The sequence below is a fragment of the Natator depressus genome, chromosome 6, assembly GCF_965152275.1.
Source record: "Natator depressus isolate rNatDep1 chromosome 6, rNatDep2.hap1, whole genome shotgun sequence".
Taxonomy (NCBI): domain Eukaryota; kingdom Metazoa; phylum Chordata; order Testudines; family Cheloniidae; genus Natator; species Natator depressus.
The window spans coordinates 47,042,654-47,186,832 of record NC_134239.1 but is presented as its reverse complement, the minus strand read 5'-3'; the positions used below and the strand labels follow the sequence as shown (position 1 = coordinate 47,186,832).

The window sequence follows — 144,179 nt, the reverse complement described above, 5'->3', positions numbered from 1 at the left end:
TGGGGCCAAATCCTGAAAGACACTGAGCACTCATACCTAGTCCCAAAATCAATGGGAACTGTAGTATTGCTAAGAAATCACAATCCTGTGCTGATAGAGCTCTGCCAGTTCTTCACACTTAGGAAAATGAACATTCACCCTCCTTGTCTTTTTTTGCCCCTGACATTACAAAGGTTCATTGTGTGTGGAGGCTGGGGTGGATAAAGTAGAAAAATGTAGTAATTAAAGTTGGATTTTCAAATTGTAATATTGAGACAGATGACAGAAATCATCCTTTAATATCAGGATTGTGTTTCTTAGACTTTGACTGATCGTTTTCTGTGTTTATCACAACCCACAAACTTAACTTCTGCTTGATATGGAGAGCTGTGCTCAGTTTAGAACTGCACTGCCCTCTTGTGTGCTCAAAGGGAAACTTGAGTGCCAGAAAGAAAGAAAGAATCCTTGCTCTAAATCCTAAATAAGGACCCAAACATTTGTAATTTAGAGTTAGATTCTTAGGTCCTTAACTTCTAATTACATGATGAATATGTCAGCTGTAGCAGAATGAAATTATTCCTGTGCTAAACCAGTGATGTGGGGGCATAATCAAATTAGTTTAGTCTATTTGGGGCAAAGTCTGCACTCAGTTATGCCCATGCAACACAGGGGTAAGTGAGGGCAGAATTTGTCCATTCTGGACTATATACTGTTATCAGGTTACTTTAGAGAACTCCAGATGTGTCTTTTGTCAAAAGTAACTAACTCTTTTTTTCCAATTATGAAGCACTTGTGTAAAGAATTCTGAAACTTAGTGAGATTTATTTTTACAGAAAATGTAAAAATACTAACTACATACTGTGGAAAAAGATAACATGAAAAGCTTAAAAAAATTTAAAATCCTAAATATTTAACAAAATACTGCCGTAAAATTACAAAAGATTATGAGACTTCCTCCCCGGAGGCTGCTCAAGACAATCTGCCACCCTAGATAAAATGTCAGTGTGCCACCCCTCTCCCCATCCCTTAGAAAAGAGGTTCTCAAGTGGGGGGCACCCGCGAGGGGAGGCCTGTTGGATTTTCAAGGAGGATGCAGCAAGTCTTCTGATGGTTTGGTGGTTATGGCAGAAGTGAGGAAGAGCCAGTTGCAGCATCACTCCATCTAGGGGTGGTCAGGGTGTGGCAGCTGTCTGGGGACTCCCAGGTTGCTGTTCAAGATGCAGGACAGCACAGGAACAAGGGTTGCTCTAGCTATTGGCAAACTAGGGGGCGTGGTCAGGCCAACTTTCAATGAGTGGCATTGCAACCTGGTGCACAGATTGCAGTAGTGCTCAGGTTTGGCTCAGCCACCCCGCCTAGTTTGCCGATAGCTAGAGCAGCCCTTGTTCCTGTGCTGTCCTGCGTCTTGAACAGAGGCCTGGGAGTCCCCAGACAGCTGCCACATCCTGGCCTCCACCCAATGGCTATTGAAACCATGTAGGCTGAGAAACTACGAGGGTTATAGCCCCAGCGAACACACCAAACACGGGAGCTCTGCCTGGAAGATCCCTTGGCTCCACTGATTGGACCAACTATGCCATTTAAGCCAGGAGGAGAAACAGGAAATTTGTCTGAGCAACAAAGTGGTTTCCTGTTGCGGCTGCATTGGACCTTGCTTGTGCCTGCTTCCTGCACCCACCCTGTTTCTGGTTCCTGCTCTGCTCCTGGCTCCTGCCTTACCCCAGCCTTCACACCTATACCATTGTACTCCTGCTCCATGCTTGATCCTTGCCTCACTTCCAGGGTTTAGTGACCAGTCATGGCTCCAACACTTGCCTCTGACTCCAACTTGACCCTTGGCTCTGGCATTTGGCATCTCAGCTCAGCTTTGATTCCTGGTTCTGACTCTGGCTTGACCCCTGGCTCTGGTAACTGGCAATTGGCTCTGGTGCTGACCCTTGGCTCTGTTCCCCAACCTGGATGCCTGATTCACTCATTAGACCTGACTCCTGCTCTGATTAGTAGGTGAGACCGCCTACATCTTGGTCCTAACAGTTCCTTCCTATCTCAGTGATGGTTACTAGTATCTGCCATAATCATTTAATTTGGAATGCCGACAGGGCGAATGGTATTAACAAACAAAATAATTGGCCCATGCTCTAAGGTACTTCAGCCTAATTCAGACACACCCAATATGAATAGGAGGTGATGTAAGAATCTAGGACCTTGTTTACACTGGGGATTTGCCCCGTTACAGCATCAATGGCCAGCAGCTGATGTAGCTGCAGGATTGCAATCCTCTATTGCAGACAAAGTGCTATAAGCTGTGATTTGCACTAGTGCAATTTACCCTGGTTTCAATTAGGAATAAACTGCACCATTGCAAATCTTGGTTTATATTGGTTTTGCCTGTGTACACTATTGGTTTGCACCAGTCCAGCCACACAATTCTGTTCTGTCCTATACAGGTTCTTACACCACACTCATCACTGTAGATCTGAGTGACTTCCAGTAGTGCATTAAGCAACATAATTAACATTTGTCACATGTTTTGTTCTTTCGTCCTCTCCCCAGGGGCAGAATTGTGTGCAATAGAGATTTTGTTTTGGAATTTAAAATCTTGTTTTTTAATAACATCAGTATATACATAAACATCTTGCAGAGAGAAGGCAAGGTCAAAAAAGTGTGGTGAGGTTAGTTCCTGGGGGGCGGGATTCATTCTGCAGTCTTCGGCCGGCCCCTGAGAAAGCTCCACCCACTGTGCAAAGGAGCCTTACCCTTATCATCCTTGCTTTAAGGTCCATACAAGGATGTTTTGTGGATTCTGAATTTCAAGACCATAAATTTTAAGAATCTGCCTGATGACACTCTATCCTTCTTGAGCATTTTGAAAGTTCCTCATGTCATCCCACCCTCCCTGTAATCAGTAAGAGTTTTCATCATTTGGCATATATAAAAGCAAGGCAGAAGATTTCTACCACATAAAATGCATGTATTTAACATTTGCAATATAAAAAATTAATAATCCATATTTGAATAATAGGGGCATATGAGGAGGGTGTTTGGGAGTATAGCATGGACCTCAATTTTCATTTCATTTTAATGTGAAAAATATCCAAGAAGTTATATTATAACAATATTAACCAAATACTGCAGTGGATAGTGGGGGTACGTCTGGAGACAAAGCAATTTCCCCACATGTGTGCCTGAAGATGTGCTCATTTTACGTTTTCTATAAATGCTTCAGCTGTTGGTGTTAAGGAGCTGAACTTTGGTGTTGACATGGTAATTCTGCCACTTGTTGCTGCCCATGATTTCTGCCTTGCTTCAACATAGTGACACAATGTGATTGACTGTAGTATGCAGCCAGTTCAATGACATTGGGCACTGCTGCACTGATGTCACCCAGCAGAGAGAGGGAGTATCCAACTCACAGATTCTTCGACACAGTGTCTTTGTGAGACCAAAATAGGAAGCTACTGTATCACAGCCTGAGAGTGCATGGGCAGCTAACAGTCCTGAGGAAATGTTCTGGGGTTGCACTGTAGTAATATGGATGTCTGTTACAGCTCTCTTGCACTGGGGGTTCCATAATCACTAAAGATGTTAGGCCTGGTTCAAGGTATTGGTACAAGAGTAAAACAAATACCTCAATGTAATCTGATAATATTGGCATGCCCACCGGCTTCTCTTTTGTAACTATCACCATTTATCATACAAGGATGTTGTTGGCTTCATCATTTAGGGTGGCCATGCATTCTCTGCCAATCATCACCTTCCTGGTTTATTTCAATTGGGGTATTGTCTCTGCCTGTGCTTTAGTGAGTCATTGGTGAAACTGTCTTTAATGAATTCTATACAAGTGATGTCAATCAACTCTTTTGTTTTCAGTAACCGTCAGACAACTTTCTGTGGTGGTAGCTGTGTACTTGTACTCAATTGATATATTCTGCATGCTTCTGTAGCTCTACTAGATCTTGGGATTCTTTGTGATGAAGTTTTTTTACCTGTCAAAGACAAGGAATACCTCTCCTACTGCTCGCTTGAGTTCAGTGTAGACTCTGAAATTGGTCACAAAGTTCTTAATGATTCCACTTGCTGACCATTGTGTGACAGGTTGGATCACAGAAACCCCCTTGGGGTTGTCAACTGATGTGCCAAGACTACTTCTGCCCTTGCTTTCGCTGCCCCCCAGCTTGGGACTTCAGTGCCCTGCCTGTTTTGAGCCAGACCCACTAGCCTGCTGCAAACCCAGACCCAGCTCTGAACCACATCCCCTAACAGCTGTAGGCTTAATTGAAAGCAGCTTAAGAAGTGTTCCCATCTTTAACACTCAGATGCTCAACTCCCAATGGGGTCCAAACCCCAAATAAATCTGTTTTACCCTATATAAAGCTTCTACATGATAAACGCATAAATTGTTCACCCTCTATAACACTGATAGAGAGATGTGCACAGCTCCCCCCCCAGGTTATTAATACTCTAGGTTATTAATTAACCTAGAGTATTAATACATACTCTAGGTTAATTAATAAGTAAAAAGTGATGTTATTAAATAGGGTTTAAGTAGTTCCAAGTAATAGACAGAACAAAGTGAATTACCAAGCAAAATAAAATAGAACACGCAAGTCTATGTCTAATACAGTAAGAAAACTGAATACAGATAAAAACCTCATCCTCAGAGGAATTCCAGTAAGCTTCCTTTTACAGACTAGTCTCCTTCTAGTCTGGGTCCAGCAATCACTCACACCCCCTGTAGTTACTGTCCTTTGTTCCAGTTTCTTTCAAGTATCCTTGAGGGTGGAGAGGCTATCTCTTTAGCCAGCTGAAGACAAAATGGAGGGGTCTCCCAGGGGTTTAAATAGACTTTCTCTTGTGGGTGGATACCCCTCCCTCCCCCTGTGTAGAATTCCAGCTACAAGATAGAGTTTTGAAGTCACATGGGCAAGTCACATGTCCATGCATGACTCACAACTTACAGGTAGCAGCCATGGTTTGCATGCTACCTTGAACGTCCTCATGTAGACTTCCTATGTGGATTGGAGCCTTCCAAGATCCATTGTCCATTAAGTGCTTCTTAATTGGGCACTTAACTTGCAAATTCCTTTCTAAAGAAGCTGACTAAATGCCTTACTAAGGGTATTTAAAATCAAACAAGTATACAGCCAATATTCATAACTTCGAATACAACAATGACACATGCATACAAATAGGATGAATATATTCAGTAGATCATAACCTTTACATAGATATGTTACATGGCATATGTAGCATAAAACATATTCCAGTTATATCATATATACATTCATAAGCATATTTCCATAAAGCCTTATGGGGTGCACCGTCACACATTGTACTACCCAAAGAATTATGAAATCATCAATTGCTGTGCAGATGATTTCTCATGAAGTATGTCCAGTTGACACTTCAGTCTGCAGCTGCTTCTTTAGGTTAGAGTTAGCCTTTGCAGTCCTCATGTAACCAGAGTCAGTGAACATTGACTTTGGTACAGAAGTCAACTCATGTGACAATATATTCTTGAGGACAACCTCTTATGAACTTGCTTGTAGCCCTATCACTCTTGAATAGATAAGGTTAGTGTCAGATATCTTTGTTGGACAAACCTGTACATGCTTTTTGTCATTACCAGTGCCTCTGCTATCCTTGATATTGTATCATAGAACTCTGGACCAGCTATGTTCAAATTCTTGCATTTGATTAATTTCAGTTGTAAGTGTGTTGTCTACTTTGACTGACGGTGGTGCCACAAGACCACTGAAAATATTTATTATTGCCACTGGGTGCTTAGGTATCCATGCACAACTCTAGCTTCTTACTCATGGCTTCTCTGTCCCTCGTATCTTCAACAATCCTTGACTTCATTTCTTCTTTGTGGATCTCTTGTATTTATGTCTCAGTGGTGCCATCTATGTTCGCAATGTCTACCACCAGTCAGCTGCATATGTGGAGGCTAAGAGCCCATGTCTTGAGGGTCTTTGGTTTCAGGTTGATCCTAATGGTGCTGCCATGGCCATGGCCATACTTCATGAAGGTGGTTTCAATGTATGCGTCACTCCAAATGCCTTTCCATATTCCTGGAACAAGGGCCTCAAGAAAACAGCTGGCCATGTGTTTGATTTAAAATCTGTTAAGTTCTATAACTGTCCAATACTGGGAAATTAATTATTATGAGTGAATATGTAAGAATTTGTTAAGTAAGCATGCTCTGAGAGTACAAAAAGAATGTGCATTGTGTGTTGATTTGGGCACGTGGAGGGGACATATTAGCAAGGTATACTGCTAGTACAGACACACGTACCTCCTAGCTAATTATGTTCATACTAATTCTTTGTTATGGAAGTTTTCATTTAAAAAATAATTGAAATCCAATTAAAGTTGTTTCATCATCACCCAGCTTGTGAATCAGGAGAGGAGGTGGTAATAAGTGCTCAACATATTTCAAAATGCTTAACAGTGACAAGATGTCATCAAGCAGTATCTTTGAATTTAGGGTTTTGAAATTTAGAATTCACAAAAAAAAGTTTTATAGACACTGAAAAAGGTACTACCAAAAACTTGCATTTGGCTACCTGATTAAATGTTCCACTGTGCCAGAAGAGTTAAGTTGTAGATCATGGTCTTCATCCTGGAGCTTTAGGCAATATTTCAGATATCCTTGGCCCTAGCTATTGAGTGTCTTGAAGATACAGACTGAGACCTTGAAATTGGATTTGTTCATGGAAGCTTGTGTTCCTGAGGAATGCTACAGCATTCAGTACTAGCTGGAGTTTCCTATTAGTTGATGGCTTCATGTCTAGGTATATTGCATTGCTGTGGTGCAGCCAAGAGGTGGTGATGGTATGAATAACATAGGCCAGGTCATTGTTTGCCAGGATGGGATGGAGTCTCACTTTAATTACCTGTGTACTTTTGTTTAACTTAAAAGAGATAATGACTTAACAAAAACTGTTGCACATTTTGAATTGCTCACAGATTTAGGGCCAAATTCTTCTCTTGGGCCTTGTACAATTTTGCTGCCACTAGCATCATCTAACCCTGCTCTTAGAACATGATCTACCCAACATAGCGCTTAAAATGTTGGTAGCAATCAGCAGGCCATCTACACTAGGGTGGAGATGAACAAGTGCTAGCAACAGTAGGAGATTTTTGCAAAACATCCCAGATGTAAACAAAGCTTTACTTACAAAGAGCTGCATCTGTATAAATGAGAAGTACACCTTTAATGTTTCCATCAGTGGTTGTGGAGAAATATGAACCCACCCATATCATGTTTTAGCAATTAAAAAAACAAATCAGATTTATCAGGGGGAGTACAGCTACAAACTACCCCTTATTTAGCCTGAATTGTAAGGTTACAATCCATCCTTTACACTGTATGCTGCCTGGGGGTAGGTATCATGTATTGCTTTGCAGCTTGTTTGGCACCAAACATCCAGTTGATAACTAACAATTAATTTATAATAGTTATATTCATCCTGATGTTTAATGAACTCACCAGGCACTTAATAAAAGAGGGCCATAGTGTACAGGCCCTTTCCTTGTTCTTACCAAGCTTTGTATATGTAATTAGCCTTGACCAAATACAAGTAGAAACATTTTGGTGGATCAAAAAAAAGATGATCAATATAAAGGATACTGAGCCATGTCAGGGAAGGAAAAAAAGAATGTTGCTATAATTATTATTTAACATTGTATTAGAGTAGTGCCTAGAGCCCCCAGCCTGGTTATGGCCCCATTGTGCTCAGTGTTGTACAGACATGTAGCAAAAGACAGTCCCTGCCCCCAGCAGTTTTCAATCTAAAGATGTAACAAGTGGGTAAATAAACAAGCCTGTGGGAGTGGGAGGAGGAACAAGATAAGAATAATACAGGAAACTTTTTTCATAGACTTGTCTTGAACAATTTGTAATTTTGTAAAATACGAATAAAAGGTACATCTGCTCTGATGCAACTTAAGGTGTATTGTTTTATTTTGTAAGTTGCATGTAGTTGGTACATAAGAACATAAGAAGGACCTTTGGTCTGACCCAGTATGGTCAATCTAGCCCAGTATCCTATATTTGGACTGTGGCCAATGCCAGGTGCCCCAGAGGGAATGAACAGAACAGGTAATCATCAAGTGATCCTTTTGCTGTCGTTTATTCCCAACTTCTGGCAAACAGAGGCTAGGGACACCATCCCTGCACATCCTGGCTAATAGCCATTGATGGACCTATCCTCCATGAATTTATCTAGTTCTTTTTTTGAACCCTTCACAACATCCTCTGGCAAAGAGTTCCACAGGTTAACTGTGCATTGTGTGAAGAAATACTTCCTTTTGTTTGTTTTAAACCTGCTGCCTATTAATTTAATTTGGTGACCCATAGTTCTTGTGTTATAAGAAGGGAATAAATAACAATTCCTTATTCACTTTCTCCACACCAGTCATGATTTTATAGACCTCTATCAAATCCCCTCTTACTTGTCTCTTTTCCAAGATGAAAAGTCCCAGTCTTATTAATCTCTCCTCATACGGAAGCTGTTCCATACCCCCAATCATTTTAGTTGCCCTTTTCTGAACCTTTTCCAATTCCAATATATCTTTTTTGAGATGGGGCAACCACATCTGGACACAGTATTCAAGATGTGTGCGTACCATGGATTTATATAGAGGCAATATGATATTTTCTGTCTTATTATCTATCCCTTTCTTAATGATGCCCAGCATTCTGTTTGCTTTTTTTGACTGCCGCTGCACATTTAGTGGATGTTTTTAGAGAAATATCCAGAATGACTCCAAAATCTCTTTCTTCAGTGGTAACATCTAATTCAGACCCCATCATTTTATATGTATAGTTGGGGTTATGTTTTCCAATGTGCATTACTTCGCATTATCAACATTGACTTTCATCTGCCATTTTGTTGCCCAGTCACCCAGTTTTGAGAGATCCTTTCGTAGGTCTTCACAGTCTGCCTGGGACTTAACTATCTTCAGTTGGTAGAACGATGCAACCATAATTTCAACACAGTTCTGGTTACCAAATTTATGGCTTGCATAAGATCATTGTTACCTTTAACACACTCTCACTGGCTAAGTTTTACTTGTTTACTTCTTTAGTTTCTGTGGCAGAGTAAGTAGTGATTGCAATTCTTGGCTTGGTATTAAGCTTACCCAGATAATGATCAGTTATTTTCAGTGTATTATATTTAAAAAAAACAATTAAAATTCGCAAGCTTACAAGTCCTGGTGGGAGTAAGAATTGATTGTCAGTTAAAATTGATTTCTGCAAATCCTATTTATCCTAAACTACACCAGACTCCCTAACCCCCACACCCCACACAAATGGAGTGGATGACAATTTGATAGTGCTTGGTTGTATTCACAGAGCAGTGTTCATCAGTGATGCAGAATGTTACTTCACTGGAAGAGAAGAAACAAAGAAAAGCAGTCACAATGTGGTGTTCCATGGCAAAAATGGACCAGTCCTGCAAACCCACATTTGAGTTTATGTTTATAGGAACAGGGGCTACGTACTTTGCAATTCAGAGTAGGACAAAGTAGTTTAGAAAGATATTTAGTTTCTGGTTTTTAAGATGGTATTACAAATATTACAAACAACGAGGAGTACAACAATTAAAAGTAAAAATGATTTAAAATGTGTAGCTGTCCTTATTAAAAAAATTATGACAATAGATTCCAATCTTGCTTCCATAGTCGAAAAACCAACATAATACTATAAACTGTAGTGTTTTAGACCATTATGATAGAATGCTATTGAATTATTAAGGGTATTAGAGTGTGCTTAATTAAATAGAGACAATGTAGCTAAAACTTTTGACCCTCTTCATCCATGTGAAAATAAACTCTGCTGCAGAAATGTGCAATTGAGAAATGTGGCAAATACTGGAACAGTCCTGGGGGGATGGTATGAAAACTCCTAATTTACTGACATGCATTTCTGATCCTCTCTGATTCTAAGTACAATGGTATAGGTTTGATCCAAAGCCTGCTACTTTTAATTTACTTCAAAAACTTCTGAATCAGCCCCTGTAGGACCCAACTGTATGGGTCCACAAGCTGACAACAAATCAAGTGACATTGATTTAATCTACGTGTATTAATGCATACCTATACAAATAGGAAAGACTGCATAATAAATGTAGAAATATTATATTTCTGAATTCTAAAGAAGCTATCATTGATAGTGGAAGATAATATTACAAGTATATCTTCTGTCTTATCTATCAGATTTATTTGCTCATCTATCCTAAATATGTTGGGTCAGATCCTGTGTCCCACTAATGTGTTTTAATTTTGCCAGTGGCAGATCTAATAGCTGTCCTAATTGAGCTGGTCAGGGTTCCTTGGGTGTGGTCAAATTCACCACTGGTTTAAAGGTACAGTGACTGGTTCTACAGCAAGATTGTCCCAACCTCATTAACATAGGAGTGTTTGGGGAGTGAGAGATGCATTGTGGGTGTGGCTGGAGCATATCTGTGGAATGTGTGGTGAGAGTGATCAGTGTCTACTGAGTGAGAGTGCTCAGAGTTACCTGCTTCTACGAAGAACACAGCTTTGTAGGGAGTTGCTAACTCAGTTGATCTCTCTCTCTCTCTCATATTGCAAGTAAGCTGATGGTGATTTGGTGGACTTGTGGGGGGTTACTCTGGGAATTGCTCAGAGTGGGTTTGATGGAGGGGATGAGGTAAAGCAGATATGCATGCGCTGCTCAGCAGTGAGTGGTGCTGCCAGCACCGTAGTGATAGCAGCAACTCTGCTTCTGCAGCATCTGGAGGACTTTGAGGTGCCTATAGGGCAGCAGTTGTTACCAAATCTCACCTGTATCCTCCAAGCTCTCATGCAGCACAGGCTTGCTATAATATACATTTGTGAATGTGGCAGCTCTGTAAAATTGGGCCATATACAGCCATGGGAGGACTATTTATTAATTCTTAGAAATGGCCTTAAAGAAGGCCAGAAGGGACCATTATGATCATCCAGTCAGACCTTCAGCATAACAACCTCACCTCACCCAGTAATTTCTGCATCAAACCCATAACTTCTGTTTGAGTATAGCATGTCTTTTAGAAAGACGTCCAGTCTTGATCTAAGTACTTCAAATGATAGAGAATCTACCACATCCCTAGGTAAATTGTTCCTATGGTTAATTGGAAAAAGTGGGACAAATTTATTAGTGCAGTTGTATGACAGGGTTGCTTGTGATGGTAGGAGGCAGGGCTCAACAGCCCTGGGGATCACTTCAGGTTTATGTCTTGTGTTCCTAAAGCTCATGGTTCAGAGTTTCAGCAGGCCACTGGCAGAAGTCAGGAAGAGATTGTCCCATCTCCCCCAAGGTATTCTGGGAGAGTGTTTTTTTTAAATCCCCTTCCACAGCTGGAGATGGGGAAATTGGGTGGGGTGGGCCAGGGCTTTGTCTCTCAGTTGCTTGGCTGGCTGGTTATTGCTCACAGTCTCAGGGTCTAACTGATTGTCATATGTGGGGTCAGGAAAGAACTTTCCCCAGGTCAGTTGGCAGTGACCTTGTGGGGCAGGGTAGTTCACCTTCCTCTGCAGCATATGAATGTGGGTCACTTGCCAGGATTATCTGGATATTTTTTACTGAATCATTTCCCTGCTATTGCAGGGGCCTCAAGCACTGGGGCATCTCAAACCCTCCTATTTTCTGCCTGTGCCATATAACAATCTAGTCTCCTGTGGGCTCTAATACTTTGAACTTGTTTCGATTGTTGGGTTTCATGTGTAGCTGTTGGGTGGTGTTGGTGGCCTGTGATATACAAGAGGCCAGACTAGACTATCTAGTAGTTCCTTGTAATAGAGTATACAGACCCCACACTTGACAAGAGGGGGTTAAGGAGCTGCTCTGACAAGAGGGGGTTAAGGAGCTTATGCTCAAATAAATTGGTTAGTCTCTAAGGTGCCACAAGTACTCCTTTTCTTTTTGTTCTGAACCCAGTTGGCTTTGCCCAACCACACCTACAAAGTCTGCATTGGCTTGAGGAGGGACTTAAAAAGGGGAACAGAGTAGGGTCAGTGGAGGGCAGACAGTGGAGGTGAGTTGATCTACATGTTAAACTCCTGGGAAGGAGCCCTGTACGAGTTCTTGCTGCCTGAGGCCTGGCTGTATTGCTGTGACCAAGCCTACAAAGAAGGGGCCTGTGACTCTGAAGGTCAGAGACTTTATCTTTATGTTCAGTTCTTTACTTTACCCTGTGGGAAGAACGGGGGCTTGTAGGAAGTGATCCAGGGAGGCAGCCACATAGTACCTGAGGGTGCAGGACTTAGCTACCTACCACTGGGCTCTGCATCTGAGCTCAGTAGAGAGGGTGGGCCTGGACTCCCCTACCACTGCCTGAAGAGGGAAAACTATAAAAGCCTATCCCTCAGCAGGAAACCTAGTTTGATGGAAGGTCCTGAAGATACAGGAATCTGGACCATGAGACCCCAAACTAAGTGGGAAGCCCTGAATCTCTTATCTGATCCTGAAGACCTCCCTGTTCTTGGACTTTTTATATGTATGCTAAAAGGGGCGGACTTGAAACCATGACCAGGCTGGAGGTCTGAGGCATTGAACAGACAGACCACAAGTCTACAAAATCATCATCAACTTACTTGCAATATGAGAGAGATCAACTGAGTCAGCAACTCCCCACAAAGCTGCAGTCTAATGCTGTAATACAGGGCCCATGCCACCTCCCTGCTTTTACATCAAAGGATTGGGTTAGCCCTCTTAGCTACAGCATTGCACTGGGAATTCATGTTCAACTGGTTGTCTACCACGACCCCTAATTCCTTTTCATTGTCACTGCATTCCAGGATACATGTAGTCCCCTGTTTTGCTTTCCAATCCGTAAAAGGGGGGTAATGATATTTACCTCCTTTGTAAAGCTCTTTGAGATCTATCAATAAAAGGCAATATATAAAAACTAGGTATCAGCATTGTTTGTTCTTTGTAACTAGAGATCACCAGCCCCCGAAGTATTATATATAGTTCCAAGAGCCTACTCGTGCTGCCAGCCAGGATACCAGCAGCACATACCCCTGCCCCTCCACCAAGGCTTTGGTGCTCTGCACTCAGAGGGCATTCAAGTTATTTATTAGAGAGAGAGGTGCTATTTATGACTAGGGATAATTAGCTCTTTTATGTCATACCTATTACCTTTCCCAGCAGAATTCCAGAAATAACCCCTACACCCCCACCCTGTGGTGGATACTGAATAATAGGCAATCGGGATGGGATTTACTAGGGAGATATGAAACATGCCAAATTCTCAGTCACTTTCAAGGATAATTTCTTATTTTGGATTAAAGGTAAAGAAGTTATTTTCCAGCTCCCTGTTACAATGACGGGTTTCCTAGTGTATGTCAATGAGACATAACACTTCACTCTTCATTTAAAAAAAATCATTTATTCAAATTGTCACAGTTTGAGAACGGTCCTGAGAGACTGAAGACATGGTTCAATGAAAAAGTCCTTAAAACATTTAAACCTTTCTTTTCTACTATTAAACAAAAACACAGTAAATTTGATATAACAGAAAACAATCAGTCTGCTTCTTTACCACTAAACAAAAGGATGTTTAAAAAAATCCATTGTGACTCTTTTAAAGAACTGTATGATTTTTTTTTTCATATACAGAATGGCTGAGCTTGAGAACATACAAAACCTTCGTGAAAACTTCAAGAATCATAATAAATCTTGTTTTATCCTTGGTGCATCAGGAGCAACTGGCAAAGAGTTGTTAAAAGAAATTTTGAAACAGCAATTGTTTTCTAATGTCACCATCATAGGACGTAGAAAACTGACTTTTGAAGAAGTGGCATATCAAAATGTGGTAAGTCATATGACTGGCATATTTGGTGTCAGTTTTAACACTGCTTTATCTGTTAATGTTTTCATGTTATTTTGTATCCTTGTGTTTTAGAATCAACAGGTGGTAGACTTCGAAAAACTGAATGAATATTCTGCATCATTTCAAGGTCATGATGTTGGATTCTGTTGTCTTGGTACCACAAAAGCAAAGGGAGGAGCAGTAAGCAAAAAAACACAACGTTGCTTAGTTTTCACTTTGCAGAAGTATTGCACGAATCCCTTTGTTTCACTCCCTTCTTTCAATCCGCGCAGAAACAGTAGAACAGAACCGTGTTAGTCTGTATCTCACGAAAGCTTATGCTCTAATAAAATTGTTAGTCTCTAAGGTGCCACAAGTACTCCTTTTCTTTTTTTAGTAGAACAGCTAACACTCCTTCCCCCAACCCCAACATTTAGGAAAATTTGGATTTAGTTCTGATTCTAAGTTAAAGCTTTACCACCTGGGCCCATGTTTTTTTTCACTCTTGTGAGTGATATTTGTCTGGTAAGGTAGATTTTTTTTGTACGGAAAGTTCTGTCGGGCAGGGGTGGAATTAAATGTATAAAAGACATACAGAATGTGGAAAAGATTCCTTTGAAAGAATCCACTTTGGGGACCTTTTAAACATTATGCTTCAAGTGGATACTGTTAAGTTAACTGAGCCTAGATGCAGAGCTGAAATTTCAGCATGACAAAATCATCTATTTGAAACTTTACCTCTGTAATATTTCATTTGTAACTTGTGATGCAGAATTGTCCACAATATGCACAGCCTCTGCCAAAACTGATGACTTAGAGAGCAGGTTCTACACTAGGGTCTGATCTACACTGGGGGGGATCAATTTAAGTTATGCAACTTCAGCTACGTGAATAACGTAGCTGAAGTGGACGTACTTAGATCTACTTACTGCGGTATCTTCACTGCAGTAGGTGGACTGCTGACGCTCCCCCGTCAACTCTGTCTATGCTTGTCTCTCCGGTGGAGTAGCGGAGTCGATGGGAGAGCGCTCGGCGGTTGATTTATCGCGTCTTCACTAGACGCAATAAATCAACCCCTGCTGGATCAATTGCTCCAGAGGTAAGTGTAGACATTCCCTTAAATACATTTATTACACAACCAAGTAGGGGCATATATAGAATAGTCTAGACTTGCAAAATTCTACCTGCCTGTTTGTCTCAGGCAGGTAACCTTTACTTTGGTGGATAAGTAAACATTAGCTTTTTCCTTAGGCCTTGTCTATGCTGCCACTTTACAGCGCTGCAAATTTCTCACTCAGAAGTGTGAAAAAAACATCCCTCTGAGCCCTGCAAGTTTCAGGGCTGTAAAGTGCCAGTATAGACAGTGCAACAATGCGGGGAGCCGTGCTCCCAGCGCTGGTAGCTATTCCCCTCATGGAGATGGGTTTTTTTTATAGCGCTGGGAGAGCAGCACTTTAACGTTGCTAGTGAAGACATGCCCTTAGTCATCAACATCATTGTGGTAAGGTGAAGAAAGTAGATTTTATGGGTGGGCGAGGCTGAATTAGTCAATAGATAGCATGTTCATAATGCCACCCTGGCTCATCCTCTTCTGACTTCAAAGAAGAAATGTTCATGACCATTATACAAACAAATGGGCCATCAGAATGTACCAGGCTTTCCAATTGTTGAACATGGAGTATGTGATTCAGCAGTTAGTTAACTGTGTTGCCATTTATTATACTGTAACTAGAAGTTTGTTTTTTTGCTGTGGCTGTTTCATTCTGCCTGGCTGTAGACTCAACAAGAATGCACTATTGTATGGGGCAGGGAAGGCAAAAGAAAGGTGTAGGAACTTTACTATTACCATTTGGTTTTAAATGGAAGATTAGAAAGTAGAGGATCCAGTAGAAATCTTCATGGAGATCCTAAATCTATGGAGCTTATTGTGCCAAAGATTTGATCATATATAAAGTGTATGTTAAGTCTTTGAAAATTGATAGCCAGTTAAATGCAACATTAAAGACAACAGGCGTTTTTGGCTGTTGAGGTTTTGCTCTTAATTAAAATGCCACATGTTGGAGGTGGAGGGAGGAGAGGAGAAAACCCATCTGAATTTAGCAGCTTAGAAAAATGAATGTTTATAATCAGTTTGAGAACTCAGTGGATTTGTGAAATCATTTGGGATTAACAGGCTATTGATTGCTAATAAAACAATATTTAGCTTTGTCTGGGGAACAGCAGTGGAAAAAGGTGTGGGCACCTTGTCAAACAGGACCCATTGAGGAGAGATGATGGGTTAAGTGTGGGGGTCTGAGTGGCAGCGTGGGTGCCAGTTCTTCAAGGAGAACTTGTCAGTTGTTAGTAAGGCTTGTGAAAGGAAGGACGCCAGCGTCTGATGGCTGGGGTAGTATTGATGCAAGTTAGCTGACTAATCAGATTGAAAAAGTCCCATGGTATTTATGTCACTTTAATTTTCATCAAACAATTGGAGACGACAGCACTCTATTAAGGAGAGGTTGATCCAGAACTAAAGCTAAATAAATTAGGGTCTCAGTTTAATCAAATTATCCCTTTACTGGCCTTGGATTAACTGAGAGAGACAGCGTTGGTCTAGGGACTTTTGATTGGCTAATTTTTTTTAAGAAGCTGATACAAAGAATGAGAGATTTAAAGCAGACGGCTACTACTCGAAATACCCCAAACCCTTTCAAAGAAAAAGTTAGAATTAATATTTATCAGCAGCATTTGCAGTTTTATTGAGGGAAGCTTCTATTTTTTATTAGTTTTGTAAGGCAAAAATCTCCATTTAGTCTGAAGGGCTGAGGTTTTGTCACATTTACAAAACAAGACACTGAAAGCATACCCAGAAATCTAAGAAATATCCTAATGCTACTATGTAATGTTCTGAGGCAGTTTCTCTTTTCTCCTAACTGGTGAATGACTTGTAGATGCCTTGTTTATCTGCTTTTAAAATCTTCTAATTAAACAAAGATAACATTTAGGAATTTACTTAACCGTGGGTTAAATAACTTAAATATTTGGTTACTTTTTGTTTTTTATGTGCTTTTAAATTCTACATTGGGGACAGATACAGCCAACTTGTGTTTGCAGGAGTAGACCCTATGATGTTACTTCAGTAGGAATTTAGGGCACTCCGTATTTCTCAGGATGCACTCAGGATCTTTCAAGATTGGGCTGTTAATGAAGGAATCTGGCGTCTACAAAAGTGTGCTTTACCAAGATTCTGCTCAACTGCAGAAATAAGACAACCAACCTTTGAATTACTGATTTAAATAGGATTGGAAGGGAGCTCTTGAGTCATCAAATCCAGACCCCTGCTATTGCGGGCAACCTCTTGGTAATAAATTTATTAAGAGCGATCTTAAAACTACGTAGTTGCCCCCTCCCCTCCGCCCCTACACCTGTTGGGAGGATGTTCCAGAACCTCATTCTTCTAATGGTTAGAAACCATTTACCCATCCTTAGCTTAGTTAAGTATGAAATGCTTTTCTAAAATGAAGTACCATGGAATTTCCCTTCAGTCTTTGTTTGAAAAATGAAAGATATCTGGAAGAAAACGGAGAATCACTGGATTTTATCCCACTTATAGTTTTGCTTTCCCCCACCCCACACACTTTCCCTCTTCTGTGGATTCTTCTGACCTGGCTCTAATCCAAATAATTTTTTATCCTAGGATGGATTTGTTTGCGTTGATCAAGATTATGTTTGCATGTCAGCAGAGTCGGCAAAAGCTGGTGGTTGTAAACACTTCCTCTTGGTATCTAGCAATGGAGCTGATAAGCACAGTATTTTTTTTATTTTAAAAATCAAGGTTGGTCTAAATCTTATAATAATAATCTGGAGAAATTTCTGTACGGCTTAAGTGTGTAAAGTCAAAATTTCCCAGTGAATTGTTTAAGCAGTTATCCAAAAAGAGGGGGAGGTTAACCAGGAATAAAACTAAGCAAAGAAAAATTGGAGAAGATTCTTAGACAGTTCGAGTGATTTGAGAAATTTAAAACTAGATTGAAAAAAAAAACCACTAGAAAATTTACTATCAGAGATAATCCTGCACTGGCAGATGGATGGACTAGATAAAGGGCCAGATTTTCAAGGTATTTAGATGCCTAAAGTTGCGGATAGGTGCTTCTGAAAATCCCACTAGGGATGGGATTCACATAGGTATCTATGCACCTAACTCCCATTGATTTCAATGTCAGTTAGGTGCCTAAAAACCTTTGTAATCCACCCTAGGTGCCGAACCTGGTTAGGTGCCTAAATATCTTTGAACATTTGGCCCAAGTTCTTTTTCATTTCTAATTTCTATGATTTTTTACAATTCAACTACATTGTTGCTATCTAGGGCTTCTCAGGATTCAGTTCTGTCCTCTTATGTGAATAAAATTCCCACTGCCTTCCAGAAGAGTTACACCTGTGTAACAGAGGACAGAATTGGCCCAGTGGGGCCACGTTTTCAAGTGCTCAGCACCCACAGTTTGGATCAGATTTTTAAAATATCTCAGCTCCCATTTATGCACCTAAACAAAGTACACAGTGCCTACTAGCTCCCATTCTGACATTTATGGTCAGGTTTTCAAAAAGAAAGTCTGGCCCCAACAGTGGGTACTGAGCTCCCTTGAAAATCTGGCCCTATCTGTTTTATCTGAAGTTCAACCTGTTAACTCATGTAAAAACTACAACCTGCCTTGTCAGCACTCAGATTTTACCTTGAGTTAATTAATTCCAGTTAGCTAACTCAAGTTAAGAACTTTTTGTGTGTGTGAAGACAAGGTGTCATAAATATAAAGGGAAGGGTAAACCCCTTTAAAATCCCTCCTGGCCAGAGGAAATCTCCTCTCACCTGTAAAGGGTTAAGAAGCTAAAGGTAACCTCGCTGGCACCTGACCAAAATGACCAATGAGGAGACAAGATACTTTCAAAAGCTGGGAGGAGGGAGAGAAACAAAGGGTATGTGTGTCTGTCTATATTTTGTCTTTGCCGGGGATAGACCAGGAATGAAGCCTTAGAACTTTTAGTAAGTAATCTAGCTAGGTACGTGTTAGATTATGATTTCTTTAAATGGCTGAGAAAAGAATTGTGCTGAATAGAATAACTATTTCTGTCTGTGTATCTTTTTTGTAACTTAAGGTTTTTGCCTAGAGGGGTTCTCTATGTTTTGAATCTAATTACCCTGTAAGGTATCTACCATCCTGACTTTACAGGGGGGATTTTTTTTTATTTCTATTTACTTCTATTTCTATTAAAAGTCTTTTTGTAAGAAAACTGAATGCTTTTTCATTCTTCTCAGATCCAAGGGTTTGGGTCTGTGGTCACCTATGCAAATTGGTGAGGCTTTTTATCCAACATTTCCCTGGAAAGGGGGGGGTGCAAGTGTTGGGAGGATTGTTCATTGTTCTTAAGATCTAAGGGTCTGGGTCTGTAGTCACCTAGGCAAATTGGTGAGGCTTTTTACCAAACCTTGTCCAGGAAGTGGGGTGCAAGGTTTTGGGAAGTATTTTGGGGGGAAAGACGTGTCCAAACAGCTCTTCCCCAGTAACCAGTATTTGTTTGGTGGTGGTAGCGGCCAATCCAAGGACGAAAGGGTGGAATATTTTGTACCTTGGGGAAGTTTTGACCTAAGCTGGTAAAGATAAGCTTAGGAGGTTTTTCATGCAGGTCCCCACATCTGTACCCTAGAGTTCAGAGTGGGGGAGGAACCTTGACACAAGGCCTAAGATAAACACAGAAGATTAAATACTGGTCTTATTGACATCAATGGGAGAACTTCCGCTGACTTCAAAAGGGCCAGGATTTCAGAGAGGAGAGAGAGAGAGTCTTCATGCCTCTTGTTTTCCTGAGTGTCTTAATAACAATATATCTCCAGAGCAGCTCCTTCAATCAAAATATATTTTCACAGAATCATACATCTTACAAATGGAAAATCCTATAAGGTTACTTATTCATCCCCCTCACCAATGCTGGATTGTTCCCCAGCATGTTTACTAGTGGTTTGAGCTGACTTTGCTTTGCAGAGGTTCATTTTGGAACTAATTCCTACAGGTAAGTTACCACCGTATATGTTTTTTAATGCTACCACTTACAGCTACTTCAGTTTGAACTGAGTTGAAACTCAGTCGTGCGGTAGTGTAATGGTGCAAGTCCCCTGAGGTCATCCCAGTTCTTCCTAAATGCCTAGTATTTCTTAGGGGTTGCCTCATTCAATTGCTCCAGGATAGATATAGTTCTCTCAGATGTCCTCTCTCAGAAGAAGTCAGAAATCTGTCTTCACTTCCAAGTGTGCCTGAGTGCCTCAGTGATTTTGACCTCAAACAATCTACAGCCCTGTCTACACTGGGGATTTGTCCCAGTTACAGCCATTGAGGTAACTGCATTGGTGCAAACCTCTTGCGTAGGTCGGCAATGTTGCTATTTGCACCAGTGGTGCCAACCCCTGCTTGAAACTGAGGCCAGTTCCGCTGGCGCAACTAGGTGGGACCCAGTGCTCGTCACCAATGGCTGTAACTGGAGAAAACCCCCTGTGCAGACAAAGACTAAATACTTAAGTTTTAATCAAAAGCAAGAGAGAAAACCTTATTAAAGTGATGGGTCGACAGATCATATCTGGTCTTATACTCAGTAAGAGTTTAGCGAGGTGGGCATAATTATAACGAGCAACATCTTACATTTTTGAAAAATGCATCCTCTAGTGTTAATGTCCCCATACCTTCTGTCTCTCTTCCTGAGCAACCTGTCAGCAAGAAGCCTCTCTCCTCAGATAGTCTCTCCATCCTCACAGCCCTATTGTAATTTTCAGTTTCTTTGAGGTTTTTGCAAAAAGAAAAGGAGTACTTGTGGCACCTTAGAGACTAACCAATTTATTTGAGCATAAGCTTTCGTGAGCTACAGCTCACTTCATTGGATGCAGTGAGCTGTAGCTCACGAAAGCTTATGCTCAAATAAATTGGTTAGTCTCTAAGGTGCCACAAGTCCTCCTTTTCTTTTTGCGAATACAGACTAACACGGCTGCTACTCTGAAACTTGAGGTTTTTGTGCTTATCACATCACCCAGTCAAGAACCAGAGCAGAGCCACTTTCTGGGCTACCTAAGAAGTGTAGCTGCAGTAGGTGGCCTGACTGGCTTTGCCACCTGATCAGCTGGAAGGATCAGCTGACTGGCTCTTAAGCCCAGTGGCAGCTGCAATTCAGTGGCTGCTCCAAGCATCTGCCCACAACTGTGGTAGCTTCTGTTTGTTCCCAGACTTGCCTGACTTCAGCTCTGACCCTTGGCTCCAATTCCTGGCTACTGACTCCTGCTCTGACCATTGGGCCTGACCACCCATGTCCTGGTCAAATGCACCCACTCAAAGTGGTGTACCAAGTATTTCTGCACACTGGATATTACTGTCTATCTCATGTCCATTGAATTTTTTTTTCCAAAATCACTCACTTTGTTTTTCCCATGTGCTTTTAAAAGTTAGTTTGCCTAAAGGTGTATACAGATAATGATCGATGATTGTAATCAGGAGATGTTTTCTGTCCCTGAATGAATGTGCTAACCTTGAAAACAGGTTATTGTCTGCCTTACATCTGAGGTTACAGAGACAAGGCTCATAAAATTTTTATAATTTTTTCTATTCATTAAATTGATCCTATGTAAAATATGAATGATTGACGTATTAATTCCAATCTACCACATTCTTCTTCCAAAAGTTATAGAAATCCTACTCTCCCTTCTCACAAGTGTTAACAAAAAGGAAGATAATTTTGTTTGGTTTTTTTTATAACAACCATGGTTCATACCTGTACGGTACACGAGCGGGAGTCAAGAGATCTGGGTGTTACTCCGAGCTCTGCCATTGATTGATTACCTGTATTTCCTTGGCACATCAGTTAACCTCTCTGTTCTGCAGTCTGTAAAATGGGCATAGTTATAGTTGCTCATCTTTGTGAGGTACCTGGATCTCTGAATGAAAAATGCTATGTAACTGAGATCTTCAGAGACTGAAAACTGTCGATAGGTCCCTCCCCAAGCTTTCCCACAGAGGAGCTCAGGCATAAGAACATAGGAATTACCATACCTGATCTAACAAGTAATCCATCTAATACAGTATCTCATCTCCAGCACTAGCCAATACTAGATGCTTCAGAGGAAGATGAAGGAAATCCCTTAATAGACAATTATGGAGTAACTTGCCCAGTGGAGAAATTCTTACTAATTTAGGTCTATTAGTGGTTGGCTTATACCCTGAAGCATGAGAGCGTTTAAATTTTGTATACACTTTTATCCTGTATAACGTAGTTGTGGATGTTCTAATTTTTCATAGAAATGTCGAATCCTTTCTTGAATCTTACTAAATTATTACTTTTCAGTTGTATGTTGTAGCAATGAGCGCCACAGGTTAATTACGTGATTGCAATTTGATTACATTTATTTTGTGCAAACAGAACAGATTCCAAACAAGAAATATATATATACTTGCTGTTTTAAAAGGGCCAATTTCACAAAGCTGAAAGCAATTATAAGCCAAATCAGCTAAGAGAGAATTTAAACAGGAAAATTTGAATGATAATTGGGAACAGTATAAGAATATTTTACTAGATGCCCAAAAAGCCAAAATCCAAAAAGACTACAATGGTTTAAAAAACAAACAAACAAAAAAAACCAGCCGGGAAAGTGAAAGAAGCTATAATATATCGCTTGGAAAGATTAGATTTTTATTGGTAAATGTTGATAAACATCAACACACACAACAATGAAAAAGTATTTCCATCAATAATAGAAAATTACAGAAAAGCAAAGTAAGAAAAATGTTGCTTGAGAACTTATTAGAGTTTGATTTAAGGCTAAAATTTTTACACATAATATTTGCAGTTTCTCTTTTAACGGGTTATAAAGCTTTACCTTTTTGAATCTGTGTCTAATGTCCTTTAATTATTATCTAACACTCCCCCCCCCATAATTTCCTGCAACTGTGAAAATTTAAATAAATAAAAATAGGGAAGAAATGCTTAAAACCCATAATTCTGCACACTGAAAATTTAAATAAAAGTTTTAAAAAGCTTAAAAATAAATCTTGAAATTACCCATCAAAATTACAAAAGAAACAAAAACAAATTCTGCCAAGTCTATATATACTTATATAAAAACAAATAGAAAAAAAGGGGAAGTTGATAGTGAATATAAATTAGGAATTACAGAAAATTGATAAGGGAAACAAAAGGACACAAGGAGAAATCTCTGAACAGCAGAATTAAGGAGAAGAAGGACTCTTCTAAAAAGTATACTAGGAATAAAGGAAATCCTACCAATGGTATTTGTCTATTTCTAGCTGGAAATGGTAGAATTGTTGTTAATAATGCAAAAAAGGCACAAGTGTTGAATAAATACTTTTATTCTGTGTTTGAGAAAAGCCAGATGATTTATTCATATTATATGATGATGATCAACTACTTTCCATTCTAACAATAACTCAGGAGAAGTTACACTGCAGCTACTGAAGTTAGCTACAGGTATTTTAAAATCAGTACGTCCAGATAACTTGCATCCGAAAACTTTAAAAAGCTGGCTGAGGAGCTTTCTATAATATTAATGTTAATTTTCAGTAGGTCTTGGAACACTAGAAAAGTTCCAGAGGACTAGAAGAAAACTAATATTACGCTAATATTTAAACAGGTGTGACAGAGTGCTGAGATCTGACAAGTTGGGTCAGCACTCTGATCACTGTAGCCTCGGGTTAGTTCTGCCAATAACAGCTGATTGGTGAAGGTGAGGCTGAGGAGGTAAGGAACTAATTAGCCCTTAGATGAACAACCTGATAAAAAGACAGGAAGGAAGTGTTATGAGGGAGGATAGGGCTATCTGAGACTGGAATGAAGGAACTTCTAATATAGAGTGAGACAGAGAGTGACTGACCAATCTATTTTCCTCCTAGGGCCCTAGCAAAGAAGTGTTGAAAGACGTAAAGGTTAAAATGGCGATGTTGCACTGTACTGAGTGAGTGTTTGGGTTTAGAATAAAATACAGCCTGCACACAAAGTGAAAGTGGGTCTGAGCATTTCCTGGGGCATCAGAGAATGGGGAGAGAGCATCTCCCCATCACAAGAAGGTAAGCAGGATGATTTTGGCAACTATAGGCTTGCAGCATGCCATCAATTCCAGGCAGATTAAGGGAATGGCCGATACAGGACTTGACTGATGAAGAATTAAAGGAGAGTAATATAATTAATGCCAATCAACATAGCTTTATGAAAATAGTCATCAAACAAACTTGATATGTTTGTTATAGGATTACAAATTTGGTTGATAAAGGTAATAGTGTTAACATATTATACTCCTGGTCTGTACAGCATTTGACGTAGTGCCACAGAATATTTTGATTAAGAACAAGAACAATACAAAATCAAAATGGTCTTAAAATGTAATTGTAGTGGGGTCCCCGAGGGATTGGATCTTGGCCCTATGCTATTTAACATTTTCATCAATGACCTGGAAGAAAATAAAAATAAAATCATTACTGACAAAGAGGACATGTAACACAAAGATTGGGGGAGTGGTCACTGATTTAGAACTACCTGGATTGGTTGGTAAACTGGCTGCAAGCAAACAATGCATATTTCAATATGGACAATTATGAAGTCATACATATAGAAACAATGACTGCAGGCCATACTTAGAGGATGGGGGACTCTATGCAGGGAAGCAATGACTCTGAAAAGACTTTGGGATCTTGATGGATAATCAGTTGAGCATGCACTCCCAGTGTCATGCTGTGGCCAAAAGTGCTAAGGCAATCTTTGGCTGTCTAAACACAGGAATATTGATTTGGAGTAGACAGGTTATATTATCTCTGTATTGGTACTGGTGTGACTGCTACTGGAATGCTGTGTCCAGTTCTGGTATCAAGAATTCAAGAAGGATATTAATAAACTAGAGAGCATTCAGAGGATAGCCCCAAGAATGATAAAAGATTGGAAAACATGCCTTATGGGTAGGGCCATTTTGGTCAATTTCACAGTCATAGGATTTTAAAAATAATAAATTTTACGATTTCAGCTATTTAAATCTGAAATTTCATGGTGTTGTAATTGTAGGGGTCTTGACCCAAAAAGGAGTTGTGGGGGGTTGCAAGGTTATTGTAGGGGGGTTGCGGTACTGCTAACCTTTCTTCTGCACTGCTGCTGGTGGCGGCGCTGCCTTCAGAGCTGGGCAGCTGAGAGCGGCGGCTGCAGGCTGGAAGCCCCGTTCTGAAGGCTGAGCCACCACCAGCAGCAGTGCAGAAGTAAGGAAGGTATGGTACGGTATTGCCACCCTTACTTCCATGCTGCTGGCTTCAGAGCTGGGCCCTCAGTCAGCAGCCACTCATCTACAGCTGCCCAGCTCTGAAGGCAGTACCGCTGCCAGCAGCAGCGCAGAAGTACGGGTAGTAGTGGAGGGTGAAAATAGTTGGGTAGGGGGACAGGAGGAGTGGGTAACAGTGATATATTTTGCTATAGGCTAATTGCATGTGCAATTTTGTGTATACAGTTTGTTTTGTTGGGTTTTTTGTAATTGTTAGGAGACAAAAAAGCAGATCAGTAGTAGTAACCTATGGAGTATAACACAAAAGTCCTAGAAGTTTGAATTGCTGTCAAAGTTGAAGAATCTTTATCAAGATTGTATTGAGAATACTTTAAGCATGCTAGAATGATGAGCAGTAACTTTGGGGTCCTTGTTTAAACATGTCATGGATTTTGTTTTTTTAGGGTGAAGCAGAAGTTAAAATTGAAGAACTTAACTTCGATCGCTGCACTATATTTAAACCTGCGTAAGTGATTAAGTGTGAGTGGAAACTGTGTTTGCTGTCTATTTATCATCTCCTCTTAATCTGTGTCTCTCTCTCTCTCTTTTTTTTTTAAAGATTGATTTTATGTGACAGAGAAGAGTCACGTCCATTAGAATGGTGTGCTAGAAAAATTCAGGGTTGCCTCTCTCATGCGATGTCTATTACTGCACTTTCTGTGCCCGTGTCCACATTAGCAAGAGCTATGGTGAACAATGCAGTAATCCCGAGTGACAAGAAGGTGGAGCTGTTAGAGAACAAGGATATCCACAGGATTGGAAACCAAGATGAAACAAAGACCAGCTAACTGGTGTGATGTTATCAGATATTGTGCACTTCTGTCCCTCCCTAGCAGCATCACCAATTCCTATTTCAGGATCTGGAAAAAGCTTGCAATGCAGTAAAATTTTCTTAAACATTTGTGGTTTCTTCCTCCTGCCCCAGGATTATGAAATAGTAATCCATTACATTGTAAATCGTGCTGTACCATGCAAATCCTTTTATAAGGATTATGAGATTGTGACAATGATAGGAGTCATTTTTCAAGATGTATTGAATGAAAATGATACTTTTGCTGCAGAATTTTTTAATATGATTTTCATCCAGCACATTACATGCATTGATCCAAATGAACAGGTGTCTTACATTTATTAAATAGTATTTTAATATATGTAATAAGAAAAAGAGGTTTCAGTTACAAGACTGTGTGGCACATTCAGTCCGTTATTCTCAGAACTGAACATTAGCAAAGGGTGTGCAACGGAGCAAAGACTATGCAATCAGTGACCCTTTGCCCCTTCAGTGGGAGAGAATTTCAGTATAACACAAAGAAGCTGCTGTTACTAGTTTTGCTGCTGTCAGCCAGGGACCGTTTGGAGAATGGTTGCTGTCGAATCTGTGCCAGTGATTGTTATTGACTACGTGTAGAGGGAAAAATAATTTATCTAATGATTTTAAGTCATTTGTTTATTGCAACTAAGCCTTGCTGCATAAAGTTGGAACCATTTGGCTTGCCAAGGGTTCTTGTGTAGATTAATTAACAAGAAAATATATATTTGTGCAAGGAGTTCATACTGTTTCCTAGTCTTAGGGATTCCTTATTATACATTATATTGGAGAAACCCTATAGAAAAAAATCTTTATCAGTAACAATGGTTGATTTTGATAAACAATGTTTGAAGAGTCACTATTAATCTGATATACCTCAAAATTTTTATAATCAGAGATGGGTCCAAAGGAGACCTTCTAAAATAATCAACCCCCTTCAAACTTCATTGGGGTTGTGTTTTTGATGTTAAATTAAAATTTCCAGATTCAAACCTATGGTTTTGGTACTGGGTCAGATCTAAAACTTAAGAGGCCAATGTTCTGGTTTCAATGTCACAAAATCCTCTGACTTCTTCACAGGTGATTTTTAAACCAAGATAGTAGAAATTTAGAGTGACTTTTGTGATTCTGGGGCTGAGTAATTTGAACAAAAAGCCTACTCAGAATCTAATCTGGATCCAAATGTGGGTTTTTTTTTTAAAAATCTAATCTATCCATGTATAAACTGTTCTCAGTCACTGCTATTGTATTTGAGCCCCTTCTTTGCTTAAAATAGGAGTAGGAAAGAGAAGAAGAAAGCCAGGTTTTGGAGGGGATACTACAATTCCCTGGGTCAGATTCTGTTTTCAGTTACACCCCTGTAGATCTAGCATAATGCCACTGAGAGCAGTGGAGTTGCTCTCGATTTACTGTGCTGTAACTCAGATCAGTATCTGACTGGGACGCAATGTGCTGCTAATTAGAATTTGGGCCACTAGCTCAAATACTTGAATCACAAAAAGTAGTGCTGGTGTTCCCTCTGCTGGTTGTACAATGGCAAATAACTAATAAGCACTGTCCCCAGGGCACTTGACATCTATAATTATGCTGATAACAGTCATCACCCAACATCTTTGCTATCTCACATGAATTGTTTCTGAAACAAACATGATGCATTCTAGTTTGATATGAAAGATTAGATAGGAGTTGCTGGGAAGGGAAACCATGTTTGTCGGTGGAATACAAATAGGGGAAAGACCAGAATTAGCAGAAAGGAATTTGCTTTGACCTTCTCAGAGGGTACTACAACTACCCCAGTTATACAAGAATTAAAGGAAATTAAAAGGAAATACATGACCGTATCTTTCTATATGAAAACCAAAGCCCTAAACCTGCATTACTTTGTACTGGGCTTGAACCTGTTTATATGTCACACCAAAAAATGAGTATGGATCCTTCTGGAGCTGTGCCAGTTTAACCAGGTTACAGTGCTTAGCCGACATTACCAGTGCCGGAGGGGTGCTCAGCAAGTGCTTATTGTTGCACATACGAGGATGTGTCACAGTCAAACAGCATAGCTGGATTTAAAGGGGAGGCCAGATAATTTCATGGACCATATTAATATTGATAATTATGCAAACTAAATGGAGAAATCAACTCAGGTGCTGGAGGGCATACACTGATCACTTCAGGGGGCAGGAAAGATTCCAGCTCCTCCACCTCCCCTCTGTATGCTTCATTGCACAACTGGAGCTTGATCCAATTCCTATTCAAGTCAATGGAAAGACTCCAGTTAGCTTCACTGGGAGATGGATTGATTTTCAGTCAGGCATAGAGTCAAATCAGAATAGTAGACTTGTTGGCCATTGGTCTGACCTGCTATGACACAGCTTATTTTCCTTGATGGTGGCCCTCACACTTTACATCCATCAGTATTTAATGTTCAAAATTAAAATAATTTTGAAAGCTATTGTACCTTTTGAATGAAAATGAAGGATCTTTGTTACAATAAATAGTAAAAAGCAGGTGCCAAACTTTGAAACAGATGATTTTTCTGCCTTTTTAGATATTTAATTTCTTTTTAACTAGTCACACTGACACTCATCTTTGATAAGAAAGGGTGAATCACTTTGCTTTAATTTCCTTTAAGAAATAATTTAAATCCAAAAATGGTAACTAGCAATATGTTAAGTGCCTGATTGTATTATTCTCTCTAAATTCTTAGCAATAAGATAAGTAGTAATAGTAATAATTACTACCTCAGCTTGTGTAAACTGGAGTAGTTCCATTGACTTCAATGATGCTATATTGATTTACATCAGCTGAGGACCTGGTCCTTTATCTCCCTCTTCCTCTGTCACAAATCTACATACATATATATCTGATGCCATAAATTTACACAATGCTTTTCAAACATATAGTAAGATGCAATCTGTGTCCCAAGCAGTTTACAATCCACATATACACGTGATATATACAGTCAACTGAGGCAAGGATTGTTTGCAAAGCACCGTGTATGTATATATCAGTATTTGAGTAGTCTGTATGGACTTGAGAAGGGCACTGCAGATGTCAAAGAGGCCAGAGAAGAGGAGTTTTCTGGAATCAAGACGAATCAAGTAAAGAAAAATCTATAGCTAGGCAGAGCAGTCAATCATAGAGTAGCTAAAATCGCAAATACCAAAAATGATATTAATAGGTAATGGCTATTTTAGCGATCACTTATAATTCTTAATCTCCTTGATTTTGTTTTTTGCATTTATTTCCCAGTCACATGCTTACCGGTACCTGTCCCTTATACTAGTTGCCTTGTACTACTATAAAAAGTAATGGTATGCAATTCTTACGCAACAAAAAGGCAAAGAACTGTGTGGCCATTGATGTATATTACAGACTAATAAATATACTTGATTCCATTATTAATATTTTTGTTACTACTGTCTTACATAGCCTTAAAAAGAGGCTATGTAAAGTAATGTTTTATGATACCTAATAACAGACACTGCATACTGTAAAATCAATATAAATTAAATTGTATTGTTTAATAATTAGTACTAAAGTCCTGTGCCTAACATGTTTTCTGCTTATCAAATATTTGTTAAAATATATTTAAAATGTTACTAAAAATGGCAGGTGCTGCATAATTTTGATGTTAGGGAGAGTGCATGTTACATTTTCTTTCTTGATTTTTGTTTTGTTTTAAATGGAATCAGGTCCTAATTTAGGACATGTATTATTTTTCTTAAACAAATTTTTCTAGTGCAGGTTTGGCTCTTATATTGTACTTGTTTTTCCTCTCATTCCCCACAAGGTGGAGTCATCAGCTTTCTGGGCCTGGTAAACATACAGATGAAAACATTTAGTAATAGCATGTTGCATTTTAAATGTAAATAGTATAGCCACCCGCAAAAGCTCAAAAATCATGAGTAAGTCACCTCCCATCCCCCAATAATGAGATTTAATTCAAAAGATGCGGGTCTTTTTAATCTGGCTTCTGATTTTTGGACTCTTGGGAGGGGGCAACTCTCCAGAGATATAGAGTAAGGGAATTTTTAGCCCTGGTTTCAGGAGCTCTCACTGAGATCAAATTATAAAGAGCTGTATAAAATGCTCCATGATAGTGAGTAGCTTCCCCTTCCCCTTCTCCTGAAACCCTAAAATTTTAATTATTTGCCCCCACGTTCTACATCTGCTGTCCCCTGAGTCCATCAATTATACAACTTCCTAGCCCCACATCTGCACCTTGCCCCTCAGCACAGGCGCCAGCTTCCAGTTGTCCTGGGGGGGTGCTCAACCCCCTCTCGGTCCCAGACCCCACCCCCACTCCACCCCTTCCCCAATGCCCCACCCCTACCCCTTCCTGCCCCAGCCCTGCTTCTTTCTGCCCCCTCCCCGTGGTGCCTCCTGCACTCTGTCAAACAGCTGATCACAGTGGGTAAGAGGCAGTTGGAGGGGGGAGGAGGAGGAGTTGATCAGCGGAGCTACAGGCAGGCAGGAGGCACTGAGGGGAGCTTGGCTGCTGGGGGAGGGGGAGAACACAATTTAAAGGTTTTAGGTGTTCCCAGAACAGTTCAAGTCACACACACACCCCTCAGGTAGGGCCCCCACTTACCCTCAATTTCCCCTCCTGGAAACCAGAGGCACCCGCTAATTTTTGTCCGTGGGTGCTCCAGCCCTGGACACTGGGTTCTTCACTTCCTTCTCCCAGGCCTGGGGAGCAGCTCTAAGGGTTGTTTAGCTTAGTGGGGCAGCTTGTGACATTGAGGCTCCTTTGCAGAAGGTTCCTCTGCTCAGAGGTGATGTGTGTGTGGGGGTGCATGTCAGGTCACATGCCCCCCCCATATTTCTGCCAGGGTTTGCCATCCCCATTCAGTCACCTGGTGCGACTGCCCCCCTTCTCTCCTTCGCAGCTGTCAAGAGCCAGTGAGCTCCAAGCTATGCCTTATGGGGAGAGGCCTCTGGTTTCCAGGATGGGAAACTGAGGGTAAGGGGGGCCATACTTGAGGGGGGTATGACTTGAACTGTTCTGGGAACAGCTAAACCTTTGTGTTGTCCCCCCCCCCCCCCCACAACAGCAGGTACAGGTGGTCTCTGCTCATTCTTTGGAAACAACTCTCATGTCAGACCTGACAAACTGACTACACCAAACACATCTTGCAGAATATTTAGCCATAAAGAGTAATATGAAGTATCTAGAGAAAACTTGTAACTTGTCAAGATTCATAATCGTTGCAAGATGTATGTACAGGTAATAGTTAAGGAATAATGTATTTATAGTGAAAGCATGGCTTATAGCAGGAGTGGCCAACCTGAGCCTGAGGAGCCAGAATTTACCAGTGTACAATGACAAAGAGCCACAGTAATACATCAGCAACCCCCCCATCAGCTCCGAGCGCCTCCCGCCCACCGGCAGCCCTGGATCAGTGCCTCCCCTTCCCTCCCTGTACCTCCAGATCAGCTGTTTCGTGGTATGCAGGAGGCGGGGGGAGGAAGAGGGAGGAGCAAGGGCATGGCAGGCTCAGGGGAGGGGGCAGGAAGGGGTGGAGTGGGAGCAGGGCCTGTGGCAGAGCCAGGGGTTGAGCAGTGAGCAACCTCTGGCACATTGGAAAGTTGGCGCCTGTAGCTCCAGCCCCGGAGTCGGTGCCTATGCAAGGAGCCGCATATTAACTTCTGAAGAGCCGCATGTGGAGCCACAAGTTGGCCACCCCAGTTTATGGACTTGGAATAATAGTCACCAGCGGATAATATGTCACAGTGATAGCCCATTTGAACAGGAGGGAGTTGTCACCCCATGCTGGTTAACAAGTGATGTAATCAAGACTAAATTGTCTAGCCTTGCTCCATCCCAAAACTTTTAATGGAAAACCATCAGAGCCTACTGCAAACAATCAAAACCACTTGGAGGTTAAAAAAAGGAACATTACAACAGACAGAGAATCACCCTGATGGTTTAAGCATAACACAGAGTGGGAAAAGGCACTCTGGATCCTTTCACTGAGGAGACATCTTGGGGAGCAGTGATGTTCTCATGAAAAACTGAATCCTGGTTCCTGTGAAACCAGCCAGCTCTGCCGCAGACTGACCTTTGTAGAGGGGGGGGACCCTATTTTATTATGTTTGTGTTTTATGATTTTGTTTTGTATGGGAACCATTTGTTTCCATTACTTTCTCTCAATTCTAGTTAAATCTTTACCCTTTCTCATAATAAAACAAAAGAAGGTTTATTTAAGTGCTCACAAGTGTTGTGTGGTTTACAGTGGAGCAGTAATTAAGGTACATCCAGTAAACTGGGGTACACTGCACCTTTGTGGGCAAAGGATCTAGGAGTGCTATGAGTAGCTAGTATCAGGGGCTGCATATTATAGGGAGCCACCCAAGGTAAGCCTGTGCCCCACACAAACCCAGAGCCCCTTCCTGCACCCCAACCCCCTCATCTCCAGCCCTGATCCCCCCCAAACCTGGAGCCCCTTCCTGACCCCAAACCCCTCATCCTGGCCCCACCCCAGAGCCTGCACCCTGATTCCAGAGCCCTCACCCCCTCCCGCACCCCAACCCTCTGCCCCAGCCCGGAAGCCCCCCCACCCCAGCCTCTCATCCCCAGCTCCGCTGGGTCGCGAGCATCAACGATTTTCTTCAACAGGGTCGCCAGAACAAACGCTTGAAAACCCCGGCCCGGGGCGGTCTCTCTGCTCGCTGGGGGCGAAGCGCGGCCCGGCCCCGCGCGGCAGGTCAGTGCAGCGAGGCGCTCGGAGCCCAGGGTGAGGGGCCATGGGACGCAGGTAGCACGCTGGGGGTTCGAGGCCGGGCTGTGCTGTCCGCTCCCGCCTGCGGCTGCCGCGCTCCGCCCGCGCAGCCTCCCTAGGCCCGTGACCCTGGCCAGCCGGCGTGATGCTGAGCCCGCTGCCGCACTGGGGCAGCGCGGGGACACCGCGCAGACGGGCGAAGCCCGGGATCCTCCCCCGCAGCCAGCCCGACCCGCTCCCGGCTGCCCGCTGGGCCCCGCGCCCCGCCCCTCTCACACTGGCCAGGGCATTTCCCCACCGGCTGCCTGAGGGCTATTCCCTCGCCGGGCAGCAGGGACCGCTCCCCGCAAGCTCGTGGGAGAGGAGCCCCTCTTGGCCTATTCTCCTTCCGGCGCCGTAACCTCAGCCCCGCCCCTCCACGCGCGTTCTCTCCGAACTCTATTGGGCGATGGATGGAGTGTCAACCCGGAAGTGAGGGCGGGGCGGCCGGTGTACACCCCGCGCGCACGTGGGCGGGCTGTCGGGCGCGGGGCGCGCGCCGTGGTGTCGAGATGTGTTCCAGGGCGGTCGCCCCCGCAGGTGGGTACCCGCGCAGCCCCGGTCCCGTCCCCGGGGCAGCGCGCGGCTCGCTCACCCCTCTCCCTTGTGCCCGCAGCTCCGGGGCCCGGCCGGGCGCCGGTGGAGGAGGACGAGGCGGAGATGCCGGAGCTGTCTGACAGCAGCGGCGAGGAGGCCTGGGAGGACGAGGAGGACCTCGCAGAGCTGCAGACCCCCTGCCTCTTCTGTGATCGGTTCGTACGGGCAGCTGGTCCCCGGGAGCTGGAGGGCCGAAGAGGGAGCGGCTACCTCGGCCCCTTGTGGCTGCTTCTGACTTGATGCTGGGGGCGGAGGGGCCCTTGCGGGCAGACTGGGCACCGGTGGCTGGCTGGGAGGGGCCCCGCGGGCGGCGTGCCGTAGCTGCTCCTCAGTTGTCCGCTGCTCCTTGGGGTGATGCCCTTCCTTTCCCCTTCTCGCACCCGCTTGCCTCCTACAGCCAGCCTGGCGGCTGGGGCCAGCAGCGCCTGCTCCGAACCCAGCTGCCTTCAGCCGAGCGGTTTGTGTTTGCGGTGCTGTTTTCTCAAAACAAATACCCGAGGGCACGTAATTCTTGCGTGCTCTCCTGTCAGTCGAGCCCAGCTCTGCTGCTGATTTGCTGAGTGATTGTGGGTAACTCATGCTCCCTTTCTGTGACCCTGTTTCTGTTCCCATTCAGTATGTCTTGTCTGCTTAATTCCTATTCCAAAGTTTAGGATCTGATGCTGTAGGTTTCTACAATGCCTCGCACAATGGGTCTCTGATCTCAGCTGGCACTTCTAGTTGCTATTGTAATATAAATACTAACTTTAGTTTGTAGGTGGGGATAGTGATGGGCACAGGTTGAGGAAATAAATAGATCCATAGTTTGAATTTTGCAGTTCTTTTGCTAGAAAGATAGAGTCCGCTGGGACAAGGTTAAAGTAGAGGGCAATCATCTTTTTTTTTTTTTTTTAGAAAGATTGTGTTTCTGGGAGGAAAACAAAGGACCATCTTTCTCTTCACTCTCTATTCCTCAGCAAATAGAGGTTTTTATTCTCATGTGACATAGGTGTCATATTGTCTGGAGTATCTTATGATTGCCTGCCTCAGGGCAGACACGCCAAACTGGAGGTATGTTCCACAATTAGATTTCATCAACCCAGTACCAGATGTGAACATCCAAAGTACTACAATAGTCTATATTACAACCAGGGGAATTACCGACCAGTCAGTTTAACTTCTGTACCCGGAAAGATAATGGAGCAATTTGCATCACCAATAATAATGAAATCAATTTGCAGACACCTAGAAGATAATGAGGTGATAAGTAATGGTCAGCATGGATTTGTCAAAAACAAATCGTGTCAAACCAATCTGATAGCTTTCTTTGACAGGGCAACAAACCTTGTGGATGGGGAGAAAGTGGTAGATGTGATGTATCTTGGCTTTAGTAAGGTTTTTGATACTGTCTTGCATGACCTGCTCATAAACAAACTAGGGAAATACAACCTAGATGGAGCTACTATAAGGTGGGTGCATAACGGGTTGGAAAAGTGTTCCCAGAGAGTAGTTATCAGTGGTTCACAGTCATGCTGGAAGGGCATGATGAGTGGGGGCGCGCAGGGATCAGTTCTGGGTCTGGTTCTGTTCAACGTCTTCATCAATGATTTAGATAATGGCATAGAGAGTACACTTATAAAGTTTGCCGACAATACCAAGCTGGGAGGGGTTGCAAGTGCTGTGGAGGATAGGATTAAAATTCAAAATGATCTGGACAAACTGAAGTAATGGTCTGAAGTAAATAGGATGAAATTCAATAAGGACAATTGCAAAGTACACCACTTAGGAAAGAACAATCAGTTGCACACATACAAAATGGGAAATGACTGCCCAGGAAGGAGTACTGTGGAAAGGGATCTGGGGGTCATAGTGGATCACAAGCTAGATATGAGTCAGCAGTGTAACACTTTAAAAAAAGCAAACATTATTCTGGGCTGTATTAGCAGGAATATTGTAAGCAAGACACGAGAAGTAATTCTTCCATTCTGCTCTGCGCTGATTAGGCCTCAGCTGCAGGGTTGTCTACTTCTGGGCACTACATTTTGGGAAAAATGTGGACAAATTGGAGAAAGTCCAGAGAAGAGCAACAAAAATGATTAAAGGTCTAGAAAACCATGACATATGAGGGAAGATGGAAAAAATTGGGTTTATTTAGTCTGGAGAAGAGACGACTGAGAGGGGACATAACAGTTTATTAAGTACATAAAAAGTTGTTACAAGGAGGAGGGAGAAAAATTGTTGTTCTTAACCTCTGAGGATAGGACAAGACACAATAGGCTTAAATTGCACCAAGGGAAATTTAGGTTAGATATTAGGAAAAACTTTCTAACTGTCAGAGTGGTTGAGCACTGGAATAAATTGCCTAGGGAGGTTGTGGAATCTCCATCATTGGGGATTTTTAAGAGCAGGTTGGACAAACACCTGTCAGGGATGGTCTAGATAATACTTAGCCTGCCTTGAGTGCAGGGGACTCGACTAGATGACCTCTCGAGGTCCCTTCAAGTTCTATGATTCTAGTCGTACAATGGAGTCAGACAGTCCTTTTAGATGCTCCTGTTTATCTTGCCACTAAGGCAAGCTGGACTGTGATATAGATGGTGATTTACACCCCAAAATCACAAAATATTCATGTTACACCCAGTCCCAAGAGACCAGTCACTCACCCGGATGGATTTGCATCCTAGATCTCACACCAAAGACAACCCTGGGAGCCAATTCTATAATCAACCAAGGGCACTTCTGCACTTAAAATGCTGCATCAGTACAGCTGCAACGATTTAGTGCTGACCCTCTCAAATCGATGGGAGAGAGCTTGTCCAATAGGCTTAGTTAATCCACCTCCCTGAGAGACAGTAACTATGTGGGTGGGAGAAGTTCTCCTGCTGACATAGTGCTGTCTACACGAGGAGTTAGCGAGAGATTGAAGTGGGTAAAAAATATATGTACAGGTGAGTTACTGTGGTTTCAAAAGGTAGCAGAGATGTAGTAATTTGCCGGTTTCTCAAAACTGTATCCCACTAGGACAGAGTTGGCAACGGGGTTTGTTGCCGGGATTGGTTCCTGGGTTAGTGTTCCTGGTGTGTGGTGTGTAGTTGCTGGTGAGTATTTGCTTCAGGTTGGGGGGGCTGTCTGTAAACGAGGACTGTCCTGTCTCCCAATATCTGTGAGAGTGAGGGATCATCCTTCAGGATAGGTTGTAGATCCTTGATGATGCGTGCTGAACAGGTTTTAGTTGGGGGCTGTAGATAATGGCTAGTGACGTTCTGTTTCTTGTAGTAGGTGACTTCTGGGTACCCTTCTGGCTCCGTCAATCAGTTTCAATTCCCCAGGTGGGTATTGTACAGGGTGGATTTGATTTAAGTCACTAGTCAGGAAGACTCGATTTAATCATGGATTTCTACATATAAGTGGATTCTTGTTGGTTGTTATAACCTTAATACATATTTTTCACAACTCAGAGACTTTCCTGCTTTTTCAGATCCCAAACGATTTCTCAATTTGGAATGAATTAGTCCAAAGGAAGAAAATATTCTTTCTACACTGGCAGAAGAAGCTACTGCTGTTAAAAGTGAGATTCTCACTTCAACAGTCTCTCAATCCAAGTGCTTAAGTGACTTCCACCAGTTCACTGGTGTGACTTTCTTTAAAACATCATCAGCAAACATATATTTCTTGAACGGTTCTTATCTCAAACTGGGTCTCTTTTACGGCCTGCTGAATTTAGCAAAACTTTTGATACGGTCTCCCACAGTATTCTTGCCAGCAAGTTAAAGAAGTATTGGCTAGATGAATGGACTGTAAGGTGGATAGAAAGCTGGCTAGATTGTTGGGCTCAATGAGTAGCGATCAATGGCTCCATGTCTAGTTTGCAGCTGGTATCAAGCGGAGTGCCCCAAGGGTCGGTCCTTGGGCCGGTTTTGTTCAATATCTTCATTAATGATCTGGAGGATGGCATGGACTGCATCCTCAGCAAGTTTGCAGATGACACTAAACTGGGAGGAGTGGTAGATAGGATACAGAGGGACCTAGACAAATTTGAGGATTGGGCCAAAAGAAATCTGATGAGGTTCAACAAGGACAAGTGCAGAGTCCTGCACTTAGGACGGAAGAATCCCATGCACTGCTACAGACTAAGGACCGAATGGTTAGGCAGCAGTTCTGCAGAAAAGGACCTAGGGGTTACAGTGGACAAAAAGCTGGATATGAGTCAACAGTGTGCCCTTGTTGCCAAGAAGGCTAACGGCATTTTGGGTTGTATAAGTAGGGGCATTGCCAGCAGATCGAGGGACGTGATCATTCCTCTTATTCGACATTGGTGAGGCCTCATCTGGAGTACTGTGTCCAGTTTTGGGCCCCACACTACAAGAAGGATGTGGAAAAATTTGGAAAGAGTCGAGCGGAAGGCAACAAAAATTATAAGGGGGCTGGAGCATATGACTTATGAGGAGAGGCTGAGGGAACTGGTATTGTTTAGTCTGTAGAAGAGAAGAATGAGGGGGAGGTTTAGGTTGGATGTTAGGAAAAACTAGGAGGGTGGTGAAGCACTGGAATGGGTTACCTAGGGAGGTGGTGGAATCTCATTCCTTAGAGGTTTTCAAGGTCAGGCTTGACAAAGTCCTGGCTGGGATGATTTAGTTGGGGATTGGTCCTGCTTTGAGCAGGAGGTTGGAATAGATAACCTCCTGAGGTCCCTTCCAACCCTGATATTCTATGATTATATGTTTTCCCTTCTAGTGAGAGAATGGTACGGTAGATATCAAATCAGTGAAGGCTTCACTCAGAAAGACCTCAATATGCTGGAATATGTTGCTCAGTTTCATTTTCGTTTCTACTGCCTGTACCTTCCTTCTCACATTTATCTCCAGACTTCTTCTCCTTGTCTATAGCTATTCCACCCCCAACAATCTTCTATTAATTGATCTTTTTGAAACTTTGCACTTTTAGAGAAAGGCAAGGGATTGACTCCGTGTACACCAATTTGCAGAGGAACAATAGGGTTGAGGTCTGTTATTTCTCAGCTCTTTATATTATTTATTTATTTATTTATTTATTGCTGTTAATGAGCATGTTATCTCTGGAGACTCAAATCCACAGTTTGAGAACTGTAAAACTAAGCATCTCTGATGGTATCTTCTAGACTGAGCACTGAGTCCCATTGGGTAGATAGAAAGATTATCCTAAATAATCTATACAGAAGCCCCTGGAATCCCATAAGTCCCTAATCCATGAACTATTGGAACTCATTTACAAAACTTTTCTTAAACATTACATGAATATATTGTCTCATACTATAGAATTAGAATTTATAATCACTATTCCATGATGAGATATCTTTGAGTATAATGTGCCTTAATTAAAACTATCTTTAGATAGGTTTTTTCCTCAAAAAGCATTTTATCAAAGAAATCCAATTTAAATAAAAATCCCATTAAAAAGAATTTTTTTTTTAAGTTATTGATTTTTATTCACCATTGTATTGTAGTTTTAAGAATGCCTGATAGAGGTCCTGTAGGTGTTTGTCTCTGTCTGAGGGATTGGCACAAATGCAATTGTATCTTAGGGCTTGGCTGTAGACAGTGGATCGTTTGATGTGGTCTGGGTGAAAGCTGGAGGCATGTAGGTAAGTATAGTGGTCAGTAGGTTTCCGGTATAGGGTGGTGGTTATGTGACCATCGCTTATTTGTACTATAGTGTCCAGGAAGTGGATCTCTTGTGTGGATTGGTCCAGTCTGAGGTTGATGATGGGGTGGAAATTGTTGAAATCCAGGTGGAATTCTTCAAGGGCCTCCTTCCCATGGTCCAGATGATGAAGATGTCATCAATGTAGCGCAAGTAGAGTAGGGGCGCTAGGGGACAAGAGCTGAGGAAGCATTGTTCTAAGTGAGCCATAAAAATTTGGCATACTGTGGGACCAAACAGGTACCCATTGCAGTGCCGCTGATTTGAAGGTATAAATCGTCCCCAAATCTGAAATAGTTGTGGGTGAGGACAAAGTCACAAAGCTCAGCCACCAGGTTTGCCATGACGAAATCGGGGATACTGTTCCTGATGGCTTATGGTTCATCTTTGTGTGGAATGTTGGTGTGGAGAGCTTCTACATCCATAGTGGATACTCATACCTTCTTGACAACTGTTGGGAATGGCCACATCCAACCTAAGTGAATTGGCCTCATTAGCACTGACCCAACCACTTGTTAAGGCAACTTGCATCTTTTCATGTGATGTATATTTATACCTGCTTACTGTATTTTCCACTCCATGCATTTGACGAAGTGGATTATAACCCACGAAAGCTTATGCTCAAATAAATTTGTTAGTCTCTAAGATGCCACAAGGACTCCTTGTTGTTTTTACTGGTAAAGAAGAGACACTTGTGGGAAATTTTTAAAACAAAAATCTTGGTGTTTGTGTATCACCTTACCTCAAAGCACTCCATAGAAAACAATTACCTACCACAACAAAGTTGTGTAGCCTAAGAAATATTTAGGCACCACTTAATACTTCCTCAGCTAAAATGCAAAAGTTTGTTTAAATGATTTATAGCAGCAGCATGGGATAGGTTAGTTCTTTTGCATGCATGTCACACCTCGCTCTAAACAATCTCAATTTAAATTAGTGTTTTAATACTATTGATTCAATGTATATTCATTTCTCTCTTTTTACCTGCAGGCTGTTCAGTTCTGCTGAAGATACATTTTCCCACTGTAAATCGGTGCATCAATTTAATATTAGTAATATGATCCATAAGCATGGTAAGTACTTCTGTGATAATTTATAACTCTTTGCCATGAAATGACATTTTATTTAAATAAATGTTTTTGTGGACCAAGAAAGGAAAATCATTTTAAAAAGAACAAAAACCTCCTTCTGAAGACTCGGGAAACAAAACCTATTTCTGTCTGGGCCATGTATGCTCCACTAAGCCTAATAAAATTCCCACACAACACTTCCATGTTTGGCCCTTTTTGTACTTATATTTTGATCAGTAAAGCTCTGTCTAAACTGTAGACAGAATCAGTTAAGTGTGAACAGCGTCTGACCGTTACTGCTAATATAGCTGAGTGCATCTACCCAGGAGCCATCTTCCCTGCTTAGCTCTTTCTGCTTTTTCATACCTGCTACCCTGAACCATGTTTGTACTTGGATCTGAAAATGCCTCAGCTGTTTTTCACAGGGTGCAGTCCCATCTACATTTATAATTCTGCTGTTGCCAGGGGACTCATCTTAAAAGGCTGTTATCCTTTTGACATATTGGGGTTTAGATAATGTTAAATAGGACCTATCTACACTGCAGAATAGAACTGCTTTATGGTGTCAGGGCAGTCATGCTGTAACCAGGGCCCCTGTCATGGTTCTACAAGTAATGTAGGATAAATCTTGGAGATTAACTACTAGGGAGCGAGGAGGATGTGGATTGGATGTGAAGAGAATAGGGAGAAGTTAAAGCGGGGTGGTAGGTATGGGAGTGCCGAGTGAGGGGAGGTTGATGTGAAGCGGGTGGGGGAGAAACTGATGGAATTACAGGCGCTCAGGTACTAAGATATTACAGTGGTAATAAGAACTTAGATAGGGAGGTATTGACAGGCATGTGCTGTTCAGGAAACACAGTAATAGACATAAAGGTAGTGGAGTAGCATTGTATATTAATGACGAGGTAGACCATACAGAAATTAGAAGTGATGGAATAGATAAAATGGAATCTATGGGTTCACATTTACTTTGGGGAAGAAAGGTAACAGAGGTTCCATGGGATGGAGTTTGGGGTCTGTAACACTGGTTTTCATGTGGATAGAGACCTCTTCAATATTTTTAATGAAATAAATATTCTTGGAATTGTTTGATAATGGGAAAATTTTAATTTCCCATCTTTAGATTGGACACAAGTGCTACTAATAATTGTAGGGCCCAGATATTCTTGGATGTGATAGCTGACACACCAAATAGTCACCAAACCAACAAGACTTAATATTCGTAAGTAATGGTGACCTCACAAAAGAACTGGTTATAGAGAACAACCTTGGTTCAAGAAATCATGAGTTAATTCAGTTTAAGATAAATGGAAGGATAAGCAAAAATAGGTCTGCAACTAGGGGCCCTTGATTTTAAGAGGACAGACTTTACAAAAATTAGGGTAGTGGACTTGAGTGTGAAGAATTCAAGGATTTGAATATGGAGGAGACTTCGAATTAGTTTCTGCAACTTTGACTTAAAAGTTTCAAAAGCCTGCATGCCAAGCAAAGTGGGGGTTGAGAGGGAATATAGGGAACAGTTGCAGATGAAACTGGATGGACGGGGATCTCAAAGAGGTTATTAAGAGATCTTGCAAGTAAAGAAAGAAGGGATGGATCAGCCAGGAAAGCTACCTCTTGAAGGTCAGGAAGTATAGGAGGGGAAAAAAAGTGATGACTGCTAAAAGCCAAGCAGAATTGGATCTAACAAAGGAAATTAAAACCAATAGTAAAAGATTCTTTAACCGTATAAATAAAAAGAAAACACCACTAAGCACTGAGGATGGGATGGAGATTAAAGTAATGTAAGTATGGCTCAACACCTACACTAATACTTTGCCTCAGTTTTTAAGAAGAGTAATCAGGAGTTTGGGGGCGGTGGCAGGGTGACTAATAGGGATATAGAAGTAGAAATTACCACATCTGAGATGGAAGCCAAACTCAAACAGCTTAATGGGACCAAATCAGGGAGCCTGGATAATCTCCATCCAATAATAAAGGAACTACCACATGAAATTGCAAGCCCAATATCAAGGATTTTTATTGAATCTGTGAACTTGAAGATCGTGCCCTGTGACTGCAGAATTTCAAATATAGTACCTATATTTAAGAAGGGGAGGCAGCGGGGGGAGTGGGGGGAGTGATCTGGGAAACTACAGGCACATTAGTTTGACATCAATTCTGTGCAAGGTCTTAGAACAAATTTTGAAAGAGAGAGTAGTTAAGGATACAGAAATAAATGTAAGTGTGGTACAATATAACATACTTTTACAAAGGGTAGATCGCGCCAAACAAGTTATCTTCTCAAAGAAAGATGAGGTTGATTTTCTAGACAAAAGAAATATAATAGATCTAATCTACTTGGATTTCAGTAAAGCATTTGCTACAGTTCCATATGGGAAATAATAGTTAAATTGGAAAAGATAGGGATTAATACAAGAATCAAAAGGCAGAACTGGGTAAGGGGGAGACTACAATGGGTCATGCTGAAAGGTGAACTGTCAGGCTTGAGAGAGGGTTGACAGAGAGTAGAGTTCCTCAAAAGTTGGTCCTGGGGCCAGTCTTATTTAATACTTTCATTCATGAACTTGGCCCAAAAAGTGGTGGTGTGCTAATAAAATTTGTGGTTGTCGCAAAGTTGGGAGCTAACTCCAGTATGGAGGAGGACTGGAATATCCTTCAAAAGTGGTCTCCCACCTTTTTATGCCCAAGATCACTTTGTGAATTTAAGGGCAACCCAGGATCTATCTCACCTCTTCCCCGAGGCCCTGCCCCTTCCCCAAAGGCTCCCCACCCCCCCCCCGTCACTTGCTCTCCGCCACCCTCACTCACTTTCACCAGGATGGGGTAGTGGGTTGGGGTTCAGGAGAGGGTGCGGGCTCTGGGCTGGGGCTGAGAGGTTCGTAGTGTGGGAGGGGGCGCTCTGAGCTGTGCCTGGGGCAGGGGGTTAGGGTGCAGGAGGTGGTACGGGGTGCTGGCTCTGGGAGGGGGGGGGGTCAGGGCTGGGGTTCAGGGTGCAGGAGGGGGTTCAGGGTGCTGGCTCCGGGAAGGGTCTGGGAGTTGGGTTGCGGCCTCCTGCCGAGCAGCCCTTACCTCTGGTGGCGCCTGGTCGGCGGTGCGGTGAGCCTGAGGCAGGCTCCCTGCCTACCCCAGCCCCATGCCACTCCTGGAAGGGGCCAATGCACTCCTGAGGCGGGTGGCTGGTGGCATGTGGCTCTGCACGCTACCCCTCTCTGCAAGCACTACCTCCGCAGTTCCCATTGGCCACAGCTCCCTGTTCTTGGCCAATGGGAGCTGCGGGGGCAGTGCTTGCAGGCAGGAGCAGCGTGTGCAGGGAGACCGCTTGCCCCTCTCCCCCGGGGCCGTGGGGTGTGCTGGCCGCTTTTGGGAGTGGTGTGGGGCTGGGGCAGGCATGGAGCCTGTCTAAGTGGTAGCCCAGCTGCGCCACCAGAGATTGCGATTGAGTGGGAGACCCTCTAGGATTGACCAGTCAATCATGTTCGACTGGTTGGTGACTACTGTCATACAAGATCTGGGTGACCTTGAAAACTGAAGTAATAGAAATTGGATGCAATTTAATAGTTCAGTGTGAAAGGTGCACTTGGGGATTAACAACAAGAATGTTTGCTATAAGCTGGGGACATATCTGTTGAAAGTGACTGAGAAGGACGTGGGTATATTCATCTGTCACAGGATGATGGTGAGCTGCCAATGTGATGCAGCTATGGAAAAAGGCTTCTGCAATCCAAGGATGCATCAGGCGAGGTATTTACAGTAGAGACAGGGAAGTGTTTGTATCCTTATACAAGGCACTGGTGAGACCTCATCTGGAATACTTTGTGTAATTCTGGTCTCTCCTGTTTAAGAAAGATGAATTTAAACTGGACTTAAGGAGCTTTGCTTGTTTAGCCTAACCAAAGGAAGGCTAAGGGGAGATATGATTGCTCTGTCCAGATGCATCAGAGCGATAAATACCAGGGAGCAAGAGGAGTTATTTAAGGGCCAGTGTTAGCCCAAGAACAAATGGATATAAACTGTCCATCAATAAGTTTAGGTTTGAAATTTGATGAAGGTTTCTAACTATCAGAGGAATAAAGTTCTGGAACAGCCTTCCAATGGGAGTTGTGGAGGCAAAAAACCTATCTTGTTTTAACACTGAGCTTGATAAATTTGTGGAAGGGATTGTGGGAGGTCAGATAGGTCATATGCCATTGTAGGCAATCTGTGACTGCTATTAGCAAATATCTCAATCACCGGAGGTGGAACACTAGATGGGGAGGGCTCTGAGTTATGACAGAGAATTATTTCCCAGGTATCTATCTGCTGGGTTTTGCCCACGTGTTCAAGGTTTTACTGATCGCTGTATTTGAGGTAGGGAAGGAATTTCCTCCCAGGTCAGATTGACAGATGGGGGTTGGCAGGTGGAGGGGAGGCCTTTCATCTTTCTCTGCAGCATGGGTCATTTGCTGGTTTGAACTAGAGTAAATGATGGATTAATATAGCAACCTAATGGAATAGTTCTGTTGCTGTCATCATATAGCGAACATGGGATATGTTTAAACCACTTTTGTTACTGTGCTACAAAGCCAGTTTAAGGGATTGTTTGTTATAAATTAGTCCTAGCTGACAGAGTTTATTCAATAATTAGAAAGCTGCTAATGTGTATCAAAATTGTCACGGGATACCAGCATTTATACTCAGGTTTCTAGCCAAAGACTCTTACTATCGATGTTACTGTAGATGTTGCTGCCTTTCTGAGCAAGCCAGGTGGAAAGCTGTTTGCTAAGTGACAGAATTCCCTGTTAGATAAGCTATGTTTACATGTGTTTGGTTTATAGTATGTTGCAAATATAAACTGAAGACTGAATTAAAGAATCTGACACTTAAGTCCTGAAGAAAAATATCAGAATAATGTAGATGGCAAATGAAGGTAGGAACACTGCACTAAATAATAGTGTGCACCCCTGGGAACACTGGCCAATTGAACAACTAATTAACATTTGCACTGTTGCAAAATATGTGATTTTTATTGTTACATGAGCTTTTTTTCTTTTTCAGCACTTGAGTTTTATGGATACATTAAGCTAATAAACTTTGTTAGAATGAAGGTAAGTGGACAGTTTATTACTTCAATTTTTTACTTTGTGCATGGGGAAAAATATTTTGAGTGTGTTTTTACGGAATAATTCTATATTAAGTCTCTAGAAATAAGTAATTGTGGAAATTGTTTTAAAATTTATAAATGAATTTATGCAGATCTCTGAGCAGTTTGTGGCTTTTAGTTTTTATTTAGTAAAATCCACCTTAAATAAATGAAAAATATTTTAAAATTGAGACACAAGATGTATTCGTTCCAGGGCAATATTTCCAGTCTCCTATAAAGTCCAAGTAATTGGCCTTCGTGTGGTTGTGCTGCATATTGGGCTTTGATGAAATGAGTGGAATTTACCTACCAGTCTGGCCCCAGCTGGAGTAGCAGCTGCTGCTCCATTCAGTTTAGGGAGGGGGTTTCCTTGCCACTGGATCCATGTCTGTGCAGAATCATTCTCTGGTAGTTAAGGTAAGATTACATGAGGTGGGTAGAAAGTGCAAAAGGAGAGAACCCAAAGTAGGACTGGAAGTATTGCTCACTTTTAATTTGATTGTTTCAGGCCCTGTCTCTGTTTTACTGATGTCAGGATATCTGGTTCAGAGCTGTAGTGTAGCTGTGTACACTACAACTTATGAACATGTTGTAACTTTCTCCTGATTCAGTTTAGTTTTAGCATGGATGGGCTCTTACACAACTTAGCATTTTTGAGACCTGTAATGCCCGGGCATGTTTTCATCTTCAGGTTCTATGGACTGGTTAGTTAGTTACATCTTACTGTTAGTCCTGTGAGGTAGGTAATTGTTGCGATGTTGCAAATCGAGAAACTGATGTTTCGAGCCTGATTTTTTTCCCCCTCAAGATGTGCTGAACATACACAGCTAATTAGAGCTGTGAGGCTCAGCACTTGTAAAAACTGGGCTCTAAGTGACTTGCTCCAAGTCAGAGTTGTTGTCAGAGCCAGATTTAGAATCAAGGAGTAGCTTTCTCTACTTCAGCAGTTCTCAGCCAGGGACCCTGGGCCCCCTGGGGGGATGCGAGCAGGTTTCAGGGTGTCCTTACGCAGGGTCGGCATTAGTCTCACTGTGACTCAGGGCAGAAAGCCCCTGCCATGTGGTGCTGAAGCCTGGGCCCCCAAGCCCTGCCACTTGGGGCTGAGGCTGAAGCCTGAGCAACTTAGCTTTGCGGGGCCATTTGTGGCATGGGGCCCTGGGCAATTGCCCTGCTTGCTACCCCTTAATGCCAGCCCTGGCTTTTATATGCAGAGAAACAGTTGTTGTGGAACAAGTAGGGCCTGGAGGTTTTATAGCATGTTGTGGGGGCCTCAGAAAGAAAAAGGTTAAGAACCTCTGCTCTATGTCATGTTGCCAAGTAATGCTTCTCTCTCAGCTTTTGCTATAAGGTTATTTTAATAAGTCATTTAGACACTTGTAGCCCAGGTGATTTTAATGATGGAGAAAAGTGAAACTAACTTACTTATGTCTTGTGGCTTACTTTTTAAACTAAGGTCTTATGATTTTTAAGAACCTTATTTCACATGCTCATTTAACTTTTTTTGTCTAGAAACCAACTGCAGAATACTTGAATTCTCTCAGCAGCCCACTGCCGTGGGAGGAAGAGAAGTACTTGAAACCAGAGCTAGAAGATGATCTATTACTTCAGTTTGGTAAGACTTTTCAATCAGAGTATAGCCTTAGTAGAACAATAAGTGACCTCGCCCCTTTCATAGTTTAGTACATCCCAGGTGAGACACTATCCCTAGATGTAGATGGGCTAGATTTACATTTCCCAGGGCAATGGACTATCCAAAATGTTCAAATGAAGTGATCTATGAATATTTTGTATCCTTAAAAAAAAAAAAATAAAAAAAAAAAAAAGGTTGTATGAACAGATTGGGGAGGGAGTGTCACACTTAACTCTAAATGTTTATGGAATTTCCATTCTTATGCTGCAGCAAAACATTGTCTTTATATATTACATTTGGGTACTTAAAATTAATCCGATCACCTATAAATAAACACATTAGAGGCAGTAATCTGTGTAATTGAAAACTACGTCACATTTTGTATTGGTTATCTTTCATTAGGTACCTAACAAATACAATAATATGATGAAATTATACATTTGTATTTCCACCTTGGAATTCTGATGACCTACAAAAATCACTGTATTCTTTCTCCCCTTTCCCAGTGCTATTTTGTCACTCACTTGGCGCATGTTTCCTTCATTTAAATTGTAAGGTTTTTTTTGTTTAGGGCGGGGACCGTGTCCTTCTATGTTTGTACGCTACCTAGCACAAGGGGGGCCCAGTCCTAATTAGAACTTTCTGTACTGCAGTAGCACCCAAGATAGGGAATGGGGGATTGTTTCTCTTTCCTAACCAACTCATAGTTGGGATTTTTCTGACTGTACCACTGACTTGCAATGTGATCCTCGAGCAAGTTGCAAAGGGCCAGATTTCCAGAGGTGCTGTGTACTCACAGCTCCATTTGATGTTATTAGGAGTTGGAGGTGCTCAACACTTCAGAAAATCATGCTGTAAATGTGTCTCTCACTTTCATCTATTGGGTAAAATGAGTATTTACCTACCAGCTGGGGTATGATTTTTAAATCCAATTATTCCTGTTACTAGACATTATTCTCTCTGTATATCTCTAGTTCATTTTTTAGAACATCCAAACTATCTAGAGAATGCTATGATTTTGCTGTTGATCTACTGAAGTAACTTCCAAGCTGCTTGACAAAACCTAAATAAGAAGGCTCTCTCCAGATCTTCAGGAGCAATGTCCTGTGCTTCATGACTATCTTACCAATGGCTTGTTATGGCTTTGACATCCACTTCAATCCTGTTCTGTGGCTTTATTTATGCTTTACTGTGTATCTCCATTGTAAATTTTTTGATGGTTTCTAACATGGTCCATGCTTGCGCTCTCTCCCTCTCCCTCTCGGCAGTTGTCTGCTCTGCATCCTCCTCCTGACCCTCATTTTGGGGACTGCCTTTAGGGAAGGGATACTGATTTTGTTTCCTGTTCTGAGTGGTGTGGAAGCATTATTTCCCCCATCCTCCATGACCCTAACCAGTTCTAAACATAGGCGTGGGAACTAGGGATGCAGGGGGTGCTGCCGGACCCCCAGGTTTTGTGCGGGGTCCCGGCCATTGGCCCTGTGCCCGGGGTCCCATCTGCTATCGGCCCTGTGCCCTGGGGTCCCGGCGGCCACCCCCAGCTGTGGTCCCAGTCTCAGCTCCCTTACTTCTGTCTGCATCTTCCCTCACCCCCGTCCTCCCGGAGCCATGGCCTGGTCCTGGCCCCAGCTCTGGGAAGAAGTGACATGGATAGGAGTAAAGGGTGTGAAGTAAAAATTTTGGGGATCACTGGCTTTCAGCACCCGCACTGTAAAAAGTGTTCCAGTGTCACTGGTTCGAGAAGTTCTGTTGCCACAACTCTTGTTGGCCTTGTGCAATGCCTCCCAGAAAAGCATTGCTTCATTAGATCAAAACAAAGGTGTATTTGGTCCCTAAATCCAAGCTCATTTTCTCTGCAGTGTTTCTGGCTAGTCAAGTAAGACAAGCCAGAGGATCCGTGTGCTCTACCATGCAAGAGACTCAATTACGATAACCCCATCTCCCAAGTGTGGTGGGGCCTAATCCTTCATTATTGACATCCAGTGGGAGTTATGCCCGCTGTGTTCAGCGGGTGCAAGGTTGGACCTATGTTTTGAAGTCAAGGCACTATTTTAATAATAATGAATTATACTTACCTATGGATCTCAAAGCATCTCACACATTTTTATTAAGCCCCACAACAGCCCTGAGGGATGAGTTTGAAGGGCTATGAATATATTTTTTGTCACATGCAAGCTATGAAAGCCTTCATCTTGTAGAACATCTTGTCTTCTGAGTTAATAGCCCTTTTAGCTTTTGGCTAAGGTAATTGGCAAAGCAGGGTGTACCGCCTTTATTGGCTTCAGCTAAAGAGAATGTCTGATTTGTTAAGTCATGAAGACTAGTATTCGGACACATTTGAAAGGTAGAGTTTTGGGGTATTGGTGTTAAGGGCCCACCTCCTCCATGCTCACTTATGGTAAGTGTTATCTTGCTCTGCAGGTAGTCCTATCCATGAAGACACTTGTGGAATAACATACTGTTTAATGAATGAAGGTAGCAGCATCAGGCACTTAATTTATCCTTTATATAGATATATTTATACACATCTGTAATTAGGTAATGCTGTCAGTTGACAGTGGTTGACATTTGTTGTTCTGTTTCATTAGACATAGAGGATCTTTATGATTCTACAAACATCTCATGCCCCAATGGATTAAGTGATAACACAGCGATCCTCGAACAGTTGAAATGTACAGAACACAGAGCAAAGCTTGCAGAAACAGCATTAGCCAGAGCGCAAGAAGATCTTCAGAAAATGAGGTAAGATGTTTTTGAATAAAGCTTTTTCTGAAGCAGAGTTCTGGATGGTAGACAAAAATGTGTGCAGGTAATATTAGCAGTCAGTAGAAACTCAGGCTGCAGAATTCAAGTGTAAGTTAGCACCATCAGGACGTTAGTCTTATCTGTGTGTTTTACCTCTGTTTGCAAATAGTGTCGATTGTGGTGTTTTAAAAATATTGCAAGATAAAGCACAACTAAATTGACTAAATGTCTAGACAAAACTCCTGAGCCATGAAACAGATTTCTTCCCCTTCCCCCTCCCTAAGCCATCAATAGCGGAATCAAATTCCGGTGTTGTGGAATTTCCATTGAAAATTTCTTTCCTTTCTCTGCTCCCTTATCCCCAAACTAAAATCTAGGGAGTACAAGCAAGAATGTCATCTGATCTTAACTTTAAATCATGAAGTTTTGCAGTATATCATTGGTGGTGGTGCAGCTGCATAAATATGAAGGAATTGGTATCTCCTGGAATTTATGAAATCCTGCCAAATTGTTAGTTCAAGATGACAACTGCAGCCACTCCAGTTGCAGCAATCAAAGACATTGGAAAGATGAAGTATTAATCTACCTTGAATCACTCTTATTTAAGAAATTATGGTTGCTGCTTGTTGACGGATGCAGTTAGAAACCTAGGACTGAAGGGGACCTCGAGAGGTCATCTAGTCTGGTCCCCTGCCCTACTCATGGTAGGACTAAGTATTGTTCAGACCATCCCTGACAGGTGTTTGTCTAACCTGCTCTTAAAAATCCCCAATGATGGAGATTCTAGGCAATTTATTCCAGTGCTTAAGCACTTTGACTGTTAAGAAGTTTTTCCGAATGTCCAGCCTAAACTTCCCTTGGTGCAATTTGAGACCATTGCTTCTTGTCTTTTCCTCAGATGTTAAGGAGAACAATTTACCTCCCTCCTCCTTGTAACAACCTTTTATATACTTGAAAACTGTTAACATGTCCCCTCTCAGTCTTCCCTTCTCCAGACTAAACAAACCCAATTTTTTCAATCTTTTCTCACAGGTCATGTTTTTTAGACCTTTAATCATTTTTGTTGCTCTTCTCTGGACTTTCTTCAGTTTGTCCACATCTTTCCTGAAATGTGGCACCCAGAACTGGACACAATAATCCAGTTGAGGCCTCATAAGTGTGGAGTAGAATGGAAGAATTACTTCTTGTCTTGCTTACAACATGCCTACTAAGACATTCCAGAATGATGTTTGCTTCCCCCCCCCCCCCCCATAGCGTTACGCTGTTGACTCATATTTAGCTTGTGATTCGGGATGACCCCCAGATTCCTTTCAGCAGTACTCCTTCCTACATAGTCATTTCCCATTTTGTGTGTGCACAGCTGATTGCTCCTTCCTAAGGGGAATGCTTTGCATTTGTCCTTATTGAATTTCATCCTGTTTACTTCAGACCATTTCTCCACTTTGTCCTGATCATTTTGAGTTTTAATTCTATCCTTTAATTCATTTAATTTCATTAATTGCAACCCCTCCCAGCTTGGTATCGTCCGCAAACTTTGTAAGTGTGCTTTCTATGCCTTTATCTAAATCATTGATGAAGATATTGAACAGAACCGGACCCAGAACTGATCTGTCGGATCCCACTTGATATGCCATTCCAGCTTGACTGTGAACCACTGATAACTACTCTGTGGGAACGCTTTCCCAACCAGTTATGTACCCACCTTATAGTAGCTCCATCTAGATTGTATTTTCCTAGTTTGTTTATGAGAAGGTCATGCGAGCCAGTATCAAAAGTCAAGCTATACCACATCTACAACTCCTCCTCCTCCCCCCCGCCCCCATCCACAAGGGTTCTTCTCCTGTCAAAGAAAGCTATTAGGTTGGTTTGATACGATTGGTTCTTGACAAATCCATGCTGACTGTTGCTTATCACCTTATTATCGTCTAGGTGTTTACAAATCGATTGCTTAATTATTTGCTCCATAATCTTTCAGGGTACTGAAGTTAAGCTGACTACTCTGTAATTGCCCTGGTTGTCCTTATTTCTCTTTTTTATAGATGGGCACTATATTTTCGCTTTTCCAGTCCTCTGGAATCTCTCTTGTGTAAGGAAGTCTTACATGTTACATAATGTGAGATGTTTGAGTCCACCACATGCTTTCAAGTTAAAGAACGACAGTTCTGCGTACTTCACAAACGTGTGGAATGTAAACTTATTCTTGTTCAGAACCTAGTAATTACACTTATAAAGAGCATGCTGCATTTGAGACCCTGTAATAAGCTAGTACTTTCATGGGATATCAGCGTGATCTTCACAAAGTGAAAGTCTCTTCTTAAGCCATGATTAATTTTTTTTAAATCACGATTTTTGATGTACGATGTTCTTCCAGTGCCATTAAAATTTTAGTGACTTATCTACCCTAAGCTCAACAAAAATAAGAGAAGAGGGGTTTGTATTTACATCTTCCTAATCAGTATGTCAGGGTTAACCTCTCTACAGTTGTTATGAAAAATGCTTTAGGAGTTTAAATGACAACATGTTCAAGACTTCAGTTTTACATCTCATATGAGCACAGAGGCTTCTAAAACTATTGGAAGCTGTCTCCAACAATTAGTGGGAGGACAGTCACCTAGTGAATCACAAACATTTCTTGCAGCACCTGGGTTTTCCTTTAAAGGTTGCCAGTCCAAATAGTCCTGTTCTAATGATGTTTAGTTTGGGCTGACAGGTTGAGAGTGCAGTGGTATGTGGTTGGAGGTTAACAGTAACAATCTTTTGCTTAACTGGTGGAAAAAGTAACAATGTTTTCTAAACATAACTAAGTTGCAACCTACAATATTTGACACAGTTTACAAATTTAAAGATATGTCACGTTTATCTTGAATTTATCATCAGTGTCCAATTGAACGGCAACCTTTGTTTTTTGTTGGTATTTCTCGTGATCTTTCTTGACAGTAGTAAAATTCATTCTGTTCAGATTTTAGACCTAGCGTTTCCTTACAGTTCAATTGCTTGATAATCATAACACTGGCATCGGTGCAGAGTGACTTTAAAAAAAAAAAAAAAAAATTAACCAAAAAAAAAAAAACCTTTTTTTAAACCAGATTGAGACTTTATAAAACTAATTTGAAAATATGTACTGTTGCGACTTTAAACTAAAATTTATAATGAACAAAACTAAATTCTGTTTTTAAATTCTGCTATTGAAATATTATTTGAAATGTACAAAACTGCAATAGGAGAAAACAAAATATTACCCTGCTCCTGCATACGCTGAGCAGGTATGTAACTTTGCTCATGTGAATAGTGGTCCTATTCAAGGGTAAAGTTAAGCATTTGCAGCATCAGGCTAAAATTGTATTTCATTAAAAACTTTTCTCTTACTGGCATAAAATGTTTGTCACTTACAGAAAAAATTGTTCACAATGAAAAGTAACTAAATTTCCAATAAACTAATAAAATTATTCTGAAGTCTTTTGTACAAACAAGCCAAAATTTTCAAAATAGGTTTCTAAAGTTGGGCTACTAAGACTATATTTAGGCACCTAAGTGCTTTCGAAAATCCTGTATCTAAATCACTTAACAGCACAAGTCCTGTTCACTTCAAACTGTAGACTCTGATGAAGGGGTGTAGGCTGGTTGAAACGCTTCTTTTTGCTTGACTTATGGGAGTTCACAATATCTGAAGGTGCTGTTGGCTGCAAATATAGCACAAGCTATTTGCTTATCAGTTTTGTGTTTGAGTTTGTAGTCTTCTAACAGTGTGGCCATGGGCTTACCTTTTTTTTTTTTTTTTTTAGCATAGAGGAATATTTCCAGTAGACAAAACTGTAAATTCTTGTGGAAGAAACAAGACAACAACAACAAGAAACAACGTACAAAACATCCTCTTTATCAATTTAAGACTAAAAAAGGGAAATAAGTGGAGAACTAGCAACACTAAAACAAAAAAAAATCTTTTACAATTAAAAATCAACTTGCATTAAAAAAAATCTTTTAAAATCATGATTTGTATCAATCCTGCCTGGTTTTCTTTTTTAAAATGTTGTTGGTTGTTAATATACTCAACCTTCCATAAATCACTAACGTAGGTGTGTTTTAAGAGTAGTTTTTAAAGGTGTCATGGTATTGAACCACATCTCTAGATAATATGGTCTCTGTCATGTTTGTCTCATTCTGTATTTTGATTTCTGACATACTGTTAACATAGAAACCGCTTACAAAATGGGCATTTCCCTCTTTTTTTTTAAAAAAAAAAAAAAAAAAAACCCTAACGAAATTTAAATCAGGTGGGTTGTAATTGGGGTGCTTTTCCAACATAGATGGAGAGTGTAGGGATAGCAGGCAGATAAATGAAACACTGCAAATTTCACACTGCTGGAATTTAGTGTCTAAAATGCGGAAGAAATGCAGAGAGAATAGCAAATCATGCAGCAGCTTGTTCTCGGAGCCAGTAGGGGGAGTTTCAGCACAGTTAAGTCATAATGGAGTTTTGGTGTTATAAAAGGCCCTCTGCAGTCTGCATTTCTTATCTCCTCTCAGCTCCCCCCTTCTTTTTCATGGTCCTGTAAACATGTCTCAAGGGTATGTTTCAAATTGATTACAGAGAATTTGCACAGGATTTTGTGATGAACGCAGATGTCAGAAGCAGCTCGTCGTCATCTAGCGCCATTGCGGAACTCCGGGAGGATGAGGATGGCGTTTACTTCAGTTCATATGGGCATTATGGGATACACGAAGAGATGCTAAAGGTTAGAAAGTCAGCACAAATGCGTCTTACTCATAACTAGGAAGGAAAAATGGAATGAAAAAAAGCTATGTGCCCATAAATATACGCTGCAGAGTAGCTGCATTTTTAACCCTTCCGGTGCTTAATAGTTTATCCTGGGAGCTAGAGTGAAAGAATCACAAAAAAGAGCTATTATTTTCAGCTGCCATTGTATCTAGATCCCTGTCGTATACGTTCTTGACTGTACCAGAAACACTAGAAATGTAATAGAAGTATATTGAGATTACAGGTATACTTGATTGCTAGTAAGAAAATATTCATCTCTAATATCTGTAACAACATCTGTTCTTGCTGCTTTTGTTTCTTTTGCTGTAGAAATGTGAATGAATTCTGTACACTACTCTAAGATATAAACAGTAAATGTCCTTCTTCATTTTTTATTCTGCTCTTTAGACGAAAATTTAGCAAGCAAAAAACCACACTCAACCTTTAAATGCTATGTCTGCCAATTTATGTAGTTGTTCAGAAATTATTTGAACTCCATTTAGTGTATCGATATGCATTACATTGAACAATTACTAGGATTGTCTAAATATTATTTAAAAATGGAAAATATATTTAAAAGAGGATGTCCAGAACTCTTCAAAAAACAAACAAAAATCCTTTCATCCTGAGTGTTAACTTAATTTTATAAGTGGCTTTTATTTTAACCCAAAATCTTTAGTACCAGCTCTCTGAAAAAAGAATATTATGTAGTGTACAAGGACAGGAATTTGTTGCTCTGAAATATCATAAAGCAATTTTGCAATTTCATAATAAAGAAAGAACATGGGTATCTAAACAAAATCAGCTAAAATATGAAGCCATAAGGTACATTTGCTCATGTATAGCATAGGTAGCAGATTTAGGCTTCCTGCTTTCTGAAACATTTACTGGTCCTAGCCTCAGAAAAATCCTCTGCATCTGTTTTATGGTACATTTGAACAGCATTGAGCAGCCAATGTGTTTTTATGGAGCATTCTTGCAGAAATGCTTTTGGGGCACAGGTGTCTGCGGATACAGATGGTAATATGCTTTCCAAAATGAAAAGCATAGTGGTGAAGAGGTGTGTGCAGAACTTGGAAACAATCAGTTTTAATCAGATTTGCCTCAGCACTGTATGTCTGCCAGACTAACAAAATGACTTTTAAATATGGGGCTAGAGGTATTTTTATTTTATTTATTTATTTTAAAGTCAGTCACACACAGAAAATCTGAAATCATAAGCTCTAAATCACTTTTGTCAGACTGGGGTAAAAACCCAACCATTTTGTCGATACGAACAGTTCATAGTACCTTGGTTTGGAGCTATACTAAAAGATCCTGAACCTCTGACGAACTGATAGTTTTATAGTTTGTGATAAATCTTTCTATTTCACTGGCTTCAGGAAACTTTTGTGATGTTAAAATTCCTTTAGTAACATCTGATTTCTGCCCAATAAAATGTGGAAAATATCTGAGTTATGGGGTGTGTAAGTTCTTGTATATACTTAGTTTTTAGGTCCAAATGACCCGAACACGTACAACATTTTTTTTGCTTAAGTTTTTATTATTGTGAGTTTTTTACATTAAAAATAATGGCTCATTAAATTGAAGTGATAGCAAACTTTCTGTTAAATTAATCCTAAATCTGCTTCTAACATGTTTTATTGGTTTAAAAAAACAAAACAAAAACCAGCAACCACGCACAAAAAACAAGCTCATTTTTTTTTGTCCTTTAACTTGGCCCTGGCAGGTCAGTGTTGTTTATGCTGTTCCCTCCCATAGTATTTCAGAGGACAGGAGGATTGCTACTTGAAACTGATAGTGCGCTTTATTTAAAAATTGCTTGAAGAGTGTCTGTCTGATAATAACTTACTTATTTTTCAGCTTATTGTACTGAAAGGTTGGATGGGAGGAGAGAAGGAATTGATGAATAGAGACCGAAAATGAATGACGGAAGCTCATTCAAGCAGCAGTGCATGTAGTAAAGACAGCAGTTGGAATACTATTGATTAAGTTGGGGCAGTGCTGAACCAGTGTGATTGGTGAAGCTGAAAGCTTTCCAGCTGACTGCTTTCTCGATTGATGCTGAACCTTTTGAATTTTTTGTGGTTTCAGCAAATCCCCGTATTTCAGTGCTGCTGAGAGCATAAAAAAATCCTAAATCCTTAAAATCTGCCCTCATAACAAACCAATATAATTTTAGATGATCCTAACAAAAGGTTTTATAATTCATAATTTTATCAAAACCAATGCAAAGCTGTGATTCTCTCAATATTTTATTAAACTATCCCATTTCTGTAGTGATTTTTTTTTCTTTCAAATATTGATTTTTTTTTTTTTTTTTTTTGTAAAGAACTGACTTACCTTAAATTAAAATGGAGCTCACTGGAATCTAAATTGTTTAATAAAAGTTTGCATGCATATGCTTTACTCTTAACTTTTTTTTTTTAAGTAACTTTATTTTGCTCGTCTAAAAAAAATAAACTGTCTTGGCTGATAGAGAAATTAATATTATGGAAGATAAAAGAATAATTTCTTGATCCTTTATCATCTAATGGTGCAATACGGACTTTTCATGCATGCGTTAGGGTTCAGCTCTCTTCAGCACAGTATTGTTTGTAGACTGTCCAAGCCAGAGCCATAAATAGTTAGTTATAACCATGGCTTTTTAATTTCCTTTTCATTCGCTCTGTCACTTGATTCTCTGGCTGTTGCAACAGGGACTCTAAAACAGATGGCTTACTGTCCATTTGAGTGCCTTCGCATATAAAGAGCATCAGTGTTAGCTCGCTGGTAAGTTGAGCTGCTCTGCCAGCTCACATACTAATCCACTACAGATATTCCAATAAGTATGCTTGAGAGCCTGCCAGCTCTTTGGGGGATGGTGAGTTAGTGCTTGGTCATTGCTTCTGAACTTAGTATTTCATAGTGTTTGTTGTGCTGCTTCAGTGATTTATTTGTTGTCTTACGGTTTGTAGGTTTCTATGTATTTGCAGTTAAATATGCTTCCAGAAGCGAAACAGGGTAATCTGGTATCAGGACCTGATCAATAGCTTCTTTAAAACAAAGCATGAAGTTTGGGTTATGCAATCTGTTTGGTTTTAGTGTATAATATTTTCACTACATGCATTTATGCCCCAGATGTCAAGGTAGATACCTCAGGTAGACGACTGTTCGATTATGTTGATCAAGTATTATCTTTTAGTTATCAGTGCAGCTGGGAAGGGTAGGGAATAAATATAAAACAGACACTTTAAAATGTGAAGCTCATTCAAACACTTGAAATCCGAACAAAAATCACAAGTAGCTGCTTACTTTCAGAATTAGAACTATATATAATATCGAACGAGGATGGTTTTGTTGCTGCCTGGCAGTTTGTAGCAACCCAACTTGTCTTTGCTTCATAAACAATGTACATTCTGAAGAATCATTGTATGGGAAATCCTGAAATTACACTGGTGGTTGTCCCCCTGTGGCTTTTCAATGTGTAGAGCATATTGATTAGTCAATATTTTCTTAGAAATGACTATTTAAAAAAAGACTGCTCCAACATCTTCAGACTGTCACATGTACATAACTGTGTTTATGCTTAATTTATAGGATAAAGTGCGTACTGAAAGCTATCGTGATTTCATATACAAAAACCCACACATCTTCAAGGGCAAGGTAAGCAAAACAGCTCAGAAGCTGTAATATTTCTGCAGTCCATGGTTCTCTCATGCAGTAGAACCCTTTTTGGTTTGGATGTCTGCTTGCTCTGGGGATGGAGTATCACTGACAGGATTTGATTTAATGTACTCCGGCTTTATTGCGTGGAAGAGTGTTATTCAACTGCTGGAAGGTGCAGACTGCTGATAACAGAAATGCTGATCAATATTGTTGTTGTTCTTAATGATGTCTTGGAGTGTTCATTAATTATGATGACATGTCTAAGGTAAACCTTTCTTGTCCAGTATTTTAAGCAGAATCTATTTCGGACAGATTCTATTTACAGCAATTCAAGTGAAATTTTAACCTACATCTGGCATCATAGAAATCCCAGTGCAATTAGTATTGGGAAAGGGTTCAAATCTAATTAATTTATCTAACTCATGAGTTAGGCTTTCTTGGTCAGATTAGGAACTAAATGAAATGGGGGCCCAGGGTTAATCATTCATTATTATTGGTGTATGTTGTTTTTGCTAGATAACTTTTTGTCCTCAATTGTTACCCTAACTATGGCTCTTTCATCACCAGGTTATTTAATTTCTGGTTTTCTGCAAGGCATTTTGGCTATTTCTAATGCTTACCATTCTTTAAGTCCATTTACAGGCCATCTGCAATGGTTTCTCTTATCTTTTCATAGACTGATACCTAATGCTGCCTAATGCTTCTCTTTCTTAGGCTGCTATACGTATTTCTTATGGAATGAGAATTTCTTTTCTCTGCCTCCCCTGTTTCCCTCTTTTAATTCTTATACTCAGAGGATGAAGGGTTTTTAAAGTGATAGTGCTACAACAAGGCATCATAATAAAGAGTTATTCTTCCTTAATCGTCCCTCAGCTGGAAATCAATCTAAGTAACTTTCTAAGGTAGGAGGTTCTTATTTTCTTTCAAGGAGTGCTACCTCTCATAATAGGGTGTCTTGTGACCCATGTTTACTCCCATTTGATCTTGTAACTTCCCTGTGGCAACCACAGCAATTGTTCATATGAAAAAGTAACATTAGGAAGGAAGAATTGTTTTCATATATTTTTAAAGCTCTCTAACGTGACGTGTCGTTTGTGAAACCAGTCAATCTCCCCCTGCTTTCCTGTACATGGTTCTGTCTCTCTTCCCCCTCTTCTCACCTTCTACATACTTTTCTGCCCTCTGGTTCTCTTCTCCCTGGGTATGCTGCTCAACCACTTGATCTGTTCTCTCCCTTTTGGTGGCTGGCAGCTACAGTCCTACTGGTGGCTTTCAAATAGAGTAAGCCTCACTCTTGTTGTATCCACAGACTCGTTCTTAAGCCTAATTTTGATGGATCAAGCCTCTTCCAGCGTAACTTTCTGCATAAAACAAATTTTTATTGCATCTAACCGTGCATCTGAACCCTTCTCAGTGTGTGAAAATGGAAAGGACGAGACTTAAGAAAAGGACACTTCAGCAGTGTCTCACTACTGCCATAGCATCCAGGAGAAAACTACTATGTTTGCTTGCATCTCATTCTGGCCAAAGCTCAATTGCTGGTGCTGAGATACGATATCGGTCTGATGAAAGCCACAATTTACTACAACGTGAATTTTCTTCAAGACCCTGTGTCTAGGTTTTATGCCCAACCTGTTAAAGAAATACTCCCTGTGCCCCCTTCCCTCCAGCAGCAATCTTTCTTGTTAATAATTGCTTGAATATTTTCCTTCATCAACATGCAAAATATTTCCTGAAAGCAAAATATCTTACTAGGCCATTAAGGTTGTGAAGTTTCCAAGCTGAGAACTGTATTAACCAAACATCCTCTTGAACTTCTGTTTCATTCAGTTTCAAGTCTATTGGCTGTAATAATCAGAGCAGGATAACTATTCAAATATAGCAGTATTGGAAGAAAGGAAATTGTGGTGCTTAGGGTTGAACCTGTGTGTCTGAAAGGTCAACTGTGTATTTGCAGAGACCCAAGCAGATTTCACTTGCTTTTTAGTCCAAAACTAGGGCATCAAAAAATGCAGAAGTTAGGAGGGCAGTTAAGTGCACCGGTGATGCATTTAATCCAGAAAATCAACTGGCCTGTTCTGTAATGTCCAGAATAAATGGTGCTTCTATCAATATGTGGCTCAGGAAATTACTGGTTGCTGCCTCTGAACATAGAGTTGTCAGATTTTAACCATTTGAGGTTGATTTGTCCCCAGAAAAGGAACTTTGATCCACTTTAAAACTGAGACATCTGTTTTGTTTTGTTTTTTTTTAAGGGGGGAGATTGTCTGGAACAAAGAAGTTGCTTTGTCTAAGATTTGTTATAGGTACACTGCATGTCTTTTGAGGGAGACATCAGTGACACTTGGTGGGGTATCGATTCATAATTTAGCTCTTCCTAAGATTGTCATCCGTTGAGGGAATAGATTTAATTGACTGGATAGCTGACTGCTTCTTTCCTGAATTCAAAGTAATTCACTTTTCTGTTCGTATGGAATCATGCTTCCCTAAAAGTAACTGCAGAGAATTCTCAGAATTTAGTAGCTACAGTGCTATAATACTCTGCAGTGCTGTCAAATCACCAGCCTAGCTGCTCCGGATATCTGGTGAGAGGCCATATGTGATCAGGACAAGAATACTTTAGCTGTAGACCTCTGTCCTCAGGCTAAGTGATGACTATTCTTTGTCTTTCAGCTTTTCAGATGTGCTCCAGCTCAACTATTGTACCTATCTACCCCATCCCTCACGTTCCCCTGCTAGACTAGTTCCATTTGGTTTTTAACTAACCAGGGCAACTGTCCAAGATGCTCCCAGCAACACAGCAGGGAGTCCGAAAGCTCGGTCTGCAGGCTGTGGGAGTTGGGCCACCTGGGGAGCAACTGGCCTGGGAGTTTGGAAGCCCTGGGGTCCACATGGCAGGGCTGCCCTGGGGCTCTGGACTCAGGGGTCTCAGCAGTTGCTGATATGTTTCATGTCGATTTTACTGCTTCCCATCCCTGAGTAGCAGCTGTGAGACCGATCAGTCATTACTAAAGGTTACTCATTTCCATTCAGTCCTGCAATTAAGGCTGCTAGTGCACTCCTGCTGTACCTATCTAGCTCTGCTGGCAAGAGCAAAATGGGGTGCGAGGAGAAGACTCATGCCCATCTTCTCTCCTTCCACTTTTAGGGAGTATCTTCCCAGATTCTGGTTAGTAGGGAAAAGTGTCAGCATTTTCTGATGTGGTATCTTGGCCCCAGCCAGGTATGCAGAGGGAGATGGGGGAGACTTTTTGATTCCCAATCCCCATCCACGCCATTTCTTGCACCTGCATAGGTTAGACGAAGTGAAACCCAAAGTGACTTGCTTAGTCGTATAGAAAGTCAGTGGCAGTTGGAAAGTGAACTAGGGGCTGCTGAGATGCAGGCACCTATCTCCTGTGCTGACTCTGGACCGCTTCAAAAAACTTATCCTACTTAGCATTCAGTCACCAGCTGACAAAGTAGGTTTCTATGTCAAATCCATGGTGAGGTACAGTTCCCATACCTGGTAATGACCCTTATTTTTGCATGTTGGCAAATGGCCTTCCATATAAAAAAAACCCTCAAGGAATTCATAGGGCTTTCATGAGGTAAATAGGTGATGGTCAATATCCTTCTATCAGCACTATCCATCTGTTGCAAGCCTCCTGAAATGGTGCTTCAGCCCTTCCTGCCTTGGCCCTCCAGCTGAGAGAAGTTTGGGTGGGGCAGATTGCCTTCTTTTGTATTATGAATGATGAAGGTTCTCCCTCTCCTTCTACTTAAGAGTTGTAGAAACACCTGTAGGAAACCTATCGGATTCCCCTTGTGGGGAATATACCCAACACAGAAGGAAATAGAGAAGAGGTAAAAATGGCATTTACATAAGCAGAGAAACAGGCAAGTCAGGGGCCATTTTTGTAGATTTATGTAGTGTCAGTAAAGAATTGAACAACGTATCGGGAGGAGGGGTTTTTAAAACAAAAAATAAAAAAAATCATGGTACTTCCATGGGAATTCCAGCCACAATTGAATTTTTTTTTTCCTGAACAATCACTGTGGCTGTTAACTTATTCTCTGCATGGAAAGTAGATATTGAAAGGCGCTTGCAGATTATAAATACTCTTTGTAGAACACAGGTATCTATGTTGCAATTGGCTTATAAACTAACACTTCAAAATATTTTTATTTTCACTTCTAATCCTTACTGATTCTTTCCTTTACTTCTTGACTCTAGTATGAACCTAAGCACTTTGTAAATAACTGTTTTAAAAATCCTTATCTGAGCTTTTCTGTGCCAAGTTTGTGCTTGTAATTAATCTTTACGGCAAAATTTAAAATCACCAAATAGGCTCAGAATGGAAAACGCTGGGAAACCTTTAATTACAGTGCCATGAAGGGTACAGGTGGAATGCAAGTTTTTCCACAGCAGTGCTAGTTTAAATTCTGACAGCATGAGCAGTTCGGTGATATTGAGACTCTAGTCTCTAATTTCCTGTCCATCCTAGTTATGCAACTTTCCCATGTTAATTTTTTTTTAGTAATTCTAGTGTTGCATGCCCAAATAATTGCATGTAAATGTTATGACTCATAAATGATTTCATCTTCAGGTAGAGCTAATCTGCCATGTTTACCTGGCTCTTCGGAGGTAGTCCTTTTGTACTACCTTTGGTGACATTTTTAAAGTCTCTTCAGTTGTAATCAATGATTGGGTCATGGTTGGGTTTTGGGACAAACTGTTCAAATAACATTAAATTCCTCCTGCTAGGTTATGGCTTCAGCAGAGGTCATGAAAAGCTTTATGGTGATTAGAAGGAAAATGAGCTAAGATACTAAATGCTACCACCTTTGTTTCAGGTGGTTTTGGATGTTGGCTGTGGGACTGGAATACTCTCCATGTTTGCTGCAAAAGCAGGTGCGAAGAAGGTGATTGGAGTTGACCAGTCTGAAATTGTTTATCAGGCAATGGACATCATTAGGTAGGAAAAGTTCTGAAATTGTTGTGCTATAACTGAAGTGACTTTTAGTGGTTAAAGATGCTGCTGATAGTGATCAGTGGTCAGATCTACTCATGTCTTTAAAAATCTTCCCTTTTAACCTGCATTGGCTGAGACTGAGTGTATATCTTTTGGTGAGGATAAATGGAAAGCAACCATCAGTGCCTTTTCTATTCTGTTGCTTCCACTTGCAGCTCCACCAGTGGTAACAATGGTGGGAAATTTTAGGTAACAAATCTTAGTGTAAGGTAAGATCCTAGAGTATTTTGCAGAACTGCATTACACTAAGTTGTTACAATTTATGATCCACTCTAATTAATCAAAGCAGTCCTATTTAATTTTATATTCTATGTTTTGTAATTCTTTTATGGTTGAAGTCCTTGTTAGTCCTTAAAAATGAAGACTTTTCATGCTTTAGCTTATTTTACACTTTAAAGAGGGTTTATAAAATTCACTTTGCTGTCTTAGTTATATAAGAATATATCAATTGACGTCATAGTTAAGAGGGTATCTTAGCTTTAGAAGTCTGCTGTCAAGAGCCATACTATACTAGAGTGCTTGCTACAAATTGGTTGTCTGTAATAGACTTTAATGGAGCCTTCCTTTGGTAAGGCACGTTACAAAATGTCCACTTATTACTTACTGCATTTTGTCCTTCTCTTAAATATACAAAGTCAGACTAATTGTTCTCTGTTTTCTTTCTTGCTGGAGGGGAACATTACTATGTTGCTAACATTAATTTTCGTTCATGTCGGCAAAACCTTTGTTTTAAAAAAAAAAAAAAAAAACAATGCAAAGTCACCGGGAACAAATTATTGCTTCCAGTTTCACTAGGATGTATGTGGCCATGTGTAAAAGTAGGATGCTGTGATGGAGCAGGGAGGACGGGGACACTTGGAAGGGGAGGACTTTGCAATATGAAGAGCAGAGGTGGGAGCATGAGAAACATGGAACTAATGGAGTGAGGAGTAATGTGTCGGGAGAAGCTGGTGGGAAGAGTGGCTGATCCCTTGGTTACAGCTACATGTTTGGTTACTTCTGCTGTAAAACTGTTTTATTTCTCCTATTTGCATTCAAGCAATTTATAACAGCCTTACTTGTGGCACCTCAGAGACTAACCAATTTATTTGAGCATAAGCTTTCGTGAGCTACAGCTCACTTCATCGGATGCATTCAGTGGAAAATACAGTGGGGAGATTTATATACATAGAGAACATGAAACAATGGGTGTTACCATACACACCGTAAGGAGAGTGATCACTTAAGATGAGCTATTACCAGCAGGAGAGCCGGGGGGAAGGGGGTGGGAAGAAAACCTGTTTGCAGTGAAATGGCCCACTTTGATTATCACTACAAACAGGTTTTCTTCCCCCCTTTGCCCCCCGCTCTCCTGCTGGTAATAGCTCATCTTAAGTGATCACTCTCCTTACGGTGTGTATGGTAACACCCATTGTTTCATGTTCTCTATGTATATAAATCTCCCCACTGTATTTTCCACTGAATGCATCCGATGAAGTGAGCTGTAGCTCACGAAAGCTTATGCTCAAATAAATTGGTTAGTCTCTAAGGTGCCACAAGTCCTCCTTTTCTTTTTGCGAATACAGACTAACACGGCTGCTACTCTGAAACCTGTAACAGCCGTGTTATAACTTAGTACTTTTCATAAAGGGCGTAACTGTCAAGTTCATCATAATGTAATGAATGTTTATTGTAATATCATAAAACGACAAGGTTGGGAGTAATGCAAGAGGAGTAATGCAATTTCTATATTGTAAGGAAGTCTGCTCACATATGTCTTGAGTCGTGATTTCAAGTGCACTCGGCCCCCAGGAAGTACAATTACTCATCTGAATTAGTAGCATGTGGAAGAGGTCAATGAATAGGGTGTAACTGACTTACAATTTAAAGTCATGGTGAAAATTAGGGTACAAATGAGGTGAATTAATCCTGGTAAAAATTAGGGTTCTGAGTCAGATGACTATCCCCAGGGTCACATAGAAGACTCCTTAGTTAACTAACTGTGCTTCTGGCCTTGTCCTGAATACCTAATAGCTGTCCAATGAGTTTCTAGTGTGAAGCCTCACTGAAGTTGTCACTGTAATTTAGAACTCAAAAATAGACCTGCCAAATGAGTTCCCTGCATTTTTCTATAGTGTAGTAGCTAAATCACTATTTACTACTGTATTGCACTTCACATAAGGAATGGATATACTGAATTTCCACTTTTTCAATTTACTGTTCCTCCTGCATGTATATTTTGGCCTTTGCTTTGGCTAGCTTTCTCTAGCTAAGTACTACTTGGATTCATTGATCTATTTAAAATTTCTCATTTATCAAAGTTAATTCTGATTTCTTTTAGTGCATGTTTAGCGGCAGAAACAATTCTTTTTATTACTATTATTGCCCTTGGTGCTGTAAATTCTCAAAATATTTCAACAGAGGATTCTGAGGTTTGGTCAATATTTAATTGCCCCTTCATTCAAATGTTCATGTAGCCCATCATCCTTTCCATTTCTCCCTCATGTTGTCTCTGCTGTGGTCCTCTAGATTAAAATTTTAATGAGATTACTGGGTTGCACTGAAAGTGAGGCATAGAGAGATTGTAGGAGTGAGATATCCAGAAAAGGGGCAGAGATAAGAATTGTGGAGAAATAAATTTCTCTGGTGCAAATAATTATTCTGTCCTCTATAACATTAGCTATCGTGATAATGCACATGCAAGAAAGATTGATATGGTGCAGTACAGAGACTGGAAATATTATAACTCAAGTTGTTTAGCCCTTAAATGGCAATGTGTTTTTATTCAGAAAACTGCAGCAACATGGCAAAGCGTACTTTTTGTACTGAAAATGTTTCTACTATAAATTGTGCATAAGGTAACATTGGAATACTGCAGTTATTAAACATTGCAGATAACACTGTTGCGGAAAGCACAATGAAGAAAGTGCCTTTATTGTAGAATAATATTATTGATCTATGGGGAGCAGTTGTTCTCAGTGACTTTGCAGTTGGTTTTGTTTGCACGCAATTTGTTTTTGTTAAAATAGCTTTATGAGGGAGTTAATTTTCATCACTCATTAGCGTGCTCTCGTCACAACACTCTAGGCTTATTCAGGGGGGTCAGAGGAGGAGAATTGGGAACCCATAACTGAAAAAAAGGGGGAGGCATATTTCATTTTATTTTTTCCTGTGCTTTGAGGCCAACAACTTTGTGTGCACAGGGATGCCCCTGTAGATCTTCTACTGACCACCATCTTTTACCTGTCACTTGCCTGATAGAGTTTTTGGAACTTTTAGTATGCTCTTTGCTATCTTGAAAGATGACTCAAAAGAGGGAGATTAGAGTTCAAATTTTCCAACAGTAAGCACTAAGTTTTCTGAAATCTTACTCTACTACAGGTTCTTTATTGCACAGTAGAGAAGAATGTTTTACCCTTTAGAAAGGAGAACATGGAAAATGTAAACATTCAGGATAGATCTTCTACTTTATTATTGAAACCTCCGTAGTGAGTTAACATTAAGGAGTCATCTAATGTTACTGATCTTGTGAAATTGTAACTTGCAGGCTGAATAATCTTGAAGATACGATTACCGTAGTCAAAGGAAGAATTGAAGAAGTTGATTTGCCTGTTGAGAAAGTGGACATTATTATATCTGAGTGGATGGTAAGATGCACAAATAACTAAATGTAGTGCAAAAGGGTTGGTTTGTTTGTTTGTCAAAAGCATCAGCAAAATCAGTTTTACAAAAATAATCCTGATTTTTCAGTATAGACTGTTAACTGAATTTGGAAATCTGTCTTGCCTGAAGGAGAACTTTTGTTACCAGGGAAGGTGGAGAAAATGGTCCTCACTACCTGGCACCAGAAATACCTGATAATCCCTGACACCTCTTGTCTGGGTTGTCCCAAGTCAAGATTTTTAAAGCACAGTTACATTGCCTTTTTGTAGTGTACTGTCTCTGATACAGCTCACCATCTATATTGAGTTTGCAGCTTGAGGCTTGTGTTGTTGATTGTGACTGTATGGCATGATGTCCCAAAAACTCATGGGTAAGGTCTTATAACATAGGTTTCATGTAGGAAGTCCATTAAAAATAATTGAGCTTTGCCATGTATCTTGAAAAATCATCATCTTGCTTATACATAGTTATGTAGTGTAGCTAATCTTTTCAGCATTTGCAGAAATTATAAAACTACATTGGTAAGCATTAGATTGCTTTGTTAAATGCACTCCCTCCCCCCACTCACCCCAACTGGTTTACATTTTATATGGGTATCACAAAATTTGTATCCGAATCCAATCCATGATCCGCAAACATGGTCTGTGGATATATAGCAGATTTGTAGGGCTCTAGATATAAAATTTGGATCTGCGTACATTCATGATCCACAAACATGGTCCATGGATGTAGATATGTACGGATTTACAGTGCCTTTGTTGTCTGGTTCTCTCCATATACTTTTTGTCTAATTGGTCTGTTTTACACTCTAGTCTCTTTGGGACAGGTATCACGTCGGTCTTCTCATACAGTCAGCACTTAACAAAAATTAAGTAGCTTCTTATTGAATTTGCAAATGTACTCTTGGCTCTAACTGCATCGATCTTCCATATAATTTGCATTAAGTAGTTCAGAGTTGGAAATATGCAAATGTTCTGAGTTGTACTGCCCTTCGTTTCAAATATTTCATGCAGTTTTATAACAATGTGATACTTTGGTTTAATCACATGTTAACTAAATTAAGAAAGCTCCCAGTCTCAAGTTAGGCATTTTAGTTACTTTGACAGTATAAATGCTTGCTATTTGGATGGCATTACAGTAGTTTATCTGTAATTACCTAGTGATAGACACCAACAGTGGAAATTCCAAAAGCATCTTAAGGAAAGACAATAGAAATGGTTTCCATAATACTTCGAAACAAACACACACGTGCACACACGGAGTAGAAATAGTTTTTTAAAAGAACTTCTTTTTACAAGGATATGAAAAATACCAGTACAGATTTTAAAAATGTTATTTATATGGTAGTAGCTCCCAAGGCCTTTGTTAGAATTATGGCACTGTTGTATAATACACCATACAGACATTAGGAAAACAGACTAAGCTTTGTGCAGCAAATTTATTCCAGAAAACTAGCAGAGTGTGATTAAACAATAGAAGGGAAGGCGGAAGAATGAGGATAATAGTAACACATGAATTCCCTCTCTTTTATGCTTCTGAGTGTTTTTGGAAGAGATGTGACATATACAGAATAAAGTGTGGTATAAAGAGTTAGTGTTTCATTACAAGTTTCTAAACCACAAGCAAATATGCATGTGTCTCATGGCTTACAAAGCGTTATTTCACAGTTCAAAAAATGTGTATTGGTAGGTCTTTCTAACTTTTCATCTTTAAAGTCAATTACCTCAATCTGTCCAGGTCTCTGAGAGAGAGACAAAACTGTAGCTAATAAAATGGGGAAATCTCGTGTATATAAAGCCAAACTATTGTTTTTTGGAGGGGTGGGGGAAAAGTAAAGATCCAAATGACCTTTTGACCTTCTCGAATTAATAGCAAATATGCATCCTAATGAAAAGCTGGTACTTTTCACCTTTCCAAGAGTCTAAAGTTTCTAACCCTTGTGGGTCATGAGGTATTGGATCATAGACTTCCACAGATGCTGGATCAAATTATTGCCTGTCATCAAATTAGTCTAACTTATTTTTGCATGGGAGATGTGAATTTATTGGGGTGAGGTCAGAAGGGAAGGGCTTCCCCTGGATGTTTTTAAAAGGTGACTACTTGAATCTGCTTAGAGATTTGGAATACAGAAGTAGCTCTAGCAGATTCATAGAGTCCAAGGCCAGAAGGAGATGGATGGAGTAGTGGCCAAAGGTGCAAGTGAGATGGTTAGAGAGAGAAACTTAATTTATCATCATAAGGATACTGTCACATGAAGATTCACACTTCAGCCCTACATGACAGGGAACTGATGGTCTTTTGTGGGACTACAAGATGGAACTAGCAGTTTTTTTCAAAAATTCTCACCGTAAGCAAATAACTTTTTGATGGGAGAGTAAAAAAATACCTTACCAGCTTGGGTGGGTAGGTGCAGTATCACTTGGATTTAAAAAAAAAAAAAAAAAAAGAGAGAGAGAGAAATGGATGAGCACTTGCACTAGTAATAACATTGTAACAACATTGCTGGTTGATCCTGCATAGTGACATGTTACACTCTACAACATCTTTCATGTTTTACTGTTGCTTTGGTAACAGTCCCAATCTACTGCGAATTTTCATTTTTGTTTAGAAACTTCAGATCTTGTATAGCACAGCACTACTACATAGCTTCCAAGCAGGCTGCCTCCTTAAACCTTTTTCTCACTTAACCTTTAAGTTCCTTACTCCAGTGGAGCTATTGGAAGGGGAATGGAAATACTCATACACAGATATAAAATGAAAAATGGAGACTACTGAAGATATGAAGGAAACAGATGTTGGAGTTTAGACCATGCTAGTTTTTAGTTTCAGGGTTCCATTCTTTGAGCGCATTCACTGGGAAAGATATCACTGCTCTCATTTAGCAGACTAGTGGGATTAAATTTCCCTTAAAAAAAAAACTATGGAGGAAGGTAGAGCTGGTGGTACATTGCACAGAAAGTTTTTGTGGGTATCTCATTTTGTGTGCCTAAAACAAAGGTTTCGTGCTTTCTGCTCTACTTATCATCCTCATCGAGCTTAGAGGTAGGATGAATGAGCAGTTTGTCTCTTCTGTGAATTTTATTTGTGTTTCTTGGCTGGCTAGCAGGCAGGGGATGTTGATAAATAGCGAAGCCAGTCCTCCTCTTTTCCAGAGACTGAATGCACTATTGGTACAGCTGAAGGACTAAAATGTACATCTTAAGTCCAAAATGTAACTAAGATACCAGTTTGTTTCTGTTCTCCATTAAAACTAGCTTGTAAATTACTCGGAAGATATGAAAAAGTGTGGTCAGTTGAGAGCTACCTCTTCATGTAGTGTGTATCAAAAAGCATAATGCCAAACACTGGAGCTAACCCAAGAGGCGGTTCCCTGCCAAGATTCCTCCCCAACTGTGCATTCAGTGGAGAGACTGGTTGGCCTCGCAGCCCAAATCAGGAATTTCTTGTCTGGGCATTTGGAGCAGATGACCGCCCCACCATAATGATCAACATGGTTTGGAGTAGGACGATGGTGACCAAGTAATGACCCCTCCTCTTTTCCACACAAGTTGGCAAAATATTGGAGGAAACTATTCTGTTGTCTTACTGTTCTGCAATTATCCTTTTAGCCCTATTTACAGGTGGAGTCCTCGTGCAGAAGAACTCTATAGAGCGAACAAAAATACATCTCTCCTTGAAGAGCTGCAATGTCATCGAACAGTTAGATGGGTCCATAGCTGGCATATGTGGAATTAAAGAGCTTATCTGCCTTTCCACATAAAGCAGGGTCATGATTTAAGGTTGCGCCTTCCTCTTCAATGAACAAAGAGTTGGCAATGTTAAGTGCTTTGGAGTAGTTTAATAAAAAATAAGCTGTTAGAATAGGAGTGATTGTGGGGATTCTAAGTAAGAAAATGTTGTGGTTGCCAGACTTCCAGGTTTTAAGTGACCAGTTCTGTGAATGTAGGAACATAAGATTTTTCTCAACCAGATTAGACCACTGGTCCAATATACAGTGGTGCCTTACCTCTAGCACTGTACTTGTGGTGTTAGAAAAGGATGAACCTGCTATAATGCCCTTCAGTTGCCTTGTGTTCTGAACTATAGAAAACCTTAATTTACAGAACTATAAATATTATTGGCCACACAGTTATCCAGCCCTTAAAAAAAACAAAAATGTGACCAATATATTTAACTTTTTGCCTTTGTCATGGGTATTCTACAGGCAGGCTGATCAGATAGATCATTTTATTCAAAATGTAGTTCTTAAATTGATTAATTTCCACTCTACTCTTGTATTCTGTATCAAGATGCAGCTAAAACAAACAATGCTCGTATATACACTGTCCATTGGCAGTCTGCAAATGTTTACCAAGTAGAGGATTTTCTTTGTGCATTTGTGTGTGTAACATTAGTATTTGTACAGTGCTTCAAAGATGTAAATCACTATGGGTTTCAAGTTTTGTTTATTACACCAAATTTAAGTAGAAGTTCAGAATCTTGCTGTGAATACTATATTGTTAACAGGTATTGTGTGCAAAATAGCTTGTTCGCAGGCAGAATCATGTTTATGCCCTTTTCCTGGAGATAAAGATTTGTAAGAGGCAATGATGTCTTACAGCAATTAGAGTAATTCTACATACAGTACTTAACTGTGAAACGAGCTGCTATATGAAGTACTGATGCAAGTACTATAGTTAAATTGAATCAAACATTCCTTACACAAAAATTAGGGTGGTGGATATTTTATTGCAAACATGAAACACTTTTTGACATATTTGCAAGTATTATATGCTGCTTGTGGAGAGGATGAGTGCAGGTAACTGAAAGAAAATAATATGTTGCACCAGTGGGTTCATGGCAAAATATTCCTCTTCCAAAGCAAAGATTTTACAGTTGAATGAAACCTCCCATACTTCTGAGACAGTTAGACTCTTTTTTTACATGTGGGTAGATGGAGGTATGGAGAGGTTGTGACCTGTCCTAGTTAAAACAATGAATCCTTTACAGAGCCAGGTATAGAACCCCAAATTCCTGTCTCTTAATCCTTCACTTCTTAGAATAGCTGACGTTCGAAGGAAAATCTTGTCAATTTTTCCTTACAGTAATTGCTATACATGTACCACAGTCAAGTCTGAAGCTCATCATTTTAGTGAGGGGGAGGGGTTACAATGAGATGCAAATAACATTTGTTACTCCCTATTGGTGGTGGGAGCTAGAGAACAAACACTTTTTATAGTTGTACATTATTTTTAAAAAATCATTTTTATAAGCATAAAACGTTTGGTGCTTTTAATATTATTTACCACGTTGTACTCAAACTTACTATTGTGATGACTTCATTAAACTTTGGAAGTAAGAGCTTATAATTTTGCCAGCAATAACACAACCTTCGAATATTTTCTTTGTGAGAAATCATAAACTATATTTTGCACTAGACTTGAATTTTTTTCGGTCTATTACATTATGAAGAGAAGCTATTTAAATGCTGAACACATTGATTCCTGTAAAGTTGTATGAAAATGATTTCTGCCCACATCCAATAGTGCGTATCAGATTTCTACTTTAAAACTTTCAGTTTGGCTTTTTTTCTATCTGTTCAATATTACACTTTCTTAAGGACCACGGCGAGATGTGAATACTAATGAAATCACTGGGTTTTTTTGTTTGTTTGGGGTTTTTTTGAGGTGTGAGTTTGCTGTGAGTAAATATTGTTTCCCTGGCATATTTTGGAATTAACTTGCATAATATCATTAATTTCAAGGAGTGTGAAGGCCATGTTAATAAAATGTAAGGAGAATGGGGGATGCTGCAGACCAGGTGATGAAGTTCCTGTATAGCTTATTCTTCCTCATTTAAATGCGCCACAGCCTTATTTTGCATTTATTTGCTCCCTGTGAAATAGTTTTAAAGTAAAGAACAATTTAATAAAATCTGCAAATCAGTCTCTCTTTAACTAGAAAATTGAGAGACTGATTGTCCTGTTTGTGTACCTGCCAATGCAATATTATTCTGCAGGTTATCAACTACAATTCCCTGTTCAGTTTATTCCACAGTCCAGCAGGCCTCATTGTTGGGCACTTATCTTGATGGTTAAAAATCTTCTTGCTTAAAGAAATAAGACTCTAAGGGGGGAGTTAGGAAGAGATTTTTATGGTCAGGTTATTTTGTAGCTGCCTTCTGCAGGATTTCTTGTTTTCTTCTGAAATGTTGGATACTGGCCTCTATTGGAGGCAGAGTATTAGACTAGATGGACTAGTGGTCTGATCTGGTGCAGCATTTCCTGTGTTCTCTTTTTGCTATTACCACAAATCCTAATTAGGTAACGGAATATTATAATAGCAGTTATTCAAGTGGCTGCCAAACAAGGTTGTTCAGTTCTTCCTTCCCTCCATCTTGGGTCCTATTCTGTACTGAAAGAGTTATCAACCAGTTTTATAAATGTCACATTTCAGGGCAACTGCACCTGTATTTCCCCTCAGTGGTTCAGCAAGGGCACCCACTCTCAGGCTTTCAGCTCCCCAGCTGTTGCCTTTCTTGAGTGGCGACCCACACCTCTCTTCATCCTGACGGGTTATTTCCAGACTGAGCAGTTTCCTGCCTTTGCTGTGTTCCCAGCAAAAGACAGTCTGCCTAAATAGAGTTACTTGCTTCTCCCCTGAGAAGTGATACGCAGCGTAATTGCCACTGTTATAAGTTACCTCACAGCACTTCCTAAGCAAGCACAGTTTATTCTTAAAGAAAAAGAAAACCATTTTAAAAAAACAAAGAACCTACATGCATGTTGTCAAGGTTCCTTCCCCACTCTGAACTCTAGGGTACAGATGTGGGGACCTGCATGAAAACCTCCTAAGCTTACTTTTACCAGCTTAGGTTAAAACTTCCCCAAGGTACAAACTATTTTACCCTTTGCCCCTGGACTGCCACTGCCACCACCAAACTTTATCTGGGTTCCTGAGAAAACATAGTTTGGACATGTCTTTCCCCCCAAAATCCTCCCAACCCTTGCACCCCACTTCCTGGGGAAGGTTTGGTAAAAATCCTCACCAATTTGCATAGGTGACCACAGACCCAAACCCTTGGATCTTAGAACAATGAAAAAGCATGCAGTTTCCTTACAAGAAGATTTTTAATAGAAGTAAAAAAGAATCATCTCTGTAAAATCAGGATGGTAAATACCTTACAGGGTAATTAGATTCAAAACATAGAGAATCCCTCTAGGCAAAACCTTAAGTTACACAAAAGACACACAGACAGGAATATTCATTCTATTCAGTACAGCTATTTTCTCAGCCATTTAAAGAAATCATAATCTAACACATACCTAGCTAGATTACTTACTAAGTTCTAAGACTCCATTCCTATTCTGTTCCCGGCAAAAGCATCACACAGACAGACACAGACCCTTTGTTTTTCTCCCTCCTCCCAGCTTTTGAAAGTATCTTGTCTCCTCATTGGTCATTTTGGTCAGGTGCCAGCGAGGTTATCTTTAGCTTCTTAACCTTTTACAGGTGAGAGGATTTTTCCTCTGGCCAGGAGGGATTTTAAAGGTGTTTACCCTTCCCTTTAAATTTATGACACATGTTAATAAGCTTACAAGAGTTCCCCCTTGTCTCCTCCCCCCCAGTTGTCTCCAACATGGGCCTCTTGCAGGTGAGTCCTCCAAAGGGGTCTCTTTTGTAGTCGAAAGTTCATCACAGCCTCAGCTCAGAACTAGCACCCAGTTTTATGAGGCCTCAATAAGCCTAGTCCTTCCAACCCTTCGCTAAGGATTGGGCCTGTCCATAGACCAAAGGTCTGATTTGTTTGCTGGATCGGGAAGAAGGCCCTAAGTCCCCTTAAACCCAGGCTGTTTGTTCAAAAGTCCTTTCTTTGTCTGTTGAGTCCCTGGAGAATCCAGACTGCACCTTTAAACTGTTCTCATATAACGGATGATCAGCCACCCACTCTCACCCCCCACATCAAAGCTTTAAAGGCTGAGTTTGTAGGTGGGGGTTTCCAAGTATTTCCTAGGAAATCCACTTCATATGTATTGTCCCAAAAAAACCTTATTCTTTCCAGAGATTATATTAGTCAAGTGCCTAGAGGAGTTGCATACAGTTCCACAATAACAATTCACAATTGCATTTTTAATCCAGTAGATCCCAAAGGTATACCGTTTATTCAGTAATGCTTGTCTTAATTCCATAAGATTTGTCGATGTTATTGCAGGATATTGTCATTTGTCACATCCTAGAAATACATTTGACAAAATATTTCAACTTTCAGCTCTATATGGAACTAAATAGGTATACTGGTATACCCTTTTTTATTGCAAGAGCTATGTTTCCTGTTGCATCCAAAGAAATGAACCCATTTACTTCCCTTTAGTGATGAGAACATGCCTAAATTGCTAGGTGTTGATCTGAAACTATATACACCATATTTTCTGTACTTTGATTTTAGTCCAAGTCTTCAGAATTTAACAATTTTAGGAAAACTCCTTTATTTTTCAGTGACTTATGACAGAGTACAGGGTATTGCATTTCATGGACTAATAAAGAAGGAAATTAATATGTAGCAATATATGCTACTCAACTGGCAAGTGTTTTGTGAAACCGTTGAAGTAAATCTCTGCTCTCATACTGTATTTAAAAAATTGACAAATCCAGTTTTTTTAATGTCAGTAACTAACAATTTGTATTAATGTTTGTCGACAATTTCTGTAGCAGGGTCTCTTTGCATAGAACTGACCTTTGTAACTTTGCTTTAAAGGAAAGTGCCCAATTTTTAGCAACATTTTTGTTTATCACTCAGGCCAGTCTGCTGATTTAACCTTCCTTGAATTTAATGCATAGAACTGTTTATCTATTTTTATTGCCTTTTGGCAACTGGGGAACTCTCTCATCATTTATGATTGTAAAGCATAAAGAAAGGAAAAGAACCTTGGTAATTTGTTTTAACTATTGATTGTTTAGTGGAAGAATGGTAAACTTTGTAAGAGGGAAACACTTCATTCCACAGCAGAGGATTTAAAGGGTTCCGTGTATTCAGTTTGGTCTTTTACAGAAAACATGTAATCTTTCACGTCTGTTAGTTCAGCCACTAGCAAGACTGACTCATTAATATTCTATTCACAGATTTGTGCAGTACAGATCCCTTTGCAGTAATTATTATTGAAGGTGCTAATACTAGTTTGTTTTTGTTTTTAAACTTGAATGTTGTCAGTGTGGAAGCAAGAGTGCCCCAGAAGATCATGGCAGAAAATGTCAGGTATAATTCTCTTTCCAGATGGCTCCCCTACAGGTGAGGCAGTAGCCTGTGAAATTACATTCTAAATTATATTGGAGATGAGCACAGTACATAAAGCAGAGAGTTCTGATACTGGTAATAAATGACTTGATTCAGTACTAAGGACAGTTCCCAGTAACTTACCAAGTTGTTACATTGCATTGCAGAGAACATAGGGCTGAGATAAAGCCAGCAGAGCCACAGTGGAAAGGTCAAAGAAAGGACAGTGGTGTTTACTAAGATCTGATTGTGTTGCTGGTAAGGGATATTCATCATCCAGCCTTATCATTTAGGCTAGATTAGTAAACCTTGTAGATGACATGAATGCAGTGTTGTTGTAGCCCTGTCAGTCCCAGGATATTAGAGACACATAGTGGGTGAGGTACTGTCTTTTTGTAGAAGATACTGCCTCACCTACCTGGTCTGTCACTGCAGATGGCAGGCATTTTAGAAGAAATTTCATAAAGAATTAATCCATAACATTGAAACTTAAAGCCAACTACTAACGTCCATTTTGGAACTTTTTAAAAAATTGAATAGTGTGGTCTTTATGAAGGCAGGTGTGATTATGACCTCACTCTCTCTCTTGCTCTTCTATTAAATGTTAGGGCATTGGTCTTCAATATTCCAAACTAAATCAGAATTGAGAATTTTGGTGTTATAACTAAAATCAGGTGAACTATTCCTAAAGTACATTCAAATGATTAATTTAAATTATATATTGCTAGAACCCGGGCTCGTTCTTTGCCAAAAGGAATGGAAAGTCTATTGCTAAATTAACTATGTTTTATTTTTGTAACTGCAAAGATGGGGGTAAAGTAATGAGTGCATCTCCTTCTCTTTTCTTCAGCGGAGGTGAAGACCATTCCTCCCTTTTCCTGGTTTGTTGTAGATATAGGAACACCTGCGTGTCTGGTGCAGGTCAGCCTTTAACTACTGTGCAGAGGTTAACAAAATGTTTATATTGACCTTATGCAAGGGTAAATATATAGAATGATACTTCACATACTATTGTATGTTGACAAGTTTCAAAGTAGCAGCCGTGTTGGTCTGTGTCCGCAAAAAGAAAAGGAGTACTTGTGGCACCGTAGAGATGAACAAATTTATTTGAGCATAAGCTTTCGTGAGCTACAGCTCACTTCATCGGATGCATGCAGTGGTAAATACAGTAGGGGGACTTTATATACACAGAGAACATGAAACAATGCATGTTACCATACACAGTGATGAGAGTGATGAGGTAAGGTGAGCTATTACCAGCAGGAGAGAGAAGAAACCTTTTGTAGTGATGATCAGGTGGGCCATTTCCAGCAGTTGACAAGAACGTGTGAGGAACAGTAGGGGGAAAAATAAACATGGCGAAATAGTTTTACTTTGTGCAATGACACAAACACTCCTAATCTTTATTCAAGCCTAATTTAATGGTGTCCAGTTTTCAAATTAATTCCAATTCAGCAGTCTCTCGTTGGAGTCTGTTTTTGAAGTTTTTTTGTTGTAATATTGCCACTTTTAGGTCTGTAATCGAGTGACCAGAGAGATTGAAGTGTTCTTCTACTGGTTTTTGAATGTTATAATTCTTGACATCTGATTTCTGTCCATTTATTCTTTTACGTAGAGACTGTCCAGTTTGGCCAATGTACATGGCAGAGGGGCATTGCTGGCACATGATGGCATATATCACATTGGTAGATGTGCAGGTGAACGAGCCTCTGATAGTGTGGCTGATGTGATTAGGCCCTATGATGGTGTTCCCTGAATAGATATGTGGACACAGTTGGCAACGGGCTTTGTTGCAAGGATAGGTTCCTGGGTTAGTGTTTTTGTTGTATGGTGTGTGGTGGCTGGTGAGTATTTGCTTCAGGTTGGGGAGCTGTCTGTAAGCAAGGACTGGCCTGTGTCCCAAGATCTGTGAGAGTGATGGGTCGTCCTTCAGGATAGGTTGTAGATCCTTGATGATGCGTTAGAGAAGTTTTAGTTGGGAGCTGAAGGTGATGGCTAGTGGCATTCTGTTATTTTCTTTGTTGGGCCTGTCCTGTAGTAGGTGACTTCTGGGTACTCTTCTGGCTCTGTCAATCTGTTTCTTCACTTCAGCAGGTGGGTATTGTAGTTGAAAGAATGCTTGATAGAGATCTTGTAGGTGTTTATCTCTGTCTGAGGGGTTGGAGCAAATGCGGTTGTATCGTAGAGCTTGGCTGTAGACAATGGATCGTGTGGGGTGGTCTGGATGAAAGCTGGAGGCATGTAGGTAGGCATATAGTGGTCAGTAGGTTTCTGGTATAGGGTGGTGTTTATGTGACTGTCGCTTATTAGCACCGTAGTGTCCAGGAAGTGGATCTCTTGTGTGGACTGGTCCAGGCTGAGGTTGATGGTGGGATGGAAATTGTTGAAATCATGGTGGAATTCCTCAAGGGCTTCTTTTCCATGGGTCCAGATGATGAAGATGTCATCAATGTAGCGCAAGTAGAGTAGGGGCATTAGGGGATGAGAGCTGTTCTAAGTCAGCCATAAAAATGTTGGTATACTGTGGAGCCATGCGGGTACCCATAGCAGTGCCCCTGATTTGAAGGTATAAATTGTCCCCAAATGTGAAATAGTTATGGGTGAGGACAAAGTCAGAGTGATACTAGCTAACTTTTTGGCTGGCTTCATCATTGAGAATAGTATTCATCCTGGGATATATTGTTGGGATTTTTATACCCTACTGCTGGTTTAATGAAATAAAGGGAACGGTTTCCTGTTGGTGCACAACAAATTAGGAAGCAGGACTAGAGAAGGAAATACCTATTACTTGACAAATATTATGATCAGATTGTGTGAAAAGCCAGGTATCTAGTGTCTCTGTATCATTGAATGACTTTAACCTTTTGACTGACATGAGTATCAGTAACACCACGTTTTTGTGGCATCATTATTGGAAACTCCAGGTAATCTCTTCATTCATTTTAAGAGCTCTAAAAAAAAAAAAAAAAAAATCATTCTCTACTTTGCATTTAGAGACTAAAAACATCTTGGCCTTGCATGGATGTCTTTTTATAGCATAGGAAATACTGATCTTGTTATGGTTGAACACCAGTTGATGGCTAAAAGTAAATGAGTATTATCAGCTCAGTTATTGGGCAATTATAGGAAGTTGTTAACTTAATATCTGCGGATCTCACAATCCAGCTCTTCTTGGGATAGGTAAATAATTCCACGAAGTTTTGCAATGACCTATAGCCACAAGGTCCTTCTACATCAGTCACTGCTTCTGAATTTCTAGGTTACAGTGCAGTGGTAAGCCATTGTTGTTATAGGAATGATGAGAATGATTTAGCCTTCTCTACTGAGGTCCTCACAACAATTCGTTCCCCCTCTGGTGATCTCCAGTGTGTTTTACCGTTGGTTACTTCTGGAGCTCTGGCTAATGCAAAATGAAGCTATTCAACTCCTGAGTGGTGCAGGCTGGTGTAAATGTGTCTGTGATTTTAATGTTTGTCCTCTTTAAAGGCCCTGGAAGGTCTGAGCCATGGTTCCTTGAGGGTACATCTGTGGGGATAGACGATCCACAGCATGGCCATGGCTGGCCCAGATCAGCCGACTCTGGCTTGGCCTGCTGGGCTAAAAAATATTGCTGTGTAGACCTTCGGGCTTGGGCTGGTGCCCAAGTTCTGGGATCCTCAGCTTGCACAGAGCCTCAGAGCCTGAATGTCCAGACAGCAATTTTTCAGCCAGGGCTCTAGCGCTACTCAGCTGACCTGGACCAGCCATGGGTTTTTTTTCTCCTGTGTAGACGTACCTTGAGTGACTACCTGTCACACCAGGTAAGATTAATTGCTTAGCACATAGTAATGGAGCCTGGTTTTGAATGCTCAGTTGGCCTTGGTCTTTTTTTAGTTCAGGACTCTCTGGAATGAGAGCCCATCAGAATTAAAGTTGGTTAGTATTTGATTAACTTATTTTATTTTGTGTCATTTTCTGTAAAACTATGAAATGCCACCACACATGCTGCAGGAATTGCTGAAATAAAGTAATATATGGAAACTAAACTCCCTATACACTGGAATGGGTTACCTAGGGAGGTGGTGGAATCTCCTTCCTTAGATATTCTTAAGGTCAGGCTTGACAAAGCCCTGGCTGGAATGATTTAGTTGGGGATTAGTCCTGCTTTGAGCGGGGGGGTTGGACTAGATGACCTCCTGAGGTTCCAACCCTGATATTCTGTTATTCTATATTCTACTCAAAGTCTGTGTTTGGCAGGTATTGGCTATATTTCTACAAACTGTATGAAAGGATTCAGAGCTGCTCTGTGTGGTGATGGAAATTTCCTTTAAGTCTGAGAGATTTTAAATTGTCATCCTCAATTTGCTGTTTTTTCTTAGTTATGGCAGGTGATTTTTGTCTGCCCCATGTATTAGCAACATCCAGCACCTAATAGGTTGAATTTAAAAAAGGAACTTTGTTGTTAACGCTACATTTCCTGGCTTTAATGTTGCTCTATATATACTAACTTCTGGGGAAATTATATTAGGGTATTGACTGTAGAGATCTTTAATATATGGATGGTGGTAAAAATGCAGAAATAAGTATATGCTAAGACATGTCCTATCAGAATATAAATGGAACAGCCAAAACAGATAGCATCCCAGAGGACAGTTTTAATTCTCTAGTAGACTCAGGAATGATAGAGACTTTGCTTGTCTGATAGGTTTTTTACTCAGTGTTGCATGCTGTTGGCTAATGGCACTTTAGTTATAATTACACTTAAATGTGATATTATTTGATGGTAATTACAAGAGTATCCAATGTAAGCGATACACACTTCTGAACAGTATTTTCTGAGTTGTTAGTTTTCTTTTGAAAATGCATACCATCTGCAAAAGCCTGGTGGTTTATTCCTTTTTTTTTTCTTGTGTGGAAAATGATGCACGCTTTCATATCTGAATAAACAATATATTAAACTATGCAATTGTAGTCTGAAGTGCAGAATTGTTTTAATAAGTTTTCTGTGGTCTGGTTTTTCCCCTGCATAAAACATTTTCCTTTCTGGAAATGTAGATAACATTTTATAGATCAGGCTCTTGCAATACCCTACCAGACATGTACGATGTGCTTTCGTGATGTGGCACTGAAAAATGTAGAAGTTACATTAGCAGGCAAAGGTTTCTCTACTTTACTTTACATAGCTGCCATTAGAACTATGTATATTGCAGACGTGTTTACCAGTATTCATTGTTTTTTATCTTAATTTTTTTCAATCGTTAGAATTGTAAAAGTATTCACCTTACTAAAATTGAAATATTCCTTTTTCTAGTGATTGATCTTTTCACACCTTATTTTTTTTTTTATTGGTCACTGGTGCTCTGGGTTTTGTTGAAAGTCCTAAATCTGGGTTTTCCACGTGGAAGTTCAATTATTGGCATAGGTCTAGTTTTCTGGATAAATTTTGTTTTAAAGAGAGTGGGAATCAGGACTTCCAAATGAAAATACAAAATCGGTGTTAACTTTTTTTCTCAGTTTTTTCAGAAGTATAGAAACAAATGTAGACGAAATGTATAATAATAGTGACGATAAGGGCTGTTCTGTAAGTCATAAAATGCAAGGACTGTGGCGTGATGGGCACTAAGCCAGTTAGTAGAACAATGGTTGTTTGCATGTACTATAAAACATGCTGTGACAACTGAAAGACTATTGTATACAAATCATCTGATTCCTCTAATAGTATCTTTCTGTTGGCATTGGGATTGCATGGGAGCAAACAATTGGCTTGACATTTTTTTTTTAAAGTGCATAATATGTTTTAAACAATTAGAGTTTAGCAATTAGTCCTACACAAATATAAACCCTAAACATTTATCAAAAGAAATAAACAGAATTTACCCATCATTCAAGGTTCTAACCAATTTATTTCCTATAAATGTGTGCGCTGATATGCAGTGCTATTGGTATGGAATCCTGTTACCTGGATGGCCTATATTCCATGAATTTGTATCTCGGGGGGGGGGGGGGTGTCTATTTGTGGGTATTGCCCAAGGAAGTACAGAATACCACCAAGTTACAGGTGCTAAATAACAAACATTTTCTTTTTGGTGTTTATCTCTTTGACAGTCATTTTATTGTGACTTCCAGTTTTAAGTGGAGAGGGATTTTCCTGTCTTCTATTAATTTTGAACTACTATACAGTGTAATCAGCACATACAATTAATCGCTCCTGAAGTTCAACAGATCTGATTTCTAATCCATATCTTGTTCCATTGGCTAGTTCCAAGATTTCTTTTGGAATCATATTTAGAAAGTAATGTAAATACACAAGTATACCTGTGTTGCCTGAAACATAATCAAAACATTAATTTAGAAACACTTCTGTAGTTGTACGTTACAGATATATTTTAGAATTAGTGTGCATGGAATAGTAAATGTATAAACTTCTAATTTAGCAGGTGTTTTAGCCATTCGAGAAACTTATGATGCTCCTCTATGTAACTAGAACATTGCTGTAGGAATACTATAGCAAAATCAAAATTGAGGAAAAACATTAATTTTTTGTAAGGCGCGCACTTCTGCTCATGGGGACCATATGAGAACCTATATAGCTCTTTTCTTCTAAGCCTTTATCTTTAGTTGCTAATAACTTTATCATATCACCTTTGGGGCCTGAAAGTTCTCTGATGAATCAATAGGAGGAGATGATGTACTGGTATAATAACAAATATTTGCATTGACTTGTAGATACAGAAAACAATTTTTTCTAAACTATCTTTTTTTCTTTTTCTTTCCACGTATAGGGCTATTTCCTTCTCTTTGAATCTATGCTGGATTCTGTCATTTATGCAAAGGACAAGTACCTGGCAGAGGGAGGCTCAGGTTGGTTCAGAATTCTTTTTAATAAATAATCCAATTCTGGGGGGAAACCAAATGAACCTAAAGGCTTACAATATGCTATGCATGGCTGAGAGAGTTCTCAGTCGAAGTGAAAAATGTTTCCGTTAGAGGAAGCTTCAAGGCATTCATTTACAATAGAGGTAATAGAAGAGTATTAGATGGGGTTACTCAGGCCTTAAAGTTAATGGTGTTTTCAAGAACACTTTGCATTAAAACAAAAGCTTGGAAGTTTGTAAATAACAGGGTACATCTGCAACCAGAAACTGCATGCCGCTTCATTTTCACCTATGTAAATCCTTTATTGTGCTATATGCAGTCTTTCCCAAGACCTGTTTTAAGGTTGAAAAGTATATTAACTTTGCTTAGATTAGGTGCCCTATGTACATGGAGAACTAAAGCTTGTCTATTTCTGGAGGAACTTAACCATTTGGGGGCGCAGTCATTTAAATCTACCCAGGTTCATGCTTCAAAATAACACATTTAAGAAAAACACACTTTTCCCTCTCAGTCTTATTTTTGCATCTACTTTATTTGGATGCGCACACTAGGCTATTCTGAAGTAGCTCCCAGCTGTAAGAAACTGCATTAGGAACTACACTAAGGCTTTCTAGTTCAGTTCCTTAATTGAAGAAGTTTTAGTAAGTCTGCCCTGTCACCTTCTTTTGTACCCCTCCTCCCACTCCCACTCCTCCCACTGCAATCAAATATATATATATTTTCATTTATTCATATATATATATATGTTCGTTCATTCATTCATTCATTCTCAGGATGCCAGTTAATTTTTTGGACTGCTTTCAAACCACCTTTCTATGACCAAAATTAATTTTGGAGATTTTTAATATTCCCAATTTTGCTTTTCTAATGGAAAATGGGGCCACTAGGTGGTCACTTATTCACAAACTAGTTACATACGCAGATAAGTGGCTTAATTATAAATTGTGCCTAGCCAGGGGAAAGTACAGGTTAGTTACCAGATGGGCTTTCAGTATTTCAAGAACCCTGGGTCTGTCTGTGAGCGATACCATATGATGTTTTAGATTAAGTAAACTATGAATCTGGTATTATGTTGTTAGTACTGCCGTTGTAGATTGGTAGTTGTGGTTATTTATGTACAGTACTAGTGTTGATCCATCACCTGTTTGACAACGTGGTAACAGGTTTTTGAGAGGCAAGAACCAATGTGTTATACAGAGTTAAAAAGGTTTTTAGTGTTCGTGACCTCGGACAGCTGTCCAATATAAAACTGAGCTGCCTATAATGATGATAATTGGTCCATTGCCTCATCAGTAGAGATTCAACAGAATAAAAGTGTTGATAATGGTGTTTTTTCTTTACTTTTGGACAATGCAGAACATGGGAGTGTTTAGGGAGGTGTTTGAAAGAGAGGGTGGCTTGGGGGGTGTGGGGAGGAGATGAATTGTGTATCAAGACTGGTATAGTTGGTGATGGAGCAAAAGTGTAGAGATGTGATAAGAGGCTTGGTCTCAGAAGTAGTCCAGGATGTTGTATTGAGGGGGCCTTTTGGAAGAGAAGCCTACATCTTATGTGGAAGGCATGGGGAAATCAAGGGAGGGGTTCAAGTAAAGGAGAACTGACATGTTTGGAGTGGGCATGGAAATTATGGAAGGCCTTTTTTTTTTGTTTTGTTATGAAATGGAGATGGGTAATGCGGGGGTGGGGAAGTTTGAAGACTACAAGTTGTAGTAATTACATAGGAATTATCATGTGGATCAGACTTCTGATCAGTCTAGTCCACTATTCTATGGCTGACAGTGACAAGGATCAGGTGTTTCAGAGGATGGTGTAAGAAATTGCATTAAAGAGATTTGGGATAATCTACTTTGCATTTTAGGTCTCCTCCTACTCCCTTGTAGTTAAAGGTTGGCTTAAACCCTGAAGTACGAGGTTTTATCTCTTCCAAATTTGTTAGCCTTGACTATTATAGTGCTGGATATTCTTTTTCTTCATATAAATGCACAATCTTTTTTTCTTCTTTGCTAAGATTTTGGCCTCAATGACCCATTATTAATGAAGATGGTCAATGCTCAGGGCATGGGCAAGGGTCTTAGCTGTCAGGACAGAGAGAAAGGTTTGGATTTTTGGGTAAGAGGCAGAAGAAGAAATGACTGTTTTGGATCCAGCATGGATGGTGTGTGAAAATGATGATGGTATCACTAACCATTGTTGGTTACTGTTGGTCAAAGCTATATTTTGCAGGAAAAAGAACTCCAGATGTTGGATCCTATTTGATCAGATGTTCATTATGAAGTCGGTTCTTTTAGACGCAAGTAATAGTCCCCTTCTTGGTGTTCATCCTCAGGGGAAATACAAACATGTGAATGTATTGACTACAATACGTCATCTTCTAAGATACCTGTACTTTTTATTGCTGCTAAAAATGAACACTTCTTGAAGGAACAATTGTACATAGCTTTACATTTTTCTTAAAATTTAATTTAATTTATTTTTATTTTTATTTAATTTAATTTTTAACTTTTCACTTTCCAGAGTCAGCCAGCAAACCAAAACTAATGCGCAGATATGCACAGAATCCTTTCAGCTTAGCATTAATATTTGTGGCATGGTTCTTTAGACATCTTCTTTTAGAAGTAGGCATACTCCATATGCTAAGACACTTAGACAGGAAATAAGGGTTACTAACCTAGAAGGGGAAAAGAAAGGAGCCACAAAGGTAACAAATAAGAGGTGCAAACCAAATTTTGTCCATTAAGTTTGAAAGTGTTGGCATTAATTTTTGGGCGTAAGCCAGAGTAAAAGCAACATAGCACTAAATTAGAGAAACGGTGTTGGGAAAATTGGGTTTTAAGGTAAGCAGTTAATATACTTGGCACATATAGAGACTGTTTTAGACACAGGAAACATTATGAAAAAGGCAAGAATTTATAAATGTGGCAATGTTTCATGGTTTTTTACACATACATGTTTATGCCAGGGAAGGTGTGCTCTTCCTCTTCTAGAACAAAAAAGACAGAGGTGGGTTGGATAGACTAATTTGCCCAATTTAAGTGGTTTTGATAGTAATATAATGGGGACTATAAATAAGTCTTTAAAATATTTCATACTGTTCCTGTGATACTGTTGTCTAGACTCTGCATTTGTGTACATTTTCTTAATGTAAGATTTCTACTTCTCTTATATTTCAAATTGACCTTTTCTATTGCAGCTGTTCACACTGTTTTTCCATGTTGTACTAACCATGCCTGTATTCAGTTTCACTATGCTGACTTAATGATTGGATTAATGACTTTGTAACCACGCTCACTGCAGTGCACTGTTTTGATTGCAATGTGCTATCATGCGATTAGAGGCGCAGCAGCAAAAAGGGCACTCTTGTGGAGTTGTGTGGAATTCAGTTATAATGCTGAAGATTACACATGTGAACAGGAAATTAGTATTCCTGTGTTAAAGAAAAAAACATATGTAGTGTTGCTCCAGTTTAATGCTTTTTGATTTACAGTCGCGCACAGAAACTCCAGTCAGAATTGGGATCCAATGTGTTAGGCTTCCTACAGATACCTGTTAATAGGTAGTCCTTGTCCTGAATTGCTTACGGTGTAATTTAGGTATGTTAAAGATTTTTGATATTCTGTAATGTAACAGTGGCATTTAGTAATGCTTTTTCCCCGCTGATTGCTGCGAGCACATCTTAGAACACCAAGAAATCTTAGCTCCCATTTAACCTAGCGTACTATCCATGTTGAAAAAGGGAGGTGGTATGTTGCTCTCCATCCGCACTGCTGGAAGGATTGTTAGAAATCTGAGCCTTCCTCATTTTCCTCAAGGGACAGAACATGCTGGCTCAGCAGCAGTCCTAGGAATTCTCTCATCCTTTTTTCCTCAAAGTAATTCCATGTTGTTCAACCGCTGTCTGTCCACCTCGTTTAGCTAGTTTTTAAATAGAGTACTTTTTCCTTTAGGCATTGATAATCACTGTTCTTCTGCCAGCTGGTATGAAAAGTGAATAGGCTGCCTCTGAGACAGACCGATGTCACCCCATAAATCAGCCAGCAGGTGGGGTTCAGGCAGCAAAAAACCCCTAATCTCCATAGCACAAAAAGGTCAGTTCTGCAGTACATGTGAGCAGCAGTAGAACTAAACACTTCCAAACCCAGACAGCTAAAAGTATAAATCAGTTGTAGGATGAATCTTTCTGGCCAGCCTTCAGCTAGAGATACAATATTAAGGTCCTGAACTTTGGAACACATTTTATTCTTGGATCTCTAACCAGTTTACAAGGTGGATAAGTATTAGGGTCTCTCCTTTGTCAAATTTCCTGATTTCAGAAGAGGTTGTGACTTGTCCACAGTTTTTGCAGTAAGTCAGGCTGAGCCTGGAATGGAGTCTAGATCTCCAGTTTTATGCTTTATCAATTAGATACTAGCTGCCCCAACTTACTTTACCAGCTCCCCATAGTAATTGGTGCCAAAATATCTGGGGTGACGTGTGTGTGACTGGTTCCTCTCGGGGTGCAACCTCGAACTAGGGTACCACTGAGCCTGTCTGACCCACCAGCCTGGGCTCCCTTTACACTGTAGTGCTGTAACAGGCCCTCAAGCCCCCACCAGCACAAATACAGGTAGGGACACACTCAGCTGCAGCTACACACATGTGCTGAGATCAGCTCTGTATGGAAAGGCTCTGCTAAATTCCTAAGGCACTCCCAGTTGGAGCGTAAACCCAAAGTTATGCTGTCTTGCACTGCACAGAGAACTGTACAGCGTAAGCTCGTGAAATTCACCCCTTCCCTCAGTGTAGAGAGGAATATACACAGCTTTCTGTCCCAAGTTATGCTTTCCACAAACTAGTTTTAGACAAAACAAAACAAGTTTATAAACTACAAAAGAGAGATTTTAAGCCATTATAAGTGATTGCAAACAGATCAAAGCAGATTACCTAGCAAATAAACAAAACCACAAACTGAACTTAACACACTAGATGGGTAGGATATGAATTAGCAAATCCTCACCATGAGTGATAAACAGGCTGGCAGATTCTTAAGGCACAAGCTGCCTTGGCTTTTCAGCTTGGGTTTCCCAGGTTTTCATACACAGGCTAGAAATCCCTTTAGCCTGGGACCATCATTTCCCCCCTTTCAGTCTTTGGTTCTAGGTGTGTTGTTGTAGGGAGAGTGAGGTCCCCTCATGATGTCATTTTCCCCCTTTTATATCTTCTTCCCACTTGCTGGAAAGCTCTTCTGCTGTGACCTGGGTCAAACCGTTCCCATTGTGTAGTGCTATCTCTGAGAGGTTTCTGTTATACACAATTCCTGAGGTAATCCTTGTGCTTGTGTGCCTTTCCTCAACAAGCCATTAATATTGTTTGGCCCTTTTACTGTTGTACCTGAAAGGCTGCTTGTGGGTGTTTTCAACTTTACAACATGTTTCAGTAACACATACATAGCCAAACTTCATAATTTCACATTTGACAATAGCACATACGATCCAATGAGATATTAATGTCCAGCAGATGAAGACTTTTAGAATGATATCTCATAAGGCATACTTTGTATAAATATCCTAATTACATGACAGTGGTGAATATTGGGGTACCAGAGTGTCTCAGTGCGTACAGAATATAATACCTTTATTTGAGAATGAAAAGTTCTTGTTACACAATGCCTATCTGTTGATTATGCATAGCTTTTTTTCTTGATCAGGCATGTTTTCCCATATATTTGGATGAAATACACAGTGATTGTGAGTGGGCTAGGTACACAAGGTTTTATTTTTGTACTTAGAATCCCCATTTTGGAGGAACGGTTTGGGGGGGGGGAGGGGAGTCATGTTTGCTTGTTCATGACCAGATGACATTATTGTTCACTTGGAATTATTTCTATATACCCTGAGGTTTATAGTCTTACCCTTTTAATGTCCTGAAATTTGTGAGGCATTACTAAGGAATAAAGGATTTCCCATCTTACTCTGTTCACCACGTGAGCTGTTACCGGTGACAAATGATTTCTGGGCAGTGAGTCGAGAAGGACACAGATGTCAAAGCTATGAATTTGTGAGCTGGCTGCTGAGTGCTTCTGTCCAATCAGCATTTTGTTAATTTCACCTGTGAGATGGAATAAGTGTTCAATTATAGCTTCAGTCAGAGAAAACTAAATGACAGACATGTCAGGATTGGATGGGAAAAGGTTAGGAATGGGTCAGACAAAGGTGGAGTGGGGAGGGTTTAATTTTTAGAAACAGCAAGGAGGATGGGGAGTGAAACTGACCAATATGATTAAAGCTACTTATTTTAAATATTTACAGATATTTACAGACCTACTTTCCTATAAATCATGGGATAAATGGGGTGAAAGGAGAGACTTTAACTGATAGGAATGTGTGTAGTTTTGATGATCTAAGTATCAGAATCAATGTTTACATCTCTGGCAAAAGCTCTTAATTTTTATAAAGCACTCAGATACCATGGTGATGAGCATGGTATAAATCCATAGCCACCGTTGGATTTGTAATTATTACAGATAATTTGGAAGTCACATCCATTTAGGTCCCTTTACAAGTGTATGTGAAGTCATGTTGTTACCAAACATAAGAATGTAAGTCTTATGTTGCTGCATAAAATTCTTTAAATCCCATTGTCAGGATAAGATTAAAAACAATTTAAGCATACCTGTTCCTGCTATTTGGCGGGGGGGATCTTGAGTCTTGTCTGTTTTTCCAGAGATGCCACTGTTCTAAAAATCATTGCGGTGTCTGAGCAACATTATAAAAGGTCAAATAGTTCTACAAACAGTGGCACATGTGTTATGGTCCTTTGCCCATGTGTCCTGGCTGTGTAACAGTCTGGTTTAACTCTATGTACAGGGTTTGTTAATTCATTTTTGGTTGATAGACTATAGATGATTTGGGCACTTGGTGTTTATCCTCCATTTGTTGTTTAGAGCTTACTCTAGTCTAATTAATCATAAGTTTTGCAGCTGGTTTAGGAGTTTGGCACTCAGTGGAAGTAATGTTAAAGCAATTGGATGGTATACCTGTATTTCAGGTTTAACATACAAGGCAAATCATCTCCTGTTGACATAAATTGGTTAGTCTCTAAGGTGCCACAAGTACTCCTTTTCTTTTTGTGAATACAGACTAACACGGCTGTTACTCTGAAATATCTTGACACAATGGCTCAGAAATATTGCAGGTTGCCATTTCCTCCCTCACACACTACAATCCTAGTGCCACCTGCTTGCTAGCATGTCGTTATATACTGTACCACACTATTGCTAAGAGCTGCAGGATCTGACCAACACACATGCACTTTTGAGAGTACCATCACAATATTCCCTTCCTCTGCTGGCCCTGGAAGCAAAATTCCTAATTGTTTTGGAACCCTTCCTGCAAACCTTATAAGCCAATTCACAGAGCAGCAGTAACATTCAGGACATTTTGCTTCCTTTGTGAGTCGGTTATTACATAGTCTGCATTCTCATTGGGGTGTCCCTTGTGATCCAGGAGGAGGCTTGGAATGCTGGGAGGCAAAAATTAACAAAATGCAGTTTGCAAGTCTCTCTGGCACAGACCAGCAATAGGGGAGCTTTCAGAAACTGCAGCCCCTTGTCACTTGCTCCAGGAAACCACTCACAAGCCAGATGCTGGTTTTGTCTGACAGCTGTCAGATGTGTGGAAAGCAACTGATTTGTTGCAAACAGTACATGTTGGGCTGCTGCCCTTTTAGCTCTCATCATGTTGCCTTTCTCCTGTTGAGTTAATCAGAGCCCTCTCTTGGAAAAAGTCAATAGGTTTGCTTCAGTTTTCTCATCTGTAGAGTGGGGACGATATTCTCCTAATCAGTGGGGTGTTAAAGTAGTTAATACTTAGATTTTACAAATATTGTTAATTAAGACTATTTAAAAGAGCTAGCCAGAAAGCTATAGTATCTGTTAAGAATATTACACCATGCTTGTTTATTTATGTAGAACTTTTCCAAATGTCAAAGGTGATGCTTTTTTACTGAATATTTTGTATGAAAGAGAGTGGCTTCTTTAGCAAAGATGCCTTTTTTTTTTTTTTTAAACTAAGGAGAACTTCTTTTGGAATGTTACACAAAAGTACCTTTCAGTTTACTATTTCCTCTTTTCAGTGTATTAAAAAGGGAAATTATATAATCTATTTGTATATTTGTCTTCCTATACATCCCTAGCATCTCACTGATTCCATCATGCTCATTCTCATAAAGCTAAATTTCAAGTATTGAAGATTAAATCAATTTTACAGTTAACCAGATGCTGGAAAAGAAAAGAGAAAGCTAGTTTGGATTTTATTACCTTTTTCTGCACTTCTCTGTAAAACATTAAAACGGTAAAGTTCCCTGCAATGTGCTTACTACTTATATTTAGACAAAAAAAGTCCAGTTGTGTGTATTTATTAATCATAAATCCTCCAATAAAGGCTTAACATCTCACCAGTGGCAAGTAGGAAACTTTCCTCTGGGGAGAAACCTAGCCATCTATTCTGTAAAAGGTAAGGTGGCATTTTAACTTCAGTCCAATGTGAGGATAACCTTCCGGCTGATGCAGTGCTGTTCTCCTGAGACTGCAGACTGTGATTTCCAGTGCTACTGCTGTTCACAACTTTTCCAGTCAACAACTGAGTGAAATTGCCACAGGACCAGTTTCACTTCTTAGCATATGTGCAGTGTGCCTCAAGTGGCACGTGACCAGGATTCAATCACCGAATTCAGTCCACTGGTTGGATTATTGGCTTCTCTGGCTTGGGCCGGGTGCTGACAGGGAGTGCGACGTGAACTCTGATCCATGCCCTCCACCAGTTTCACTGTGGGTAACCGTTAAACAAGAGTGTTAGGCCTGTTCTACGCTAGTGGGGGATCGATCTAAGTTACGCAACTTCAGCTATGTCATTCAAGTAGCTGAAGTTGACATACTTAGACCTACTCACGACGGTGTCTTCACTGCTGTGAGTCGACTGCTGCCGCTTCCCCGTCGACTCTGCCTGCACCTCTTGTGAGTACAGGAGTTAATGGGAGAGCGCTTGGGGGTCGATTTATCACATCTAGACTAGACGCAATAAATCGACCCCTGCTGGATCGATCGCTGCCCGCAGATCTGGCTGGTAGTGTAGACATACCCTCATTCTACCACTGCTGTTTGAGAAAGCAATAATCAGAGACAGGTGCTGGTCCTATTCATGGGAAAGGAGCAGTCCATAAATGGATGTGGGGAGTGGTAGAGTCCCAAATATAGTGTGTGTGGGGGGGGGGGAGAGACTCCTTGAAGATAGGAAGAAGGGGGAGAGAACTCCTCCTCCTTTCCGGCAGCCAGAAGGTATTTCTTAAAAATGCCATCAAACATCTATCAGCCAGAAGCTGATATAAAAGATAGACAGCACTGCAATAGGCATCACGTCATTCTTTCCCTTCTGGTGGAGGACATTTCAAGAGGGATTTGCCCTTTCACATTGCTAGTAGGCTTTCTTCAGTTTTCCTAAAGGCCTTTGGCTAGTAGCTGCCTGGTAAATTTTCAGGTTTTGGTATACTCACTTATGGGTAGTTTCAACATAAAAGCCGAAGAATGCCCTATGGCCCAGGGCCTTCTCCATGGAATGTTTCCCCTCCATATCCTGGCAAATGGCTCAACCCTACAGGTATCTTCTCCTGAGGCATGTTGCCAAGGTAGTGTGGGGAAAATTGAATACAGGCAATGATTTGTTTATACTGCTCTATATACTATCATTGAAAGGTACATACAATATTTATATTCCAATTGATTGATTTTATTATATGATAAAAATTAGAAAGGAAGCAATTTTTCAGCTATAGTGTGCAGTGACACTTTTGTATTTTTATGTCTGATATTGTAAGCAAGTAGTTTTTAAGTGAGGTGTAACTTAGGGTTACGCAAGACCCATCAGACTCCTGAAAGGGGTACAGTAGTCAGGAAGGGTTGAGAGCCACTGGTCTAGCCTGTATATATTTTGTGGCTAAAAGGACTTCAGCCTATGAAACTGTTTGTTGGTTGGATCCCTGTACAAGCACTAAAATCAGTTCCTTTTTTCATTTGTTGTTGCTCATTTCAAAAACTTAAAAGAGCATCTGAATTCTCATTCTTTTTTCACCTCTAGTCCTTTCTGTTTGTTACAGTCTACCCAGACATCTGCACCATTAGCCTGGTGGCTATAGGTGATAAGAATAAACATGCAGATAGACTAGCTTTTTGGGATGATGTGTATGGCTTCAACATGTCCTGCATGAAGAAGGCTGTAATTCCAGAAGCTGTTGTGGATGTAGTGGATCCAAGTACACTTATATCTGAAGCCAGTGTCGTTAAGGTACTGTACCAAATACGTCTATAAAATAAAAGCACACTAAAAATGCATTCTTCAGATTTTTTATTTACATTCATAAATTCTCAAACATAACTATTTTTAATATGGAAAAGCTTAATAAAGCATATTTAATCTAGAGAAATCCTGGAACAAATGCAACAAGGTGTTCACAAAATTAAAATGGCTGACTTTAAACATCAAACACTAAGTGCAGATTCTAAAGTCTGAGGAACTTCTGAATCCTGATATACAAAAGTAATAATATTAAACTTTTTTTCCTCTAAATCACTTTCCCTACTCCAGGTCTTTCTTCTGCCCCCAGAAGAGAGGAAATAAACTGGTTATATAATTTTGCAATTGTAACTTGCTTCAAATTTCTGACTTTCATGTCAATTTATATCTTCAGGTTACCCTGAGAACCAGACTGTGCTGTCTTTTCATAGTGACAGTGCAACGGAGATGAGTGATTACAAAGTAAATAGCTTTCATTGTAAACAGATATTGTGATTCTTATTTCATACTGATTCATTTAATATTGTATGTCTACTGGCTGAGGTTAAATTCTAGAACACTCAGTTGTCTGAAATTTTAATGTGTGCACTGAATTGGACATACAGTTCAGGCCACCTCAGTAGGAGAAAGGGTTGCCAGGAAAGAAGTCTTTGTTCCTGTTGGGTGCAGATAAAATGGGCTTGTCTGTAGGCAACTGGAGAGCTTTGGTGAAACACCATCCACTCCTTCTTGTCTTTTTCACCTCCATCCTGGAGAAAAGAGGCTATACTTCAGCAAGAAATGTTAAGACTGTAAGGAGGCAAGACAATCCAACTAGGTCGATGTTATTTGCTTTCATTAAAAGTTGTTGCTATCTTTCCTTCAAATATTTGAGCTCTTAAACCTATGTAAATTAATTTCTCCTATAATTTCCCTGGTTAGTTCCTTCTGTAAAGGAGTTCTGTCCAAATACTTGTAGTGTCCAAGGCTTCCCTAGTTTACATTCATCTCTTATCAAATACAAGGTTATCTGATATTTATAAACTTTATGCCAGAGGTTAAAATATGGCCAGTGGGCTGTCTGTCTTGATTACAAGTGTTATACTTGCTGTGTTATAACCTGTCCAGGATGAGTTATCAATGACTTCAGAATGTGCTGGTATGCTGCCAACTCAAAATTAACATGGAGTTATGGGCAGCTCCACAACAGCCCGAAATACGCTACCTATGCCAGTTTTGTACATCTATATGTCCCAATATCATGTTGGGGATGTGTGTGTGTATATAATTACATCCAGGAAGAAAAAGGTAAAAACGTTAAGGTTTCAGAATGAAACGCTCAAAAGTTACAAAATGCCAGTTGCCAGTGCAGCCTTTATTTGCCCCTATTTTGTATTTTCCAACAAGACCACTTGGCTCATTCAGTGCCCAGGAAGGATCTATATTACTGAATAAACAGCTATTCAATATTTAATTCCATTCTCTTTATTCTGTGTGTTCCCATGTCTTATTTACTGCTCCAAGCCCTGCACTTAATACAGAATTAATTTCCTTTTGGGATTTTCTTTGTTGCTTTTTCTTGGGCTTTTCTTTGTTGTCATAATTTCTTGGTGTTTACAGACGTTATTGAATTTTTCAACATCCCTATGAGATGGTGGTGGTATTCCCATTTTACACATGGGAAACTGAGGTATAGTTTAAAGCCAAAATTGTCTACTATCCACTAACTTTGGGTGCCCAGCTTGAGAAGCCGAGGGCTAGATTTTTTTTCAGAGTACTTAGCATTTTATAGCAATTCATAGGTCCAGAGCAGAGTTCCTGCTGATGCAGCTGAGTGCTCAGCACGTCTGCAGATCAAACTCCAGGTGGCCATATAGTGGCCACTTATGAACATTTTGGTTCACGTGTGTCAGAGACTGGGATGTGGACAATCATGCCTAGTAATTGGAGCAGGAATCAGTAGCCAGGAATTGGAGCCCAGGGTCAGAGCTGGAGTCAGAGGCCAGATGCCAGTGTTGAAGGGTCAGAGCCAGATTACCAGTAGTGTGTCAAGGCAGGAGCAAGGTTGGGAACAAGCAGGAGCTGGTGCGGGAGCTATCACAGCTGCTGCTTCTGGGCTTGAGAGAGAGGCTGCTGAATCTTCCAGCCAGTCAGGCAGTATAGCCAGTTAGGCAGCCTACTAGAGGCCAACTGCATTTGTTCAATTGCCTGGAGACTGGTTCTGCTGCAGTGCCTGATTCCTGACAGTGTGATTTGCCCAGTATCGCACAGGAACTCGTGCCAGACTCAGGGATAGAATCCAGTTCTCCATGACAGCACTGAACTGCCTTAAGCATTAGACCCTCCTTTCTCTACCTGCCTTAATTCTGGCATTTCCTAACTTTAGAGTTCTTGTTTTTTGCAACCTAACGTTCTTATAATGTAGTATTTTTTTATGTAGTTTCTTAACCTCTTATAACTACGTCCTGTAGAACCATTCTGACACCCACATGGATCATTAGCAAGGTTAGGATCTTTAGATCTGCAACATGGGTCATCTGATACTTGAGCTAATGGAATAGCGGGTAACAATAGAAGGCTGTTCTCTTTTCTGAACCTGCCACAAAAGGGGGATTGAGACACGTTTTGCCAGTGAGTTTCACAGTTATTTGTTAGACAGTAGAGGAATATTGAGGCTTGAGGAATATTGGGTTCAATTTTAGATTTTCTAGGAGACTGTTCTCTAGTGGTTTTAGACCTGCTCTTGTCCTTCTTCCTGTTCCTGCCCTTCCCCTTCTTACTGTTCTCAGACCTTCTCTGATCTTGCTTATGTCTCCCCAATTCCTGTTCCTATCCTCACCCATCTGCGCTCCAGTGTGGTTGTTTGCTCCTTCTCCTCCTCTTCTTCCCACCACCGCTGGGGGGGAGGGGGGCATTGATAGCACAGGTGAGGCTATCACTTCACTCTCCGTTCTTGTGCTTGGCACCACCCCGCAGCTGAGGAGCTGTGTCAGAAAGGCCAGCTTTGCCCCTGCAACCTAAAGTGGAGCTTGCTCTTTGGGGATGGTGCAGTTTGGTCAGTGCTAGGAATCTGTGGGAATACAGCATGCTCAATGCAGACAGAATCTTTGGAGAATTTAGCTGCTGAGCTCCAGCAAGTCTCTGAGATTTATTCCAAGGCTTATAATTTTGGCATATTTGGGTGAATTTTTACATGGTTAACAAAAGGCATATCCTTGATACAAAGGCCACCCCCTACCAAATTTCGTGCTCCAAAGGATGGAGGTAGTGGTGCTTTTTATTGAAACCACTGAACCAATGTTTAACATGGACAAATCAGACTTAAGCAGACACCTGTTATGGAAAATTTCAGCCTGAGCAGTCTTTTAGGCTAAGTCATAACTGAAAACAGGGTCTTTTAATAGGTAGTGTCTTAACTGAAGGTGTTGCTCCTTACTCTACCTATAATATAGCACTAACGCTATTTCTGTCATATGACTGAACACACTAGTCTTAAAGTTAAATATGTATTTATTCTATCAAATAGTGCAGTAAGCTCTTTTTAATATATACCTTTAGGGACAATCATTGTCTGAGCTGTATAAGAAGGCCAGGGTATCTGTTCATAAAATAGGCCTGTCATCATACAATTCCAATATAATGCTTACACTCTTTTACAGTTTAAATTTATTCTTTTTACATAATTTTTAGTAACAATAATATCTTTCAAATAAATCCATAAATCTTGAGCTCCTTTGTTGCTTGTGCAATGAACACTAAGAAGTAGTAAAATTAATGAGGGAAGCAAGAATGACATTACAGGTAAACAATTTTAATCAGTAACTGTTCCACATAATAAATGGATTTAAAATAGCTAGGAAATTATAAAAATGTTCCTATTTATCATAAGATTATTAAAGGAAAAAGTTTAGTACACTTTCCTCACATTAGCTGTTTCATTAATTTTGAGTATTGCCTATTAGAACTGTGTTCAGAAAAATATTCTGTAAAGGGCGTACAGCATCGAGAAATGTTTGAGTATTACCCTGATGTTCAGCTAAACTATGGAAGAGTATAGGCATTAGAAGTGTACTCTTTTTAAACTCAGTAAAATGTTCAGTTATCCTTCATTCTTAGCTAAAATGTGCTGGCCATGCTGCACGGATTTTGAATTTGCTGTAAGTAAGCAAAACAAAAGAATCCGTACAGTACAAAAATGTGCAGAGTGAGGTATTTTCTGAGCAATGACAAGACTGAATATGTAATGAGGCTCTGTTGATAATGGTACTGAGTTTTCTTACTAGTTTCCAATTTTTAACCCACCGTATGCATACAGCATAACAGGTAGCTACAACACAGGTTCCCCAATTGGCCTTGTCAGTATTCCTCAACTGTAACATGGAGGACTGTCTCTTCAAGGTTTGGAGAGTAGAAGTCTCCATGGTTTACCATTCTTTTCTGCTGAACCTGCCAGCGTTGGTGCCAATTAATATTAATAAGTTCTTTGAGACATGGGCAAATGTCCATGGGAAGCTAGACTGAAACCAACAACTCATTCAGCTTAAGCTACTGTTGGCCAAGACATCCAAATGGGTATAGTCTACGTCTCTACCAGCCTTAACAAGACTTCAACCAATGGTGAAAGGCTCCATATCACAACTTCTATTTAGTGTCTTTCTTTATGTTAAGTTTAAATGTTTGGGGATGATGGTTATAGACAGATATTTGTGGGTTGCACAAATATTGCTTAATTATATTATAAAACAGTTCTAGGTTTTTTAGAAAATTCCAATATGTAGCATTGTTTACTCTCTCCCACTGAGGAGTTGAATCAGTAGTGTACTATGAGTTGTCTTTTTTTTTTTTTTTTAAGGGAGGGTATAGTAAGTTCATCTGAGTTGTATATTTAATTCTGATTAAACTGTTTATTGTCAAATTTGTTTCCCTTTTTGATAGTGTATAGACTGTGTCACAACATCCATTCCAGATCTGGAGTTTTCATCGGATTTCACTTTAATTATTACTGAAAACACTGTGTGTACGGTAAGGCAACTTATTCTTTCTAACATTGTCCTTGATTGGCAGGCCAGTGCATTCATTAAAGTGCTGATAATAAATGAGTGTAACTATTGCCATTAACAGTTCATCTGTGCATTTACAGAGGTGTGAAACTGGTCCGTTAAATAGATTAATGCATTTTTTAGCTGTTACTATTTGGGTATCCATTATTAGTGGAGTCTGAAAGGCCTGCCAAGATTCCATACATACGGTTTTCACAAGATGGTGCGTGAGAGGGAGGTACAGTGTTGGCTTTTTCACTGAAAGTTTTGTTACTTTTCACCTGCATTGCACCTGTTTGGTCTGCATTTAGCTTTAAACAATTGCTGATTGCACTCAGGCACTGGAGTAGCTAGAGAATATAATGCTGTAAAATATCAAACCTTTTCTAAACTCCTATGTCTGTACATAGCTGTTTGTACTACTTTTGTCTATCATCCCGAGTCATGAGATATACCTAATTCATTTATTGTGCATCTTAAGAGGCACCTTACAAGGCTGTAGAAAACATGTACATGTAATCAGACAATTTAATATATACACTCCATGTGCAGAATTAAGGTTGTTAAAATTGAATTTCCTATCCCTTGGGGCTTATCACATCAACCTTAATGTTTTCTTATAGTTATTTAATCATTTGTTATGGCAGCATTAGTGAGGGCCATTGCTCTTGTGCTGGGTGCTTTCAGTAGAAACATTTCTGTGGGCTTGTGTTCACAGCAAGTTAAGTGAGCTGCAAGCCAACATGTGAATCTACAACACACTTTCTTGCCATGCATTAACTTGCCATGTGGACCCACTATGGCGCGCTAACAGTTCCGTAATTGCCGTAGTGTGCCATACTGTTGGAATGGTGTACATCAAAGCATGCTATGGAACTTCTACCCTGCCATAGCAGGGTCCACATTACAAGTTAGTGCACGGCAAGCAAATGAGCTGTAGATTCACATACTGGCTTGCTGCAGACTAAACTTGCTGTGTAGACAAGCCCTTTTTAAAACATGTTCAGAAGTACAATGCAAAACTATAGATCAAATATACAGGCATAGCCATCTGTCACAGGCACTGTGCACGTAAGTGGAATTATTTTTAATGCCTGATTTCTTATTTAAATGTGTATTTCAAATGCAGCCTTGCAAAATTATCATGAAAAGATTTAAGTTCAAGCACAAAATCTACCAGACCAGCTATTACCATGATGGAGACAATAGTGGGTGTGGGGGGGGGGGGTGGAATCTAGTGAAATTTTACTTAAAATTACCCTGGGAAAGCGGGTGCATACAATTTTGTAAAGTTTCCTTAATATGTAACTGCTTGTTAAATGTATACCATAAAAATAAGTAGGAAAGTGTGAATTGCTGCAGTGATGTTACATTTTGAATTTCCTGTCTTCTGAGTACCTGATTTCTCAATTAAAATTGCATTTTTATGCATTTTTTCCAATTAATGTGTATTAGAACAAAAGGGAACTTTTGTTAATGGGCTGTTGTAATAGGTGCTGAAGGCACAGTCCTGGAGCGTGTTGTGCATCTTAAACTCAAATTGATTTTGGTGGGAGTTGTAGATGCCTGCTATCTTGCAGCAAGTGCTCAGTATGTCACAGAAATAAGGACAGAGAGAGACAAAAACGAATGTGTAAACAGTAATGTGAAAGGACAGCAGCCTAGTGTACGTGTTAAATTCTATTGCTGCAAGAAAATGATGTGCATTTCTTCTGACATAAGCAGTCACAGATTGGGCAAAAGGATATGTATAGACATATAATAAATATAGAATTCAAAAACTCACATTAATGTAATGTTAAAATCGAGAAATTAGCTACACAAGTCAGGAAATCTTAAAATCTAACTACTTCCTAGCACTCTACATGTACCTCCCAATAATGCTATTGGCCGTGTGTGTCAAGAGGAGTAAAAATATGCATTGTTGGGTGTTTCTCCATGTTTTAGTAAATTGAAATGTTGTGGTTAACATTGTGCTCTTGTTTATTGAATGTGTGTCAAGCAAAGTGAAATGTGCAAATTCTCAGTGCAATTCTGTTATATGCGTAAACATTTCATAATAAAATGTTAAATATTGCCTAATTTAAAACTTGAAAACATTTTATTTTTTAATTGTGACAAAATGATTTCTTGATCTTGTAACCAAATAAAATTGCTGGTGTAGGGTGAGACTGATTTCTTTGCTCTTCTTTGAATAATTACGATCAGTTAGAGAACGCCACGTGGTCTTTGTCGTCCTGTATTGTTTAATAGAGCAAAACAGGATATTGGTTAAAATATTACTTTCCTCTAATACTGGACCTTTACAAAATCTTCTTCTATTGTTGTGCAACTCTTTTAAGGTAATGTAGATTAGATGTTGATTTAAGTTTTGAAGCTTTGTGAGCTCTCGTGGTTTGTTTCTGGAATTTTCTGGTTAACACAGGTCTTAAAAAACCAAGTAGAAATCTCTCAAGTATTTTGCACTTAATCATGTCGGATTATTGACATTTTATGAGTAGAATTTCCACTCCTTTTATGATGGAGTGTGGAGGTTTAGTTAGAGGCTGACAGTCCATCTGTCACATCAGGCTGCCTAACCTTGCAGTAAATGAACAATAAAAGTCCATATTTGTATTGAGAATTTTTGAGGTACAGTTCTGTGCTTTGAAAACAGCATTACAAGACTTTCCATGAATGCATCAGCTTCTATGTTTTTAATATGCTATTTTATATTTTACACTATAGGAAGAAAATCTAAAAGCTTTTTATGTATCTGACAAAAGTTCTGATAAAAGAAAATGATGTACGTACCTGCTCTGACTTTCATGTTCTTTAACACAAAAATGACACTGTACTTTGTTGTATGCAGTGTTGTTGTAACTGTCGGTCCGAGGATATCAGAGAAACAAGGTGGGTGGGGTAATAACTTTTATTGGATCAACTTCTGTTGGTGAGAGAGACAAGCTTTTGAGCTTACACAGAACTCTTCTTCAGGTCTGGGAAATTTACTAGCTAAATGCTAGATGGAAGAGATTGTTTAGCATAAGTAGATGACACACATTTCAAAGGGCCATGCAAGATGAGGTGGCTTGTTAATAGGCCTCCAGTCATAGCGAGGAAAGGAGAGGACGGGGGAGTAGTTGTGCGTCGAGTGTTAATGGGTTATAGATTGTTGTAATAAGCCATAAATCCAGTGGCTCTATTCAGTCCATGATTTTTAGTGTCTGGCAAAGTTATGGCTGTGACATGGTACAATCTAGACTAGTGAGTAGCTGTGACCTCTAGCCTGGGGTGCCCTTTCCACTGTTTCGCTGCTGTAGCCTCCCGTCAGGCCTGCTCACAAACAGCCTACAGCATGTAAGGACTAGGCTACGCTGGCAATGCTAAAACGCTGCCATGGCAAAGCTTTAATGTGCCTTGTGCGGTGCAGTGCAGCTCTGGGGGAGAGCTCGCCCAGCGCTCTAAAAAAACGACCTCCACGAAGGGCATAGCTACCAGCGCTGGTGCACTGTGTATACTGGCGCTTTACAGCGCTGAAACTTGCTGCGCTCAGGGGGGTGTTTTTTCATGCCCCTGAGTGAGAAAGTTGCGGTGCTGTAAATTGCCACTGTAGACAAGCCCTAAGTTACTCCCAGCTATGTCCGGGTGCACTTGTAGCCTGCCAGTCACACCTAAGCGCTCTCTAGCCTGAATTACATTGCAGGGTGATCCCAAAACACTCCCAGTCCCAGATTTTCCCCCAGAAATGTATGTTTTGTACTGCCTAGCCCAGGGGTCAGCAGCCTTTCAGAAGTGGTGTGTGGAGTCTTCATTTATTCACTCTAATTTAAGGTTTCGCGTGCCAGTAATACATTTTAACGTTTTTAGAAGGTCTCTTTCTATAAGTCTATAATATATAACTAAACTATTGTGGTATGTAAAGTAAATAAGGTTTTTACAATATTTAAGAAGCTTCATTTAAAATTAAATTAAAATGCAGAGCCCCTCCGACTGGTGGCCAGGACCCAGGCAGTGTGAGTGCCACTGAAAATCAGCTCACGTGCCACCTTTGGCACATGTGCCATAGGTTGCCTACCCCTGGCCTAGCCCTTTCCTAGATAATACAAGCTTATATAAAGTCCATCGTTTTTATTAATAACAATAATATGCAGAAATCTTACCTCAAGTGAAGTTTCCCAAACGTTTCTATTCAAAGACACTGGTTTAGATAAACCTGTTTTATTGTTAAAATCTCTTTGCAGTTAATTAAAGTGAATACAAGTAATGCTGAATAAAAGGCAGAAATGGTTACAAGACAGATAAAGATAAAAAGCCACTGGTGCCTAACTTTACTTGAGTTTAACATGTTTTGTTAAGTTTTTCTCAGCACATGCTCTCAAGACTCTTACTGGCCGAACTCCTTAGGCCAGGACGACTACTTCTGTGTAATGGCTGCTTCCTTTATTCCTTCTGGTTCAGTGAATTGATGGACAGAGAGAGAGAAGGGGGTGGGGGGTCCATTGGGGTGTCTGCCGCTTCTTTATATAGTTCTGTCTTCCGTTTGAGAACCATTTCCAGCTGGGAGCATAGCACCAGGCAGACTTTTCTTCCTGCCATTCAGTAGCCACTTAGCAGGTAATGGCCCATTGACCTTGTTTACACCTGGCTTGAGGAACTGGTTTGGCCACTCCCCAGACCTCGAACATGTTTTAGTAACATCATACAATGGAATCTTATAACTTTACATACAATGTTGCTACACATATTTTACCAGGACAATAATGACCAGCAAATCGAGTTCTCAAATGATCCCCTCAAAAGGCATACTTTGTACAAAGACTATTACAATAGCTCATTTTTTTGAAAGCGTTCTGCAGGTTTCCTTTGAGGATGTGGACTGATAGCTCAGATACAGAGAGATCACTTTGTAATGAGGTGGTATTTGTCTTTTTTCATTTTCCTGTGTGTGTTCATTCACGAGCATAGTGATTGTCTGGTTTCACTCGCATAGCTGCTTTTGGGGCACTTGTACCTCACTCTGTGCACTACCACATGCTGATATAGGCATGTGTTGGACCCATGGATCTTGAAAAGTGTGTTGGGGGGTGTTGAGCATAATAGCAGTGGAGATATCTGCTGATTTTGCATCTGTTGTCCTGGTAGGGTTCTGTGCTACTTTGAGGTACTGTGTCCTAGTCTGTTAGGAGCTTGCTGCTGATCTTGGAGAGATTAGGGCATAGTTTGGAGTCCAGAAGAGGTGGTTCAGGAAAGATTTCTTTCAGAATGGGGTCCCCATTGCATATGGATTGTAGGTGTTGGATACCCTGTATTGGTTCAAGTGTTCAGTGTTAGGTGACAACTAGGAGTGCAGTTGGAGGGGGTTTTATTTCTGTAGTGAAGCAGGTTCTTTCTGGGTATTTTGGTGGTCCATTCCCCAATTTATTTATTAAATAAATATGATATATTCATGCTGAATCCTCTATCAAAAACTTGGCATCAAAGGCTGAGTTTCTATATAAAGAGAATTGCGGGTGGTGTGGGGGGGGTGGGTCTAACTTTTGAGGTCAGGCTTTATCAATGTAGCACAGTAGGTCAGGCTCAGTAACTAAGGAGACTATATCATTTTCAAGAGACATGGGGCAGGTCTACACTAGAAATTTACATTGGTGCAGCTGCACGCTGTAGTGCGTCTGGTGAAGATGCTATAAGGTGACGAGAGAGAGCTCTCCCATTGGCTTAACTCCATCTCCATGAAAGGCTGTAGCTATATTGACAGGAGAAGCTCTCCCACCAACATAGTGCTGTCTACACTGGCGCTTAGGTCAGTATAGCTGCATCACTCGGAAGCGGATTATTCACACCCCTGAGTGACATAGTTATACCAAAGTTATTTTGAAGTGTAGACCAAGAATTTAAGATCCAGTCTCTTTGAATTAGGCATATTTGAAATTTTTTCTCAGGCTGACCTTAAATAATCAGTTTAATTTATTGACTACAATTAATCCCTCTGTTTTAATAAATCATTTAGTTATAAATGGGAAACATTGTTTTAAGAGAAGTTTATCTATCCCAAACATTTAAGGTTGTTTTGTTTAATAAAAATACATTTTATATGCTGGAATTTATAATTAAATTCCAGTTACCATTCTATTGCAGCTTGACACAAATCATGAGCAAGAAGTTAATTATCTAGTAAATATATCAATGTATCATTCACCATTCACTAACATACTAAAAATGTACAGTTTATAAAATCTGAAAATATTAAGCTATATAGTTGCTTAAATAAATAAATACCTGTCCTCCTAGGTAGCAAAAAATGTACCAACTGTAGTGTAAAGGCTCTATTTAGTTGTAAATCAACATATTTTAGTGATATATCAGCCAATGAGAATGTGCCTTTCGTTAGAAAATAACTGAAATACAAATGGAGAAGTTGATTAAAATTGATTTAAATCACAGCTTTCCACTTGGTGATTTTAAATCGGTCCATGTTGCCTTTAGTTGACTGGTATGTCAATCGAAATATAATGAGTCTTGCACTTCATCCACTGCAAGTGTTACCGAAATCTGATTTGAGGTGTATTCTAGAGGATTGATCCATCCTTCCTTCTAGAAGTTACCATTTTACTCCACAGTCCCTTGCTTCCAGAAGCCCAAGAGCCCAGGCACTTCATTAATTTCTGTCAGCAAAACTGGCACACCAGTGTTTATTTTATGAGTACCTTATAAAAGCAACTAAATGCAGTACACGTGGATGTTTTGCATTAAGTGTAATGGAGCTGACTGGGCCATGAGAGAAACACTGAAGTTGAGCAATGGGGACAGTGAGCTGTGGAGGCAAAACTGAAATAGATGTCAGAAAAGTAACCCATTATTAAATGCAACATTCCTGAAACTGATTAACTTCATTTATTTGGGGGCTGGGGGAGAAGATTTCAGTAACACTAACTTTTTTTTTTTTATTTCCGCCTTATACTTTTAATAAGATATTTCAGATAGTTAAGTAATGCAGATTAATGGAGAGACGTAGGGAATGTATTAACTACAATTAAACACCTGTGTTAGCTAACTTGGGCTCCTGGGACTCAAGCCTCAGAGCCATAAAACTGCAGTCTAGATGTTGAGGCTTGAGCTGGGGTTTGGGGATCCTCCCCCACTAAAGCTTAGGCTCAGTAGAACTCAAGATAGCAGATCCTGGGTTTGTTAACCTAGGGCTTGAGCATCTACACTCACTTGTAACCACAGATTAGGAATTGTTGGACCCAGGGTCCCAACCTGGGGCTGCAGCATCAACACTGAGTTATGCAGGTACGAGTCCAACCACCCATATCCCAGACTTTCTAGCATCCTCCCCAAATGTAGCTGCTTTAGCTTTTTGTTCGTGGTGTGGTGTGGGAAAACTTGACTGTCCAGGGGACAAAGAAATTCAGCCCACGGGATTGTGGAATACTTTTGATAGACTCCCAGAGCATGGGTTCAGTGGGGCTGCATCTACACTGCAAAGCAATATGGCTTGAATGCTAGGTTCCAGCTTGACTCAGGCTTGGACCGTCCATCCCCATAGGGTCCTGGGACTCTCGCTCTGAGCCTTGGGTTAGCACAATTTACGTGGAGATGGAAGCGAAGGTAGTTTTGAGCTTGAGTTTGATCTCTGGGTTTACAATGCAGTGTAGATATACCCTTAATGTCACCCTGTTTAGTGTGCAGTGTTTATGGATCAGCACTACTCCAACTGATCCTGTGACTTTTTTTTATTTATTTATCCTATAATATCCATGAAAAAGAACTGACTTTTTTTGTTTCTTTAAATAGTCATGTTTCTTAATATTATTCTTCAATTGTTCAAGCAATTAAACACAATTTTGCAGAGTTTTTGGGAAGTGTTTTTCATTTGACTTGGGAAATATGTGACGGTTAAGTCAAATTAAATGTTTAAAATTGACTATAAACTTATTATTTAATATTAGGTGTATCTGGATCTTCATCTTCAAAGCTCTTCGAAAGCATACATTTTCAAGCCTCTACTCCGGCAAAGTTTTCTCTTTCCATTGTTTTCTCTTCATTTCTTCCAGTTAAATCTCTTAGAAGATTAAGCTTTTGCTTTCTTGGTATCACCTTGATTTTTAAATTCTGCTCTCAAACCCTCTGAAAATTCTCTGAGAGCGCAAAACAGTCTCAAGCTGATCATAATGAATCAGTTCTAAATGCTTTTGGTGCAGATTAACCTAATTTCAACCTCACAAAATTAATCTGCTTAAAAAAAACCCTAATTATCTTAAAAAGCACATCTTTCCTGTTAGAGAGCTAAGTTTGTCCTTGCAGATTTTAATGAGACATTTGGCTGAAATCAGTCAATAGATTCTGTTAGGAAAATATGCCGTCAATTGAATTTGAAAGTTCAGTGTTTGCTATTAATTGTATGCGAGTTTTGAGATTAAAATATAATGGTTTATTACCCTCAGATCAATTGATGAACTTTCTCTTTTGTTTGACTGCTTCCCCCATGATCCTGTCAAGGTTGTTTGGTTCTTTCCTTTCTGAATGGCAATATCCCATGGGAGGAAAATGGCAGTGTCTGTTCATTACTCCCAGGAGAAGTTGTCAAAGAGCAGGTTATGCATTTTTATTGAAAGGGGATGGACAACGGTAAAATGAATAAGAGGACATTATTGATATACTAAAATCTCAGTGATTTAAAATACGAATTCAGTTAATTTTGATTAAAGTAATTTTAATCAAAGGATAGTTGTATTTATAAAAAATTTAGAATTTTGAGCAATGTCAGTTTCTGCACCTAAGAACTCATTTGCCAGTTACAATAAGAGGTATTTGAATACATACGTATTAATTTGAACCATAATCATAGTATTGAATATCTTCAGACTCAGGTTGGAAACCCAAGCCTTCTGTAGTGTGTATCAACGTCAAACACATTCTAGAATCCACTTTGTTTTAAATTCAGTAATTTATGCATCGCTATAGCATACTATTAAAAATGACTTATCTTCATAATCAGTTTGTGCCAAGAAGACTATACAATAGGGCATCTCAAGGTTCTGTATTCTTTTTTACAGAAATAGTTTTTAAAATATCTCTTGTATTTCTGAGATATGTAGTAACTTTCTCTGCTGCATGGATTACAAGCATTCCATCTCCATGCTTGGATAAACTCCATCAAAAGCACATTATCCTCCTACTTCTGTGGCCAGCTGCCTAATTGTATCTGCTATAGCCACACGCTGTTGGAACATGATACCAGTGATGAGCAAAAATGATAAATTACTCCCTGCAGGTAATAGTGATGATGATAATTTTTAATTTCCTTGTTCCTTAAGTGAATTGGTAAGGTTGTCTTTACCACTTCTCATGGGGTCTCAAGCAGTCTTATTTGTGTAGATCAGATGAGATTCTGTATATTTACAAGGCAATTTTCTTTACAGAAAGACTTCCTATAATATATTTGAATCAAAATCCAATTGTTTTCATTTCAGCTCACTAATCATAAAATAAGACTAAGTGTAAATGTAAGAACTATTCATTGGATATTTAATTGCTGCAACATAAGCCATGTGTTAGCTTTTTTTTGTATCTTAATATTTGTGGTGACTTTACATGCATTATTTGAGTGAAAATTACCTACTCTCCCTATGGCAATTCATTAAAATATCTGTAGTTTGTGACAAATATTTGTTCTTGTAATTTGTGCTGGAAGGGTACAGATTGATTTCTTTCTGAAGCTGTATTTGCAGTCTCCAAATTGAGCAGTGTTTAGGATGCTAATACCTGTTTTTATAAATATAGGTTATTTACACATTTAGTGTAATTTAGAGTTGAAGCAAACTATCCTGGCTATGTTATGTTGCAGTGACCATATTCTGTGCATAAATTCATCTATTTTGTTTATAGATTAGCGATCACGTTTGCTGTTTGAGGAGGTTCACTTTTACTTTCCTATAGCTGATTGAAATGATGCTGACCGCTGTGAAATGCTGTTTTGCCAGTCAGTTATGAATAGTACTTTGCTTCTTAATTAACCTAGCTGCTTTAGCTTTGAGATGGCTTTAATCTTTTTCTTAGCATTTGTTTCTCCTTAAAGATATTTTTGGCAAACAAGAAGCAAAATAATTTTGCTGCGGCGTTTCCTAACATATAGAACCCTTTCAAAGCTCATGGCAGGCTACAGCTTCAGTTATTTATTACCAGTCTAGAAGGCATTGTTTTCAGTTTCCTAGTGCGTATTGTTCAGAGACTAATACTTGAATGCCTCTTCCAGAGAAATGCTAAAGTTCATGGTGATTAGTCCTCAAGGGAACTATAGATGGGCTGTCAAAGGTGAAGTAACAAGGTAGTAAAATTGCAACAGAAGAAATTAGCTAGAAATATTTGACAAAAGAGTGGAGGACTGTTATTGTTTGATTACCTCAGCTTTTTCCCAACCTTGTTAGATAACGTTCACCTGTTTATAGCTAGTCTCTGAACTGTTTTAAAAACTAAGAGCTAGAAAATGAACAGTAATCAGTGATTTGGGAATTACTATTTTTATCTTCTTTGGCACAAATTCTGCTTCTGCTCTGTTGAAGACTGACCCTGTGGCAACCTGAATGTGGTGACTGAGTATGAGTGGGAAGGACAGTCAGAGGATCTGCTGCTCCTCCAGTGTCCAGCAGTTGCTGTTTTAGTTATTGGGCTGAGCCTCTGAAGTAGCTCTACCGGCTTGCCAAAATGTGTCCATCACACTTATCCTTTCTGCCCATCTGTCCAATGCTCAGCTACTTCATGCTTGGCATTGAGCAGAGAATTAGGGCATTAGTAGTTTTCATGTAAAATCTGCTTAGTGACAAGTGTGCACCCTATCCTCCAGCACTAAAGACTCAACATGAGATCAGAAACTTTTATTTCTGTCATCCAGGTAGCTTTCCATCAAAGTCAGTGGGAACTGCACACAACCTGGCCCTCTGTCAGGAAAATGGAGCGGGTGTCACTTGGAAATAGACTGTAAGCAGATAGTTGAATTAGAAAGTGCCAATTTTACATGGTCCAATCTCCTGTATGTAACTATACTTTATTGATACAAATACTGCAGATGAGAATCCTAACCTACATCTCTAATCCTCTTGTTTTTTTTCAAATATCTGGTACATAATGTTAAATAACATTGCTGCCGTGGTTACAGAATCTGTCAACTCCTACTAGTGGCTGATAACCTCTAGATGAAAATTATATGCATAAAATTAGGGCAATGTTGGTTTTCTTCCTGTAGCTGTTTTGGGGCCAACGCCCAATTCTACATTCTTTGACCTGCTAATAAGATGGGGAAAGGCTTTGGGAAACTTGGATAATTACACTGATTTATTTGTGACTGTAGTTCTCAATAGAACACAACAGGCCTTCAGTATTTATGTAACAGCACAGAAAGTTTTATATTTCAAGGGAGAGGGGTCTTTTTCAAAATCTCAACCTTACCTGCTAGCTGTTAAGAAGCTGTAAGTGGGGAAACCTGAGGAAAACATGTGGACACGCACTTTATTTTTTTTTAAGTTCTTAGAAATATATTGTGAGAGGGAAAACTGTTCTGGAAAGAGCCTGAGAAAATGAATATTGTATTATAATTTTTTATAAATAAGAACACTTGGCATATATGCTACTAAGGTTGGAACAATGCTTTTGGTTTTAGAACTTACATTGTACATCATTGTTCATAAGGAGGATTTTGATCTTTGCAAGTTTGTGCTTAATTGTTTTGAAGCGTTGCCTAAAATGTTTGAACATTTAGCAACGTCTGTTCTATCAATTAAATAGATTTTAAGAGTAGGCTTTGTTTTCTGAGCCTTTTAGGAATATGTTAGTAAATACCTTTATTTTATGACCTGTAGACAGGAGGTTAAATGTCAGCCTGAGAACATGTTATAAGTGCAGGGAGTTCTTGTTCAGTGTTCATTTAGATCAGTGTTAAAATGTTAAATAGTGTTTTCAGTAACTAAGACTTACATTCCAGTTGGGAGTCTACTCCATTGAATGATTTTGTAGTCTTGGCATGATTTCAGTAATGCAGCTTTCAGAATTAAAAGTAATTAGTTATATTAACTGAGTTTAGTGAGTCTGATTTTATTGCATAAGTAATAAAAAGAGGCAAACATCGTTCTGAATGTTACTGTGTGTATGGCTCAGTGGTGAAGGAAAGGATGAAAAAAGGAAATCAACAGTGGGAAAACATAGCTAACTGTTGGAGTATAAGGAGTATCTCACCACTGTGTTATGATCTTCATTTATGGACTCAACTAAGCAACTGTAGCCTCTCCCGAATCATACTTGGGTGACTTCTGTTTGAGTGTCAAAAATCAATTATACTGCCGGTCATGTTGAGTCTTGCTTCATGGCAGTCAACATATGCTTCCTACATCAATGGTTTTGTAGTCTCAACAGAAGGTTATTATGAAAACTCGCTTAACAATTCATACGGTTTCTCTTGGCATATTTAACATGTGTTAATATGCTAATATGTTTTGATTTATTGATCTTTTAAAATGTATTAAAATTCTATTCAGTGAAGACGTCCTAAAAGGAAAAAGATGTGTCCTACTTTGAGAAAACAAACTTCATGGGTAGGTGATTCTCATAGTCACTAGCTAAGTGACTTATTTGGCCAGTTGACAGTATTTTTCTAAAAACAAGCTGTTGTTAAACCTGGGATTGACAGAAATTAGGGTTGTCAAGCGATTAAAAAAATTAATTGCAGTTAATCACACTGTTAATAATAGAATACCATTTATTTAAATATTTTTGGATGTTTTCTACATTTTCAAGTATATTAATTTCAATTACAACAAGATATTTACATGCCAGAAGCGCTCAAGATTCATATGTCCCTTGATGTTTAAGCCACCATTCCAGAGGATATGCGTCCATGCTGATGATAGGTTCTGCTTGATAAAGATCCAAAGCAATGTGGACCGACACATGTTCATTTTCATCATCTGAGTCAGATGTCACCAGCAAAAGGCTGATTTTTCTTTTGTGGTGGTTCAGGCTCTGTAGTTTCCTCATCGGAGTGTTGCTCTTTTAAGACTGCCGAAAGCATGCTCCATACCCCGTCCCTCTCAGATTTTGGAAGGCACTTCAGATTCTGAAACCTTGGGTCGAGTGCTGTAGCTATCTTTAGAAATCTCACATTGGTGCCTTCTTTGCTTTTTGTCAAATCTGCTTTGAAAGTGTTCTTAAAATGATCAGCATGCTGGGTCATCATCTGAGACTGCTATAAAGTGAAATATATGGCAGAATGTTTGCAACTCAACTTGGATTTTTTTTCTGGTGTTTTCCCTTTGTCAGTTTGGTTGTGTTAATATAAGTTTATGCATACTTAAAGGTAGCAAAAGTCATTTGTTCACAGTATTTAAAGGGACACTGAAGAAGATTGATAATAGAAGCGTCTTGGGCTCTGCACTGTGAGGCTTCCAGAGAAATGAATAACACCTCAGAGAAAACGATAGTGCCGTATCCCTGTCCCGTTCCGCAGGCGTGTCAACAATACCTCATCATCAGTAGTATCTGTCTGGTAGTCCAGAAAGAATTTGCATGACTCAGTAGACCTTTGTCCATTCTAAAGAGATTATGGATTAACAAAAGCAGTTTGACAGAGGTCAAGATAATCTGAGGACTCCAGGCCTTGACAAAACATTGTGGATCTTCCAAGGAAAAGATCAGTTAGAGAGCAGCCTATAATTTAGCTGCGATTCTCAACATGGAGTGATGGCCCTTGAGAAACTGAACAATCACTGCTTTGAGAGGCTGGCATTTATACCTCCTGAAGGGAGTCATTGACAGTGTGTCTCCTTGGTGTGGTTTCCCTTCCAAGAGGAGTATTTGTCCAAATTGGAGCTTAAAGCTCTCCAAGAACATCCAGACTGCCATTAGTTGAAAATCAAATAAGATGGCTAGATGTAGATGGATCCATCTTAAGAGATGCCATATTCTCCATTTATTACCTGGTCTATTCAAGTTTTAGTCAGGAGAGGGGAAACATGAGATTGCGCAGTGATGAAATATTTCACGTACACGATACCCATTTCTGCCAGTCACATGTTTTGTCTTCTAGAAGATACTTAAGTGTGTTCTTCCACACAGCCCATTTCTTTGAGTCAGTACTGAAAGCATAATGCTTAAATTATTATTTATGTAATCACTTTCATAGCAAGAGACTGGTATTCTAACTAGACATTAAGTAAAAGGTAAAATGCTGGGCTGTGAGTAGGAAACTTCTTTCAGACACAAATATTTATAACAAAAGCAAGTTAGTTGCACTAGGGAGGAATGTGATTTGAAACAATGAACTAGCCTTCATGTGGAGTCCTGCTTGAATGTACCAGAAAAGACATGAGGGAAATCTCTATTCGATATCTTAGTGGGTGGAGATTCCCCAGCTGCCAGCCTGACAGTCTTACACAATAGAGCATAGGCTCTTTATAGGTCTCAGCATCTTGTTTCTGAGGCTGACTCTTGGACTGCGTATCCATAGCCTGCCTTGAGGACACATTTGTCAAGCATTTTTACATTACTTTCTTAATAGAAGATGATGGGAAACAAGTCTGGGAGGAGGGGGGTGGAAGGTGCATTATATTGTCCATCATTTTTTAGCAGCCTCCTCTTTATTGGGATGGGTTTACTTTTCCCTTTGGATCACTGAGGCTTCTTGAACTCTTTTTCCTCTGTGAAAGCAAGACACTTTAATTTTTAAAGAAAAAAAATTACTGGTCTCTTAAGTTGCTTTTGGTGTAAATGTTCTTCTTTCTTTTTCTGTGGAAAGTCCTCCTTTAAGGTAAAATCTTGATGTAGTTTTTTAAATTGGGTATTGTAACGGGGTGCACTCACCTCTCGTGACTTCCCCCTTGGCCGAGTGCATGTGCCTGCGCGCTCGCGCTCTCTCTCTCTCTCTCTCTCTCTCGCTCTCTGAGTGTCCCTGCTCTGGGATAGAGCAGTGCCCCAGGGCTCCCTTCCTGGAGACAATGTCTTCGCCCTCTTCGGCTTCCTGGGTACAGCTCTCCAGCTGGGCCACTGTAGTTCAGTTCCCCCTCTGGGGTGCCTCAATGTCCAGGCCACTAGCCACTGGGGGGTGGGAGGGATCCCGGCCCACCCACTACTTCGGGTCCCAGCCCAGAGACCCTGTAAATAGCAGCTGTCTGCTGTATCCCTTTAACTATGCCAAACATAATTCCCTGGGCCACTTCCCCACAGCCCCATGCCATCTTCACCCTTACCTCAGGGCCTTGTCCTAATGGAGTCCCAGCAGCCAGCTCAGGGCTCCTTCTCGCTCTCCCCGGCTTCTGTCAGCGCTGCCCTGTCCAGGGTTCTGTAGCTCCGTCAGCCAGCCACATACCATCCACGCTTAGCAAGGAACTGAACTCCTTCTGGCCCAGCAGCTCTTCTTATACTAGGCTGCTGGGCCCTGATTAGCTGTCCCCCACACAGCCACTCTAGGCAACTTCGACAACCCTCTCCACTGCCCTTTTTTGGGGAGGAGAGTTTCATGGTATCCTTCCTGCTGGGGTACAGTGAGCAGCTGTGGAGCCACTGCATAGACACTAGCTGCTGAAGTAGTCCATGTGGGACACTTCAGAAACTCCTTTTCCTTACCTCTGTATGTGATAGGAGATGAGAGACCCTGTACTGGCTCTGCCCTGCCCTCCATGCACAGGGAGTGTGTGTAGAATAGGCTCCATGTCATTCAGGTGGAGGGAGGAAGAGAAGGAGAAACACCCCATCCACAGCCCCTCTTTGTGTATAATTACACCATAGATGCATGTTATAGCAGCCACAGAAGAGAGAGCTGGATTTACCCATTTATGGGTGTGTACCTAAAGAAATTACTGTTGTAATATTAAATTAGGCTTGAATAAAGACTGGGAGTGGATGAGTCATTACACTAACTAAAAACTATTTCCCCATGCTAATTTTCCCCCTACTGTTACTCACACCTTCTTGTCAACTGTTTGAAATGGGCCATCCTGATTATCACTACAAAAGTTTTTTTTCTCTTGCTGATAATAGCCCACCTTAATTGTTTGGTCTCATTAAGAGTTGGTATGGCAACCCCCATTTTTTCATTGTGTGTGTGTGTGTGTATGTGTATATATGTATGTATATATGTATCTTCCTACTGTATTTTCCACTCTATGCATCTGATGAAGTGGGCTTTAGCCCACAAAAGCTTATGCTCAAATAAATTTGTTCGTCTCTAAGGTGCCACAAGTACTTCTCGTTCTTTTTGCTTAAGAGAGTCTGTCAATAATATGTCTGTTTTTTTCTGAAAGTACAGACTTCTTGTTTAGACTGAAGTGACTCGTCACTTCAGTTGTAAAACAAAGTTTATGGTATGCTTGGAAGCAATAGAAATATAAGTCTATGAATTAATTCAAGAATTGTCTCCATCTATTCTGCATTATAGGCTTTCCAGTAAAGTTCAAATACTGTGAATATCTGAATTACCCCTGAAGAAAAATGGAAATGATCTATGTAAGGGAAGAAATTACCTTTTCTGCTTAAAAAAAGAATATTTTGCTCATAGAAAATGTACAGAATAATGGGTGTCACTATTATTGTACTTAATATTCCCTGTTCATATTTGTTTTTTCCTTTTATTATAGGCGGTTGCTGGCTACTTCGATATATTTTTTGAGAAGAACTGCCACAACAGTGTGAGTACTGGGGGTTGTATGTTCAAAATTAATTATGTCAAATGTATTGTACTTTTTCAGTTTGTCGCCTCAAGGTGTTTGAGAGCAAGCCTATTTTGCTGTTGCAAGCATTTGAAGTGTGTTTTGTGTAATAGATTAATGTAGCATGATATTAAAAATGTTGTACTTCATCAGATTTTTGAACTCTGTCAATTCAGGTCATGTTCTCGACGGGTCCCCGGTGTACCAAAACACACTGGAAACAAACAGTGTTTCTTCTGGAGAACCCTATTTCTGTAAAAGCAGGTATGCTTTTTTCTTTTCTTTTCTTCTTTTTTTCAATGTAATATAGCTTTTGATGTGACAGTGCTATCTATATGTTACAGGTGACTGTTAAATTATATCTGAAAACGCTTTTAATGGTGATACCAGTTTTTGAAAATGATCATTTGGAAGTTCCTTTTTACAATAAGCAGGGAACTAGAAAATGTATCTATTCATGTTTTTATTTTGCTTCTATAACTGTAGTCTGGCTTTGTTTTTTAAAAAAATTGCCCATATTTCAACAGCTATAGATTTTGTGGGACCAAGAATGTGCTAGTCACTGTATAAAAGCAGAGTAATATGTGTTTCCTGCTCCACACCAGACAGATATGGGGGGGGGGGGGGGAAGGAAGGAATATAACACACAAGAAGAGTGAATATGGCTGCAACCATTTTGTTCCATGACTTAGGGAATTATGTTTAGTTAGGTAATAGTCTAAACTGAAAAACAAGGGAAGAGAGAGGCCAGAAAGAAGAGTGTGGAGAGAAAGCAGCGTAGGGCATGACAGCAGGTGTGAGGTAAGGCTGAGGTGAAGAGTTTGAGGGAGGGCGCCAACAGCCAATCAATTCCAGGCAGAGAATGCCTACTTTAAACTTGAAAGTAGAAAATGCTTTGATGATAGAGTCTGTTGCCTGCGTAAACTGCTTCTGCATCTGCTCCTCCTTGTGTCAGTCTCTGTCTGGCTCCTCCATCCGGTTTCTTTCCCAAAGGCCACATAGGTCCTAGTGCCCCAGAGGAAGGCCTCTACAGGTGGGAGGGTTTCCCTAGCTGGGTGCCATTTTCTCCCCCTGCATCCTCAGTGAAGTAGTACCAGCTTCAGGTAAACACATGCTTTGCAGTAATCGGCAATCCTACTTTCTACAGGAGTAAAGACTGTTAATACATGTTCAAGCACAAGGACTCATTCTGCTACTTTGATACTTAATGTTTGTGCAGTGTTTTAAAGGCAAAAATCACAGTGCAAGTGCCCAGTATGTTTGCAGCTTACCTGAGAGCATATTGATGCTCCAGCAGTTGGGATCTAACTGTTCGTAGTCCTCCTAATTCTCATTTTCGTATTCTTACCATTGTAACTACTTAGGTTCCTCCATTAATCTCCAAAAATCTGTTTTGCTCCATACCTATCTCTAGAACCCTAGGGTTCAGTAACCTCTCAGCTAACCTACCACAACTTCCTTTTCACCTCCATTCTTTCAGTCCTTTCTCAATGCTGCTGCTTAATTCTTTCTCTTGCCACTTTGACTCGGTTGGTTCCCTTCACTGGCTTTCGCTCTCACTTTGTCAGACATCAGTTTCTCATGCTTGTCTCTGCACAGCTACACTCCTGCCTATTTCTCCGCTCTCGTTTCTGTCTTCTATTTCTCCCAGTGCTTATGCTCCACACAGACCAATAGCTCTAGCTCCTCTTCAGTGCCATTTTCCATACATTCTTTTCACCTGCTGTGATAGGTGAGCCCACTCTCAGCATTTAGATCAAAATGTTTGTTTTTTTTTTTTTAATGGATCCTCTCAATGACAATGCACTGAAGAAATAAGTATAAAAGATCATGTAGTGCAAATGTGGTTTATTTGGCGACTTTATCCTCTCCTGGTCATCCAGTGGGTTTTTAACTGTATTTATCTAACAAATGTCTACATTCCTTGGACAAGAATTGTATCCTTTCTTTCAAACATTCCAGTACTCAGCAAAAATATTGATAATGGCGGAATTATCAGTGCTCCTAGTAGGCTTTGGAAATATCTAGTGAATAGGTATGACTTTAGATTTAAACCAATCTGAGTCTTGTACAGCTGTGGGCATAATGACGGCCAAATACAAGCGTTAAACAATACAAAACTGGAGAAAGGGAAAAAGGTAATGTCGGCATTGAATAGATTGAAGAGCCTCCCAATTGCTGCATGCTTTTCAAAGGCAGCTGCCCATACCCTGTCAGGCATAGTCTTATCAGTTCCATACAAGAGATGTCATCTCCCTGATTCCAGATGTGACCTTTCAGAGGACTTCAGGGAGATGCTTAAGTTCTAGGACTTTAGGAAGATGGTTAAAGACTTTAATATTAGTGTTGAGTTCTATTCCTTCCTTTTGGTTCAGTGAGTGGTTCAAAATTCTGCAGCCAGTGGGAAGGTAGACTTACTTGTTCCCTGTTTGTTCTAAATGATAAATTATGTACCCTTGGTGACACTTGCTTTCTATATTTTATTTGGTAAGGGTGCTTGAAAGATGTTATGACAGTTACAGAAAAAAGTAAATAATGTTATTCCTTATAGCAATGGTACCCAAACGTTTCAGCCCCATCCCGCCCCCCACCCACCCCTCCGGGGCTAGAGTGGTACCATGGCTCCAGAGGAGAGAAGGAGACACAGACAGGAGTAAAGGGGCCGAGGCTGGGGCCACAGCTTGGGAAGGGGCGGGGCCAGGAGCAGAGCCAGGCCCCCAAACGTTCCTCCGCACCCCCCCTAGTGTGGCGTGCCTCACAGTTTGGGGATGTCTACATTATAGTGACTCTGAAAGCAGGTTTTATAACTAGTTTGCCAAAACTCAAGTTATTCTTGTCCACCTTTTTTTAGTCTAAGTAAAATATTATTAAAATTGGCATCAATAATTAAATCCTCATTCTCCAATTATCAAATACACAAAAGCTCCTTTTTGTTTTAATTGAGTTGCCTGAAGTGATAGTAAAGCATTCGTTATACTATTAGATATACTGTCTGCAATGCTTATGGCTGCTGGAGTCTATTGCATATTACCTTCACAGGAAAAGGGCTGCATTATGCCAAAGCATGACTATTCAGCTCTGCAGGATGAGCTAGTTCAGTCCTTCCTCTGGTATCATGCCAGTTTGTATTCTCAAATTATACATCTGTGTATTTTTCTTTGAGAGCGAACAAATGTATGCGTATTCTTTTTTACGTTAATGCTGATAATACCAAATACAACTAGACTGTGTTAAATTTTAAAACAAAACAAAACAAAACCCCACACCTGGATGGGAAAGGCTGGAGAGAATTATGTTTGTGGGGAAATGAGAGAGGGAAAAGATTCAGTATGGGTCTGGAGTTCTTGAGACCAAGTTAATAGAAATTAGTCATCATGATAACCCTGTGAAGAGTCATCTGTAACCATCAACTTAAGCCAGAACTATGGAGTAAACCAAGAAATGTGATGTTTTAACCCTGTAGAAGGAAGCTCTTGCTACTGATTAAATCTGAAAGGTAACTTTTTTGTACTTTTTCCTTACTGGGCATGATCTGAGACTTGAAGGTGATGAACAATGAATTAAGAGTGCTGTCAGCATGCTGGATTTGTTTTTAATAGTTAACAATGCAGCAAAATGAATGAAACTAGAGGGAGAAGCCAACTGACATTTTATTGGCAAGACACATATCTTTTTCCATTTTATTGGCAAGACACATATCTTTTTCCATTTTGAAGGACATTGCAAAGGTGCTGTGTGAACTCCCTACATATGCCAGTCAGACTTCAGATAGCCACCCTTAGAAAGCTTGAAAATTCTTTTAAAAAACAAAGCAAAACAAAACGGATACTTTATATCTATTTGGATTGTAAAGGGAGGTAAACTGCATTTGTTTCTTGGTTTTTCCATCTGCTGCTTTCCACCCTGTTAAACATTTTTATTAAATTTCTCCAAACAAAAGATTTAAAAGAGAGGATCATGGGTTCATGAGTTTGATTTAGGTCCAGACATATGGTAAATAAATTTAATGCTTCCAAAAATAACCTTAATAGTTTCTATGTTGATTTTTTCCCCTGCCCCTATAACAATGCATTAAATTGAAACAGAAAATCTGCATGCAGACAAACTCCATTAGCAATAAAACAGCACATCGCCGTTATTTTATGTTCTTGTTATTGCCTTGAGGTAGAAATAAAACCTTGATATTGTTGGTTTTCCACAATGCCAAAAAGGTTGAGCACAACAAAGCTGAAATAGGACTCGTACAACTAAACCCTATAAAATTCTTGGTTATCTTTTTACTCCTTCTCCGTTTCCACCATAATTAGGTAGCCATTTGTAAGCTAGCAAACTTTAAAATGTTAATTTTCTTTCCTCAGGTTTGTTAAATTGTAGGAAATTGGCTTCGGCACAATTAATATATCTTGATGCTTTGATTTTTTTAACCTGAAATACTTCTACATTCCACATTCAGTTATTGGAGGATTTATGTTCTTAAATGAGATTCTACTTCCTATTCTGCCTATCTACCATTGCAATTAAATTCTCTGTTGTAACCCTGTCACCACTGGCAGTTGTTCACTGATCAGCAAAGTGGTGACATCTCACCCTTTTTAAATCTAGTTTTCCTTGCTGCCTGACCTTTCCGGTCGAAGGGGACCAGGCCAATGAAATGGCTGATACCCAGCCTCTTTGTGTTGGTTTTCATTCCTTTAAGATCACGTGAAGTTACCTGCCCTGGGGAAGACTCCGTATCTTTCATATTATGTTAAGACACGTCTTGCAGCACCTGACGTTAAAAACCTGCTCTCAAGATTTTTCAGGAACCTCTGTAACCTGCTACTTCAAGTGCTACGGAAGAGGTTTTCTCCTTGCTGTTGCCGTTTTTGTGCTGCTGAGATGAAAAAGGGATGTTAGAGCCCCAGATCTGGCTAGTGGAGAATTTACCCTGCCCACAGGCTTTGTGTTCCACTGTTTATGCTCCCCTGTCGAAAACTCCAATGTAGGGGGGCATGTTGGGGTAGGAGAGGGCGGGGCTGCAGCACATAGCTCTGCAGGTGTATTCCAAGCAGCATTGCTGAGCGTATGCAAGTGGGCGCAAAGTAGGGCAAGTGGGGACAGGGTATTGTAATTTAGGCAGCGGCCCAGGGCTAACTGGGCTGCAGTGACCCTTGCACCTGCTCAGAAATGGCAGGGCATAAAGTTGTCATAAAACCAGCTTACCCTCTTACCCCTTCCTTGGCCTATCCGTTTACAAAATCTCACTGTAAGTATCTAGTCTACACCACCATGCTATCTGAGCATAAAACATCCCAGTAGCTGATCATTGCTTTCCATCCCCACAATGCAGTTGCAAAATGCTTCTGATGCAAAGGTACAGCAGTACGTGGTCTGACTTGAGGAAATCCATAATTGCTTCACCTGCAAAATCTTCATGAGGACGTGGTCATGAGTCTCCGGACATGAAAGCAGAATTCTAGAATACTAACAAATCCCTTGAAATACATGGCCTCGTGAGTTCAGTTTTATATCAGCAATAGGGATCACTGAAGTGAGGCTGCTCTTCGGCGTTCATAAGCTGGTGATGATGGCCGCAGAAGTTACCAAACTACGAAGAGATAGTGGGGTGGGTGGCTGTGGCTGCAAATGTCTAGAATCTAATAAAAGATAAATGGGAGGCTTAGTAGTGTGGAAGGAATAAATAGAAGTTACTAAGTTTAAGGCAAACAATCCTTTAGAGGATTTCTTATCCTTCCATGGGTGGCCTTTTGGGGTGGGGGGTGTCATCACATGAGATGGAAGGTTTAAGACAGTTTCTCAACCCATGGGTCAGGACCCAAAATTGGGGTTGCCAGAATGTTTCAAAGGGTCATGTGGCGGCTCCTGTGGCCCCTGTCCCACGGGGCTGGCTGGGCTCACCTCCCTGCTCCCGGAACTGCAACCTCTGGAGTCCCAGTGCTACTCAGGTTTAGTCCAGCTGTCAGGATGATGGGAGTCTGGGTAGGCCAAATTTGAGTGAGTGGCACTGAAACCCCATGAGCCAGGTCACAACTCCACTCTCAGATTTGATCCAGTTCGGGAAGTCGAGCCAAACCTGTGTAGCACTTCAACCCTGGAGGTTGCAACTCCCAGAGCAGAAAGCCAAGCCCAGCCAGTCCTGCAGCACAGGAGTTGCAGGAGCTGACACTGTGCGGTGAGTGGCAGGCAGGACCCAGCCCTCCACACCCAGAAGACAGGATCCAACAGAAACCACCCCAGGGCCTCTACCCCCAGGTTGCAACAGGCCATAAACATTTACGAATGGGTCCTGAGCCCAAAAAGGTTGAGAACCACTGGTTTAAGGGAACAATTTTCGAGCCAACTTTTCTAAGCAATAGTGCTCATTTGAGGTTTATACCCAGTTCATTATAATATAAGACCTTGATATGAAGCCCAGTTCTACAAAAAATAAATTGTTTTGGATCTTGATAGAATCTAAATTTTGCAACTATTGTCTGTCTCTGTCCCAGATGATTTTCCTGTTGAAGCAGATTACATTCACTGCCTTTTCATAAGTCATTAATCACTTGCTGTTGGGTCATGAGGACTGGAGAAAGGGGTGCAGTTTGCCTTTTGGTGGGATGGGAGAGTAGCCTGCTCTTTGAATTTCCACCTGCATGTCCGTAAACTATACAATCAAAAGAAGGGAATAAGAGAAGGCTTTGCTCAAGTTACTTCCTAAAACCAAAAGGGTGTAAAAACGCGTTCCCCAGATATTGAAGAGCCCGGTGGTTTTTGTTACTAAAGTGTGGGGGGATCTTTTTTCCATATTTAAATTCAGAAACTGGGTGCATGCTCTAGTGTTTTTACATATGAAAATATATCCCAGTTACTGAAAATAAACGAAGATAGATACAGCTCCTCTGAGTTGGAATGTGATTTTTATGGTGGCGTCAGCTCCATGGTAACCTGCTGTTAAGGCATCTTTGCACACCTGTGAATGCGAATATAACCACTACTTGGAAAACTATTTCATACAGCTTTTTAGGATGAGACAGAGAATGAATACTAGTCACCACCTGTTAGTAGCATTTACATTTCACCATAAGTTATCGTACCACTTGGGCAACCATCCACTGTGATTTGTAGGAACCCTACTAGAAATGGTTCCAGTGAAATCCCTCCTAATGCCAATGCTCTAAATGTTTAATGAAGGAAATGACAGAAGTTCATGGCTTCAGATTTGTAACACCCATTCAGAGGAGACACAGCAATTCTTGGTCTTATATTGGTATAAATACGTCGCTATGGGGTGTGAAAAATCCATACCCCTAAACGATACAGTTATACCGACTTAACCCCCGGTTCAGACAGCACAGTGTCGACAGGAGGGCGTCTCCCGTTTTCATAGCTGCCACCTCTCACGGAGGTGGATTAAGTATGCCGACAGGAGAGCTTCTCACCGGTGTAGTAGTGTCTTTACTGAAGCACTACAGCGTGGCTGCAGTTTTAAGTGGAGACCTGCCCTTATTCACCCATAAGAACGGCCATACTGGGTCAGAACAAAGGTCCATCTAGCCCAGTATTCTGGAAAACAGAGGCTAGGGACACCGTCCCTGCCCATCCTGGCTAATAGCCATTGATGGACCTATCCATGAATTTATCTAGTTCTTTTTTGAACCCTGTTATAGCCATGGCCTTCACAACATCCTCTGGCAAGGAGTTCCACAGGTTGACTGTGCGTTGTATGAAGAAATGCTTCCTTTTGTTTGTTTTAAGCCTGCTGCCTATTAATTTTCATTTTGTGGTCCCTAGTTCTTGTGTTATGCAGAGGAGTAAATAACACTTTCTTATTTACTTTCTTCACACCAGTCATGATTTTATAGACCTCTATCAAATCCCCTCTTACTTGTCTCTTTTCCAAGCTGAAAAGTCCTAGTCTTATTACTCTCCTCATATAGCAGCTGTTCCATATCCCTCATAATTTTTGCTGCCCTTTTCTGAACCTTTTCCAAGTCTAATATATCTTTTTTGAGATGGGGCGACCACATCTGCACGCAGTATTCAAGATGTGGGCACACCATGGATTTATATAGAGGCAATATAATATTTTCTGTCTTATTATCTATCCCTTTCTTAATGATTCCCAACATTCTGTTCGGTTTTTTGACTGCTGCTGTGCATTGACTGGATGTTTTCAGAGAACTATCCACAGTGACTCCCAAGATCTTTCTTGAGTGGTAACAGCCAGTTTAGACCCCATCATTTTATATGTATAGTTGGGATTTTCCAGTGTGCATTACTTTCGTTTATGAACATTGACTTTCATTTGCCATTTTGTTGCCCAGTAACCCAGTTTTGAGAGATCCTTTTGTAGCTCTTCGCAGTCAAAGGTGCAAAGCATGCAGAGCAGTGGGTAAAAACAAAGATCTACTTGCCCATGTCCCTTTATGTGACACTTAATGTTTCCTTGTGAGCTTTTGTATGTTTCAGCTAGCCCAGTTATCGCCATCTCTGGGTTGTGAGAAGCCCCTACTGCAGTTTGTTTGTTTCCTTGCCAGCCTGTCAACTCTAATTGACACTTCCTGGGCAGTCTCTGGCTTCTCATTCAGTCACCCCACCCTTTTCTAGGCATAAGGTTCTTTAATTATCTGGTGTCTTCCAGTTGATCTTGGGCTTAGCCTTTGGAAGAGTAAACCAGTCTTAGCCCCGCTGGAGTCAGGCATGGGTTAATCCCAAATAAACAGCTTGCCCATTGTTTCCTGAAGGACCTTTATCTGTGTCATTGTTTTAGTTTTTCTGTTTGGTTCCTTTAACAATCCCTTTAGATCTAACCGCATAGCAAGTAACCCATCATAAACACAGGTCTGCACCATACTCATTAAAAAATACAAATTTCCCAGTTTGTAACAGCTTTTATAGCAATGATATGCGCTCACCTGGAATACTATGTTCTTTTTGGATTACCCCAATCTCGAAAAGGCCACATCAGTAATAGAGGGAAGTTCAGATGTGGAAGACCAGAATGAAGCATGGAAACATTTTCATATAAGGAAGGAGTAAAAAGATTTAGGCCTTGTCTACACTACAAAATTAGGTAAACTTAAGTTAGGTCGACGTATAGCCACCACAGTAAATACTGCAGTGGTTCATGTCCACACTACGCCCCAGCTGTCTTTGGTGTACATCCTCACCAGGAGCACTCCCCCTGACGTAACTGTGTGGGGCATTGTAGGGTACTGACAGTTGGAGCCCTCCTAACCCAGGCTGACAGCTGGGGCTGCCGACCTCGGGACAGGTGGGCTCCAGCTGTGATCCTTGGTAGGGAGGCTGACAGCCAACAGGCGATGTAAGTAATGCAGTGTGTACACAGACACTGCGTTGCCCTAAGTACATTGACTTAACACTAAGCCTCTGTCAAGGTTCCTTCCCCACTCTGCACTCTAGGGTACAGATGTGGGGACCTGCATGAAAACCTCCTAAGCTTACTTTTACCAGCTTAGGTTAAAACTTCCCCAAGGTACAAACTGTTTTACCTTTTGCCCCTGGACTTTATTGCTGCCACCACCAAGCGTCTAACTGGTTACTGGGAAGGAGTTGTTTGGAAACATCTTTCCCCTCAAAATCCTCCCAACCCTTGCACCCCACTTCCTGGGGAAGGTTTGATAAAAATCCTCACCAATTTGCATAGGTGACCACAGACCCAAACCCTTGGATCTTAAAAACAATGAAAAAGCATTCAGTTTCTGAAAAGAAGAATTTTAATACTAGTAAAAAACATCACCTCTATAAAATCAGGATGGTAAATACCTTTCAGGGTAATTAGATTCAAAATGTAGAGAATCCCTCCAGGCAAAACCTTAAGTTACAAAAAGACACAGAGACAGGAATATGAATATCCATTCCTTTCAGCACAGCTTATTTCCTCAGCCGTTTAAAGAAATCCTAATCTAACGCATATCTAGCTAGATTACTTACTAAATTCTAAGACTCCATTCCTGTTCTGTCCCTGGCAAAAGCATCACACAGACCGTCCCTTTGTTTCTCTCTCCTCCCCCCCCTCCAGTTTTGAAAGTATTTTGTCTCCTCATTGGTCATTTTTGTCAGGTGCCAGTGAGGTTATCCTAGCTTCTTAACCCTTTACTGGTGAAAGGGTTTTTCCTCTGGCCAGGAGGGATTTTAAAGGTGTTTACCCTTCCCTTTATATTTGACAGCCTCTCACAGAGGTAGAGTTATTACGTCGGAGTAGTGTGCGATTTACATCAGCGGGAGCAATGTTGTAGTGTAGACACTTACAGTTAGGTTGATGTAAGCTGCCTTACATTGACCTAACTCTGTAGTGTAGACCAAGCCTTAGCGTTTTGGAGAGGAAATGAAAAAAGAGGAGACATGCTAAAGGTATGCAGTAATGAAGGCTATACACACTTCCAGTCCCACTTTCTCATAATGCAAGAACAAGGGGATATTCAATTAAACTGAAAGGCAGAAAATTTTAAAACTGATGCAAAGAAATACCTTTTCACACAAGTGTGATTAATTTGTGGACCTCATTGCCAAAAGACATGACTGAGGGTTAGAACTTAATGGATTTTCTTGTTGTTCTTCAAAACGTCCATTCTTTTTTAAATCCTGAGTTATAGTAGCAAAAACTTTTTAAAAATCCTCTTTGGAAGGGATCTAAAATCTTATGCTTCTGGATATAAATTTAAAATTAATGGGGGACAGAAAGAAATTTACGCTGTGTACAGATTATTGCACTGTTCCTTTCTCTAAAGCAGCTGGCCCTTGCTCCTTTCAGAGATGTGATACTGGAGTAGGTGGATCATTGCTCTGACCCAGTATGAAACTTCCAGTATTGGCACTGTGTGAGTGTGTGTGTGTGTGTGTGTATGTATATGTATATAGGGACCTTTCATACTCATTGATAATACAGAGCAGAGTCCCAAGAATACATCAGAAGTATTATCAGTGTCATATCCATAGCATGTTATCATAGGTAGGGCAATTGCAAATTTGTAATTTACCTTCTTAGATTATGTTGGTATGGAAATAGACACTTTTTTTTTAATCTGCTGTGATAGCAAGTTCCTTGCTGCAAGCATTTACTGCAGTATTTTTTTTTTCTTAGTGGGAGACCAAATTTAAGGTTTTCCAAGGGATGAATAAAAATGCTGGCACAGGATTATAATGAATTCAATTTTGTCCTAATTGAACTGCAGCACTACAGTGTGGTTTATTTGCATCCTACTGAGCATAATAAGAACAAGGTGATGCAGCTCAGTCCCAGAGAGAGCTTCCTCTGAAGCTTATAAGACAGTAGAGCTGTTAAAAAGCATCAGTCATTTTATATCTCCATGACATAGATTAATTGTTCTGATCTGCCTCCCTGTTACATGGTTACACAGCCCTTGCTCGGTTCAGCTGCAGAAAAGGCTATTCAGAAAGGCAGATTTAAAATGGGGGGAAGGCATAGCTGCGCCTCTTGACAGTGAATTACACATTGATTCTCTGGGTCGCTTAATGCAATTAATTTTTTATAAATAACTGAGGGCTCTCTTTCATGAAATCATCAGTAAGTTATTAGAGATGTTCTTCCTCAGAGCTTGCCTTGAGGCTAAATGTCTTCCATTTGCTGGTAATGAAGTAGTTAACTGGTATCAAATCTTATCCTTTTGCTTGACAGGATAGTTGCATTTAAACACACTGTTAAAATGGAATGATAGTTATGTGTATAGAATAACAATTACCACAGTGGAGCAGTCTTGTTGAGCAAAGTGGACAATTAATAAAAGCTCTTCTGGCATTTCATGGAAATAGCGAAATAATTCTAGAATTTGAGAACAAGATTTGTTTTTATTGTCCTTAGGAGAGTACCACTCTGCCATGTTTAAACTCTTTTTTTTTTTTTTTGTTGACAATCATTCTTGAATGTGAAAGTATACTACGTCCTGTGGCAAACTCCTGCCATTCAATCATTTTAAACGTGGCTCTGGTGTCAGATTTATGTTTAATATGATACCTGAGAGCTGCAAGAATAGATTTTTTTTTAATCCATTTAAATTTGAAACAGGCAGTCCTACTTGGTTTTAAACTGTGCATATATGCTGCCTTTTGTTGGCTCATAACTTTTATTTATCCAAAGACAGCACTATAAATTTCAGCTTTTTCAACAACAAAAAATGTTGCAGATGTTGACAGTCTCTTTAGAAATCCTACTAAATAACAAGTATCTCTAGCTGCTCTGAGACTAAGGAGGATGGGAGAGGAGCCCAGGATGCCAAAGAGGCAGAGGAGGTATAAGGAGGTGGTAGAGGTAGGATTGGGGGGGGAGGGCAAAGATCAGTAAAGGAGCAAGGCCTGTTGGGGGAGCAGCAGAGTAATTAGTGCTTTATGTGGATAGCCTTCTACTTTATTAATGCACCATTCAGTACCATACATTTTTAAGCAGAAGTCCTGTTTTTTTTCTGTTTAAATTGATAGTACGTGGTCCAGTATATGGATTTTCCAAATAGTAACTATATACAAATAAAAAGCACAATTCCATTTGAAACCCTCTTAAGGCTGAAAGAAAAATACTACTTTTGTAAAGCTTTTTTCAGTTATCTTTTTTTCTAAATATTTTGAAAAATGTTAAAGGAGAGAGCTGCTAAATTAACTGTTCATATTTGTCTTCCCAAAACTCCAAAATACTAAGGATAATTCTGTTGTACATCTGGTCTCAAAGTTTTTCCTCAAAACAAAGGTAAAAACAACATTGAGATCCCTCTGCTAGATAATACTGTTGTAAGCCCAGAGATCAAATTTCCCCACAATGTGGAGGAATATCCATATCGGATGATGATTGCTTCTAGAGAGCTGGCGGGGCATTCATATGTAGCATGATGACTCTTACTCTTAATTCTTTTGAGCATCAGAATGGAAGGTGTGATGTGTATGTGCCAATAAACCAAAGTTAAACTGTTACAGTGCATCTAAATGTAATGCATTGACAGTACACATTCCATCTGCAGTCTCTTTTGTGAGTCAGGACTAAACTTTTGGATGTCATATTAATTTGTATTTAACTTCCAAAGGTGTTGCATACCCACAACTTGTGTTAACTTGGGAAATGCAGGTGCTTCGTGCCTCCAAAAATCAGGCTGTTGTTATATGGGTACTTAATTTTAGACATTCGCGTATGAAAAGTTTGGATCATGTGGATTAAATTCTATTTTTAGTACAATCCGGCATAAAAGTACTGATAGTATTAAAAAGCCTTGAATATGGTAATGAATTTATAGGTTGTTTTTTTTTCTCTCTCTCTCACTCACTCATATGGCCGTTAACCATTATAAAGATCTAGGCTATGTCTACACTGTACTGTCATTGGCGGGAGAGCGTCTCCCGCCAATGATGCTACTGCCTCTCATTGGTGATGGTTTTATTTTGTTGGCGGGGGAGCTTTCCCCTGGTGACAGAGTGGCTACACTGTGTGCATTACAACGGCGCAGCTGTAGCTACGTGGCCACGCCGTTGTAAGGTGCGCAGTGTAGACATAGCCCTAGCCTGACACCTGCATAACACAGGCCAGAGAAATTCACCCAGTAATTCCTGTATCAGACTCATAATTTTGGATTAAAATATGTATGTGCCTAATTTATAGTCTGAATTTATCTAGCATCAGCCTTTAGCTATTGGATCATCAGTTCTTCATGAAATTATGGAATAGGTATTTCTGTACTTGATAAATAATCCGTTTGTTATACATGGGTTTAAAATGAGCTCTCAACTAATGGACCAAGAAACAATTTCTGCTGCATTCATACATGTATTCAAAAAGTTGTAATGAAAATTGAAGCAAACTTTGAAGTAGGCACTAAATGACAAGTATGAAAAGAGTCTCAGCCCTGTACTTACTGTGACAGATGGCATTTTTGTATAGTAGCACTTCACTTTTAACTGTTACAGTACATTCAAAGACCTAGTATTGGTTTCTTTTTTTTTAATCAAATATGTCGGGAACATAGTGCAAGATGAACAGCTAACTAGATGAAATTTGCAGGAATGCTCCTGGATTGGTTAACTTAAAAGTATGCCTTGTGTATCTAGATTTTCAAAATATAGGTTCATGCACACAACTGTGTGTTCAGTTGTGCATGTGTACAAGTGACATACTTTATACATGCAGTCCTGTTTGCTCACATGCATTGAACATAAGTGGATTTCGTGCAGGGTGTTCCAGTGTAGAGGACGTTGGACGGTGGGTTAGGACACTTGGGTCCTAATTCTAGTGTCTGCTCTGTCCTCTCAAATGTGTTCATTGATAACTTATCTGAAATTCTAGCGGGGTCTTTTTTTTGTTTTTTTGTTTTTTTTAAGTGTTTTGGTCAGTAGCAAGTGCTAATCTGAGTCATTTGCAAGGTCTGGTTATTTGATCAAGGAATGAAGATTTACTGCATTATTTCATTTTTTTGTTTTTTTAGTAATATTTCAATCTGAGTACATGAAGAAAGTTTAAAAAGTAAGCAACTGTGACTAGTTGCAATTGTTAAAAATACTTCAGCATTTATGTGTACCGCTTTATTCTATGCAAGTATGCACATTTATTTATAGATCTCTATCCTTTCTGTTTGTTCAAATCCATGAAGCATGGATCAGCTGTTGGTAATCTTTATAACTGTAAACTCACTACTGTCCTTTTGGTCTAGGAATCTTCCATGAAGAAAAGTAAATTTTTCTAGAACTAGAATTGTAGCTCTACAGAGAACTAGAATTGTAGCTCTACAGTCCACTTCCTACATCTATAGTAAAAACTTGCAGAAATGTGCATCCCTTTAGATACACACTTTAAGCCTTACCTGGGAAGATATTTTTACATAACTCTGGAAAATTAAGGGCAGGATCCTGCCTACAGGCATATGTCTCTACAAATCTTATACAGTCTGCTACAATACACTAATCTTAAAAAAAAAAAAAAAAAAAAAAAAAAAAACCACCATGCATACACGGGTACGAAATTAATAGTATTAATTTGCCCTTATAATACCACTTTCATTATAGGATCTAAAAGTGCTTCACAATCAATGAGCTTCAGAAACCTCTAAGATAGATAAAGAATATATAGGGAAGTTTTTATCCACTACTGAAGCACAAAAGTCTCTGGGATGAAACACAGTAGCTGTCTAATAGCACCTGTTTAATAGCAAATTCAGTGTGCCATAATGGATTAAGACAAACAGAAAACCAAAGGTAACCTCCTCCCCCCGCTTACCCTTCTGTAAAGGGCTGTGGGACCTCTGTCAAGATGTCTCCTTGATGTCTTAGCCAAAAAATAACCTGTTGCTAAATGACAATTTTTGTTTGCAGTTTAACAAAATGTAATACTAATTGTGACTGATCTGACAGTGATTTGCCATATCCTGGACAAACCTTATGGAATTAAACCTTATAGAATTCAATTTAATACCTTTGGGGTCCATTGTATTGAAAATGCACATATTTGTATATTATTGTGGGATTGTATAGAACTTCTTTAGGAGGAAGGCAGGATTAATGCAGTCTCTGGGAGATATTACGAACTTCGAAGGACTTTCTGGGTCAACAAGTGTGAAGTGGATTTTCTAGGAAATACTTAGGGGTGAGGGAAATGCAAATGACCCACCCTCAAATCCATCCTTTTGAAGCTGCACTTTGATCAGAGACCCACTGTCTGGCTGATTTAGTCATGATCTCTTCAAAGAGCCAGGCTGGATAAATGGGTGACTCCCTTGCTCATAACAGTTGTTGTTCAGAGCAAAGGGTATAATGAATTTGAAATCACAGGAAAATCCCTGGGTGAGGTTTGAAGGCCTCCTGATAGAGCCGTGTTACAGTTGAGGTGATCTCTGGTAAGCTTATTAGCATGTGTGTAGGTTCTGTATTGCTTTTAGTATGTTTTCTCTGTATTGCTTCCACCTTAAGAATAAATTGGTGCTTGCTTAGAAAACTCTTTGGTAACTTACAGGTGTGTCAATTACACTACATACTGTCAGAGGAGAGAAGCGAAGCATGCCTGCTTAGATGGACTGTCTTTTTCTGGAATGACACAATGAAGGCAGGGAACTGTTGAGCCTGGAAATACCATAGTCAGGAGGGAGAGGGATGCATGTCTCTGCCAGCTATTGCCTCTCTTGGGTGGAGCCAGAAACCTGAGGGTGGGTGTCCTCGGTGGACAACTGAGGGAGAATATAGGTGTAATTGCCCTGAATTGTGACACTAATTATGTTTGTGCAGTTTTTTAATTTCATGAAGATTTTTTTTTATTTAAACATTCCCCTGTAGGACCTGGCTAAAAACAAAACCATCTTAAAAACCAAGGCCAACGTTACTGTAATACAAATAGGAAACACTTGACATACATGGTGAAAAGTGAACTAGACTTATACTGTTCACTTAGTTTTAACTCCTCTGACATGGTTGTAGTAATGTCCCCTGTTTACATACCAAACACAAGGAAGGAATAAAGAGATGTATGCTTCAGGGAGTAATACTTTCCCTTTAGTAGTGTGCTATGGCTAACACAAATGTTTGTAATATGTTGTTAAAGAATTTCAAATTTTAACTTTTCCCCAGGGAATGAGGGCTGCTGCTTAAACTCAAGGGCAGAAGTGATACTAAAATGATGACTTTTTATATCTGCTACATTAATGAAGTTTTGAGAAATGCTTCCAGAAGCTATTTCAAATGGCCTGCTAAGCAGCTGGTGTGCAAATCCTCTTAACTGGAGACAATTTTTGAGAGGCTTGGGGGAGGAGAACTCTGTGTGTATGCAGGACATATTGAGTCCTTTGCTATAATCAGATTGTATAGTAATCTTGATTGGAATTAATAGCTCACTGGATGGGTCAAGTGAGAAGTTAACAGGTATGATGAAACCTAACCTGTCACGTTAAGTCAATCAGTTTGACTGGCCAGTTTCATAGTCAATGACTTTACTAATTGATAGAAGTAAGGAGCCGGTTTCAGCACATATCTGTAGCTTTTGTGCCTTTTATTCATCTCTTGTCCTCTAAAACAGGCTCCTCATGCAAACCAATAAAAGGAGATAAATGAAATGCTGCTATTCTAATCAAGCCATTTAGCGTATCCAACTTAGTGTAAATGCAATCATTGTTTTTTGCTCTTGTAGGTGAGGCCTTGAGAGGAAAGATAACTGTCCTCAAGAATAGGAAGGATCCACGGTCCCTCATTATAACGCTTTCAGTGAACAATACAAAACAGACATACAGCCTGCAGTGAAAATACTAAAGACTTCAAGAAATGCAAATTTTATATGTATCTGATGTCAGTTTTTCTAAACAAAAATTGTTTTTGGCTCAAGAACACAGCAAGAGTTGGAACTGACTAGCTTATCATTTGTGTGGTCTTGCAAAGGTGATAGATGAGATGATGATGAAACGAAATCTGAGTGCATTTCCTATAATGTGGAGAGAAGGAATGAAAATGGTTTTAATTTAGATGAATCTGCTAGAAAAGTCAGGTACGGCTCTGACATTTACCGTAACAATAACATGCTGTCTGTAAAATTTTAACTCAGCAGAGCATAGCTTATTCTTACTGTGCTCACTGACAAACCTGATTATTCTCACCAAAAAAGGCAATCTTGCACACTTTCTTGGCTAAGATCAAAAGAAGGCCAAATCCTGTGCAGACCTCATTTTTATTTGGAACAATTCAGTAGAAGTAAGTGCTTCAGGATTTGGCGCATCATGCTCTAGTGATGAAGACTACATTTGTTTTTATAAACTTTGTATTACTGTATGATGTAAATTGCACTTGTCAAAATAAACTACCCAAGTACATTTTGTTATTCAGTTGCCTTAATTTTCATTGTCATTTATTGGAAGATTAAGAACTTCAAGATCTACAGTGGCTTTCCTAGTCATTACGGAGGTTTTTCCTGTCTTGGTCTATTGGACTAGCTTTTGCAAAGTTGCACATGTGTCTGGGTAATACCAATATCCTTCATCCGCTCTTGACTTCTTCAGAGCATAGTCACACACAAATGCAGACAGTTGTCATATGTCCATCTTCTACCATTCAATGAAACCAAATCCCATGGAGCTAGCAATGAAGCTCCACTTATCGAAAAGCAGAAGGCAAAAAGTCTGGAGGTTCAGACCTAGGAAAAATGGAGGGATGCAGGTGCAGCTCTGATATGCACCAATCTGCTGGCCACAATACACCATTGATTGGGGGACCAAAACTGCTACCAAAGCTAAATTACAAGTAGAGCAGCCTTGCGAGCGTATTGTCCCGTTTCCCACCTACCCATTTATTGCCTTTCTGAGTTGGGATTGTGGGACTTGATTTGTCCACAGTGAAAATTTTTTGTCTTGGACTTTGTGCACATCACAGGAATTTTACCTATATTAAGAGTAAAAATGGACATTGCTTTAATGTTTGATACTGGATACCCTCTAAAATACAAAACAAAAAAGAGAGATTCAAAAGTCCATGAGCCAAATTTTCAAGAGCTCCGCTCCCATTTAGTCACCTAAATGGGAACAGCTGGAGGCTGAGCCCTTCTGCAAGTCTGGCTACTTCACGTAGGGGCCAAAGTGGGAGGTGAGGTCTTTTGAAAAATCCCTTGAGATTCCTGCAGTAACATTAGCACAGCTGTGTTGTGCGCCTTGTGGTGATTAATGACCAGTTGCAAAGTTTGAATCCAACTTTCCCAGTTCATACAGGAAGAGGGAGGGTGCTTTGTTTCTTTTTTGTTTGTTTGTTTGAGCCCATCTCTAATGAATAAAATCTGTAAATGTTCCTTAGCAGCATTGTGATTCCAAACAACAAAATTCCATTAGTTCACTGACATTAACTCATTTATTTTAATTACTCTGTCTGAGTGAAGTACCGTGAGTGAACAGCATAAATGACTGAATAGTTTACTTTAATTTTCAGTTTCTACAGTTTCCTACTACAGGTAGGGGTTTTAAAAATGATTATTTTGATAATATCCATTGTAACCCAATGTAATTCTAATGGAAAGGTCTTGTAAGTTGATACATGCACACAGTCAATTCAGTGTAGAGGTATAAAGAACATGGGTGCATCAGATTGCAAACTAATTTAAATCTTTTTAACTACAAGAAATAAGTTTTTAGCACTAAATTGTTTTCACTCTTCAAAAAAAACTTCCCTCCAAAATATTCTGTGGCTCATTTAACTCTACATGTTGAAGCAACATATTGAAAAGGGAGTGGAGGTGGTGAAGAGGCATCTAATTAACTTTTTCAACCAAAAACTTTGGCCAGTTAAATTTAGAGCGATATCTACCATGGGGGGAGGGGGAAGAGGCATTTTCTTCAGTTCTTAAAATGAATATATCAATTTTAATAATATTTTGTGAGAACAGCTCAATACTTAAAGGAAGATCCCCAAGAACTTGATCATTAATGTTGGTTAACGATTAGTTTGCTCGTTAATGGCTCAGAGATTGCAGGCTATTAAAGCGAACAGATTGGTCATTAGCTGCAGTAATGGCAGAATTTGAGGAGAAAGCTACTGTATTCAATTATCTCTTCTAGTAACCCATAATTATTTTTTGTTCCCCCTCCCCTTCAATGGAAAATAGTTTGAAAAATCATTCATTAGTGGTTAACATTCTCTGCAAATGATATGTACCATTTGCTGTGTTTATAAATGCTTGATTCAGATGTTTATAGATGCTGTAACCATGCAGAGCTTTCAGAGTGAAAGAATGTTTGGCTTTATTGAGGGATAACTAGTCTAAAAACTGAGCCTGCTTCCAGTAATGATGAGTTATTTACATCAGCCATCAATTTTCCCACAGATGTATATAAAAGGTATAGACTAAGACCAGTCTGTTGCACTTGTTCAATGAAAACTGTAGCAAATCTCTCTTCAGATGAACATGAGGACTCACATTGTACTTTCAAAACATATTCAGACTCTGTGCCTAAAGCCACATTCATGCACCTTTCAATACAAGTGGCTTGATCTGCAAGGATGCTGGACACCTGCTACTGCCGACTTGTATTTGGATGCTGGACTACAGGAAAGTCCATTTTCAAATTGACATTTCCTCTTTTTCTGGTAAGGTAAAGTTTTTGATCTCTGGTTTATAAACTTCTCCTGAATCACTTTGAACACTTATCTGCCAAACTGCAAAAGTGATCTCCTAGTTTACCCATGAGGGAGAGGGGAAGCCAGGAATTAACATGGATGCAGCTCCAGGTCCTTCATGAGCAAGTGTCTCTTGAATGAGCCTCCTTCTGGGGGGCCCTAATAGGATTTCTTAGTTTGCCCTTGCTCTTTATTCTATTGCATGGTGTTTGCTTTAATGAGAGTCAGCTCCTGTGGTACAGAACGAGGTTTTTGATCTTCAGATAGACCAATCTTTAAGGGGAATTCGTAAAAATATCCACGACTTTTCTGAACACACATGTAGGCTGCTAGCAAATTACAAGCCACTTTTTTTGTTCGTCAGCTGAATTTTAAAGTGTACAGATTGTCTAGCAGTTGTATTGTGCGAACATACCTATTTGATAGTTCCTGAAGTTCTCTACAGTTATGATTCTAACACGCTATCAACATTTTATGTCTCTGGTTAAATTTCCCATGAAGAAAAGATAATCTGTTCACCAGGATTTTTGGTAGTGTGCCATAACAGTTTCAGTAACACCTGTTAATGACTTCTCTGTTGGAGGATGTAGAGAGAGCTCAAAGCCCTGACTATTAATGTCATAATTCAAAGATGGAAAGGAAGAGTGAGAGAGCAGAGGGAGTGAGGGAGCTGCCTGCTGGAGACATTAAGCCTGGAGCAAGCTTGCTAAAGGAGCTAACCAGAAACACCTTGCTTGCGGGGAGGGAACCGCAAGCAGCTTGTTCCTTATAAGAGAGCCAAAGCAGTTGGGGATCTTACTCTGGGAGTCTACAGGTGAGTCAGCTCTGAACTGGACAACTGCAGGCTGAAACCCCAGGCAGGTCACCCCCTAAGAACGCATTCAAAAAAAGAAAAGGACTAGATGGAGGAACCCTTTCAGCCACTCAGGATCTGAGGTAAGAGTCATGCCTTGGGACAGGTACTTGGTACTCTGAGTGTTACTTTTGAGTTATTGTCTGAAAAAACCCAGACCCCTATAAAGGGTGGTGATTGGACAAGAAGTGCAGTGTCTGTAAAAGGGGCTGGAAGCAGGAGAATAGAGGGCAGAGCAGAGGCACCGTGGCCAAATGAGGCTGCACAGGGGCAGCCATCTCATCTACAAGGAGTGAAAAGCCAAAGCTTTGGGAAAGGAATGGCCAATATAACGAAGTGCTGAGGCCATTTTTCTGATTGCCCATTGGAAAACCCTTTCTGTTTGCAATATTTGATTTTTTAGAGATAAATTTCAGGAGCCAATTTGCAGCAGCTTTGGTAACATCAGTAACACAATGTAGGTAAGTTCATAGTCGTTGATCAAAATACTCTATCCCAGAATCTCTCTTCAAACAGCACCAATATGGTATGAGTACAAGGAAAAATGTACATGTGCAAATCCTGTCACGCCTTTATGCACAGATGTTAGTGGTTGACAGTACATGCAGGAGTGGTAGCAAGTGCATAAAGGATGATTTGATACCACTGGGGAATGATGTTCCTTTCTTCTGTTACTCGCTTGGGCTCTGAAAGTTTAAAGAAACATAAAACTATTTGCACTTCCGATAAAAAAAAAAATATTTGGGCCAGATCCTCATCTGGTGTAAATTGGCATAACTCCATTGACTACAATAGAGCAACACCAATTTACACTATCTGATCTGGCCCTTTTACCTTCAAAATTAGAGTATATGCCAACTAATAAAACTGGGAGTGATATCTGACACCATACTGTTCTGTCATGTATCTACTGGTGCTCTTGCACTGTAAGCTTCGTAAGGGTGTGAGACAGTTGTTGCTATTTATTACTAATGTCAAGCCATAAATGTGAATGTCATATTTTGGTCTGGTTTGCCTGTTGTAGAGGGCCATGTAAATTTACAATGCTATAAAAACAACTTTTACCTATTGTAGAATATTTACCGCATGTTCATATATATATTTGCATCTGATGAAGTGAGCTGTAGCTCACGAAAGCTTATGCTCACATAAATTTGTTAGTCTCTAAGGTGCCCCTCCTTTTCTTTTTGGGGATACAGACTAACATGGCTGCTACCCTGAAATTTGCATATTAGAGGCTCAAGCTGTGCAGCATTTGTGCCCTATGGTAAGTCCCATCCACCAGACTCATCTGTAGTATACAGTATATTGAAAAAAACAAGTTTGACCCAAGTTCTGTTTTGAACAAAAAATAGCTTGTAGAATTTTTAATAAGGTTACCAATATATTCAAATTCTTTTTTAAAAAAAATCCATTTGTAGCATGATTACTTCTTAACTATTGAACATGCAACCTAGATAGCTAAGGACTAGATTAATAATTGGTTTAGGCATCTAAATCCCAGAATCAGGCCCCACGGGGATCTACAAAGCCCCCTCAATCTTTCCTGAATGCTCTGGGTGTCAACTGTACACTCCAAGGAGGATGTCAGCATTGCATTCGATAAATCCAATCATAAATTAAATGTCAATAACCTCCAGGAGCGGAAAAACCAGAATGTCACCATGCGTAGTTCACTGCAGTTAAGCCACTGGACTGGTATGCAGGACATCAGAGTTCAAGTCCTGGCTTTCAGTGAAGTCACACAAATGAGGGTCATTCTTGTCAGTTGCCAGCTTGTGCAGAACAAGGAGTGACTGGTTCACATTTGCCAAAGACTACCTGTGTGACTGCAATCCCGGAAACGTGTGTGTGGAAACTGCATCAAAAGATTTATGCATATGCTTAAAGCTGAGCACATGTGCATTTGTCAGATTGAAGCCTAGATCAACATATTTTGCTCTGCCTCAGTTCCCAATCTCTACAATGGGAATAATACTTCCCTACCTCACGGGAGTATTAAGGATAACTGCACTAAAATTTGTGTGGCAGCCATGATATGGTGAGGGTTGGTGGACCATATAAGAACCTTGAAAGATATACTGAAGATTGCTTATATAAATTACAGAGCTCTGAACAGGCATCACCAAATGCTGACACTGGTTAAAACAATGACGTTCAGTTACACCAAACGTAATGAATGAGATAAAGTATAGAAGGCAGCTAAAACAAATGTCCTGAGCACAGTAGAGATTTACCCTGAGAGGCTTGAGAGGTTAAATGTGTAGAAAATGAGTTTTCTTTGTTGTGAGGAATGTCTAGTGGGCAACATGCGGAAGCCTCAGCATAAAGGAGCTAAAGTATGTAAAATACATGATAAAAGGTTAGAGGGTTTGGATTGCTTAGGAGACTGGTTGTGAGAGATGGAGCCTTTCACCTCATCACCAACTGGTTCAGTACAAGTCTAAGTGACCTAAAATTGTAACCACCTGATGACTCGCCAAATGTGAACTCAGTAGGTATTCTGTCAACTTTACACAATGACAGCATTGGCACTGCAGAGACAAGAAATCTGATCTGTCATCTTACTGCTTACAGTGGTCCACCTGGATCTGAGGCGAGGCATGTTAATAGGATATTTGAAAGTCTGCATATATTGTCCATCTGCTAGTCTGTGAATAGAAGGCTGCAGTTTCACAGGTACTAAACTCTGATCTACTCAGCTGGTCCCTCAAGTTTCGGAACAGAAATTAGCCCTTGTTGCAGATAAATCCATGAACCCTTCCTGTGAAGTGAGAGTTTTACTTAGTTGCTTTGGTTTCTTGTTAACACTTTCAGTGTTCCATACAGCTCTGATGCCTGCCATGGCAAATAAAAAGTGGGCTTCAGTCTTACCCAGCCAAACAATACTACTGTGCAACAATCAAGTACAGCTTTACAACACTTCATTGCTGCTCTTGCAAAGATTAACCAAAGCAAAACAAAAGCCTCATAATGAGAGCTATAGCAAATTAAAGGGGAATAAAACTTACTCAACAAGTTAATTCTATTTTCCACTTGGGTACTGTTTATAACTTACTGTGGAAAAGTGTGTATGGCCTGGTAGCAAACGTACTCTACTAAAAATATATTTTGCCTCCTCACAATTAAACCTATAATCCTTCTCTGTCCCCGACCCCTCCAAAAAAAATTACTTTCCTCAGAGTTGCTATTAAAATGGTTTAGGGACCTTTTATGATTTTCAAAGCAGTCTAAGGTGTTACCCCAAATTGGGCCAGCTAGTAAGCTTAGGAAGGACTAATGACCTACCAGAGTTTGGCAGAAAGCAGCACGTTTATTATACTGATAGCTAAGCTCAAAAGAAGGGGGGGAGGGGGTCACACTCACATACTCTCACTCCCAGGACAGGCACGACACTGGAGATGTCAGGATCCTTCAAGGTAAGTGTCCCACAGCTCAGCGATGGATGGTGCAATGAAAGTAAGTCTTCCTGAGGCACAATGAAATGCAATGCAGTGAACCACTGGCCAGGCAGTCTGGGCAAAGGGCCTTCACGGGAGGTACAATCTTGTGAGTGTACTCCTGAGCGCATGGCCCCTTTCAATTTTAAAGACTTGCTCCTCATGGCCTGCGACTAGAGATGACTTGGCTACATCTGGTTGGTCACACTCCACCTCGGGCAGCGTCCATGTATTGGGCATGTGATCGCTGCCTAATCAGAGTCCCAAACACCTTGTCTACCTGGGAGCTCTTCTGATCTTTCAGCTGCTCAAGCAGCCCATTCATCCCATTCCAGGAAGGAGGGGGAGGGGGAAAGCCACTTCACAGGTATTCAAAGAGGGCGAGGAGACAAAATGAGGGGCGGGGGGAGGTGTAACAGACCTTTTGAGCATACAGGTTATACATACCATACAGATCGCTGCTGCTCCTACAACATAAGGGAGTTTGGTGCCCAAAATACCTGCCTAGGTTCATAGGCTTGTTTCTCTACTGCCTTGCACCTTGTGGTGGTGGTGTTCACCTGTACAAAATGGCTGTCAAGTGTTCACACAATGAAATGTGTTGATATGGAGGTATTACACCTGTGCACAGTGGGTATGAAAATGACCATACCAGGTAAGGTAATAAGGTATCAAGCCCTTAGGGCTGTTCTATATGAAGGAAATCTGTATTGCTGCAAACTCCTAATGTAAACTTGCTGCAAAGTGACATTACCAGGCAATGCATCCGATGAAGTGAGCTGTAGCTCACGAAAGCTTATGCTCAAATAAATTGGTTAGTCTCTAAGGTGCCACAAGTCCTTTTCTTATTACCAGGTAAGCCATGCTGGTGCATGCCCCTCTTTATACTGTGCCATACAGCTACATTTAGGATTTTATGCTTCAAATTGCCCTGACGTAGATAAGTGCTTTATTTAACCATATGTGCGGTACTTACGACACAGTAACAAGTGTTCTATTTTAGTATTTCTTTAGAGTTATAAAATGGGGTACCTCTCCGAGGCTTGAGAAATACACTCGAGTCTCAACATAAATATACACACACTTGGTTAGCTAATATACCATTGTTTATAAAGTTGACAGTGGGGTTCATTACAGTAAATTTTTTGCCAACAATTGACAATCACTATTAGAATTTAGCATCAAACAATGGGTGATAGAAGGAATTTCCACTAGACAGAGGAAGGATGGTCTGGTTGTGTGAGTGCTAGCCTGGGACTTGGGAGCCTGGATCATATAAGTATTCTAGATAGAAATAAATGGCTACTGGGGGACACTACCTGAACCTCAGTTACCCAAAACAGGGTAATCAAGCTTGACCTGTAACTAGAATTGAATTTTGATTAAGCCATTTAATGAGTTATGCAAAGAAGGGGAGTGAGCAAGGATGGAATCTTCTAATAACATTGACCTCTGTCACAACACTGGACATCCTGGAATCAAAATCCATTCAGCTGGAAAATTGGATGGGATGTGGGCATGGAACAGGCCTTCCCTATAACTCACTTGCTATAGCTGGCCTACACTTGCCTGAATGAGTAAATTGACACAAAGCTTTAAGTTGAGACGAGAAGGTGTCAGAAAAAGCCACTAGATTTTCTCTTATAACCTGTGTTTTTCTAGGAGTTTCACAACTCTAGATTTCTCAGCAGGGTTAAAAGGCTGCAAAACAAACCTGGCCTAAGGAAAGGTAAATGTCATGCAGCCTCCCTGGAGAGAGAAAGAGAGAGAGAAATTAATAATTTTAACATTACTTTAAAAAGGGGGGTTGATGTTGTTTCGGTCACTTTCACAGCACAGACAACACTGCCATTACAGCATACACACCACTGGAGATTAATGGACTTTGCCCTCTGGAAATCTGACACCTGCAGCATCCCACCCCTCTTCTAGCCCTCCACAAAAAACAAATTAAAAAAAACCAGCAAGAGAAGCCTCAAAACCCTGCATGCCTTCCCCTGTGGTGCCCGCCACTAAATGCAGAGCTGGGAGGAACACTAGCGAGGGGCTTTTTTATTTATTTTTAAAGAATGAACAATGCTAGGTATATCTGAGACATTTGTTTATCCAACTACCAATCCCTTTAACCCATGGGACTAAATTGCCAGGAGTAACTAGAGATTATGGATGCTTCAATTTTTGGGTGCCCATGCTTTTAAAGCAGGGAATAATTTTCAGAGTGCTGAAAATCAGGCCCGTTTATAAGGTCAAGTGAGAGACTCCAAAACTCAATGGTCACTTGAGAATTCAGGCCACGAATCTTTTGATTTTTGGCTTCTTCCACTGTCTGACTTCTGCTTACAACCACTCTGCTGTGGATTATGAAGATATAAACTGATATTTATAGCTTCAGGTAGGAGGAATAGGCAGAAGTATCTGATGAACCCCTTAGGAGTAAGATGCAATTTTTCTTCAAACATTAAAGTGAGCTATCAGCATATAAAACAAAATAGTATGTATGTAGTTTTTTTCCCTGAAATTTCTGTAGGAAGGAATTGTGTTTTAATTCTGAAAATAATCTTGTGCTTTTTCTATTCTCCTTCCACTCATGGCTAATTATTGCACAGTAGTGATGAAAAGATCAGATCTGAATCTGAACTTCTCCAAAGTGTCCGAAGGTGTTTTGATCTGGGCTTTTTTCCTGCTCCATTTTAATGATAGAGGCCAGCTACAAAGTCTGGATTCTGGTTACAGCATGGAGCAGCATTTTGGTTCATACACCTCTCTGGATAACGGGGCTGTATGTTCTAATCAATGTGTTCTTGCCTGGTTGGTTCATCTGTGTCATAAATCATTACTGTTTTACAGTAATTATAGAGCCACTGAAGGAAGTGGATAAACGGGGTTCATGACAGTCAGCAGTACATATGCTATTGTGGGCATGGAGCAGGCAGCTACAGTTCTATCAATAGAATAGCGTTGGACATGTTCCTTTGTGTGCTTTTGGATTTACTCCGCAAAAAAATGTGCCTTGATCATCAGCAGTGATGAAAAGGAAATTTAACCAACATACAGGGGAGCATAATGGGGTTGTGATAAAATATTGTGTTTTCAGATCTCTGCCAGAGCGTGGCGGTTTCCTTGAATTCTACCACTGCCGCTCTGGGGATTTTTCTGTGCTTGAATTCTATAGACAGCTCCATCAGCTATTTTGTACATTTTGTTAGAGCACCGTAAGCAACCTGGAAACAGTGCCCTTTGGTCAATCTGTCCAATTAAGGTATTGCCATTATTGTAGGCCTTGTTTTTCAGTAGGCCATAGGGCGGGTCAGTCAGTCAGTTTCACAGCAATTGCTGCCACGTTTTTTTAAATCACTCAAGTTTAGAAATCTATCAAAAGAGGATATATACACTTTTAAAAATTTGCTCTGCTTCAGTATTATGAAAATTTATTTGGTACAAAACTTTGGTTTGGATTTAAACCGATCCATTTTGAAGTTCTGGCTTCATCTCCATTATGTAGCCTGATCTGTTGATTTATGTATTAATTATATTGGTTACTTAAGAATTCCCAGTTATCACTGTGAGGGTTGACAGGTTCTTCTCCCAAGATCAGGCCCAGTATTATTAAAATTATTCTAGTTGGGAATCCCAATGTGCACAGGTGCAACGCTCATGCTATAGGAACTCTTCTATATTTACATATAGTTTATTAGTACATTAAGCAAAGTCACAAACCCTCTAATTCAGTAAGGTAAATAGGGACACTACAGAATATACATCTGAACATCCATCTACTCACATCATCCCTTGCAGAACAACCTGAAAAGTTAGCTGTTGTCTTTCTCATCACCATCACCTTCCTCATTATCACCAGTGGCCATCATTCTGGCACCTCCCAGGGGCTGCATCTCTCCCTCCAACTGCCCACAGGCTGGGATGCAACTTTTATAATACGTTACACCGATGCTACTATATCTAATGCATATTCAGTAGATTTTTCCCCTTTTCTTTATTTGTATTTCCTCAATCTACTAATGTTGAGGTGTCCTTCTAGACACAGTTAGTATATTCATACATGTAACTACCATTTCAGCTCATGATCATATCTGCCATCCCTTGCTTAAGCAGATTTTTGGTTATTACTTCCATGTTCCTTGAAGTAGCATTTACTGGAACAATCTATCACCAACCATAGAGCAAGTTCTTCTTAGTTCCTAAAATCTGAAGGTAACCATCGATCTCTGCTAAGGATTATGGCCTACTTAACCACACTTATGCTAATTTATACTTCCTGTAATATCTTATAAGATACTGGCCTGTAGGTTTCTTGCATTACAGTTGAATATAATAAAGGCAAGCTAGTCCTATGGACTACAATTAGCTCTTTCCAAGTTAGCTCACGCTAGTTACTTTGCACTCAGTACTTTTCACCTGCATTGCATTTTTACTAACTGTTGCAATGATTTCTAATAGTGAATCCTTACAAAACTGCAGGGAGAGGAGGGAAGGAGAGGGAATTATCAGGAAACTAGGTCAAAGAGCTAAAGTTATTTTGTCCAAGGGCACAGTGGGAGTCAGTGCCAGTATTTTAACATGGCACTTCATGTCTGAGTACTCTGCTCAAACTAGTGCCCATCCCTTTCAGCTGAATATTCAGTACACCTGTTAAACTCTAGGCATAGTATCAATATTTTAATACACAATACAAATCTAAGTTGCCAGCGTCCACAATAGAATTCACCAAGCCTCAAAAATAAACTCACTCAGCACATCCCTCAGAAAAATCCTGCAAGAATAGGCTTTCCAATTTGCCCTCCAGGCCAACAAATCTGGACTCCATCAGACTAAAGGTGGTGGGAATGAATTTCAGTTAAAGGGCCTTTGTTGTTTTTGTTAATTATTATTTATTATATCAACACTAGAGTCCCCAGCTGAGATTAGAGTCTCATTGTGCTAGGTAATGTAGACACACAAAGTAAGAGACAGTGCCCTGAACATCTTACAATCTAAATAGACAAGACAAAAGGGTGGGGGTGAGGCTCATTCTCTAAAATTTTGCAGATGGTGTGCAAGAGAGAACCAAGAGAATAGTGACTTGCTCAAGATCATCCAAGGTGTCTGTGGTGGTGAATAAAAGCTCGTT

General features: G+C 40.1%; 2 protein-coding genes across 4 annotated transcripts; both read left to right on the top strand.

Annotated features, from left to right (window-relative positions):
* The first annotated feature begins 13,616 nt into the window (after positions 1 to 13,616).
* On the top strand, positions 13,617 to 25,916 carry HTATIP2 (HIV-1 Tat interactive protein 2). Its single transcript, XM_074956976.1, has 5 exons — positions 13,617 to 13,811; positions 13,902 to 14,009; positions 17,485 to 17,622; positions 25,533 to 25,594; positions 25,688 to 25,916. Exons 1-5 carry the CDS (start codon positions 13,617 to 13,619, stop codon positions 25,914 to 25,916), a joined length of 732 nt encoding a protein of 243 aa, XP_074813077.1.
* A 7,202-nt stretch (positions 25,917 to 33,118) lies between these two features.
* On the top strand, positions 33,119 to 132,468 carry PRMT3 (protein arginine methyltransferase 3). 3 transcript variants are annotated; one of them, XM_074955200.1, is made up of 17 exons: positions 33,119 to 33,237; positions 33,314 to 33,449; positions 38,218 to 38,275; positions 39,943 to 40,025; positions 45,060 to 45,109; positions 46,654 to 46,756; positions 49,363 to 49,516; positions 54,108 to 54,252; positions 57,855 to 57,920; positions 62,760 to 62,881; positions 66,465 to 66,564; positions 82,591 to 82,669; positions 92,810 to 92,997; positions 97,921 to 98,007; positions 114,626 to 114,676; positions 114,874 to 114,961; positions 131,802 to 132,468. In XM_074955200.1, exons 4-17 carry the CDS (start codon positions 40,010 to 40,012, stop codon positions 131,909 to 131,911), a joined length of 1,359 nt encoding a protein of 452 aa, XP_074811301.1. In that variant the 5' UTR covers positions 33,119 to 33,237; positions 33,314 to 33,449; positions 38,218 to 38,275; positions 39,943 to 40,009; the 3' UTR covers positions 131,912 to 132,468. The 3 variants fall into 3 exon arrangements, with proteins under 3 accessions (XP_074811301.1, XP_074811300.1, XP_074811302.1); XM_074955199.1 differs by lacking the exon at positions 38,218 to 38,275; XM_074955201.1 differs by lacking the exons at positions 33,119 to 33,237; positions 38,218 to 38,275.
* The last annotated feature ends 11,711 nt before the right edge of the window (positions 132,469 to 144,179 follow it).

Coding starts and splice junctions, on each gene's coding strand:
- HTATIP2 (XM_074956976.1), top strand. CDS start 13,617: ATGGCTGAGCTTGAGAACATACAAAACCTTCGTGAAAACTTCAAGAAT. Junction 17,623..25,532: donor TTTTTATTTTAAAAATCAAG/GTTGGTCTAAAT, acceptor TTGTTTTTTTAG/GGTGAAGCAGAAGTTAAAAT. Junction 25,595..25,687: donor TGCACTATATTTAAACCTGC/GTAAGTGATTAA, acceptor TTTTTTTTAAAG/ATTGATTTTATGTGACAGAG.
- PRMT3 (XM_074955199.1), top strand. CDS start 33,210: ATGTGTTCCAGGGCGGTCGCCCCCGCAG. Junction 46,757..49,362: donor TGATCTATTACTTCAGTTTG/GTAAGACTTTTC, acceptor CTGTTTCATTAG/ACATAGAGGATCTTTATGAT. Junction 54,253..57,854: donor TACACGAAGAGATGCTAAAG/GTTAGAAAGTCA, acceptor CTTAATTTATAG/GATAAAGTGCGTACTGAAAG.